The sequence below is a fragment of the Silurus meridionalis genome, chromosome 2, assembly GCF_014805685.1.
Source record: "Silurus meridionalis isolate SWU-2019-XX chromosome 2, ASM1480568v1, whole genome shotgun sequence".
In the NCBI taxonomy this organism is placed as follows: Eukaryota; Metazoa; Chordata; class Actinopteri; order Siluriformes; family Siluridae; genus Silurus; species Silurus meridionalis.
This window is the reverse complement of record NC_060885.1, coordinates 12,942,838-13,087,016: the sequence shown is the minus strand read 5'-3', so window position 1 is coordinate 13,087,016 and position 144,179 is coordinate 12,942,838. Positions and strand designations below refer to the sequence as shown.

At 36.9% G+C, this 144,179-nt stretch overlaps 2 protein-coding genes, 1 long non-coding RNA gene and 2 other non-coding genes across 9 annotated transcripts; 2 read left to right on the top strand and 3 right to left on the bottom strand.

Moving 5' to 3' along the window:
* The first annotated feature begins 24,200 nt into the window (after positions 1-24,200).
* On the top strand, positions 24,201-36,806 carry valopa (vertebrate ancient long opsin a). Its single transcript, XM_046862337.1, is given in 6 exon segments — positions 24,201-25,074; positions 26,989-27,199; positions 29,184-29,301; positions 29,562-29,643; positions 29,646-29,800; positions 35,891-36,806. Coding segments are annotated over 6 exon segments (1,164 nt in total). The 5' UTR covers positions 24,201-24,710; the 3' UTR covers positions 36,125-36,806.
* Positions 36,807-43,131: 6,325 nt separating this feature from the next.
* Positions 43,132-49,309, bottom strand: LOC124394210. The gene is made up of 4 exons (XR_006927447.1): positions 49,265-49,309; positions 47,636-48,624; positions 46,385-46,461; positions 43,132-44,395 (listed from the first exon to the last, which is right to left on the bottom strand). It is a non-coding gene; the product is annotated as an uncharacterized LOC124394210 (long non-coding RNA).
* Positions 49,310-64,211: 14,902 nt separating this feature from the next.
* LOC124376431 (cilia- and flagella-associated protein 46) lies at positions 64,212-120,924 on the bottom strand. Of its 5 annotated transcripts, none has more exons than XM_046835526.1 (60): positions 120,902-120,924; positions 120,633-120,758; positions 120,380-120,501; positions 116,214-116,345; positions 115,954-116,018; positions 114,706-114,870; positions 114,470-114,593; positions 114,163-114,251; positions 111,175-111,321; positions 110,974-111,073; positions 110,793-110,891; positions 109,651-109,841; positions 109,287-109,515; positions 108,984-109,104; positions 108,078-108,198; positions 106,888-107,003; positions 106,443-106,522; positions 105,424-105,533; positions 104,789-105,001; positions 104,489-104,708; positions 101,363-101,506; positions 101,140-101,250; positions 100,859-101,040; positions 98,496-98,627; positions 97,553-97,718; positions 97,081-97,141; positions 96,205-96,340; positions 95,865-96,048; positions 95,574-95,745; positions 95,266-95,474; positions 94,723-94,863; positions 94,120-94,242; positions 93,356-93,504; positions 93,093-93,191; positions 91,983-92,058; positions 91,704-91,874; positions 91,398-91,598; positions 90,865-90,971; positions 90,578-90,760; positions 90,235-90,370; positions 87,782-87,979; positions 87,406-87,594; positions 84,615-84,725; positions 82,720-82,899; positions 82,329-82,499; positions 82,048-82,145; positions 80,875-80,951; positions 80,113-80,276; positions 79,300-79,406; positions 77,969-78,054; positions 75,949-76,101; positions 73,414-73,493; positions 72,976-73,036; positions 72,730-72,765; positions 69,882-69,981; positions 69,684-69,796; positions 67,223-67,304; positions 65,180-65,316; positions 65,012-65,086; positions 64,212-64,876 (listed from the first exon to the last, which is right to left on the bottom strand). In XM_046835526.1, the coding sequence occupies exons 2-60, from the start codon at positions 120,691-120,693 to the stop codon at positions 64,776-64,778; spliced, it is 7,707 nt and encodes a 2,568-aa protein (XP_046691482.1). In that variant the 5' UTR covers positions 120,694-120,758; positions 120,902-120,924; the 3' UTR covers positions 64,212-64,775. The 5 variants fall into 5 exon arrangements, with proteins under 5 accessions (XP_046691482.1, XP_046691506.1, XP_046691474.1 ...); XM_046835550.1 differs by having other exon boundaries at positions 120,645-120,758; XM_046835518.1 differs by having other exon boundaries at positions 120,633-120,911.
* Positions 96,803-96,873, top strand: trnag-gcc. Its single transcript has one exon. It is a non-coding gene; the product is annotated as a tRNA-Gly (tRNA).
* trnag-gcc lies at positions 99,101-99,171 on the bottom strand. The gene has a single exon. It is a non-coding gene; the product is annotated as a tRNA-Gly (tRNA).
* Positions 120,925-144,179: the final 23,255 nt, after the last annotated feature.

Genomic DNA, 144,179 nt, shown 5'->3' with positions numbered 1-144,179 from the left:
GATATTCTGGTCCAGGAGGAATATTACACTTTAATGTCGAGAACTGATTACTGTGCAGACTTGCTGTTGTTTCCACTGCATTTATTTTTTTTTTCTTTTTAGAATTACCAAAGGACAATTTATATTAAGGAAATTAAAAGAACATTATTGGGAGCAAAAAAAATACTGAAATGACAGACACAATTTGGGAGATGCTAAAATCACTTATAGTCTAATACTAAATATCATGGCACATTACACAGCCCATGGTTTTACCTACTGTAATACATTTTGAACACTCAAATCATTTTATTAAAACTGATATACCTGGTTTACAGTGTGCACTACTGTAATGTGAAGTATGTTTGAATTTATTTAGTGATATTCAGTAACTGCTTGATCTTTGAATTCTGGGCACAAAGTTGGAACATACCCTGAACAGGATGCCATGGCACCATGCTCACACACATTCACATGTACACTTTTATAGTTGGGGAAATTCAGCATAACCTGTCCACCACCTAATTCATCTTAGAGAAAACTGGAGGATACAGAGAATGGTCAGAACACACAGAAATCCTGCTCAGACAAAGGGCCCTTAAGGCACTGTAGGGAGGGACATGAACAAGAGTAGTAGCTATTGTTTTCATTTTCATTTACACATATACATATACAAATACAAATTACATGATTTGTGAAAAAAAAATCATACATTAAGAAAGTGGAAAAAAGATAATAATCAGTAAATAGGATTAATGAACCAAACAGTACAGAGGTTAAATGTAGAAGTAAAACAAAAGAAAGCAGCAAGACAACTTTCCTGTCCATATACAGGCTAGCCTACTCAAAAATATTAGTGGATGGCACTTGCCCCTAACCTAGATTGTATATTCAGAGAACACTACCGGAAGAATGTTGATGTGCACCCAAACTACCTGTCAACAAACAGTGGCTACAACGGAAGCTATGTTATATGTAATATGTAATTAAAAAAGACATTAAAACATGCACAAAGCAAAACAATGCTTTCCATTATTTCTTCTTAATTTTCAAACTGGTTTATTGATTTTTATTTAAATTAACTGAATCTATTATTATTATTATTTTTATTATTATTATTATTATTAGTAGTAGTAGTAGTATATTATGAATTAATTAATGAATTTCATGTGGAGCCAAATAATTAAGAAAAACAAAAAAAGGAATAGGAAACAAGAAAATTCAGAAATAATTAAAATAATAATTTCAAAGGGTTTAATAATTTGACTGATGTGTGTTTCACAGCTTTGACTATACAATTTATAATGGTCAGTATTTAGAAACCAACCTAGCTTTATGATTGCATGTTTCTGCAAGAGTCATCTTATATGAAAATCACAGTTAAAATATAAAATATAAAACAATAATACTTAAATACATATTTTTGTACATATGATTATATCACAATTAAATATTTAATAAGTTTTAAAATTAAAGAATTTAAAAGAATCAACTAGTGTTACATAGCTGGAAATAATTCCATAGTTCAGCATATGCACTGATTGAGTGTGCAGAATGAATAGCCAATCAACAGGCCCCTTAACAACCCTTTATCTCAATTAATAATCTGCTTTAGAGTAAACCAAAACACATGAACCTTTAATGCTAAGAGAAATCAATCTAATAAAAAGTGCAAGCTGAGAATTGGGTTTGATTTAATATAAAAGCTACAATATGGCTTTAAAACAAAAGTTAGACAAATGAGTATCTTTACAGAAATATTGATATAGCAGATATAAATAGTATAGTATAACTGTATGAAACTATTAATTATGAATACATGGATGCCATGTTCATAGATGAAATGAAAATAAAGGGGTATCTATGTCTTTTAAATAAATGTTTGTATTTGTGCTGTGTTTGCTGTGTTTTTGACTGGAGGACAAACATTAATTCTGTGTATGAATAAAATCCTTTGTAGATATTTCAAACCAGAATCATAGTAGCCCATGAATTGTATATTGTATATACTTTATCTAAGAGGAAGACTAATGTAATAATGTGTTCACTGAATCTATGAATCCTAAAGACTATTGGTTGGCACTAAGATGGATGTAATACATTCAGTGAACTAGTTACTAAGGTTTTGTTTAGTTTCACACACACACACACACACACACACACACACACACACACACACACACACACACACACACACACACACAGCATGATGAATAGTATTCAATACACTGTGAAGGCCTTTATATTAACCTTGGGAAATTCTCATCCCTGTTACACACCCAGTAGTCCACTACCTGCACCTGTATCCATATAAAACAGCATTATATATGCAAATTATATGCTCATATCATAGTCATATGCTTTGATAAAATCTCAAAACAAAGATGGCAAAAGTACAAAACATTTTTTAAAAGACTCTGGTCAAAGTTGAAGTACTCACTACACTTTTTACTCAAGTTAAAGAAAAGACGTTTGGGCTCTGACATGCTAAGTAAAAAGTAGCCATTACTATTAACTGTTTTAGTGTGACGCTGGTAACTGAACCTCACATCATATTAATATACTAATGCAAAAGAATAAAAAATGTTGTTGCCTAATGAATGTATCCAGGCTGAACATCCATCACAAGCAGAGCAAAGATGATGAGGATCAGGTGATCAGGAATGTTTACATCACTGACTCTCTCTGCCTTATCCACGTTAACCCTATAATTCTTGTTGTCTTCTGCTTTGTTTGTTGTCAGCTTTGTAAACTAGCCTACGACTGTGGTGTGTGAGCCAGGAAATGATTAAAATTTTTAAAAGCTCCGCAATGACAAGAAATAGATTGATGGGCTGGAAACAGTGAGCGATGAGTAGGAAAACTATTGATCACCAAATAGATAAACACTAAAGTAATGAGCCTGATTTAAAAATGTAAGAAGTAAAAAACTACAGATATGTGTGTAACAGATTTAATGATTGAAACTAAAAAGTTGTCAGAAAAATAGTGAAGTAAAGTATTGATACCAGAAAAATCTTCTTAAGTACAGTAACGAAGTATTTGTACTTTGTTACCTCCCACCTCTGTCTTAAACATTTATGGTAGATTTCCCAACAGCAAATCATTATACAGAACCAACACTATTATTAAAAAACAACTGAGTGAATACCTTTTTAGGGGACTAAAAGCTCTTTTAGTGGAACTGTGATAAACACTCATATGCTTGCTTCTTTTATAAATGTTCATGTATATTTAGTATTGTATTTTAATAATAATATGCAAATACAATAATAAAATACCACCTCGAAAGCTACACACAAATTGACTGCCAATCTTCAGTAACCATCCCATGCTAGCGCTCCTGCACTAGCTCATATACTGCTATAACCACTGTTGCACATGAGCATCAGTAGAAAACACAGAATACATCTTTCTTATTGTTAAAAAATGCTATAGGATCTGCCAAGAATTTTTTTTTAAGACTGGCTGATAAAAGATTTGATTTGATTTCCTCTCAGCCATTTAACTATATTCAGCCTGTTCAGTCTCTCATAATGTTTCAGTTTCCTGACTCTATCCCCTTTAGGGCTCTCCTACATATATTTGATTGAGAGAGCCATCATTTATCTGTAATCTACTGGCAAAGTGATCAACTACATGTATAGAAATAAACTAGTTCTTGTGTTTTAGTGAAAACACATTCATCATTTTTTTTATCTTTATAAACAACGTTCAAGTCAGGATCAGGCCTTAAAATAATCTATTGTGCTTAAACAAAAACATTATAATTTGCTGAAATAAAAAGGATTAACGTAATGTTACGAAATATTTTAACACTAACTTTTATATTCGTCAATGGATATGTACATGAATAATAATATGTATGCATATATAAATGCAAAAAAACAAGAAAGAGAAGCTAAAAGAACAAAATGAAGGTAGATTCCATGATCCACTTCTGGATCTTTAGTATACCTTGCATGGTAATTAATCATGATGGATGAGTGAACTGTAACATGCCCTTTCATTTGTGCTCATTTATTTCACTGTGGCATATTTTCTTTCACTCTCAACATAAATGGAACACAAGGTAATTTACAGTTCAAATTGGATGATGGATGGAGGGAGTTCTGTTTTAAACTTTAAACTTTTTACCTTAATGATCAGTGGCTGTTGTTGAAGGCAGAAGACAGTACCTGCAGTTTGTTAAGAAATGTATACAATTTATTTCTTTCGATTTTTTTTTACATTCTTAGCATTATATCCATTCATAAAATGTACAATGTTTATAGTGATAACTGCTGAGCCCATGAAATAGCTTTACTGCTACAGTTTTGCTAGTGTCTTGTTAAATACAAATATATGGCTAACACGCATAAAATAGGACTGATATTTAGCCATTTAATTTAAACATTTATTCCACTTCTCTCATAAAATGATGGCATATTTAGCTCTGTGTACAGGTTGGTGCTGCATTGTGTCTGTTTTACTGACGTATTGTACTGTGTTGGGCACTAAATATTGTTTGCACATTGTCCTTTGTACAAGTCTATTTGTTCTAAGTAACTCTTCAGTCCTCAAGGAAAGTTGTTTTGTTTCACAGGTAACTGTACAAACTGGATATTTGTAAAAATAACAAAAAAAAGCCTACTGGACTTAACTTGGCTTGACATGATATGAAATATTTTATAACCCCCAACAACATTTCTCAATAAGCTGTACAACCATCACCACTTAATACATTATTGTAGCATGATTTTTTTTTTAGAGCTGGAAATAAAAAACTGTGTGTTTGGTCATTAAAGTACTACAGTACAGGGTTCAAAGTCAAATTAATTCAATTAATTAAATACATTTTAAAACCAATCCAAATAAAGTAGTATTCTTTCCAAAGATCAAGCAACAATGTCAAAGAATATATTTGATGCCTTTAAGTACTTGATAAATGATAAATAACCTGCAAATTATTTAAACCAAAACCTGTGGAGATGTGACTAGCATTTCCCAGCTTGATATCCAATCTGCAGAAGCATGCAGTATATTAACATTATAAATATAAATATAATTTAAATAACATTAAATTAAAGAAGGAACTTCTAAATGGTATGACCAATCCATTATGTGTTTATCGAAGGTTCAAAAAGGTCCCACAGTTATAAATGCATTGCATTGTGGGTAACTGCGTAGCTTGTTGTCAGTTGAAGGTAATACAGTCAGACAACTCGGGATAATGTGTAAGGGACATCTTAACGAGTTAGCAGACTATGTAGCTTGAAACATGCATTAAATAAACATAAGCTAGAGCACTAAAAAAAACCTTCTAAATACAAGTTAAATACCCAGTCATGCTGATAAAAATTCTAATTACACTGTTGTGGTGCTGTTCTCTTTAATATTACTCAAATGTAGTACGTCTACTTTTTATTCACAATAGAACATACCAAATGTTTAAACTGAGGAAATGATTAATTTTAAGGAAAAAAAAAAGTTATTTTTAATTGAATTTTGAAATTACATTTTAACATTTGATTTGATATGAGTTTCTTTGAATTTCAAAGAATCTGGAGAAATCTCCAGACGGGACAAGGGTGAAAATCAATATTGGATGCCCAGGATCTCCGGGCCCTCAGTAGGGGCTGCATTTAAAACAGTAATGAATCTGTAATAGAAATCACTGAATGGGCTCATTAACACCTGACTCCAGGAATCAATGTCTTTGAACACAGTTTACCATGCCATACACAATTGCAAATGCTGCCATCTTCTCAGGGCCAAAACTCATTTAATATGCACTGAGACAAAGTCCCTGTGGTCAGATGAATCAAAATGTTTTTTTCTTTTTTTTGTTTTTTAAACCATGGACACCACACCCTAGTGACAAAAAGGAAAGGGACCATCTGTCTTGTTATCAGAGCGCAGTTAAAAAAGCAGTATCTCTGATGGTATGGGAGAGCATTAGTATTTATGGATTTTGAAATGCTCCATCAATGCTGAATATATGGGTTTAAGAGCAAAAAATGGGGAAGGTCTTGCATATTTGAGCAAAACAATGCTAAATGCATAATGCATCTATTACAATAGCATGACTTTGTAGTATAAGAGTCCGGGTGCTGAAGTGGCCTGCCATTTGAAAACCATTTGAAAACATATAAAGTTTTATGAAATAAAAAATAGAACAAAGGACATCCAGAACCTTTGAACAGCTAGAATCCTGTATCCAAGACATATGAGACAACATTCCTCTCCCAAAACCTTAGCAACTTGTCTCCTCAGTTCCCAGATGTATCTGGACAGAAATGTAATGCTACAAAGTGGTAAACATGGCCCTGTCCCAACTTGTCTACCACTATTTCTCGTTGTTAGTGGTGTTTGTGAATGCAGGATGCAGGCCATTTTATTTACCATGGGAATTCACCACTTCTTACATTGTTGGACTGTAAATTCCCCCCAGTGCTAATGCTAAGGAGGCACTGTGTGAACTCAATGGCACTCTTAGTGACCTGCAGATTGCTCACCCAGACGGATTTTTATTATAACCGGAGATTTCAACCATGCAAATCTCAGGAATGCGCCCCCTAAACTCCTCCAGCATGTGGACTTTGCAATGAGAGGGGCAAACACGCTGGATCTTGTTCCCTGGTGTGTATTGTGCGGAGGCCCCCACCTCGGCTACTCAGACCACATCTCTGTTATGCTGAATCCAGCATACTTACCACTCATCATATGCTCTAAACCGGTTCTGAAAAAGGTAAAAACCTGGCCAGTAGGAGACACCTCTGCTCTTCAGGACAGTTCTAGGACATGCTTAGGGAGGCTGCAACCAACAGCGATTTCATCAACTTGAAGGAGTTCACATCATCAGTGACCAGCTACATTAGCAAGTGCGTTGATGATGTGACCATCTACAAGACCGTCACTACACACTCCAAAAAGAAACCGTGGATGACCGCAAACGTGCGTGCACTGCTAAAAAAAGAGACTCTGCCTTCAGAGCAGAGGACAAGATAGCCTTAAGAACAGCAAGGGCCAAACTGTCCTGTGCCATCAGAAAGACGAAGCGCGCACATGCCAAATGAATCCACAGCCACTTCCAGGACAGCAGAGACACCCAGCGCATGTGGCAGGGCATCCAGGCGATCACAAACTACAAGACAACTCCACCCGCTTGTGACCGTGATGCCTTCCTCCTAGATAGGCTGAACAACTACTACACCTGTTTTGAGGTGCAGAACACCAGGGATGTCTTCACTGACATCTTCAACATCTCCCTGAGCAGCAACGTTGTTCCTACGTGCCTCAAGACAACGACCATCGTCCCTGTGCTGAAGAAGTCTACAGTCTCCTGCCTCAATGACTTTCGTCTTGTCACACTGTTCATAGACTTCAGTTCAGCATAGTCTATAGAGTTCAGTTTAAGACAATCATCCCTCAGCACCTGATTGAGAAGCTGAGCCTTCTGGGCCTGAACACCTCCCTCTGCAACTGGATCCTGAACTTCCTGACTGGGGGACCTTAGTCAGTCCGGGTTAGAAACATCATCTCCAGCAACCAACACACTGAGCACTGGGGCCCCTCAGCCCATCATCAAGTTCGCTGATGACACAACCGTGGTTGGTCTCATCAGCAAGAACGACAAGTCAGCATACAGAGAGGAGGTGGAACAGTTAACAGCTTGGTGTGGAACGAACAACCTGTCTCTGAAGATTGACAAACCCAAAGAAATGGTTTTTCACTTCAGGGAACCACAGAGTGACCATTCTCCACTGATCATTGATGAATCCTCCGTGGAGATCATCAAGAGCACCAAATTCCTTGGTGTACATCTGGCAGATAACTTTATCTGGTCACTCAACACCAGCTTGCAGTCCAGCAGCACCTCTACTTCCTGAGAAGGCTGAGGAAAACTAATCTCCCTTTCCCCATCCTAACCATGTTCTACAGAGAGATCATTGAGAGCATCCTGTATGTTTTGGGAACTGCACCTGTCTCGAAAAGCAAGACCCTACAGAGGATAGTGAGGACAGCTGAGAAGATCATTGGAGTCTCTTTCCCCTCCATCACAGACATTTACGCTGCATCCGCAAAGCCAATAGCCTTGTGGATGACCCCACACACCTCTCACACACTCTTGACACTCTTGACACCCATCAGGAAAGAGGTTCTGAAGCAGTGAAGCAGTCATATCCAGACTGTGTAACAGTTTTTTCCCTTAAGCCCATCAGGCTTCTCAACAGATAGACCTGAACTGAAACTAAAACTGAAACTCTCTCACACACACACACACACACACACACACACACACACACACACACACACACACACACACACACACACACAATCCATTTCACCACCATTTATTATTTATATATTATCATATTATACTGTTTACATGATGTTTTTGCACGTCTCGGCTGCTGTTTGCACGAGGTTGCACACAAGGTTTTGCACGATGCACTTTATGTGGCAAGGACACTTAGTCCTTGCTCTGTGTTCTGTTATGTAGCTTTGTTGTGTGTTGTAGCTCTATGTTGTTTAATGTAGCACCAAGGTTTTGGAGGAACGTTGTCTAATTCTCACTGTCTACTGCATCAGCTATATATGGTAAAAATAACAAAAAAAGCTTCTTGACTTGACTTGACTTTTTCTGAGACCTGTTGCAACTATCAAATTCAAAAAGACCCTTTTTTAAAATTAAAATTGTATATATTCTCAGTTTAAACGTCTGATGTTTTTTTTATTTTATTGTGAATAGAATATGGGTTTATAAGATTTGCTAATCATTGCATTTTGTCTTTATTTACATTTTGCATTTTTAATTTTACATTTTTGTGTCCCAAATTTTCCGGTTATAGTTTATCACAATATATCATATCTTTACTTTGCATGATCACAAATCTGTCCTTTTTTCAGACAGACAGACAGACAGACAGACAGACAGACAGACAGACAGACAGACAGACAGATAGATAGATAGATAGATAGATAGATAGATAGATAAATAGATAGATAGATAGATAGATAGATAGATAGATAGATAGATAGATAGATAGATAGATAGATAGATAGATAGATAGATAGATTTTTAAAAACATAACTGTTTAGGAAATATTTAACTTTCAGTTACATCATTGTGTCTTTATGTATTATTCAAGTCAAGAGGCTATACACTATACACAGTGGTACACAGTAAAAATGAGATAACATTCCTCCAGAACCCTGTTGCTACACTAAACAACATACAGGGAGTGCAGAATTATTAGGCAAATGAGTATTTTGACCACATCATCCTCGTTATGCATGTTGTCTTACTCCAAGCTGTATAGGCTGGAAAGCCTACTACCAATTAAGCATATTAGGTGATGTGCATCTCTGTAATGAGAAGGGGTGTGGTCTAATGACATCAACACCCTATATCAGGTGTGCATAATTATTAGGCAACTTCCTTTCCTTTGGCAAAATGGGTCAAAAGAAGGACTTGACAGGCTCAGAAAAGTCAAAAATAGTGAGATATATTGCAGAGGGATGCAGCAGTCTTAAAATAGCCAAGCTTCTGAAGCGTGATCATCGAACAATCAAGCGTTTCATTCAAAATAGTCAACAGGGTCGCAAGAAGCGTGTGGAAAACCAAGGCGCAAAATAACTGCCCGTGAACTGAGAAAAGTCAAGCGTGCAGCTGCCAAGATGCCACTTGCCACCAGTTTGGCCATATTTCAGAGCTGCAACATCACTGAGTGCCCAAAAGCACAAGGTGTGCAATACTCAGAGACATGGCCAAGGTAAGAAAGGCAGAAAGTCGACCACCACTGAACAAGACACACAAGCTGAAACGTCAAGACTGGGCCAAGAAATATCTCAAGACTGATTTTTCTAAGGTTTTATGGACTGATGAAATGAGAGTGAGTCTTGATGGGCCAGATGGATGGGCCCGTGGCTGGATTGGTAAAGGGCAGAGAGCTCCAGTCCGACTCAGACGCCAGCAAGGTGGAGGTGGAGTACTGGTTTGGGCTGGTATCATCAAAGATGAGCTTGTGGGGCCTTTTCGGTTTGAGGATGGAGTCAAGCTGAACTCCCAGTCCTACTGCCAGTTTCTGGAAGACACCTTCTTCAAGCAGTGGTACAGGAAGAAGTCTGCATCCTTCAAGAAAACATGATTTTCATGCAGGACAATGCTCCATCACACACGCCCAAGTACTCCACAGCGTGGCTGGCAAGAAAGGGTATAAAAGAAGAAAATCTAATGATATGGCCTCCTTGTTCACCTGATCTGAACCCCATTGAGAACCTGTGGTCCATCATCAAATGTGCGATTTACAAGGAGGGAAAACAGTACACCTCTCTGAACAGTGTCTGGGAGGCTGTGGTTGCTGCTGCACGCAATGTTGATGGTGAACAGATCAAAACACTGACAGAATCCATGGATGGCAGGCTTTTGAGTGTCCTTGCAAAGAAAGGTGGCTATATTGGTCACTGATTTGTTTTTGTTTGGTTTTGAATGTCAGAAATGTATATTTGTGAATGTTGAGATGTTATATTGGTTTCACTGGTAAAAATAAATAATTGAAATGGGTATAAATTTGTTTTTTGTTAAGTTGCCTAATAATTATGCACAGTAATAGTCACCTGCACACACAGATATCCCCCTAAAATAGCTAAAACTAAAAACTACTTCCAAAAATATTCAGCTTTGATATTAATGAGTTTTTTGTGTTCATTGAGAACATGGTTGTTGTTCAAATTAAATCCTCAAATAAAATTAATCCTCAAAAATACAACTTGCCTAATAATTCTGCACTCCCTGTAAAGCTACAACACACAACAAAGCTCCATAAAGTGCATCGAGTGCAACCGAGTGCAAACAGTGCAGACAAAAAACAGTACAGACAGACAACACAAGACAGTGTGGAACAATACACATAACACAAGATAGCGCTGACCAGTTAACCTACTGTACACTACTGAATATACAATACTGTGCGAAGAGAACTATAAAGACTATTCAAGTATTTTTTCATACTTCTCATACTTTTGCTGAAGTAAATAGATAGGTAATTGTATAAATTTACTGAAGTCAGTGTGTTTTACCCTTTACACCACTTCATTTTGTTTACTACATTGCAATGAAGTTTGTTGAATGTATTGGATGCTACAAATAGGACAATAAATACAATTATCCAATACATAGGATTATAGAAAAAAGTCCATCAGAAATGTGTCATGAGTTTCTATGTGACTGTAGAATAAAATACAGGGTACATAAACAATTAAATTAATTTGCAATTATTTAGCATTTTAATTTTTAAACAGGTAAAACATCAATTAATTGCCCTTAAAAAACATTTACTGGAATGTTTGCCCTGTTTTAGGTAAATTAATTTCTAAGTTAATGCTTTTCTAAGAAGTCTTCATGACCGCAAGCGTTTCCTGTTTGCAATCTTTTGAGTGAGAGCAGAGGAGAGCAAACAAAAACCACATCCCATTCATCCCCATCTAAATGCCTCTCTGCACAGATGATGGCTCATTTGCTCCCTAATAGTGATAAACTAGAGGGCACAGGTTCAGAGAACATTACACAGAGCTGCTGTACAGTGTGGATTAATCCTGAGAGGGAAAGAATAAAACCCTCATACCCTTAGCCAGAGATGTAATAGGATTTATAGCTATTGAGCAGAGTATTACATTTTCAATAACTACTGCTCATAGAACATGTGCTTTACAATTAGAGTATGTGTGTATTGACCATGTTTATGTTCAAACATTTCGATCCAGATCAGTACTACCATCTCAAAAATTGATATAATTTTGTTCACCTTACAGGAACTTGCCATATAGCAACTGCCAGATTGACATGAACTCATTTAATAACGTTCCATTGGGCTCCATTTCAAACTTTTGGTTGGTGTAAACACAAATGTTTGCATAAGATCATTTAACATCCCATCCTGTCTTGAAATATACAATGCACAAGTAGCATTATGCTAGAAACTTGTGGACAATGCTTCACTTATTTACATATACACTCACCGGCCACTTTATTAGGTACACCTTAACTAGTACCGGGTTGGACCCCCTTTTGCCTTCAGAACTGCCTTAATCCTTCTTGGCATAGATTCAACAAGGTACTGGAAACATTCCTCAGAGATTTTGGTCCATATTGACATGATAGCATCACGCAGTTGCTGCAGATTTTATTGGCTGCACATCCATGATGCAAATCTCCTGTTCCACCACATCCCAAAGGTGCTCTATTGGATTGGAATCTGTCGACTGTGGAGGCCATTTGAGTATGTTCAAGTAACCAGTCTGAGATTCACGCTTTATTACATGGCACGTTCTCCTGCTGGAAGTAGCTATCAGAAGATGGGGACACTGTGGTCATAAAGGGATGGACATGGTCAGCAACAATACTCAGGTAGGCTGTGGCGTTGACACAATGCTCAATTGGTACTAATGGGCCCAAAGTGTGCCAAGAAAATATCCCCCACACCATTACACCACCACCACCAGCCTGAACTGTTAATACAAGGCAGGATGGATAAATGCTTTCACGCTAAATTCTGACCCTACCATCCGAATGTCGCAGCAGAAATCGAGACTCATCAGACCAGGCAACGTTTTTCCAATCTTCTATTGTTCAATTTTGGTGAGCCTGTGCGAATTCTAGCCTCAGTTTCCTGTTCTTAGCTGTCAGGAGTGGCACCCGGTGTGGTCTTCTGCTGCTGTAGCACAGAGCACAGTCACTGGCTGCAAAATTTCTGTGAATATATGACAGAGTAAACATACCTATAGGTTTATCCCCTAATAGGAGAAGCCGAAAGAAAGTTTTAAATCAGATTTGTCACCCTTGTATTACCTTTACTCTTGTTAAAAGATATTAAAGTGATAAAACAAAACAATTCATTAGGATATGTTATGGGTTACTGTGTTCCAAAACGAGACATTCATCTGCTTATGTGCTATTATGTTTTACTCATACTCTATTATTTTTGAGAGGCCAGTCTGCAATTACATGTCTGGTGTATTTCAATTAATTTTGTGTGAGCTTGGCATGAACCTTTTAGAATTCTTTTATTGCTCACAGAGTTGGAGGCACACAACTGTACAGGTCGCATTACATTTCCACTACACTTGAACTAGGAAAATCAAACCTGTTCCAGCAGAACAATGCCCCTGAGCACAAAGTGAGTTCCTTGAAGATATGGTTCACAACTTCTGCTATGTTACCATATAGTGTATGTAACTAGGGTTAGGGTTACCAAACTCTCTCTTACCAAACTGCTGCTCATGCTATCACAGGATATTAAATATCTTAAGTAATAAAAAGATTGACTAGAACAATATTTAAAATATTTTGTGATCAGTACAAGTGTGCTTCACATTACCACACACACACACACACACACACACACACACACACACACACACACACACACACACACACACACACACACACACACACACACAGGCTAATGTCAGTAACCTGGGTTGCTATGTTCACCAAAGGAAATGTATTAAAAGATATGAAATTAGCCAAAAATGTGAGACATGTTTTTTTTCTGCTTTTTCCTCTGCCGTTGCATGTAAAATGAGTTCCCCTTTCTCTCTCCAAATCTATTTTTGTCCACTATTGATGGATTATATGGCAACAAGTGAAGCAGTGAATGTGTGAAAGTAAAACACACACACACACACACACACACACACACACACACACACACACACACACACACACACACACACACACACACACACACACAGAGGAATGTAGACCTCTATAATTTACTTATAATTTCACATAATTTTTATACCTCAAATCTAATAAAGTACAGAAATTATGAAAAACTTGCTCAAAGCTTCAGCATTTCTGTCAATCCTGATATTTCAGTTTCTTAACTTAAAGGTAAAGTTAATATAATGAGCAGGTTAATGACTTAAGAATTAAACCAATTGTTTTAGAACACTTTCAAGAGGATGATACTTAAAAGAGAAGCTAATGAGCATTAGTCAATCATAAACTCAGAGGCTGCTTAAAGCTTTTTGATTTTGTTGTAGTTTACTAAACTTCAACAAACCCAAACACAGTGCATGTACTGTGGTGTTAAAAAACCCTTGTGTCTGACACTTCGACTTAAGAAAGTAATGGCAACCTTGGACGTGTATGCTACACATAGGTGTTGAACATGAGCTGAATAAGGAGTTTCGAAAGTTTTTAGCTTTAAATTGACAGTATCCAAGCAAAAACCCGAACTGAATAATGAAAGAGACTTGAGTGTAAACTGTTTTCTCTAAGTGCGATCTTTAGACTTTAAAAGTGAGAGAATTTGTAGCCATCTTTATGGTATCCATGTGGTACTATTCACAGCAAACTCACAGCAATCTTCAGACTATCCATGCACAGTCATCCTCAGCTAAAGCAAGTGACTCTCAGGTGAAGGACACTTCTAACATCAGGATAGATCTAGCTGAACAAAGGGAGAAAGAAACACACATTATCAGGTTTTCCTGTAGTAGTGTAAGAGGATGTACACGGTGAAGAAAGTTCATGCTGTGACCCTGGCAAGGCGACATAATAAAAGAGAGAGCCAGAAAATACAAAGGCATAAGAGCACTGTGGACAATAAAGTGGACTGCCAACTCTACTGTCAACAAACCTGAGTGAGAACAAAAGATCTCAAGCCTTCATTTTTAACCACAGCAATGTGAAGAAAGGGGAATCCAAATAAAGGTGTCCACTTACATGCATGCCATTACTTTCAAAACCTTAAACAAGGAAACTTGATTTTAATATTTGTGCATATTTATACTCAGTAGATCCTTCACAGTCATTCACATAAAATTCACGCCATGCCTATTATCTTAATTATCTTTATACTTAATTATCTTTGAATTGTAATTGCCCATTTATTTATGCAAACATACTGTATAATCACATAATTATTTTCCTGGAGCATTTGAGCTCTGTTTTAATAGATGTAACTGAAATCCATGAGAAATCTAACGCTGTCCTTTCATGTGAGAATTTCAAGTGCAAGTGCAAGTGCTCTCAGCCATTACCCATGTTCCATTGTTCCATTTTCCATTAAATAAAAATGAAGAGTTGTAAAAGGTATCCATAGATCCGGTCAAAGAACAAACATAATTAATGGATACCTGGTGAGTTGGTTAATTGCAGCTTTTGAAAAACTTTGTTCTAATGTAGAAGCGTCTTGGGGAACAATGAAAGTTGCATGCTGTGTGCATGGATCTGCCCTAAAATTAAAAGAAATCATCATCTCAACGTGATATCCTTTACATCAATTACAAATCAAATTTACTTGCTATTCAATAAGTAAAGATGAAAATCAGTAATAAGGCTACAATTACAATTACATTATATTGTTTCTTAATAAAAAAGCAGTATAACAGAACACCAGTATTGTGCTACTTAAGCAAATAATTAGTTAGATACTTAGCTTAGTAAGTTAGTTAGCAAGATAGATAGTTAGTTAGTTTATTGTCCACAGAGTCAAAATTTGTTTTTGGTTTGACAATACAGTATAAAGAGTGATATCAGTAGAGGATAATAATTTGAAAACAATAAAATATATAATATAAAACAGTATAAAAGTACTAAAACCAATCATAATATACATTATATTTCAACTTACACACGTATATACATTAATATACACTGACCAGGCATAACATTATGACATTATACATTATGACTGGTAAAGTGAATACACTGATTATCTCTTCATCATGGCACTTGTTAGTGGGTGGGATATATTAGGCAGCAAGTGAACATTTTGTCCTCAAACTTGATGTGTTCGAAGCAGGAAAAATGGGCAAGCATAAGGATTTTAGTAAGTTTAACATGAGCCAAATTGTGATAGCTAGACTACTGGGTCAGAGTAGTGGTCTCATGGCCAAGGCTCATTGATGCATGTAGGGAGTGAAGGCTGGTTCGTATGGTCCGATTCAAAAGACGAGCTACTGAAGCTGAAATTGCTGAAGAGGTTAATGCTGGTAATGTTTGGAGGGTCAGGACTATTTTGTTAGCTAAAGGGGACAACACAATATTAGGCAGGTGGTCATAATGTTATATGCCTGATCAGTGTATGTACACATACAATATATGTATGCATATTCACACCTACCCACATACACACATTCCTGAGTCAGCATTTAATATACTAAAAGTTGGCACAAATAGCATGTGATACACATCAATGGTTAATTGTTTATACCTCGTCTTTTTTCATACATTTCCGTACGTTATTACATTTAACGTTATTACGGATTACATGTTAAATATCAGACATAATGACAGATCCTACAGTAAGTAGAGTCTATGATAAAACTATCTAAAGTACTGTGCATCTACTGTGCAGTCTGACAGATTGACAGATGGCCTGGTTAGATTGCAGAAGTCCTGTAGAGAAGTATATATATCCCTGTAAAATATTTAGTAGGTCTCTTTCTATCGCTCACTCTCTTTTATAAATATAGATGAATATATACAGTATATGTCAGCACTCCACTCTTTAATACAAGAGAAATGTAGATTGTAAGCTGAAAAGTAATCTAGAAGATTTGAATAACTCAATTATATTATCTATAGTAATTTGAATAACATTATATTAGTTACATTAAATATTCACAAACAAAATGACAATATTGTTGTCTGTAATAGTTTAGAAATATAACTTTTTTGCAATTTTTTTGCAAAATTGTTTAAAATAATACTATTTTCAAGCCATAGTTTTAAACATAATTGCAATTAATTAATTAATTAATTAATTAAAGGATATCTGTTTACTGTTCACACTGTTTACACATCTTAATTTGTATTAGGTGGATGGTTATGGTACATGTGGGCCGTAATGTTTGTCCCTTTCCTTGCAACTTTTTCATCCTGCATCAGTGTCACAGTAGACCCAAAACTATCCTCAAAGTGAAGCAGGAATACACATTGGACATTCTTTGCATTCCAGGGCACCATGCAAACACCATGCACTCCCAGTACCCAATTCATCCAGGGGCATGCTTTTGGGTGATAGAAAGAAACTGAAGAACAAGAAAGAAACCAGAAGAAAAATAAGATGAATCTCTGTAGAGATATAAATAGAGAATATAGTGTAGGCATTAGATTTTAAGTCAGCAATTGTGGCCTTTTTGGGACTCGTCATTTGAGACTATTTTAAGAAACCTCATAAGAGAATGCAGACAATACTGTTTTATAGAAAGTACACTACCCACAGAAACTACTAGATAAAAATAAAATTGTCCCAGAACTGCTGAACTAACACAACACAAAACATGAGTGATTGAGATTCATATATTTATATTCCATGTGCTCATATAAAATCCAATAACCTGAACTCATTTAATATCTAACCCTGAATTCTAACATAACACGAAACAGCTTTACAGAAATATAGCAATTATGGAAATACATTTAAAATATATAAACTTATCTATAACTATTAACTATATATCTATGAGTTGAAAAATGCAGCTGTGAATTTGTGAAGTCAGTATAGGGAATATTTAAGTGTCATTAAGGGGTTTGTACTCCATTTTGATTTTGCTTTGTTCAGCTCCAGACCCACTATGTCCCTGACCAGAAAAAAAGTCAGTATAGATGTATAAATAACTGAATAAATGAAAAACACACTTTCTATATTAACTGAGCATCAGTTAGTATAGCAAACAGAGGAGATATAATGGAAAGCAATTTTTTAAATGGATAAACATACCTGATTTATATAACTGTGTAATGTGAAAATGGTCTCGCTAAGCCCATCTAAAACACCGCTCTAGTAAACTGCATTGATCTTCTGTGTGCAAATGAGGTGTTGTAGAGATGACCTATAGAAGTGTAAATGCCATTCCCAATAAGCACAAGCTCTTGCAACCTCAGCCAATTGATCCCACTGAAAGCACATCTTTTCACAAATCAGTTTGCTGGTTTATGTGTGTATCGATTCATGCTGTATTCTTTTTCTCGCTATAGCATCTCATTGGCATTAAGGCTCAGCACCTGCACAAGAAATCGACATAGCAAGTGAAAAATATCTTGAACATAGTCTGAATGATCCAGTATTTCCTATGATAAGATATTTTAAGTCTAAAAAGACTTTTGTTAACCCTACATCGATATTTGGAGTATATTTAAGATATTTCTGCTTGCTATGATGTCATGTTCTGAAGTAGATTCTACTGCTACACTGAAATAAAGCATCAAATTGTTTAAAGCTTTGGTCAATTCTCTGCCCGCACTTACATTTTTATTGTTCACATTTGTCTAGAGAACATACAGAAACTGAACAGTTAGAGCATATTGTTTAATCATATTGTCCATCTTGTATGTAATTCATTTACAGTATCTTACAAAAGTAAGTACAGTCCCCACATTTCAACAACCATTTTAGTATATCTTCTAAAGGGAAAATTCTATAGAAATAAAACTTTATTATATTTTATAGTAGTCAATGTGCAGCTTGTGTTGCAGTACAGATTTACTGTCCTCTGAAAATAACAAAAGTGAGTATCATGACATACAGCTATCACTTCGGGTGTACTCACTGTTGTTGCCAGCTTTTCAATACTCTGAAATATATTCAGGTTTTATTTTTATAGTATTGAGAAGTTCCTTGAGAAGATAGACTCAAATGGCTGCTGAAATGTGAGTGGTGTACTCACTAATAAAATACTGAATTTACAGGTATGTTTTGGTTATGTCAATACTGACTAATAATAAAACCTTATCCTGTTTTTTACATCGACTAAATAAAATTAATAAAATTCGTAGTGCTAACGTTAGCCACTAGCCACTTCCTAGCTAGCGCTATGGATTCTTTAGCGTTTTCATACATGCGCAAAACAAATTTGTATGTTTTCAAGTTTAATAATAATTTGGGAAAAATGCACTTATAGTGCGAGGTGGAGAAAAAAACAAACTTGTGGTCCGCCGCTTAATACCTTCCTGAGGAAACTCGGATTTTAACTATGTACCTGTTAAAATACTAAGCCCTGTACCGAAACGCACACACACACAAACACACACACACACACACACACACACACACACACACACACACACACACACACACACACACACACATTTTCATTTGCCATCCCATAAAGCCCTCTGATTATTAAAGCAGACCTTGATATAATTCTTCAAAAAGAAACCAATCTAATAACATTTCATTATCAATTCATGATTTGAGCACATAATTGCAATGTGACCCTGAGCACTATAGGTGACATTTAAATGCTTGTTATCTACATCAAATCAGCCACTTTACAGTATTCACAGATTTCTTTTTTTTATAATTATTCATATATCTGTGTGTAGCTCGCTGTGATATGGTGATCACATACACGGCACTGTAACCTTTTTAATAATGCAAGGGGAATGAATGCTCATTTTCATTAAATGGACAGCGCAGCCTTTGAGATGAAAAGGTCTTTGGTGTGGTGTCTTACTCTACCTTTCAGCAAAAACATTTAGTCAAAATTTCAGTGTTAACTCTTCAGAGCACTTTTTTAAATAAAAAATTATATCTGTCTAATTATATGTTCATTATCATTATTGTTCTAATGGCAATCCAATTAAAATAAAGAAATTCCAAATTTGCTGACCAAAAACTGCTCTCAAAAGAAAAATATTCTGAATGATGACATCACTGGACACACAAAAAAAATTAACTTTGAGATTAGGGCATCAGACCTCACAGGGTATTTTTTATTTTTATTTTACTGCTTCCCATACAGTAAGAGGCAGAAACCCCTCAAAATTGTACTCATATACTGTAGCACATGTCCCTGCACCTCACACGTTCCCTGAATGAGGCAATTCCACAGCTCAATGTGGGCTCCTACTCATGAACAGCCACCACCTCCTGCTCTATATCCACAGCAGTTCTGCCACAACCTCTAGTAGCACACAAGTGTTCATTTCGATACACATGCTCATTCAACTGAAGTTTTCAGTAAGAAAACAAAAGTAATGTAAGAAATGTCTAATGTACCATAGTCAATTAGTTTAATTTCAAATTACATATACAATAATAAACAATAATAATGCACAGTATGAAATGCTGTGAAATGTAAAAATTAAGATATTGAATAATAAAAATAGAATAAAGTAATAAAAAGAATGTAAACCATAACATATTATTGCAAAAATAATTTAAAAAAAATAGAGATAGAACATTTAAATGAGAAAGGACATAGAATAAGGAGAAGCTGAGCAACTATTTATAGAAAGAAAACAAAAACATTAGTGACCCTGATCCTTGTCCAGGTGAGAGGAAATATTCATATATATGAATTAAATTAAATGAAGGTCAAAGCCATTATTGTTGCTCATTACATGGATATGAATAACATTTAACTTACACAAGTTGTGTTTAGAGCTGCATCACAGTTAACAGTGTGACACGATAACACTTCCAGATAAACATTTTTAAAGCTCCTTTGGATAGTAAAATGTTCTTAGCGTCTGAAAGGTGCTACTTAGAACCCTTTTCAAAGAGTGTGGAATTGAATGCACACCAATATTGCATACTTTCTGTCAAGTGCAAGGATAACTGGACATAAATTACAGTAATTAGTGTACATGTAAATATTACATTGCTAATCTGTTTTCTTCAAAACTGCAATGTAAGTTTCTAAACAAAACATTGTATGCAGCTCTGAGAGAACACAATTAGGTGCCCAAAATCAATGCCAAAATATTGATCAGGAGCTAAATTCATTTTAGTGAATATTACTGTGTCTGGCTGGTTTAAGGATTATTAATAACAGTTTGCTTTATTTCTTTGTGGACAGTCTCTAAAAAGTGTAATAACGTTACAATTTCTATGGTGTCCATAAATATACCCCAGAATGTTTCAGGCTTGTCATGCTGTTAATATTGTGTCCACCTAACTGAGAATTAAATTATTAAATGTATACATTAAAAGACTTTTTGTACTTTGGGAATAGTTATGCATAGTGAAATGAAAACTCCAGTGGTGTCATATTTATTAGGTGGGTTCTGGGAAAAGTAAAATTTCTAAAGGTTTATTGAACAGTGGACGTGGACCATGGAGCCTTCAGAGGCAATAAATCTTCATTTTTGCACACCAGTGCACAGTTATAACAGCGACACAAGATCAAGGATGGGGCAGATTCAAAAGCATCCACAAAGTTTGTACAGCTTTTATGATTACATTAGCTAAATGTTAAAGTTTGTTGATTTGTTGTTTGCCCTTTTGTGCCAATCTAGATTCTACACCTAATAGTCATTTAGTTGAGCTTTAAGCTTATCTATTAGGTTTCATGATTTATATTTGGTGTGAAATTTTAGTAACAATAGCAATCATATTTCAATCAACTTTAAATTGTGTATTTATATTAAAAAAAGTATATATTCATAAAGTATAATTGTTAAGGGGCTTGGCTAGCACTGTATCAATGTATGTTTCTCTTTCCCTGAGATATTATTGTTACAGGCTGTATTTTGAAAGGACTGCAGTGTTTTTCTGGATAAAAGCTCATGTTTCTATGAGCCTTGATGGCTTCAATTGATAAATGATCCTTGGATGATTCTAAGACACTATAGTGTCCCCACTACATGAATTATGACAGATCTGGGTCACTCGAGTTCCATCAATAGGCTCTTATTATCCAGTATACTTTTTATATTTTTTAAACTTTTTCTTTATCTATTTTTTAAGGACAGACATTTCAACTAACAAGTTTTCACCACAGTTTGGTGGGTCATTGGATTAAAAAAAGAAAAAAAGAAAAAGGTAACATTTCTTGCAATGAGGTATCTTACAGTATAATTGTGTATTTATTTAATTTACATTTTACAGCTTTAGAAAAAGTTGAATGTAAAACTGGGTCATTAACGAGCAACTCAGTGGTGAGAGTGGCAAGGAAATCTTCTTAAGATGAGATGCAGATAGATAGACAGACAGACAGGCCGATAGAAATCGCCTTTTTGCCTGTAATACAGCAGTCAATCGTTTTGCCAATTTTATTCCAATTTTCCAGCTCAAAAATCTAAATTGTGAGGTGGATCTCCTGCACACAGCCCTCTTCAGTTCACTCTGCACGGTTTTTGATAGGGTTTAGCTCTTACTCCTTTTCAAAAGTTTGATCTTCTTTTTATGAAGCCATACCTTTGAAATTATGTTTCTGGCAGTAAATTGGTATTTAAAGCTATCCATGATTTTCTCTATCTTGACAAAAACTGCACTATGCTGACACCATCATAATTTACACTGGGTATTTTGTTCTTTGGTTATTTTGTTCCACCTTGTTTTGGTCAGACCAAAAAACAATACACACAGCTAAAGTCAGTAAGGCTTCATATTTTAAATGATTAAGGCCTTCCATCTAGAAGCTTCTCAATGATGCTATTGATGTTTTGGCAACCTTTCTTTTGAACAAGGTTGTGATTGGTTAATTCTGAACACAGTCACATACCCAATTATTAAAGAGCACTTTTAAACAATCATGTTAATGTAATGTTTTGTTGTCTTTTTCCCATCTCAAATGTTTTTATGTTTTTCATTTGAATTTTGTTACACCATTAAGGTGGGATCTGACATGATTTAAATAAATATTGACAGATAGATAGATAGATAGATAGATAGATAGATAGATAGATAGATAGATAGATAGATAGATAGATAGATAGATGATAGATAGATAGATAGATAGATAGATAGATAGATAGATAGATAGATAGATAGATAGATAGATAGATAGATAGATAGATAGATAGATAGATAGATAGATAGATAGATAGATAGACAAGTACTCATGGCAGTATATGTATTAGTTACAAGGGGATGATGAGTGCTGTGAACCTTTAGTACTGACTCGTTTAGTAGATTAATTCAGATCATAATTATGGAACGTGAGTCATAAAGAAACAAACTATCAAAACCTTTTGCAGACTTGATCTTCTATGGGCCATAACAGCAGTGGGACATTTCAGAGACTATAACAGCAGCATTTTAAAACTAGATCAATTAATGAAGCACCAGACTCTGTAAGATGCGGCAGTTTAAAGTATCTCGGTGAATGGGAATTTATAATGACGAGTAGATGTAAGTGTTATTAGTTTATAATATGTAACCTGCAAAAAGGTTGACATATAAAGTGGGCAGTCAAATGGACTAATTATTTTTAATTAATTCAGTGCCTATCTTCTGCATGGTTATTTTTGCTGTATGAATTGTTAATTATGGGCAATTTGACTTTGCCTCACTCATAATCCTTTATTTTGTTCAAATGAACATTGTTCAGAAAGGTTTAACGTGTCAGTGCTGCTCTCGAAGAAAAATTGGTTGCAATTTGAATCCTAATAGAGGCACATAGGTTGTCCCTCTGGGGGAGTCCTTAAAAGTTTTATGAGAGTTTCTTTGTCAAAATCTTTATCAGTAGCGCCTATAGAACGCTTAAGTATACAAAGAACAATTACGTTTTGTGGTAGAAGATTATAAAAAAGCCAGCTGCAAAAGGGTTTTTTTTCAAAATGTTGCCTCCCATGTTAGATATATATAAAAACATTTGTATGAATCATTCCAAAGGAATATTAAATACAGAATTGTGATTTAGCATAATGATTTAATGACACAAATTAGTTATAAGCACACATAAAAAAATGATCATTGTTAAAACTTTCTGCACCAGTATTAGTATAACTGCAGTTAGATATCATAGCCAATAAGACAGGTAGATTGGTATCAGAACTCTAGTGCTTTGATAATAAAGAAAAAAGAAAAACTTTACTGTTTGTAGTTTTCCACCATCTTTTAGCTGTGCTTCAAACATCTCTAATGGTCACTCAATCACGAGTCGTAAAGGATAGATTAAAATTATATTGCTTTACGCTTTAACATAACAGTCACATTGATCCATGTGAACAATCAATGAGTACAAAAATCGACTCATCATTAACACCACTCACGTGCCTCGCGCTTTTCCTTGTAATTGGTGTTACATGGATCTGGGTCAAACTGTTTATCTAAAGTTAGAAAAGGCGCATTAAAATACCATTTCGTCCAACTGCAATGGAATGCAAATAACAAAGAATAAAATCTCGTGCTCCGTTTAATGAGACGCAAAGCTGAGCAATAAACCGTAACCATTTAACCTCAGCTATTAAGATTATAGAATAGCATACAGTACCAGTCACAACTGCGCACTGGTGCCAGACTAAAACTAAATGCGGAATGAACAGGGGGATTTACGCAGTTCCCGTTACGCACGCGCTCTGTGCGCGTTCTCGCGTGTCGTGGGTCGAGAGCGTCAGCTGGAAGGGGAGAGGATGAAGCGTTGCTGTTCCTCGAGGGTAGGAGTGATGCGTGCGCTTTTGCCTGGCAGAACGATAATAGGTTATATAAAGGCACCGGAGACGCGAAACGGCCATCATACCAACTGGAGACATGATCCAAGATTACCACTTAAGCAGAGCACAAACTCAATAAGTGTACAGGACCCTCACTGTCCTGGCTGTGCCAAGCCGCAAACAAGCTGCGGACAGTCAGTGCACCGCGCGCATGGATTACAAAAGAGCCACCATGGACTTCATGCACAACCAGAGCACAACCAGCGCGCTGAAATCATCCTGGCTCTATTAGTAACTTCACATTTGTGTGTGTAGTGAATGCATTTCTGCAGGAAACGCACAACGCGCTGTCTTGCATGGCGAGGTGAAGCTTTACGCATTGTATCACGTTTTCTTCTGGACTGAGAACATGGGCTCGCTTGGCACAAAAGTATGCGGTGTAAATTACACAGAAGTCGCTGATGCGCTCCAACCAGATGATCCGTTTTCAGGACCCGTGAAGTCCATTGCGCCGTGGAACTTTAAAGTGTTGGCAGCATGGATGGTTGTGATCACGTCGCTTTCTCTATCCGAGAACTTTCTGGTTATGTTGGTTACCTACAAGTTTAAACAACTCAGAAAGCCGCTGAACTTCGTCATTGTTAATTTGTCGGTGGCAGATTTTTTCATGTCACTTATCGGTGGGACTTTAAGTGTTGTCACTAATTACCGTGGCTACTTCTTCTTGGGCTCCTGGGCGTGCGTGCTGGAGGGATTTGCCGTCACTTTTTTCGGTGGGTGAAGTTCACACACTTCTGACAGCTGTGTCTCTGAGTATTCTTCAACAGCTCCCTTCAGTCATTTCTACTTCACAGTCTGAAGTCTGTCAAACCAATAGGTTGTTCTTACTTAAATAGAATAGCAAAATCTAGAATTTGCTTGTATCAATTGATAAACATTTCCAAAGTTCCCTATTTCCCAAGATGTTCTTGTAGCACTGGTAGTTTTGCATAGTGGCATACGTCAATCTTTCAGTCTTTTCTTGGATTAGAAATGTGCTTTAAGCTTGTTGATTATTTAAAGATAGGGCTCTATTCTTTCAACATAATTGTGTCATGTCAAAATATTTTAAAAACAATAAACTGTGTTAAACTATAAATAATGTTATAAAGAAGCTATTGAAGTGTCTAGAATGAGTTGGGAGTTAAATTTGACCTCAGGCATACAGCTGCTTTCTTTCAGAATCAAGTACCATTGTTGTGTATAAAAGAACTCTAATTACTACATTGTATTTAGTTACATCTGTAATTACATCTTGAGTGCAGTTTACAATATTCAATGGCTTTTCATAGTTTTTCACAGGAAAAAGCTATATGGAAAACCGAGACTGCTTCTACATGGGATCTGTTTTAAAAGGGTATCTACAGAGCATGTGACTATTGTGTGTTTGGATTTAGGATTATAGACTTTGTGAAAATGCACTTTAAACCTTAATAGGATTATAATCTAGCATAGAAGGTAGATGCCAGAAAAGCAGAATTGGGTTTAAAACTTTGACAATGACTTTTGTGTGGAACAAAAAATCTAATAAATATACAAATCTAATCAAATCAAGACACCATGTTGCTGGAACCCTATGCACTAATGATTTAAGATGCTTTGTTTACCAGTTATTTATTTTGATGCAGTTCTCATATTCATTAGCTAATATTTTTGTTAATATTTTTATGTAAAATGGCACCAAGGAATTTAATTAGAACACAGTGTCTGTGTGTTCTTTATGGAAATGTAGAGGTCAGTTCAATCTTCAGAAAGCTAGAATCAGACAGAGACAACCGTACTGCTTCTGAACTAGGGAACATGTTAGCTGTGGGGTCTACTCTTCTGAGTGTTCCAATGATCTAGAAGACCAAACCTGATAGCACCTGAAACTGACTAGTCCTTTTGTCTATAAATTGTCATCGTAGCTAATTGGTCAGATGTAGTAGCTGCAGAATAAGCAATATTTTTGGCTAAATAATTGTACATGTGAAACTTATTTTATGATCCAAGCTGTGGTTCTTTGAGGGTGCATCAAGGTCAAATCAGTTGGCTTATAGATTCTGAGACCCGAGTTGTTCTTATTTGGACCGAAGAAGAACCACAGGATGCATTTTACAAGGCTGATTTAAATGTGTTTTGCAGCACTGACTGTGCCATTCATAAACCAGACTGACAAGAGAACTGCAGAGCTGGGGTACTGTATAGAATTTGATATGAATCCTGCCTTGGCAGTATCTGTACTTTCTTGCATAGCAAAATCCTTTGTGTCTAAAATCATGTAGAAGTGCTACAGATTTGATGCTAGGAGATATCCACATGTTGGCATCCAGTCCTGTTCGGGCCACTGGAATTTAGGCATGACTCTAATGGGAGCCTGTCAGTGATGCATTAGAGCTGAGAGAGGATAATTTAGATTACTTTCCAAATATAACTGAAAACCATGGTCCATTATTCATTTATTGTACAAATCATTCAGGCTGCAAGCCCAGTGTTCTCAGGGTTGACTCTGGATCCACTTCAGCCCAGACCATGACAAAGCGTTTACTGATGATGAATGAATGAACAATGTTAATGTTTCTTGATTCAACTTTATCTGAGTTACATATACTGTATAATGTATGGTAATTAAAAAAAAATAATTTTCTTGCACTTATATTTCACACCAGGTATAGTGGGTATGTGGTCCCTGGCTACACTTGCTTTCGAGAGATATTTTGTGATCTGCCGTCCTCTGGGAAATGTCCGTCTGCGAGTTAAACATGCAGCATTAGGACTGCTGTTTGTCTGGACCTTCTCTTTTATCTGGACCATCCCACCTGTATTGGGCTGGAGTAGCTACACAGTCAGCAAGATTGGCACCACCTGCGAACCCAACTGGTGAGCATCATTACTTTTCTACTAGCATGATCTATATTCGACAAGTAGCAAATCTGAGACCGACAAGGGATTCAATCTCTGCTAACTTGTACCCATGACGCATTTAAATGTCATACACATTAAGAAAAATATCCCCACTTAAATGAACAGAAAACAAGGAGTCAACATTTTACATTGTTCTACATTTAAGAATATCGAAGTATAAAAATATTGAAGTATAAGCAATACTGTGTAGGTTCTATATATAGTTCAAATTTTTCTTTATGAAAATCTGGTATAAGTAAAATTAACTTTTCAAACTGTGCCATTATGAAATTCATAGTATATAAATCTGCTGCAATGGTATCAATATACAATTACTTTTTGACACCAGGATGGATACAAGTCTTAATATTCTGTGTTTGTATATATATATATATATATATATATATATATATATATATATTTCCCTGACAGGTGAAGTAAATAAAATTGATTAGCTCGTTACAATGGTACCTGTCTATTAGGTGAACAGTAAACAGTCAGTTCTTGCTGAAGTGTTGCAAGCAGGAAAAATATTCATTGATCTACAGTAAGCTACTTGACAAGTGCCAAATTGTGATGGTCAGGGCGTCTCCAAAATGCTAGCATCTACTAAAAGTGGAAGTTCCAAGGAAGAACAACTGAACTATCGACAGGGTCACAGAATAAATAATTATTCCCCAAAGATAAATTAGTTAAAATGAGCACCCAAGGCTCACTAAGGCATGTTTGGAGTTAAGGCTAGCACATCCCATCCAATCCCACAGAACACACTGTGTAGTGTAGCACAAACTGCTGAAAATTGTATTGCTGGCTATGATCGAAAGGGATCAGAACATAAAGTGCATTACTGACAGCTTGATGTATTTTAGGCTTTTTCATGTAACTACAGACTTGTCATAGTGCCTATACTGACCTATGTCCACTGTTCTAATAAATCACATTTTCTTTCATATCTTGTGAACAACTTGGTATTTGTGTGTTACTTACCTGGAGAAGAGATGTCACCAGGAGGCATTTTAATTTTACCACCTTTTATCTGAACACTTGCAAATCAAGTAATTTTAAATATTTCCTTTAGAGATCTTGTGGAGTCCATGCCTTTATGGAGTATAGTACTATCATGACCATCACAATATTAGGCAGATGATTGAGTCAGATTAGTGTAAATAGCTTCAAAAAAAAAAAAAAAAGAGGTTCCCTGGTGGTCTAGTGGTTAGGATGCGGCGCTCTCACCACTGCGGCCTGGGTTCAATCCCCAGTCAGGGAACCAACCCCAGCCACTCTTAGTGCCTGTCCCAAGCCCGGATAAATGGGGAGGGTTGTGTTAGGAAGGGCATCCAGCGTAAAAACATCTGCCAAATTAAACATGTGGAGGATCCGCTGTGGCGACCCCTAACGGGAGAAGCCAAAAGAAAGTTAGTGTAAATAGCTAAAATTAATCTTGGAAAATGTTTGTTGAGAGTGCAAAAACAACATTTACAAACATTACATTTCATAGTCTGTATGCTAAAAAAATTGCATATTCTTTTACATACTACTTTTACATACACTACTACTTCTTATTCATTTTTTGCTTCTAGACCACCAAAATTGCAATGGATTTATGATTTGTCTACCAATGAAATGTCATGCTACAATCAATACAATGTGACAGCAACAGATAAATGCTTTCTAGAAAACAAGAAATTTTATATCAATTGAATCACCTTTGAACTGTATCACCAAAGAAACATTTAAACCTTCAGTGCCTAAAAGCTTTAATGAAATCCAAAGCTGACGTTACAGAAAATCAAACAATTGTCACATGAGGGCATGGGTAAAATGTGCTTTTCTCTTAACACCATATAAACACTAAGTAGTCCTCAATGCTGTGACAAAAATAAACCGCACCACTAAAAACAATAGTAACAAGAGCTTCACCTCTTCACCTTGATACAGACTTGGTTTGATCTCTCAACAGGTACTCTGGTGACCTGCATGACCACACTTTCATCATTACTTTCTTTCTCACCTGTTTCATCCTGCCTCTGGCTGTTATCATTGTGTGTTACAGCAAGCTGCTGCGCAAGCTAAGAAAGGTTAGTCAACTGCTTCTGCTGGAGAATTCTACAGAGTCAGACACATTGTTTTAGGTTCTACTGCATTCCATTAGTCATCTTACAATATTTCAGTAAATTATATGCAGTTGCATATATTATGTGTCCAGGTCTGTAGAGTGTTTGTAGAGAAGTGATGTCACTTCCATAATAAAAATAATTTAGAATTGTTATTGCTGAGTTTGTAGAACTATTATTTAATGTGTTTGCTCGGAATGCATCATACCAGTGTCTCTTTGCAGGTGTCCAACTCTAATCGCAGGTTGGTGAATGCCCGGAAGCCTGACCAGCAGGTTTCGAGTATGGTGGTGGTGATGATTGTAGCCTTATGGTAGCCTGGACACCATATGCACTATTCTCTATCACCGTTACAATTCATCCTACCATATACTTAGACCCGATACTAGCTTCTGTTCCTGCTTTCTTCGCGAAAACTGCTGCCGTCTACAACCCCATCATCTACGTCTTTATGAACAAACAGGTACAGAAGAACCTAAATATTATATGTTTAATTATTTGAATTTCAGAATTTTTCAGGAAATCAATTTAAGGTGTGATATAAATGCAATTATACCACAGCAATTTTGAACATTCAAATCTGACATCAAATATTATCAGAGTATTGTGGTGAAGCTTCTGAGTCTGGCCTCCATCTGTCTGACAGCAGGTTGGAAAACATCACAGCATGTCGGTGTAAGATTGAATTCTGATAGAAACCAAGCGGAGAAGCTATTTTTTCTTCTTTTCCAAGCCATTTGATATTGAAGCCATACATGTTAACACCTTCCTAAATAAAACATGGATCATGAATAAAACAGTATAGAAGAAAAAGGGCAAAATGTCTTAAAAATATATCTATTCTGCCAGCCACATAACGGCCACTTTTCTCTGGTGCACTTTGAGCAGTTTTAATTACAGAAAAAAATACCAGCTTATTGCCACAATGGTGAAATGTTTTTAATTTGATGTGAACGCTAGACATTAGAGGAATCCCAGTGCATTGGCTCTCATTGGCTTAATCAAGGAGTAAGAGATTCGTAGGTCATTTTATTATTACCTTGTTCTAAAGTGAAACACGTTGGAGTAGTAAATAATCATTGTACAAATGCTTTGGGAAAACCTCTTCAAATATTTGTATATTTTCAATATAGTCTCTATACTCCATACCTTTGAAATGATAACATCTACTATGGTATTGTACAAGTCTTAAGTGCAGAATAAGACATAAATGTAAAGTGTTTCTATATACAAGAATGATTATAAGGAGCAGTAAACACAATCAATATTTAGTTCAGCACCACCACTTACAGTTTGATATGGAAAACAACCACGTTTGACTATAAAAGCATGCATATTGTAGAATCTACAAAACACGCTTCTGTTTTCCTTTTTTAAAGAGACGAGGTTATGCAGGAGACATACAGTACAATCAACTAGAACATACAAAATGAAGATTAAAAATGTTTTTGCAAAGTATTCTATATAGTTTACAAGGTGTCTGATAAAATATGAATAAATATTTTATAGTTTTTTCACAAATTCATGCAGAATTTAGTTACTTCAGATCCTTATTTGTCACACCTATATCTAATATTCAGAAGGTTTCTAGACATTTTAATGCTAGCATTGAAAAAGAACAAGGTAAAAAATAACCTAATTACAGTCTCATCATACAATACACAGGATCATGATGTTTAAAAAAAAGAAAATTTCAAATTATGTATTATTGACTGATCAATCTTGTATGAAATAAAAATTTAATGACCTTTCCATTATTAGTAATTGTATACAGTAATTGCTTTCAATAAATCCTAAACGGCGGAAGAGAGGCTTCATGTGGTTAAGATTGGCCCAGTTAAGGATCCCTGCTGCTAAATAGGTTAGTGTGTTTAAAAGAAAATTAATGGCAAAAAAAATATGCAGATGTATGTACCTAAATATAGAAGAATTAATCAACCTAAAACAGAAGAATCTTAATCAAAGAGTAGCATTTATATTTTCTTCTGATTTCTTATTGTTACTGTTGTTTAGTTAGACAAAGCAAATCCTATTAGAATCACAAGGCTATATTTGTAACTGCAGATTATATCTCTAATTCTAGACCATTGTTTGAGACCTTGAAATATCCAAATTCTTTTTGCAGCACACCGTACTTTAATAATCAACATGTAGTGCACTGTAGTGTTAGTGTATAAACCAGTATGCATATACTTTCTGGATTAATAATTTTATTTTTAAGTATTATTATTATTATAAATTTGCCTTAAAACCAGTAGTAGCTCATTCACAATGGCAGACGGTGCATACAGTTTTCCTTCACTCTCATTCCACTGCATATGTTTGAACATTTTATAAAAAATATTCCTTAAATCTATATTTTTATATTTTATTAATGTTTCTTTCACAAGCTGATCTGTTAATTTAGATAAACAATATTTTGAGATATAATAGATCCTTACATTTTGCCGAAAGCACTCAACCCTCTCAGAATATTACCTCAAATACATGTAAAATGCATTTAAATGAGCTGTTACACTATATACTATATATATATATATATATATATATATATATATATATATATATATATATATATATATATATATATATATATATATAGTTATATGACTCATGACTGCTTGTTATATAATAACTCAAAACATTTAATACATAATAGTCAATAGCATAGGTCAAGTATGTATATATATATATTAAATATAGATTTAAAAATCTATATTTATGAGTTGCTGCTTCTTTAAACATAAAGCAGATTTCATCAACATTCAGGTGGAGACAAAGACATGACAAAAAAAAAAAAGCTTTAAAAAACCCAGGCAAATGAGATACATACACATAGCAATATTGTGGACCAAGATTTGTAATTAAACTTGTCTAGAAAAATCTTTTTCTCTCTGAATAAATGGTCTGTATCAAACATTCTAGTACAGAAACAAGGTAATCCTTTAAAAAGGTTAAGGATGGTCCAGATGTTTCAAGGTTCATTTTTATATCAGTTTTTTCATCATGCTTATTCAGTTCAGCTGATGCCTGATACAGGTAAGGAACTGGAACTGAAGTATATATAAGTGATATATCAAAAAGGCAAGGGATAATTGGCAATCAATTAAAATGTTAATTAACCCAAATTTTCAGGTGTTATGGCTATTACACGTCTCACTATGCTGTCATAACAATTAGTATGATTTAGTAAACTAATTACTCCTCTTATTACTCTTATAATGAGAAATCATAATAAATACAAAAAAACAAAACATTTTATTCCTTACTTTTTTGTTTATGGTATGTTTAATGTATTGTTCACCTTCTATTATCTTCTGGAAAGGAGTTGTTAGTGCCAAAATGCCAATTTTTTAGCATGGCATTAATTAATTTTTTTGTTTTGTTTTGTTTTACCACTGGGCAGAAATTCTCAACACAGGGTTGGTATTCTTTTTCTACTAGTATTTAGAGAAAACAGAACATCAGAGCAACTCACATCATAACTAGAAAGAAGGAACTTCATTATGCTTTAATTAGCGCTCAAGGACTGCAGTTGTGTCTCAGGGGACCTTGTGCACCTTGAAAAATTAAATCTACTTGTATTGTAATACACTTCATCATCCATTCCATTGAAACAATAGATTTGTGAGATTTATTGAGCAAGTTTTAAGCAAATCTCTCCAAGTGGTTAATTTCTTGCTTGCGTTCAGGAAAGAATTGTAAGCTTCAGCTGTGACATTAATGCAAGAATAATAAAGGAACTTTATTTCAGCACCACCAGGGGCAGCACTAGCATTGGGTTTTAGGGACACACAATCTTTCACTGTTTACCTTTTAACTTGAATTTGTTTATATGTTCATTTACATCCTATAGCCAATCTTACACAAAGCAAAGCAAGATCATTTAAAGGTTCCCTTTTAGGAATATCATAATACCATGATAATGAAGATGCAAGAAAGAAATCTTTAGATAAAATACATGCAGATTAACATGATATAAGGAAATGAATAAATAACGATGCAGCATACAGAGGATATGAGCAGACAGTCAAGTGTTCAGATGAAAAGGCTTGATGATTATAAACTGAGGTAGTGAGCTGTTTGTCCTAATGCGGAAACACATATATGTCACAGTGTTTATCCTCAGACCATTGTGGCTCATCTAAATTTCAATTTCAAGAACATAATAGTGGATAACAAAGAATTTTTTGGATGACATGATGCTAGAAAAGTAAAATACATAGTTGGGATCAAAAATACTTTTGGTTGATATAGTACTTTGGTATGGAACAACCAACATGTAAAACAGGTGTCACCAACATGGTGCCCACAGGCACCAGGTTGCCCGCAAGGACCACATGAGTCGCCCGCAGGCCTTTTCTAAAAATAGCTCACCATAGCGCAACTCACCAGTGAGCTGCATCTAATTTATTTTGTTGCTATTCCTTTTTAAATCACACTTGCATTGGTGTGACAATGACAATATTTTTTTATTTACATGAAAATGACAATATTAAAATATAGATGACTAGATAAATTAATTATAATTAATGGTAAATTGAGCAAATTTGTTATTTCAGAAGTTTGTATCCAACTGGTGGCCCTTCACATTAATCAGGACCCAAGAAGTAGCTCTCAGTTTCAAAAAGGTCGGTGACCCCTGATCTAAAAAGTGTAGCGTGTTGTCTTATTTTATTTCCACTAGAACTAGTTTATATAACGTTGTAAAATGTTAATTCATATACTGTTGTGGTCAGATGTCAGAATTCTAATGAAAATCTTAGGTCTTATGAGCCATAAAGGTCATTCTTTTAAACAGATCTTTGCTTAAAAAAAAAAAAAAAAAAAAAACAAGTAAATTCATATTTTAGATATCTGTCTTGAATTCTAAGCATTCTGACAAAATTGAAATCAAATCCATGAGCATTATTTTATTCATGAAGCGTGAAATTGAGCATTAAGTGGCCATCCTGTGGTTTATCATGATCATGTGTTTTAGATTAGCATTGCTTTAAAGAATGCATGAAATCAATCTTCATCTTAGGGTATTTATATATGTAAATAGAAATGTAGCTTGGTTCTAGATGAAGTAATGTATGTTGCCTTTTAATTATTATTATGGATAAGCATTAAATTAGATGCGCTCCCACCCCTATACATTGAGTTCTTTTCATGGGATTTTTGCATTAGTGATACTCTCATCTACTCACAAGACAGCAGTTAATGATTTAGCCTCTGAAGATGGTTTTCATTAATTCTTAACTACTGGAAAAGCTCACTGCTGTTGGGACATTGATTAGGTCATTGAGGTTTTTAGATTAATATAGTCTAATTGATTAATAAACTTCTAAGTCAACTGTGCTTCCACTACTTGTGTAAGTAAAATGTATATTCATATCCATTTTATGTCCAGAAACCACAGATGTCAACATCAACAGTTTTGTTTCTTCTTTTGTCTGTCTTATGTTTAAATGCAGAAATTATAATAAAATAAATAAAAAAAACAATTGAAAAACTGACCATTAAATAGTGTGCTTCCATTATGTTGGCTTGCCTTGGTCCCGTGGTTTAAGGCATAGGCTTTTAAATAGGCTCTATTTAGCATTTTAAATTAAAGTCAGCTCCTTATACAAGTTCTATTTAAAAATTTGATATTTTAATAAATAGATAAGGGAAAGCCATTATTTAATATGACCATGAACATGTACATGACTAATTTCTAAGGTAAATGATTTAATCATTGTCAACTCTTAAAATGAACTCAAACATGTTTCTAGAAAAAGGGTTCAGCTAATTCAAATCTAAACTGATGTAATCAGATCCTTTTAGAAAAATGAGAACATTATCATTGCTAGGTCTGCGTTTCTCAGCATTACCCATTCAATCAATAGTCATCAATATATAATTAACATTTGTTGAAGTAACAGAAACAACACTCTACCTACACACCAGCTAATGAATCCCAATGGGGCAGAAACACAACTAATATAAACACTAACCACAGGAAAAGAACTTTAACTACGTTAGATGGTGCCCTCAACTTGTCAGTGAACTGTTTATGGTGTATGTGGCAGATAGAAACATGATAGTTACCCGATTTTCGCCTAATGTACATTATTTACACTCTGCTGGGCTTCAAAATATCAGTTATAATATTCAGTTGTTTTGCCTCTGAAATATAAAACCTGGGTGTGTTTTGAGTGACACATCTCTAAACTGTCAGCAACAGTAAATGAGAAGGTGCAGAGAAAATACCTCTGTGGACATAATGAACCGACTCTAGTTGGATTATTTACTCAGTTATACTTTGTATGCAAAACGCTGTTGACAGTTAGATAGTAGATTTGAACCCTTACATCTTAAATCACCACCAGTCATCACTGCTTCTCTTACATTTCTAACCTATTTTAATATCTGATGCATGGCTTAAATGCCTATTCTTTTGAGCAATTGAAAACATTTAGGTTACCTAGCACCAGTGAACAGTTTACTCACCTGAATTTCATTAATTATGAAACTTACATTGTTATGAAAACATATGTTTATATTGTGCCTTCTTTGTGTGGTTTAGTTTAGGAAGTGCCTGATTCAGCTGCTCAGCTGCAGCAGCAACACTACAGTGGAGATGAACCAGTCCACAGACCGAGCAGGCATGACGGGTGAGAGCAACTCGGGCGAGATGTCAGCCATAGCTGCCCGAATCCCTGCAGCTAGCACCTCTTCACCGAAACCTAACGAGGAGCACAGCAACTCCTGCTCCTACAGCCAGCTGCCCATCCCAGAAAACAAAGTGTGCCCTATGTAATTGAGCAAGACACAACTCTAATTCAAACTCAAACCCAAAAGGGCTCACTGAACATCTTTTTCCAGGATTCTGAGTGTATTACCTTATCAGCTATAAAACCTGATGATCAATGAGCAGCAACAGCTTTAACAATGCCAGTTCCCTATCAACAGCAATAGCTTGATTTTAACAATAGGTGTTCTAGCGGTATTCTACACTATTTATTTCACATTCAAGTGTAACTAGTGATATGAGATAATTCTATCTTTTTTCCCTTGATATTTTCAGAGTCTATCCAATGAGTTATGATAAATGCTATAATCATGTGACCAGTATCACTAACAAGCCAAGCTCCTTTAATCAAATATGTTCTTTTTATTTGTTTGTGTATTATTACAGTCAAGTAATGGCACAGAACTGGTCAAAGGTGGGGAGTTGGGGGCTCTTAGGACACAGTGACTACTTAAAAAAAAACTGACTGTGTGTGCAAGTGAGAGAGAGAGAGAGAGAGAGAGTGTGTGTGTGTGTGTGTGTGTGTGTGTGTTTGTTGTGTATACAGTAATAGTGTAGAATTGTTATAAAATGAGTTTATTTCTAACAGTCTATGTCATGTCTCATGTCAGGATTTTATGTCAATGATCATGAATGACAAAGTGTAAGTTTAAGCAGTAAAAAATAATTAAATTAAACATTTTCCATCTGGGTTCTCCGGTTTCCTTCCACCCCCCCACAGGTGCCCTGTGATGTTCTGGCTTTCTCCCTCCTTCATCCCAGTGTTCCCTTTGACAGTTTTTGGATCTGCTTTGTCCAAGGATAAAGTGATTACTGAAGATGAATAAACTAATGATGTATTTTAATTACACTATAGAATTTATGGTTTCAAAGTTTTAGTTATATAACAATGATTCATTGTATAAGTTAAAACTATATTTAATAAAATGTTCTTGATAATAATAATGATATGCTATAAAGCTTTTACAGCATTGGCTTGCTGGCCTTATCTTAGAGCAACACTCTTTTTTTCATTTCCATTTATCAACAAACAGAAAAATCGTGCTATGAAGCAGGATTTATAACTGTTGGAATCCACATAATCCACTTATGGCGGTTGAAAGGTCAGGTTTTCCAAATACACGGGACAGCTTTCTTTGAATTTGCTTTCCTTTGAAACAGTAGTTATGTGTGTTTTTCAAAACACTCACTGTATCTCCATCACAGCTTCATATTCATTAATCTACACTCGGATGAAACCTTTCTAATTGACTGTAATTCTTGCTGTGGGATTCAATCAAATGGAGGGTGTCAGTTGGTGTTGATTCATTTTCTGTAGCAGCACAGTTCTTACAATAGCTGTAACTAAAAATGGTTTTAACAGCAGTCAAATGAATGACATGAAAACATTTAAAGGTTTGAGACCCAACTTAATTACTTAAGAAAAAGAAAGGTCACATTTTCTGCATGCCCAACCTTTTTTTGGAGCATGTGTAAAGACCTTTGCAAGTTATTTTTCTCTGTCTCTCTTTGTTGAGCTGTACATGCTACTCCTGAGACACCAGTGGCCCTGACTCCCTGAGCTCCCTGGACCTGTCTGATCCATCCTGATGACATACTTCTAACAGAGTGCTCATCACTTGAAAACTGCTGTGTGGATGGCACCATATGGACAGGTCAAGGATCCAAGAGATTGCTGTGGAAGGCACCAATTAGACTCCATGAAGAATGGCTTTGGACTGCAATTGATACAAACAGTTTTGCTACAATGGCCTAGGACTGGAATTACTATAAAAACTTTGGGACTACAATTGCCACAGACAAATTTTGCACTCAAGTCTTCCATGGCAGACATCTTCAACAATATAGACTTCATTGTGGGAGAGCGTATGGGTCGAGGAAAGGAACGCCATGACAGAAAAGATTCAGAATCAACAAAAATTCCTTTATTTTATATTTTTACTTTGTGCTCAGTGCCTTAGTCACTCGTTCCCTGGCACACACACACCCTCACGCTCCTCCTTAAATGCTCCCTCCGATTACTGCAAGAGAGAGAACAAACCGGCGCTCGGCCACACCCCCACTGCCACATTCATGTTGACCATATTTTACACATTTATAGATTTATATTATTTATAATTGTGCTGTTCGGTGTCACCCAGATGAGAGTGGCTACCTTTTTTGAGTTTCAGTTTCCTTCCTTATATCATCTGCATTTTGCTTATTATGAATATATATATTACAGCGGGGAAAATAAGTATTTGACACATCAGCATTTTTATCAGTTTTATCAGGGATTTCTAAGTGGGCTATTGACAAAATTTTCATCAGATGTAGCCATCATATTGAATTCATACAAAGAAATCAGAATATTTAAGTATACAAGTTGAGTCATAATAAATAAAGTGAAATGACACAGGGAATAAGTATTGAACACACTTTATTTAATACTTTGTAGAAAAGCCTTTGTTGGTGATTACAGCATCTAGACCAGGGATGGGCAAACTTTTTGACTCACGGGCCACAATGGGTTCTAAAATTTGACAGAGGGGCCGGGTCATATATATATATATATATATATATATATATATATATATATATATATATATATATATATATATATATATATATTAATTACATTGGAGATTTGGCAAATTCAGTTTCATCAAATGCCAGAAGATCAACTATTTGTTGCTATCTTTTTTGCCAGTGCATCAATAAACAGTATCAGATTACGCGAACAACGTCAATGGAGCTGAAGTGTGACATCTTTAGGGGAAACATGGGCATTACATGGGAAAGGTAAATTGAACAATGTTTACCCGTACCTATTTGAATAGAATTTGGTCACGTTCGGCGTGCCGGATTAATAAACCCAACGGGCCATGTGTGGCCCGCGGGCCGTAGTTTGCCCATGTCTGGTCTAGACATCTCTTGTATGGAGAGACCTGTCGTCTGCATTGCTCAGGAGTGATTCTGGCCCATTCTTCCACACAAATGGTCTTTAAATCTTGAAGGTTCCTTGGGTCTCTTTAATGAACTTTGATCTTCAGTTCTCTCCATTGATTTTCTATGGGATTTAGGTCAGGGGATTGACTGGGCCATTCAAGCAACTTGATTTTCTTTTTTTGAAACCACTTCATTGTTTACTTGGCCTTGTGTTTGGGATCATTGTCTTGCTGAAATGTCCACCCTCTTTTCATTTTCATCTTTCTGGTAGATGGCAGCAGATTTTTATCCAGAATGTCCTGGGAAATTTCTCCATTCATCCTGCCTTCAATAATATGAAGTCTGCCAGTACCAGCAGATTTTTATCCAGAATGTCCCGGTACATTTCTCCATTCATCCTGCCTTCAATAATATGAAGTCTGCCAGTACCCCTTGCTGAAAAGCAGCCCCAAACCATGATGCTTCCACCCCCAAACTTAACTGTTGGTATGGTGTTCTTGGGGTGGTGGGCAGTGCCATTTCTTCTCCAAACATGGTGTGTAAAATGACTGCCAAAAAGTTCAATTTTGCTTTCATCTGACCATACTATAGTCTCCCAATAATCCACAGGCTTCTCCAAATGCTCTTTCGCAAACTTTAACAGAGCCTTAACATGCTTTTTGTTCAGCAATGGAGTCTTGCGTGGTGAGCATGCATGGATGCCATGGCGGTTCAGTGCATTGCTTAAAGTTGTCTTTGAAACAACAATACCTGCTGATGCAAGGTCTTCCTGAAGTTCTGCCCGAGTGGTTCTTGGCTCTTGGCGAACTCTTCTGATTATTCTTTGGACTCCTCGGACAGGGATCTTACATTGAGCACCTGATCGTGGCCGGTTTATTGTGAACTGACACTCTTTCCATTTCGGGATAATGGCCCCCACAGTGCTCACAGGAACATTCAGCATTCTGAAAATGCGCCTATAACCATTCCCATCGAAATGCTTTTCAACGATAAGATTACGAAGATCTTGCGAGAGTTCTTTGCTTTTACCCATCATGAAGTCTTTCTAGGCCATCAATTAGGACTAAAGCAGCTGATATCAATTAGTACTGATAGGGGAAGGGTTTCTCTCTCAATACTGACAGATTTCAGGTGATCTCCTGGCTTTCTATGCCATTTTGCACCTTGTTATCTTCATGTGTTCAATACTTATTCCCTGTGTCATTTCACTTTATTTATTATGACTCAACTTGTATACTTAAATGTTCTGATTTCTTTATATGAATTCAATATTTGGCTTGATGGCTACAAATGGTGGAAATTTTGTGTCAATAGCCCACTTAGAAATCCCCTTACTGATAGAAATGCTGATGTATCAAATACATATTTTCCCCGCTGTATATCTGGAATTGATATACTTCTGTAAGGCTGCTTTGTGACAATGACCATTGCTAACAATTATATAAATAAAATTCATTTTCTGTACACTTACTGTCACTCATACACACACCTCTAATTAAGTTCCTTCAAAACAACAACTACAAAAAAAAAATTAAAAACCAAGGGAATTAAGCACTGTTTACATGGTTACTAATTTTGTACAAAAATGTCTTATACTAGTAAAATCATGTTGTGTAACCTATTTGAACAAAAAAGTTATAAATAATGAAATACCACTACATTTTACTCCTATAGTCTCTTTAATTTTTCTTTACTTTAAAATTATTCCATTATCTGTCATTATAAAGCTAATTCTTGTTATGTAATAACAATCACTCACAGACCGAATTGTAGTTCATGGAGGAAATCGCCATTGTCTATATCAACACTACATTAATTCCACAAATCTTTCTTTTTCCAGATTTATCGAGAAAGATAATCAAAACTGAGTGCCATCAGAAATGGTTTTGTATCCACTGCACAGTGGTGGCCAGACCCAAATAAAAATCAGCAAATCACTTTGAATGAATCATGCATCACACAGTAGGACACAGAATGTGTGCAATAAAGCACAGTTCCAAATGCCTTTTAGTTCTCAGACAGCAGCGTGATGTAAATCAAAGTAATACATTCTTTGAAAAAGCAGTTGTGTTTACATTCCATAGCTCATGAGCAGATTTACACAACATTTTACCACCACTTTATAAAATCTAAGGTATATTTAGCATTTAGTAACCAAATGCTATATTGCATACAGAATATGAAGCACAACTGGGACAAAGTAAATATAAACAACTCCAATTATCCTGGCCCCTGTGTTCATTGTGATGCGAGAAGTAGAATATGCATAATGCAAAGGCATCAGATTGTGTTGTGAAGTTGTGGTGGGTCACAAGATTAGTGATCGCAAAGCAGGTATGCACCCTGGATAGGGCAGCAGTTCATCACAGGCAGCTGTAAGGACTATGTAAGTTCAGTTGTGAAAAGCCAAATGACTAACATGCATATGATCTGATCATATTATATTCTGTATAGTATGCAGACCAAAACAAATGTGATTCAGGCACAGCACAGATCATTGATTTGAGACAATAATGATGTCTCAAATCAATAATAAAAAACTGGAAAGAAGTTTAAAACAAACAAACAAATAAATAAATACAACTATGTGTGTGTGTGTGTGTGTGTGTGTGTGTGTTTGTCTTTGTGCATTGCAATGCTTCTCTAACCTGTACCCTAAGGCATAGTGGATCTTGAAGCCAAATCTCCCCTTTAGAAAGTTACATCAAACTGCTGCCAGTACATTAACTCTGTGGTTGAGCCTACGTAGGTGGAGCACAAGGAGGCACCAGGTAAAATGCATCTGATAGTGGTTTATGTATTTGCTGAATTTTAAAGCACATGGAAAGGAAAAGGCTAAACACAGACTGCATGTACAGTCAGCAATGGTTTCTATAAGAAAATCGAAAGTACTGCATAAATATTACATGGTACATAAAAACCAAAGTCTCTGATGCAACAAAATGATTTATAAATATTTAAGAATTATTCAAGCCTTAGTGAGATAAGTAATTACATTATCTTTGCATGATTATTGCTTAACTACTATTTGAAAATTGTAGGTTTTAAGCTTTTACGCTTTCAGTAATGACATGCTTTTTTGACACCTATCACAGCTGTTCCTACTTTGTTAGTTTTGGTTTGTGGGTGGTAGTGGTGGTGGTGGTGTGTGGGGGTAAAGTAGAAGGTAACAGGTAATGATTCTCACCTGTGTCTTCCCAAAGCTAGTTTATTTATTTTTGTCTCTTAGTGCTTTTTTAACTTCTGTAACTCTGTTTGCGAGCTGTTTTTGTTAGGTGGGGTTTTTTTTTTTTTTTTTTGTGCACTGAAAATGGTGGTCTAAATAAACATGAGCCTGGAGCTCAGTTAACATTCTGCCTGTCTCTTGAGTCTTCCTCCAAACTCTCACATGCTGGGGTCAACTTTTGGACTCTCATTCTGGTCACATGGGATTAATTCTCTAGAAAAGCACAGCTGCAAAGGCTGCAACACAAATCAAAAATTTACATATATGTTTAATCTAATAGATTATAATTTAGAGAGAGAGAGAGAGAGAGAGAGAGAGAGAGAGAGAGAAGGATAATTTTTCGTTGGTAGTAATATTGGGATCTACATTAGATGCAGCCTTCTTCTTCTTCATCTTCTTTCGGCTTCTCCTATTAGGGGTCGCCACAGCGGATTATCCGTCTTCATACCCCCCACCCCCGTCATCTACATTTGCCTCTTTCAAACCAAATACATTAGATGCAGTATATGGCCTTAAGTTTGTGGACATCTGACTATATCATTTCTACATCTCATTTCACACGCAGTCCCCATTTGCTGTTATAATAACCCCCTTATTCTTCTAGGAAGAAGTTGCACTAGTTTTGGAGTGTGGTTGTGGAAATTTCAGCTACAAGTTTGTTAGTAATTCCACTAAAGATCTTCTACTTGACACCATGTAAATTATATGTTAATGGAGCTCATTATCGTGCTGGAACTGGTTTGGTCCTCCTAGTTAAAATGAATGGAAAATTGAATGCTTTATGTCCATAAGACATTCTGTATAGGTGTGTGCCTATAAGCATGTGGTATCAGTTTGGTCAAAAAACACATGGCTAAAAGAGTCAGGTGTCCCAATACTTTTGTTCATATAGTGTAATTATACAAAACAATACAGTAATGTTCGGTTATTGCAGACATTTGGATTGTCTAGTAGAGGTCTACCTGATGACAAGCATGATGACTTTCTACATAGTGAACATGACGAATGACATATTCTGAAATGTACTGTAACTTTAGAAATCATGCCCAATCAACTGAATTTGTTACAGCTGACTTTGAAATTCAAATTACATCCATTAGTCTAACTGGTCTAAATAAATCTATGGTACATGAGGAACACTACAAGTCCTACATTTGCATGTTACATGCACATCAGTCATGTTCTGACATTTTAAATATAGGATATCTATTCTGGCACCATTATTTAAACTGAATTTTAACCTTGTGTCTTGATGAATTTATTTTATTGCAGTTTGCAAACATTTTTTCTGATCCATTATCAACAAGCTGAGCATTTAAACTTACCATCTACAACAGCTATGTAATAATTTTCAATCTTAACTGTCTAGTTTAGTTGAGCTGATGCCAATATAGAGGCAGATTCTTGTTCTTGGGTGAAAGAAGCAGAATGTGATGTTCTGTAGTTGTACCCATGTTTTGTGCATACTGAGATCCCTTTCTGCATTCTGCACCACAGTTTAATCATTTACGTTAGCCATCCTATTAGCTCATACCAGTCTGTCACTTTCAAATCTGAAACGCTGTGGGTCTTAAAAATATATTTTACTAGTTTACTATATATGAAAAATGGACCAAACCATCCTTCCTCTTCTGCATTTATAAACTTGCAGTCACCCACAATTACCTTATTTCACTGTAAGTAATATAGAGAACGTGTGTCACCTTTCCCACCCTGGGAAACATAAACAGTTTTTCTCTCTTTGACCCCCAGGCAAATATGGCTTTGTCAAAATAGAGATTACAATGCTCTTTAGATGACACCACTTCAGCTATCAAATTACTGAATTATATACTTCATTTCAAACAAAATCAATAAAGAAAATAAATATTTAAAAAGAACATCAAAAGACAGAACTACTGTTTTTATGAATGCATTTTCTAGGAGTATATTTTTTCCCAACATTCTGAATGAAAGGTTTCCCTGTAGATGTGTGTAGGAGTGAAGTGTCAGTAAATAAGTGACTCTTTGCTCTATTTGTGCCAGCAGAGTAAGAATAGATGCAGTTTCACCCTCCTCACTCCAGATGCTGCACCATTGAATAGTTGAAGGATTCACTCCTGCCTGAACACCTAAACTCTCTATACCTGCACACAGAAACAAAAGCACTAATGCACAGCCACAATTTAGGTTATGTACATTTTATACATAAATATATTGTATGGGAGAGAACATGCAACCGTAATATTTTTGTTAAACTGTGATGGTTTAAATGTTTAAATGGTCTTCATACATCAAGTACAGCTTTACTCTGACTGTCATAAAGTGCTATACTGTAGATTTCACAAACAAAACGTGTACACAGAATCATTTATTGATATAAAGATGTGCTGTGACTCACTGAAGATGCAGAGTTCATAAATCCCCTTTCTGTTTAATTTTGGATTTCTGTTTTTTTCTAAAACGCTTGTTTGGGTTATTTTGTGTTCAATTCCTTTTTTAACATCAGGCCATCAGGTTCAGAAGCTTAATGCATTACATAATGGAGCACCTGGAGAGTCTGGAAATGCACTATTTTTGTAGTACCATCAAGTTTGAACCTATATGTTTTTTCCCCCACTATGATAATTTGATCATTTTTTATAATTTTTCCTCTCATGTCTTCCACTCGCTCGGTTAACTTTCACTCCTTAGTTCATGTCTCCTTCCTTAACCACTGTTTGTATTCCTAATATCCTCCGTCTGTATTTTTCCTCTAAACATTTTGTCTATTTGGTTATCTGTGCTATCCTGCTCTCTCTTTAGCTAAAAGTCACTGGAAAGCCGGTTTGCACTTGATTGTTATAGATTATAGATTATAGATAGATTTTAGATTTCATACCCCCTGTATGAAACCGTTTCATCGTTAAGCAGCTCCTCCAGTGACAGACTGTTACATCCTAAGTGTCTGAAGGAGCGATACAGAAGGTCTTTTCTCCCTGCTGCTATTAGACTTTACAATCAAAGCTGCTCCCAGTGAACCACTCACGATAATACACACTGTTATTACTGTTTAACCGTGTAATAGTTACTGTTATTACTGTTTTACTGTGTAATAATACTACCTGTGTGCAATATTACCTGGAATACGTGCAATATTACCTGCAATACGTGCAATACCACCTGTGTGCAATACTACCTGCAATACGTACTTTTTCCTTATTTGTATTTATACATTGTGTTGTGTATATACTTGTATACTATAGTATGTCTATTCTTTTATATATTTGCATTTATTTATTTATTTCTTCTTGCTGCTGTAACAAAGAAATTTCCCCACTGTGGGACGAATAAAGGTGTATCTTATCTTATCTTATCTTATCTTATCTTATCTTATCTTATCTTATCTTATCTTATCTTATCTTATCTTTTGAAGTGATAAAGTGATTGTAGGAGAGCAAGTGCAGTGATCATTTGCGACCAAATCAGGGTTTTTTGATACTTTTATTTCTGATTTGAAATTCCATGTGCGCCATTTTGCATGTGCTAACTAAGTGATCTGTTTTTTGGAATAGATGGTGCTGTAGCATGAGTGACGCCACCAGTTTGTCTCTTACTGCTCTGTGTGCAGGTAATTATTTCTTGATCATATAGTGCTTAAGAAATTCTTCTTGCTCAATTGCACATTCTGTTTTGTTAAGTGGTTGTTTTGTGCTAAAGGGGTTCCATAAAGCACTTAGTTCATATTCTTTTTTATAAAAGAATATGAGTTTCACAAAATGGATCCAGCACGTTTTTCCTAATTAATTTTAAAACACCTTATACAATCACAAAGTAATAAGTTTAAGAAAAGTGCAAACTAAATTGTAGAGAAATCAGTTTGATTGTATTGAGACGGTTGACATATTTCAGAATGTTTTATTGTTGTTTCGGTTATAACGCCATGATATGTTTACTGTTGTATTACGTGCAGCAGAGTAATGGAGACCTGCTGTGGATGGAGCTGTAGCGTGATCGACCCCACCATTTTGTTTCTTACTGCTCTGTGTGCAGGCATCAAATACATTTTAACATCATCCAAATCCAGAGTGAGTGTGCTGATGAAGGGTGGGACAAACCGGGTCAGAGAAAAGTAGAGGACGTACATACATACTTACACATACATGTGTGCACACATATGTCTCGGGGTCTCTCTCCACCCTTCTCTCATTCCTCTTATCCTTTTCTCTGCTAACTGCAACAGAGAACACTCATTAGAAAATTTCCCACAGGTGTGTAATTCTTACCGCTTATCTACCCCCCTCTCGCCCTCCATTCACAAATTGGCGCTCAGCCATGCCCCCACTGCCACAGTGATATTTTAAGCATTTTCTATCAAGGGGGGACATTAAGACTTAATTAAATTATAGCTAAACTTTAACACATTAAATGCATTTAACCATTATAAATTCAACACTACTATATCTACTGGGATAAATTATTGCTCTTGAAATTAAGTGTTATATGGACTGACTAATTACAGATTAAAGCGTTTTGCCTAAAAACCTAATAAACCTTATTTAATATAAAATCAAATTACACTTGCTGTTTTTGCATTTGCAATCTGACAGTGCATGTGCTGTTAAGTAGGTATGTACTGGTACATAAATGACATCATATGAAAAGCAAAGGATGGAAATAAATTTTAAATAGGGTTGCTGAGATTTTTGATGTCGCAAATGTGCTCCAAGTATAATTAAAGTGTCTGTGGATGCCTCCATCAGTCCTAGCATCCTCACCAGATGCCAATACCCCATGTGGCTCCATCTAATTGGCAAGTACAGAAATAACTGCTAACTCTAGGGTGATGGAATGCATCCTCAGTGAAACTGTGGCCTGCTTTAGAGTTTTAGAGCTCTTCTTTGAATTTACCATGAGACGTTGTACTACAATGTAACCATGAAGCTCAGCACAGGTGAGCTGAGGCTTCAATGATTTGCTACTAAAATATATCATTATCTCTTAAAAGTCCTTGTTCCGTTGTATAAAAAACTCTTTTCAGCAAGTCCAGTGCAATGTTGCACTGCACCATACAACTCAACTCAGACTGCTCCCAAATTTTGAGTGGCCACCGTGGCTAATTTTGAGCCTGCCATTTCTTTGAGACCCCTCTTCAGATAATGACATTGATTAGATTGAAGATTGAAAAAGGTCTTCTCAGTTGCTAGGTAATTATTAACAAAGAAAAACCTTGCAGATGTGGCTGTAGACCTAGAATCATTTGCTGCTCTGATAAGGGGTGAGAAAAAAATGGCAGCCATTAACTTGAATCAATACCCAATAACAGCCTTTAGCTTTCATTTTCTACCACATTTAAATAAAACTGACAGAGGAACATTGGGGTATAATGATAAGAAGTGTGTGTTTACCTGCTCTGAGTCAGTTGAATTCCTACTTTTCGTTTTTTTTTTTTAAAGCAGTGATTCTGTACCTTGGGTAACCCGTTGGCAGCTTAGCTCCAACTTTCATTCATTCTTGGAGATGATGCTCCTCTGCACTCTTCTTCTCCTCTGCTTGCTTCATACTAATCCTAAGCTGAGATAAGACATAGAGAACATGTGCATTTTTCAAGTACCTCACAGCTATACACATGGTATACTGGACTTATCAGGCAGCTCCTTTCCTCTTTTTAAGAAGCAATTATTCAATATTTCCATACTCAGCCTTCTATTGATTCCAGCAGCTGCTACACAGTCACACATTCTAAGCAAAAAATCCTACACTGCCTCTAAGCCATAACAGCTCTACAGCTTACATTCCAGACACAGCTGACTTGAAGTTTAGACATGCACAGATTGCATGCGTTTCAACATCAATATACTGTACGATGGCAGATTAAAATATATATTATAAAGTAATTAATTCATTTGCTCCTCTTTATTGTGGAAGAGGGAAAATTTCAAATTGAATCCTATGTATTAAATAACAAGTTAAGGTATCTCTATTTCAAGGCATACATTTGTATTATAATGACCATAATAAGAGTGACGGCTTCTTAATAAATCACATTCCTTGATCCTTGAACCTTGCATGAGACATAAGACAGGCCTCCAAAAAGTCCACTGCATAACCAGAAATTTTGTCCTTAATATAAATTGATCCAAGCATATGAACACTGTACACTGCACATGTGGAAACACACATGTACAGTAGGTACTACATTACAGCATTAGACAGCAAGAGAACTTGCAGTCAGGATTTTTGATTTTAGATGACAGTTGTGTTTGTGCAAAACATAAATATAAATATACTTATCCCCAGCAATCTCTGTCAGTGTGACACTTAGTCGTAGAGGAGCTGTGGGTTAGGGCCTGCTTCATGGAACATCACATTCTCAACGTGCTGGGCCTCTTGTCGACTAAAAGGCAAGCAAAAAAAAGCCAATGAGGCAAAAGATTTGAGCTAGAAAACATTGAACCTTTAAACAAATTTTCGATGCCCATGAAAAATTGGCAAAAAAAGATGAAACTGTGCATAGCAATCTGTATTACAGCCTTACATAGGCTGACCATCATGCCTATAAGTAGCAATCAATCTTTATATAGACAGAATTATTTATTTAAAAAAAAAATAAAAATAAAAAAAAAAAATTTGCAAATGTTCTTTGTGCTACATTTTTGGGTTGAGAATGAGTAAACAAATGGCAATACTACTTGGCACATTGAAATGAGACAAAACAAAAAGTCATGGAAGTGCAAGAGAGAGTGTGTGTATCATGGGACTGTTATTATTTACTACCTTCTAGGCAGCTGTGCATTCTCAATGTGTCAGAAATCATCCGTCACCCCCACTGCCACCGTAAATCACCCTGACTGACATCTTCCACTCTGGCTTCTTGAGTCATCTACTCTTGCTAAGACTCCTTGTTTTTAATCAGACTATTTCTTCTAATATTGAAATGTCTTATTGCCAACTTGTCAACGGTGACAAATTACAATGCTTTTAGTGTTTTCTCATGTGTCATAAAGATAAAGTGTGGATTAATCTGAAAATATTACCTTTGTAAAACTGGGACACATCTGATAATTCCTGTCCAAGTGTTACATCTACAGAACAGAATTAAGAAGATTATTGTAGCAGAGAGAGTTCCCTTCACAGTTTAATTGAGCATCAGTCTCAGGGGAAATGGTGGTAATTCATAAAACATTAAGACATGAACTAAACTCTCCTCAGCCTGCTGTCTTCCCTCTCTCTCCAAATCCAGTACAGGTGCAATGTTTTGACAGTAAAAGGATATGGCATTGCTACTGCACATTTCTGCATATAATATCTGTGTATGGGACTTCAGTGTGGTGTGAAGAACTTCATATGTTGCCACTCTAACAGTGTAGTGATTGTAAGGTTCATTTTTGGAACAAAGCTAGGCATGTCATGTGCAGTGTGTGTCATTTGATGATGCATTCACAGCACACAAAACGATAGAGTGCAAATGCATTTTTGCCCTCTAGTATATCCAGTGTATGTTACATGTGTTGGTGGCTTTGGTATAGAAAGAATATAGTGTGTCTTTCATTGTTAAGGATGTGCATCACGGTAAAATTGTGATTGTGTATTCACTGGAGCAACTGCAAAAGCCTAAATGAATGCAAGAAAATACTATAATTTTGCAATTAAAGTGCAATTTTATGTGTCACAAAAAAGAGGCAGAAAACGTCTCTAAAAGGGACACATTTGCCCTAAAAAGACAAACAGCAGTAATTAGAGCTGTGATTAAGCTAAAACCTATTCATTTGGGCTAGAATATATTTGGGAAATGTGCAATTCATGTCCAATGTGCCAATGTCTCAATACAGCTAAAAGCTGAAATTATCGGAACTGATGTATGGAGAGACTTAGAAGTGAGGCAGACAGTTAGACAAATTTAAAGTTGAATCATGTAACAGACTATATTAGTTTTAGTTTGATGTAAACATGCAGAAAAGAAAATAAATATTTCATCTGCATGATAAAAAATTGAGTTGTCTGTTTCATATACATGCATATTAATTAGTTATCTGTCTGTCATCACTATCTTTTTGCTTTTCTCTGTATGCAGACCAACAATACGAAAGTTTTGATTTGCCCTCTCTGTGTATCATAATCTCTTTTTTGTTGAGTTCAAAAGCTGTTTTTATCCAGAAGTGTTCTAAAAAAAAGTGTCTACATATTCAGATAATATGTGATGGATGTCATTACATAACAAGTCAGTAAAGAAAAACTGTCTCGTACTGTTAGTCTGGAAATATTTCACACTAAAGAAATCAATTGTATAGTAAATTGTACAATGTGTTTAATTATGCTGGGAAATCTTTTTTTATTTTCCTTTGCTTTTACTCAACATTATCACATTCATATTATTTATGTTTAAGTATAATGTTATGGATAATACATTGTTTAAATCCCACTCTGACCTGCTCCTGAAGGAATTTTGACCAATTCTTTAGACTTACCTGGTTATTCATTTATTTCGTTTTTTTTTTTTTTTATTCATTGCGTTCTCCATAAAATTAAGGTCAATATGGAGGGCTTTACTGATAGACATTTCTGATTGTTGCTAATTTGTACACGAGTGCATTTTAAATACTGTTTTAATGTTAAATAGTGTAATATGACAGTTTTTATTTACTGTAATATTTTATTAAAAGGCAAAAGTTCAAAATACTGTAGTCTGTCTATGGTCATGTATGTTTAGCTGCACTAATTAAATGAACTAAAACAGATTTTTGCTTTAACTACATATATAAAAGGAATAGCTAAATAAATGTTTGAATATGGGTCAACTCCTACTGTGTCTCTGTGAGTATGGTGAGTGTGCTGTGTGTGAGCACCAATGAGCATAAGAATATATATTATTATGTGAATATACTGTATATGTAGGACCACCTATTCTTTTGGTAGAATGATGGTAATACAGGTCAGGTTCTCTGACTTTGTTCTTCTTTTGTAGAAACACATTTTTTTTCTATATGGCATAATTTTTTCTGGAACTCTTGCACATTTACTGCATGATTATCTTCCGCTGAGCACATCTGCTCCAATGCATGAAGCATCTGTGCCTAAGCATCCTCCCTGACATTCACACCCACACACCCCCACCAAACAAACCTTTAGCTGACTCTTTCTAGTGAGATGCCCTATTGCTCAATAGCTACCTGGCTAACTGGTACCTTTAGTCAAATAAAAAATAAAAAGCACATCACAGAAGAAAGGAATGAGGCTTCTATTCAATACATGAGTATAACATTTTTCCTGGCTTGCTCCAACACTGTCATTTTCTTGTCCAGGGTCTTATGCAGTACATGGAAATTTGAATTGATCTGATACATGAAATTTGCAGATTGTGAATTGATTTTATCTAGCAACTATTTTGTGAATTTAGCATTATAATCCTACACCAAACAATAAACAATCTAGGACATAAACGAACTACCTAAATAATTCAACAAATGTATACTTTGCAGAATGAAAAATGTTTTAATATTATAAGCATGGATCAAGATTTTATGTACTGACGTGGGGACCCTGGACCTCTGTTTTACATGTTCTTCCTGAGTTCACATGGGTTTCCTCCGGGTTCCATGTTTTTCATATAAACATCATATAATCGTGCCAAAGGGTGGATTAGTTATGCTCACTTTGTCACGACTGTGAATCAGTGTGAGAATATGTGTGTGTTTGTGTAGAGTGCCTTGAGAAAGAGTGGTGCCTCATGCTGACTGTTATGATGTTGATTTAACATCCATTTAACAACAAACACAATGTTTTACTGTTGCTTTACTCCCCTTCTCTTGTTTGCTGCGCATTTGAGTGAAGTTCAGGGTGATGGTCAATACAAAGGTGCTGAATTTTTTATTAATCTGCACACACAATATATCTGCATTGTGGTGAAACTTAGTTTGAACAAATAATTCTGAAAGAGAATTTTATAACATAGTATGTAAACTGCACCTGCAAGAGCATTTTTGTTTGATCAAAGCTTTCTCAGGTGACCTCTTATCTACAGTATTGCATTGATCTTCAGACAGCTTGGAAAAGCAAGCACAGAGAAACACAGACACAGTTCACAGTTCACAGATCAGTATTCTCTTTTTGCTTATTAAATGCACCCACATTGTTAAGCCACTAAAAAATTGGAAAAGCAGCATTGGTTCTGAATACTACACACTGTTCTGCATGCTCTGATTGGTGCACATAAACACACACTGCCAATCTGTAACCTCATGTTCTTCTTCTTTCTGAACAAAAACCCAACATCTTCAGCTCTGCTACCTCCAGCTCCGCCTCCTGTCTTTTACTCAATGCCACTGTCTCTAAACCATACAACATCGCAGGTCTCACCACAGTCCTATAAACTTTCCCTTTCACTTTTGCAGATACTCTTCTATCACAAATCACTTCTGCCACTCTTCTCCACCCACTCCACCCTGCCTTCACTCTTTTCTTCACTTCTCCAACACACTCTTCATTACTTTGCACTGTTGACCCCAGGTACCTGAACTTCTCCACATTCTCCACCTCATCTCCCGGCAACCACACCACTCCACTGCCCTCCCTCTCATTCACACACATGTACACTGTCTTACTCCTACTCACTTTCATTCCCCTTTTCTCCAGCACCTACCTGCACCTTTCCAGACTCCTCTCAACCTGCTCCCTACTCTCACCACAAATCACAATATCATCTGCAAACATCATAGTCCACGGAGACTCCTGTCTGACCTCGTCCATCAACCTGTCCATCACCACTGCAAACAGGAAAGGGCTCAGAGCCGATCCTAGATGCAGACCAACCTCTACCTTGAACCAAATTCCACCGGTACCCTGTTGGCTAACATTACATTGGTAACTCGGCCTGGATTTGAACAAATAGGTATGTGCCTTTTACTGGGTAATTACTGCAGTAATTAATATGTTTAAACTGCAGCAATATATTCAACACTAACTGATGCAGCAATTAGCTTCTAATGTCTTTAACAACCATGTCAGATTGCATTTCTTGTGGTAATGCAAATTATTTTTGACAGTATAAAAACAACAGTACAACTCACAGCTATGTTTATTAGTAAAATCCCCATGCAGCCATTGATGGGTTTTGAGTGAGGCTGTTATCTACCTGTGCTCATAAACTACATTATAGGGGCATGCCTCCAGGTTCACAAAGAGACATTTGCAAAAGGAAAGATAGGTGTTTACTTATAAACATTAAATCAAATGTTTGTTTATTTAGTTGAAGAAAAATTACAAAGTAGTATACAAAATACATAGTGCACCACAACATATCACATTTAACTACTATTTTTGCTGTGTGTGTGTGTGAGCACCAATGAGCATAAGAATATATATTATTATGTGAATATACTGTATATGTAGGACCACCTATTCTTTTGGTAGAATGATGGTAATACAGGTCAGGTTCTCTGACTTTGTTCTTCTTTGTAGAAACACATTTTTTTTCTATATGGCATAATTTTTTCTGGAACTCTTGCACATTTACTGCATGATTATCTTCCGCTGAGCACATCTGCTCCAATGCATGAAGCATCTGTGCCTAAGCATCCTCCCTGACATTCACACCCACACACCCCCACCAAACAAACCTTTAGCTGACTCTTTCTAGTGAGATGCCCTATTGCTCAATAGCTACCTGGCTAACTGGTACCTTTAGTCAAATAAAAAATTAAAAGCACATCACAGAAGAAAGGAATGAGGCTTCTATTCAATACATGAGTATAACATTTTTCCTGGCTTGCTCCAACACTGTCATTTTCTTGTCCAGGGTCTTATGCAGTACATGGAAATTTGAATTGATCTGATACATGAAATTTGCAGATTGTGAATTGATTTTATCTAGCAACTATTTTGTGAATTTAGCATTATAATCCTACACCAAACAATAAACAATCTAGGACATAAACGAACTACCTAAATACTACACACTGTTCTGCATGCTCTGATTGGTGCACATAAACACACACTGCCAATCTGTAACCTCATGTTCTTCTTCTTTCTGAACAAAACCCAACATCTTCAGCTCTGCTACCTCCAGCTCCGCCTCCTGTCTTTTACTCAATGCCACTGTCTCTAAACCATACAACATCGCAGGTCTCACCACAGTCCTATAAACTTTCCTTTCACTTTTGCAGATACTCTTCTATCACAAATCACTTCTGCCACTCTTCTCCACCCACTCCACCCTGCCTTCACTCTTTTCTTCACTTCTCCAACACACTCTTCATTACTTTGCACTGTTGACCCCAGGTACCTGAACTTCTCCACATTCTCCACCTCATCTCCCGGCAACCACACCACTCCACTGCCCTCCCTCTCATTCACACACATGTACTCTGTCTTACTCCTACTCACTTTCATCCCCCCTTATCTCCAGCACCTACCTGCACCTTTCCAGACTCCTCTCAACCTGCTCCCTACTCTCACCACAAATCACAATATCATCTGCAAACATCATAGTCCACGGAGACTCCTGTCTGACCTCGTCCATCAACCTGTCCATCACCACTGCAAACAGGAAAGGGCTCAGAGCCGATCCTAGATGCAGACCAACCTCTACCTTGAACCAAATTCCACCGGTACCCTGTTGGCTAACATTACATTGGTAACTCGGGCCTGGATTTGAACAAATAGGTATGTGCCTTTTACTGGGTAATTACTGCAGTAATTAATATGTTTAAACTGCAGCAATATATTCAACACTAACTGATGCAGCAAGTAGCTTCTAATGTCTTTAACAACCATGTCAGATTGCATTTCTTGTGGTAATGCAAATTATTTTTGACAGTATAAAAACAACAGTACAACTCACAGCTATGTTTATTAGTAAAATCCCCATGCAGCCATTGATGGGTTTTTGAGTGAGGCTGTTATCTACCTGTGCTCATAAACTACATTATAGGGGCATGCCTCCAGGTTCACAAAGAGACATTTGCAAAAAGGAAAGATAGGTGTTTACTTATAAACATTAAATCAAATGTTTGTTTATTTAGTTGAAGAAAAATTACAAAGTAGTATACAAAATACATAGTGCACCACAACATATCACATTTAACTACTATTTTTGCTGTGTGTGTGTGTGTGTGTGTGTGTGTGTGTGTGTGTGTGTGTGTGTGAGAGAGAGAGAGAGAGAGAGAGAGAGAGAGAGAGAGAGAGAGAGAGAAAGCAACATAGAAAGAGAAAAACAGAAAATGGAATGCCAGAAAGTTAATCCAAAAATAAATAAATAAATAAATAAATAAATGCAGAGCTAAAGTGAAATCTGTATTCTGCAGATCAAAAAGACTAGTGAAAGTAAATGGCTACTGAAAAAAAAAAACAATTGCAAAAGAATTTCATCACCTGTGCAAGTTGACCTGTAGGTTTTGTATTTTTCTGGTTGGATCTGCTTCAAAAGCTGAGGCTTTCCGTTCTTACCCAAACTTTCTCTGCATCTCTATCTGCTCGGAACAAATGTTACACATGCTAATTTGGCATTTAACTGCTAAATGAATAACTGAACATGGAATAAGGATTTGTCTTATTTTTTTATTTATGTTTTTACAATTTTAAGGAAGGATAAGAAAAATGTTATAATTGATATTTATTGCACATTGCATATAAGCAGATTGTATAGTATTACCATGTATATTGCCTTAGACATTACAAACAGATAAATACACATTAAATTACCTCTTTTTTGATTCAAATATTAATATGAGAAGAAATATAGAAAAGCATTACCTATTTACCATATTTAAATCCCTTTAATACTAATATATCAACCAACACACTTTTAACTTCTCCTTTTAAACCTAGAATTTTAGGCTGCTGCAATACTATATTAAAATTCTTAGCAACTCATTTGATAACACTGGAAACACTGAAAAGTACAAGTTAATGCACTATATTCATGGTGTTTTTTAACAAGGATTCAAAACCAGTTCTATGATCACTGTTAATTTGGATCAGGCTTTTGGCAGGGTGTAGACTAAATAACTATCACTGTAGTCATTAGACTAAATAATGGCAAATTTAAAAGCTCAATTAGTAGAAACATAATACAGTATCATTCTTATAACAGCTCATTTACACAGTTATATAGCAGATAAATAATGCACTCCTAATAATATGTTACAATTTTTAATTAAAAATAAAGTATTTATACATAAAAAAAGTCTTTTTTTGTGGTATAAACCTTTAACCAGTTTTTTTTTTTTTTTTTGGTAGCTGATATGTACATGAGATTTATGTTGAGATCTTGGGTGTATTAAATGATTTAATCAGTGAATATTAAGTAAAAGTAACTAACTGATCCATCCCCTGCATTTAATAAACTTTTTTTCCTAAGAACGGAAATATTTTCTTTCTGAAATGCTTAAGATGATTGAATTTTACAGGTTTAATGAATGTCTATTTACACTACACAACAAGAAGGTTCAGATAAACAGATAAATAATAACATTAATACATTTTAAGCAGCTTAAATAAGAAAAACGCACAGATTTTGACAGTTCTAGTGTATCGTTTAAAATCACATTCGCTGTACATTTAAATATAAAAGTAAGGATAGTAAATGCTTTTGACTAGTCATTTGTATAAATCATATTACTATTTTTATATTAATAAAGTCATTGATTAGATTAGATTAAAATAGATTAGGTTATATTAGATTAAACTTTATTGTCCTTGTGCAGAACACAAGTACAGGGCTAATGAAATGCAGTTAGCATCTAGCCAGAAGCACAAATAACAATGTACTATATATAATATATAATAAAAGTATTATTTGAGTGCAAAAATGCAATATTATCTTGTATATATTAATACAATAATATACAGTGGTACCTTGACTTACGAGTGCATTAATGTACGAGTTTTCCGAAATACGAGCGGTCACTCGGTCGATTTTTTGCTTTGTTACGCGAGCAAAAAATTGAGGAACGAGCTCGAAACGCCGCTGCTAGATGGCGAAACGAAGACAGAAAGCGAAGATTGTGACAAAAATTAAGATAAGCAAAGGAGAAAAAGTAAAAATTTAAAGTTTAGGGATACGTAGTGTACAGTAGTGATAGAGAGAGTAGCAAAAAATCGAGTTTTCCCTCCTCCGCCGCTTATCGGCCACAGGTGCAGGTCCTCATTAACAGAGCTAACAGAGGGCACGGTACCCACAGAGGTCACTAGCTCATTTTTTCAAACCATGCAAATCTCAGTGTGTGATCCTTTGTTATGCTATTTTTACAAAACATAATTGATTGCATAGTTTAAACAATTAAACATATTATCTGTGTGCTTTTTTTTCCTCCCACCAGTCTCTAGAATACTGTGGTTGTCCTCTGTGGTTTTGGTTGTGATGATCTTTATTTTGTTTTGTTTTTTAAACACATCTTTTTTCCTATTTTTTCCCTAATTCTGCAGTACACTGAACTCTAAAGCTTACATTGCAACCTTGAATTGAAATGCTTTCACTGCCCACATTGTCCATATAAATTCTACACATACACAGTGATTGTGAGTGCATATACAGTGAGGAAAATAAGTATTTGAACACCCTGCTATTTTGCAAGTTCTCCCACTTAGAAATCATGGAGGGGTCTGAAATTGTCATCGTAGGTGCATGTCCACTGTCAGGAGACATAATCTAAAAAAAAAAAAATCCAGAAATCACAATGTATGATTTTGAAACTATTTATTTGTATGATACAGCTGCAAATAAGTATTTGAACACCTGAGAAAGTCAATGTTAATATTTGGTACAGTAGCCTTTGTTTGCAATTACAGAGGTCAAACATTTCCTGTAGTTTTTCATGTTTGCAAACACTGCAGGAGGGATTTTGGCCCACTTCTCCACACAGATCTTCTCTAGATCAGTCAGGTTTCTGGCCTGTCACTGAGAAACATGGAGTTTGAGCTCCCTCCAAAGATTCTCTATTGGGTTTAGGTCTGGAGACTGGCTGGGCCATGCCAGAACCTTGATATGCTTCTTACAGAGTCACTCCTTGGTTATCCTGGCTGTGTGCTTTGGGTCATTGTCATGTTGGAAGACCCAGCCTCGACCCATCTTCAATGCTCTAACTGAGGGAAGGTTGTTCCCCAAAATCTCGCAATACATGGCCCCTGTCATCCTTTCCCTAATACAGTGCTGTCGCCTTGTCCCATGTGCAGAAAAACACCCCCAAAGCATGACGCAACCACCCCCATGCTTCACTGTAGGGATGGTGTTCTTGGGATGGTACTCATCATTCTTCTTCCTCCAAACACGTTTAGTGGAATTATGACCCAAAAGTTCTATTTTGGTCTCATCGGACCACATGACTTTCTCCCATTACTCCTCTGGATCATCCAAATGGTCATTGGCAAACTTAAGACGTGCCTGGACATGTGCTGGTTTTAGCAGGTGAACCTTCCGTGCCATGCATGATTTCAAACCATGACGTCTTAGTGTATTACCAACAGTAACCTTGGAAACGGTGGTCCCAGCTCTTTTCAGGTCGTTGACCAGCTCCTCCCGTGTAGTTCTGGGCTGATTTCTCACCTTCCTTAGGATCATTGAGACCCCACGAGGTGAGATCTTGCATGGAGCCCCAGTCTGAGGGAGATTGACAGTCATGTTCAGCTTCTTCCATTTTCTAATGATTGCTTCAACAGTGGACCTTTTTTCACCAAGCTGCTTGGCAATTTCCCCGTAGCCCTTTCCAGCCTTGTGGAGGTGTACAATTTTGTCTCTAGTGTCTTTGGACAGCTCTTTGGTCTTGGCCATGTTAGTAGTTGGATTCTTACTAATTGTATGTGGTGGACAGGTGTCTTTATGCAGCTAACGACCTCAAACAGGTGCATCTAATTTAGGATAATAAATGGTGGAGGTGGACATTTTAAAGGCAGACTAACAGGTCTTTGAGGGTCAGAATTTTAGCTGATAGACAGGTGTTCAAATACTTATTTGCAGCTGTATCATACAAATAAATAGTTTAAAAATCATATATTGTGATTTCTGGATTTTTTTTTTAGATTATGTCTCTCACAGTGGACATGCACCTACGATGACAATTTCAGACCCCTCCATGATTTCTAAGTGGGAGAACTTGCAAAATAGCAGGGTGTTCAAATACTTATTTTCCTCACTGAACATCCCAGTGACCCAGGGCATGTTTTTTATTTGACAATGGTCACATGCCTCTTGATGTAATATATCAACGTCTGTTTTCCTTAAGCAATGATTTCATCCACAATGTCACTGTGATGATGCAGATGATTAATGGATTGCATAAAAAAAAAATCCTTCTTTTCCCAGCACACCTCTGACACAAGCCAGTGCACCCTTAGTGCTGGTCCCAAGCCCAGATAAATAGGGAGGTTTGCAAGATTTCTTTTACACGATTTACAAGATAACATCAAAATGTTAAAATGTAAATGTTAAATGAACTGGTCTGATTTGTTAAGTTGTTTAGATGTTGAATAGACTAAAATATGCATGCAACAGTCCCTTGTATAAGATGTTAATTGGTTCCCCTTCAGAAACTCGAGGAGCTCCTTGAGGTAGTGGCCTGTGCCGTTGCCAAGCTGGAGATTAATTGGCCGGCCGATCAGCAGAAGGCTCATCTGCCTAGTAAGCTGGAAGAGTGCTTCCTGCAACCCACGTCACTTTCTAAAAGAGCTTGCTAAGACCATTGGCCAGTCCATGGCCACTCTTGTCTCCACTGAGAGACATATTTGAGGCCACTGTGCAAAATTTTGCGCATTGCTCCCTCTAATTTTTCTCAACACCATCCAGACCAGGAAAAGCTTAAATGACTGTGTCCAGTGCGAGCATTGGACATATGTACGTCCACAGAACAGAGCTGTGGAGGAAGTCAGAGCAGCTGTTCTGCTGCTATGGCCCTCCGAGGACAGGTCTCCCTGCAAAAAAGCAGATGCTCAGCAGATGGATTGTGGATGCTATTTCTTCCTCTTATAAGTCCTCTGGTCCCCCCATTCCTTTCGGGGTCAGAGCGAACTCCACTCGAAGTGTGGCTGCCTCTAAGGCCTTGTTCTCTGGAGTTTTCCTCCAGGAGATTTGCAATGCTATGGGTTGGTCCACCCCGCTGACCTTTGCCAGGTTCTATAGCCTTGATCTCAGTGCCACTTCTGGCGCTGGCTTCACTCCATGTACTTTGAAGCTTCCTGGTTGTGACATCACCCCGCCGGTGACGCAGCACTTTCCATTAGACTGATTATACACGTGATTCAGAGCGTGGACAATGCGGAGGCGTCCCCAAAGCGTTTCTGACAAACGTCTCATTCCTTCGGGAAACTATGGTTACATACGTAACCTGAAGACGTTCTACCTCAAGAAGTGATGTTAACAGTTACTGAGAATTAATTGTTGCTTTGTCATTAATGGCAACAAACTACTACAACCCCAATTCCAAAAAAGTTGAGACACTGGGTAGAATGTAAATAAAACCAGAATGAAATTATGTGCAAATCTTATAAACCCATGCTTTATTCACTATAAAACATATATAAAATATATTTAGACTGAGAAATGCACATGAATGAATTTGGCTGAAACACATCTCAAAAAAGTTGGGAAAAGACAACAAAAGGCTCAAAAAGTAAGTGTTATTAAAAAAGAAAAAGCTGGAGGACGTTTGCAACTAATTAGGTTAAGTGGCAATAGGTCAGTAACATGACTGTATATACAAAGCATATCTTAGAGAGAATCTCTCAGAAGTAAAGATAGGCAGAGGTTCACCAATTTGTGAAAATTTGTGTCCAAAAATTGTGCAACAGTTTCAGAATAATGTTCCTCAACATAAAATTTTGAAAATATCCTACCATCTACTGTATATAACAAAATAATAATTATCAAATATTTTAAAAAATCTAAAGAAATCTTTATGCAAGGAACAAGAGTGAAAATCACTTGTGATCTTCAGGCCCTCAGGCAGCACTGCACTAAGAACAGCCATGGTTCTGTAATTGAAATCACTGCATGAGCTCAGAAATACCTCCAGAAATCCTTGTCTTTGAACACAGTTTGCTGTTCTATCCACAAATGTAAATTAAAACTCTACCATGAAAAAAAAAGCAATATTTGCCATATGCCACTAGGGCCAAAGCTTATTTAAAATGGACTGAGGCAAAGTGGAAAACTGTTCTGTGGCCGGACAAATCGAACTATAAAAATTATTTTTGGAAACCATGAAAGCCGTGTCCTCCAGACTAAAGAAAAGGGGGACCATCCAGCTTGTTATCAGCACTCAGTTGAAAAGCCTACATCTCTGACGGTATAGCGGTGCATTGGTGCCTATGAATCATTGCTAATGGGTATATACATGTTTTAGGGTAACGTTACCATCTAGATGTCGACTTTTTCAGGGAAGGCCTTGCATGTTTCAGCAAGACAATAATAAAGTGCATACTGCATATATTACAACAGCATGGTTTAATGGCCTGCCTGCAGTTAAGACCTTTCACCAAATAAAAACATTTGGTGCATTATGAAACAAAAATACAACGACAAAAAAGGACCAAGGACTGTTGAGCACATAGAATCCTGTAGCAGACATAAATGGGATAACATTCCTTTTCAAAAATGCAAGCAAACAGGTCTCAGTTACCAGATGTATATGACTGTTGTTAAAAGAAAAGGGGATGCTAAGTTTAAACATTTAATATATTCTCTCTGTTCTATTGAAAATAAAATGAATTTATGAGATTTGCAAATTACAGCATTTGGTTTTTAATTTACAGTTTTCCTGGTTTCCCAACCTTTTTGGAATTGGGGTTGTATTTTAATCTCATTATCTTGGTAATTTCTAAATAGATATAAATTGGCAGGCTGCTACATTTTATTTGCCTCTCACAACCAGCTTTACTAAGGCATTTTAAAGGATAGGAGAAGATGGGTGTAACTTATTGCTAGATACTGTGTTCAATGGATTATCCACACAGACACCCGATTCTTGTAGAGTTGAGATGTTGAACCTGATCACATCTAAAAAAAAAAAAAAAACCCAGATAACTACACACTTTAATTGCAGACTTCGAAAGGTAAGTGGTACTATCTCACTATCTACAATGCTCAGGTATAAAATCTGTCCATGGTGCACTTTTGACATATGGTACAGTTTAATTTATCACCTGTACTCACTTGTGCTTCACCAACTGACCCAGAACCAATTGCATTGTATGAAATAGTTTTCTCATCAAGTACACTTGAGATGGAGGTCTTTTTGATTAAGGGTGAGGGCAAAAGCTTCTAAAGAGCTTTTAGTGCTTTACTGTTCCTGCTTTGTTCAGGAAGTTGATGTTTCACACAAAATAATTCAAACAGGTGAGATGGCTAATAGAGGTGGCTAACCCTAATTGTCTTGTGTGCCTTTCTTTTTTGGGTATTCTTTTCCTTGATCATCTGATGGAATATCTTCTGTAGAGCCAGTAGCTCTTCTATTCTGAAGCAGTACAGACTCAGACAATATGTTCTTAAGACTCAGCTAGAAGTCTAATTATCTAATACCTTAGACATTAACATACAGAAATGTATGTTTATACAATTATTAACCAGGTAAGAGAACAATTTTAGGGTGGTTAGGGGCCAATATTCCAAAGGGATCCAAAAGCACTGCAAAGCTTCAGATCAGTGCAGTGGGAAAAGTCAGGGAAGGTGAATAATAAGCATAGAATTGTTTCTGTGCAGTAAAGGTTACCTTCTTTACTGTAGAGTGTCTCCTTCTTGTTTCTTCTGCTTTTTGTGACTGCACTTTCAGCAACAACCTGAAAAAAATTAAACAATTTCATAATTCAAACTGGCTCTGCTTAAAGCATAAACCATTTTCTTCAGATACTAATAAATACCACAAGCCAGAGTTTGATGCCCTATTAAAGAGGGAATATTATCCACCCGTCCAAAAGCCGGAGGATTTAGTGCAGGAAATGTGTCCTAATTAAGAACCCTTTGATTAAAAAGTGAGTGAATTTACAGAAAAACAACGGATTAGGGGATTATGGATAATCTTGTTGCACTGTATATTCTGATAAACACATTCCTCTGAATTTGCATTAATAACAACCCTAAAACCAGGATTTTATAATTAGAACACATGGAAAGATGTATTTACATAAAACACTTACACTGCATATAAGCAGATGTGTCGATCTAGCAGCTCTTAATCACTGTTGATAAAGTGCTATACAGACTATTGCTCTGTGCTTGCTCTCTTCTCTTTGCAAGAAGTGGCTCTTAAACTCAAATTTTATGTCAAAAGCGACACCGGTTGAGACATGGATCCATACATCCAAAATAAAGATCTCAAATATTTGAAAACACAGACCAGGAATAAACAGCCTTAGCTTCTTATCCTAGCCTCACTTGAAAATGTTATTGTACAAAATGTCACTGACATCTGTACATGAAAAAAAAAAAACCTGAAACTTCATAGTCACCAATCAGGCATGGCATAATGACCACCTGCCTAATATTGTGTTGGTCCCCTTTTGCTGACAAAACACTCCTGACCTGTCTTCCACAACTTGAGCTACAGGAGCTTGTCTGTTGGATCGGACCAGCCTTCACTCACCACATGCATCAATAAGCCTTGGCCACACATGAAACTGTCACCGGTTCACCACTGTTCCTTCCTTTGCCCTTGTCAAACTCCAAAATCCATTATGCTTGCCCATTTTTCCTGCTTCTAACACATCAACTTTGAGGACAAAATGTTTTTGTTGCCTAATATATCCCACCCACTAACAGGTGCCATGATGAAGAGATAATCAGTGTTATTTACTTCACCAGTCATAGTGTTTTAATGGTATGCTCAGACAGTGTACAAACAATCCCCCCCCCACACACACACACCCCACATATTTAAAAATTCAACACTTCAACAATTGTATAGAAAAACCCACAAAACTCAACATTCAAACAGAAATGTATAATGGAGAAAAAACTGTTTTTATAAGTTTACACACATATTAAAACACATTATAACAAACTTTGCATTTTATGATTTGCCAATTTTATTCCTCTTTGCACAATGCTCCAGAACTATAAAGTTACAAGGAATAAATCTCCTTTTTAATAAGATTCTGATCTGGGCTCTAACTGGGCCCTTCCATAAAAGGTGTTCTTTAAAGTTATTTCTTTGAATTCATGTTATTGATCATTATTGTGTGAGCAGGTAAAATTAATTTTTTTATCTAATTAAAGATTACACAATGACTAATTGATGGGTAACATTAGAACCCACATGATTCCAGACAACAGCAAGAAACTGCTCTCTCTCAAAAAAAGTAAGTCTGTATTTAAACTTACTTAAAATCCTACATTTTCTAAAACCCATTGAACAGGACATAACCTTGAAAAAAAACCTTTTTCTTCCCCAATGTGTGGAGCTCTGGGCCAAAGACTACTGTAAAGGCACTTTAATTAGGTTTCAAAAAACAAACAGCGGAATGTAGATTACATTAAACATAGTAATAGCTAAACAATCTACATCTATCTTTTTAACTATTCTTTGTAGTAGTATATGTTTCTAGGCATAAGTATATTTTATGCTTTTAGGTAACAATTAAATTAGGCAATCCATAAATGATGAAGTTCATAGCAGAGGGTGAAATCCATCCTGGTTCATCGTCCGCCTCCAGTGCATAATCAGGCTCTGAGCGAAACAGAGATACACAAATTAAAGAATTAATAGCAATAATGAATGGCTAATAAAATATGCTAGTTACACATGGAACACATGTGAAACTCAACATGACCATCTACTTGCAAAAACAAACATTCTCCTAACCTTTCTGGGCCAAAGATGCTTTCTTACGCAGAGTATGGACAGCTTGACCAGATGTCAGTCCTGTTTGCAGAAGATCTACACCACAGATACACACGTGTTGATGCCAGGTATAAATTTAGAGATTATGTGTTTTTGGCAGTGAGATGTCAGTGTGCACTAGTGACATACGTTCCATGATAGTTTCCATGTTGTGTGCATTAGCCCTGGTGATGTTGGACCACTGGTTGAGCATTATTGAGTGAACTCCACTGAGGGTAAGCAGATACGCACACTCTACAGGTGACTCCAGAGCAAGGTGGGCCTTACTACAGCACACAAAGAAGGAAAGAAAGAAGGAAAGAAAGAAAAGAAAGGTCATATCTTCTGATGTGTGAGACAGGAGATCTGGCAAATAACATATACAAACATATTTATTAACATTTTACTTATTACCTTTAAAACTAAATATATAGATTTAAAAACCGAAGAGGCCATGGAATAATCTGTAAGTATGCAAGAACTTTAAAAGATGTGGAAGATGTTGAAAAAGCAGAACAATCAACATGAGCAGTGGGTGAATTTCAGCTTAAACGGTTCCTCCGGCTACATCACTATCGGTGCATCGGTCTATTATGCTCATGTAGTTATCAATATACAGTATTGTTCAAAATAATAGCAGTACAATGTGACTAACCAGAATAATCCAGGTTTTTAGTATATTTGCTACGTGGCAAACAAGTTACAAGTTGGTGCAGTAGAAAACAAACAAGACCCAGCATTCATGATATGCACGCTCTTAAGGCTGTGCAATTGGGCAATTAGTTGAAAGGGGTGTGTTCAAAAAAATAGCAGTGTATGCCGTTGACTGTACAAACTCAAAACTATTTTGTACAAACATTTTTGTGTCTAGGATTTAGCAATCCTGTGGAACACTTAACTAATATTTAGTTGTATGACCACAGTTTTTTAAAACTGCTTCACATCTGTGTGGCATGGAGTTGGTTGACTCCCTGGTATGCGATAAATAGGCCCAACACCATAGTAGGAGAAACATGCCCATATCATCATGCTTGCACCACCATGCTTCACTGTCTTCACTGTGTACTATGGCTTGAATTCAGAGTTTGGGGGTTGTCTCACAAACTGTCTGTGGCCCTTGGACCCAAAAAGAACAATTTTACTCTCATCAGTCCACAAAATGTTCCTCCATTTCTCTTTAGGCCAGTTGATGTGTTCTTTGGCAAATTGTAACCTATTCTGCACATGCCTTTTTTTTAACAGAGGGACTTTATGGGGATTCTTGAAAATAGATTAGCTTCACACAGACGTCTTCTAACTGTCACAGTACTTACAGGTAACTCCAGACTGTCTTTGATCATCCTGGAGCTGATCATTGGCTGAGCCTTTGCCATTCTGGTTATTCTTGATCCATTTTGATGGTTGTCTTCCGTTTTCTTCCACGTCTCTCTGGTTTTGCTCTCCATTTTAAGGCATTGGAGATCATTTTAGCTGAACAGCCTACAGTTTTTTGCACCTCTTTATAGGTTTTCCCCTCTCCAATCAACTTTTTAATCAAAGTACGCTGTTCTTCTGAACAATGTCTTGAACGACCCATTTTCCTCAGGCTTTCAAATGCATGTTCAACAAGTGCTGGCTTCATACTTAAATAGGGGCCACCTGATTCACACCTGTTTTTTCACAAAATTGATGACCTCAGTGATTGAATGCCACACTGCTATTTTTTTAACACACCCCTTTCAACTAATTGCCCAATTGCACAGCCTTACGAGCAAGCATATCATGAATGCTGGGTCTTGTTTGTTTTCTGAGAATCTACTGCACCTACTGGTAACTTGTTTGCCACGTAGCACCTGGATTATTCTGGTTAGTCACATTGTACTGCTATTATTTTGAACAATACTGTAAAAGTTAAATTTTATATTGATAACTACATGTTATTATATTAATAACAACAAGTTGTCAATATACAATAAAACCAAACTAATAGCTCAAATCAAACCACTGTGACCCTAAACAGGGATATACTAAGGATGAAGGTATCCATATATTGAAAATCTGTACTTTTAAATGTCACCAGGTGAAGGGTTTTCCCAGGTGGTGACAAATTATACATTGCACCCAAAGGGATTTCAGCTAACATGAGACAACGAGGTCATTGCAACAGTGATGTTCTGAAGTATTAATCAGATGGCATCATGTGTGTCCTCTTACCACTTCTGAATATCCCAGTGAGACTGAAGCCACATACTTTGACTGTTATGAACTGGGTCAAAGATTACAGCCAACTCGCATTCTGAAAATGAAGACAGAAATGAAAGAAGCCTATTATTTCACTATAAGTAACATATAACCACTTGGTAGTTCTGGCTTTTGTGAAAAATAAGTTACTGTTACTGGGATTATGTTATTTAACAAAAAAAACCAAAAACTTTAAAAATGTATGTTTATTGAATATTTATGGAAAGAGACTCTTATTTAAGCCCTTTAGTGACAACACTTTGCAAAGTTTCCCATCATGGGACTCTGTTTTCTCAGTAAAATGACAAAGTTGCATTTCTTTTAAAAAAAGGAGAGACAGAAAGAGAGAGAAAGAGAAAAGAAGATGCTGGTTAAATTCCACAGGAATAACTCAACCTAAACAACATTAGCAAGACGTCATTTATAATTAAATTATACATTGTATATTAGGCATAACATTCCAGACTGTGCACTTATATGACACTAATGCACTTCAAGTGGCAACAGCATGGCCCCACTCTAGCATGGATGATTTTTGTACATCTACACGGTCTCTCGTGTGTTACTTTAGGAGACTTCTACTCCATAATATTCCATGTCATTGTAAGATCTGATGCAGATAATGACATCATCATGTTAGTTATGTAACATAATTGCATCATTTGTTACATAATGACATCATTACAAGTTAGGTTAGATAACTCAATGGTGCCATTATCTGCATTAAAAATTAAAATTATACTCTGGTGTATTATGCAGGAGATGTCTTCTGCTCTACTTTTCCCACAATGAATGGTCAAATGTGTTTTTGTTGTTCTGATATTTAATCCTAATGCTATAGTCCTCAAAAGCTTAGGCACGTGTAAATAGCATTATATGAAAATGCAATGCTTTAAAAGATGGTATTTTAACTGCCTGTAATATAATATGAAAAATCAAAATATTCTGAGTGCCTATTCCTTCATTTACACTTATGTAAGTCTGGTCCTCTATTGAATTTCCATCAGAAAATTTCACTTTTGATTCTATAAAAGTTCTTGTTGTATAATCATTCATCACCCACTGGTTCACAGTGTTCTCAGACGGCGCGTTTGTGTTTATTTCAGCAAACGCGCATTCTTCTCCAAAGAAACAGAACCTAATAAGACAATAACATGGTTATCTAAACTCTTGGTTGTTTTAGAGTTTAATCACACATCACAACTTTTTTTTTTGTTGTGATCTTAACTTACTCAGTTATAAGAATGAAAATATACTGCATAATTAGTGTTATAATATCTCATATTGCTTAGTCTAGCAGTTCTAAGTGTTCATAAAGTTTTAAGTTCTAATTTGTATTTTTACCTGCGGTTTTATCGCCAGCTCAAATGAAAACAATTTACATTAAAAGGTCGATGTGGACATTGATATTCACAGTAAGCTAAAATAATGTCAATGTCGACAATGTCTGTTGTGAAAAGCGCTACAGAAATGACCTTGACTTGACATATCGGGCAGTCTAGGGTACATTTATTACAGAGAGAACAACACAATATTTCTTGGGTTTTCAATTATTTTTTCCTTTAAAACACAGCTATAGGTCACGGTTTCAAATGCGGAGCATCCAAACATGCATAGGTTACTTCTGAGTTTTAATATAGCTTCAGATCATTGCTATTATGTATTCAGTATAAATGACTATACTTAGTATGATAAGATTAAGTAATATACAGTACAGACCAAAAGTTTGGACACACCTTCTCATTCAACACATGTGGAATTATATACATGACAAAAAAGTGTGAAACAACTGAAAATATGTCATATTGTAGGTTCTTCAAAGTAGCCACCTTTTGCTTAGATTACTGCTTTGCACACTCTTGGCATTCTCTTGATGCCTACTTTGAAGAACCTACAATATGACATATTTTCAGTTCACTTTTTTGTTATGTATATAATTCCACGTGTTAATTCATAGTTTTGATGCTTTCAGTGTGACTCATTTATTTTCATAGTCATGAAAATAAAGAAAACTCTTTGAATGAGCAGGTGTGTCCAAACTTTTGGTCTGTACTGTACATAACACAATCAAATAAATCTTAGCAGTGTTTCTGCACATACTGTATATTAGTCAGATATACAGTGATATACAATGTGTACAAATGATGATTTCTAAGAGTCTTGCTGTCGTCTTACTTGTGCCACAAGTACCTCTAGAAATCTGTACTTCAGTGCTCTCTCTATTCTTCTCCACCACTATAGAAAATAATATTGGTATCATAGAGAGATAAGGATGTATATATAGGCATGGGCCAGCTCTAATTTACAGACATGTCTGCTTAACTCCCTATATACCTATTGAATAAGGTTTAAAATAAAAAAAAAAAATGTAAAATAAGTAGCTTGATTTTTGTTTTAAGGTGAAAAGTGAGATAGGATGTATTCGAGGGCATACCACTGAGATTGAGGTTGGCAAATCTGTCAGGAGAGATGTGGTTGAGAAAGCGATCTTCACCGCAGTAGATAAAACAACTGCAATTTGTCAGCAGATGCTCCAAATCTTGAGACCTTGGAGATGTTTTAGTTATAAACACACATGTTGTTTCAGAAGGGTATGGTGAGCTAAATGAAGAGCACAGAGGTCAGTTCTTACCTGCAGGGCTGCTTACTTCCCACGACTCCTTCCCATTGAGCTGTGAACTGTTGTGAGTACATGTCTAGAATCTTTCTCATGGTCTCTGCTGGACTACTCCCTTGTAGTAGAGTGGAATATAGTATTTAATATAAATGCACAACATACTATCGACAGTATTAAATTGATTTCAACTTGATATTCTGCCACTTATACTGACTTTTTCTTAATTAATCAAATGTATTTCTATTTTGTGCTTTTGAAAGTAGCAAACAATTATATAATACCCAAAAGTAGTGTGAAAACAAGAAATTAAAAGGACTCATCTAATCTTTTAAACCTTGAAAGCAGGGTTTTTAAAAGTGGGATCTGTGATGCTTTTTATTTTTATTTATTTTCATTGAAAAGCTCAGCTGTTACTACTTGCTTATACTATACTACTTGATATCTTATAGTTCACATTTCTAATATTATCATGGACCTAATCAGTGAAAAATCAGGAAGAAATGCAATGAGCCTAAATACATACAGATGTCAGAAAATAAAATATAAGATAATATATATACCTTCATTCGTCCCACAGTGGGGAAATTTTGAAAGTTGAAGGTTGGGGTGGGGGATAATGTGTAACTGACACACTCCAGTCAGTTCGCTTTGTACATCATAAATAATAAAACACAGTGAGAGTTCAGCTAGCTTTCAGCAGTAAAGCCACTGCACTACTGCAGGCTTCCATACAAAAGCAGTTGTAGTATAAAAATAATGTATGATATTTTCAATCTAGGGCAAGAAGAGGTCACACATCTAAAACAGTCAGGCTACATGAGAATTGTTATGTTTTGTAAAGCTATAGAGTCTGCTGGATAGAGTCAGGGAAGTGCTAGAAAGATTCATAGTGTTATAGCAAAACTTTCGATTTTACTGCTGAAAGCAATCCATTTTCCATGTTCTGAGTCATATGTTCAGGCAAGGACTAAAGGAATAAAATGTCCCTCAGGATTTTTATAATCTGTCCAGCTAGTGGGCTGTGAGATGTGGTTTTACAGAAGCATCATATAATAGAATTTTACTACAGCCCAGTGCCTATTATGACTGACCATCAGGCTTGAGGTATCCGTAAGATTTATTTCAGAGTTACTGCAAAACAATTCAGAATCTCTGATATACAGCAACATTACCTGTATATATTGGACACGTCTAAATCACTGTGCTATTGAATTTGAATGTTTTAAAACAATTATACAGTAATGGTAAATGACCATTCACCATTAGGGCACAGGCCGTAATATATATATATATATATATATATATATATATATATATATATATATATATATATATATATACACACACACCATAATTTCCTGACTATAAAGCGCACCCATATATAAGCCGCACCCACTGAATTTTACAAATATTTTTATTTTTAACATAAATATGCCGCACCTGTCTATAAGCCGCAGGTGTCTACACTAATGAACTTTACACCGGCTTTAACGAAAGACACGTTACACACGGTGTAACGGGTGAAATATGTTGCGCTTCCTTTAGGAGCATAGTGGTATTTTGGGAATAGCATGCCACTGCATTCTACCGGTATTACAGCGTGTGTTCAAAACGAGGAATATGTCCTTATTATTTTCTGATGCTGATTTCTAAGTTTCTTTGACTAACCCGTTACGCTGTTGCCAAGAAAAATAAAAAAGCATGAGTTTGTCTGTGCTTATATGATTTCTGTTGCAACTGGAGTTAGTGAGCTCTCCCTTCACCCAGACTCAACGCGCTACAACGGCTTGTATCTAAACAGTAGCCTACCAAGAAAGTCATTGTTCACTATCTTCCTCCTTCCTTTCACAACTATTTCTCTCGGGAGTTTATCTTTTGGTATCGTTGTGCGTTTAAAAAAAAAACGTTTTTTCTCCCGATGCCGTGCAGCTCAGAACACAGGTGAGGTGCGTTTTTTCGTTTCCGTTCGGAAGTTTCATTGGTCTAATGTTATGGGGCTCAGTTTTTTTGGCTTGAAGTTAGTGAAACCGGGAAAAACCCAGTAAAAAAAATTATAAATTTGCCGCTTCGTTGTTTAAGCAGCAGGGTTCAAAGTGTAGGAAAAAAGTAGCGGCTTATAGTCCGAAAAATACGGTATATATATATATATATATATATTTGCTCGTCATCCCCTAACTTTCCCCCAATTGCTTTATACCTGAATCTCATTGGGCAGAACTTACCAAATATTTAATATTACAAATAAATTTGTATTATAAATACATATACATTTTATATTTGTTTCCTGCAAAGAAATAACAGAATTACTGTATATTAATTCACTGTGGCATTTGGCATATTTTCCAGCACAGGAAAGTCTAAAAGAAAGCAATCATGGACAAGGATTGGTTTCTTAAGCAAATTGTTTTCATCTTATTGATGTCAATAGAAAGAGGAAAACAGGCGGATTAGGGGATATGTGTTTATAGTTGGTATTCTGTTCTTAGGTAATATTGGTAATATCATGAGCTAATTTAACAGGAGTTGCACAATTTACTCTAAAATTTAAAAAAGAAATGTACTGAAATATAAATATGGATTGATAGCAAATTGATTGTAAAAAAAAATACAACCTAAAGAAAAACTTAAACCTACACAGAAACTGGAATGGCTTCATGCTCAGTCACACATTAGGTGCTCCTCTTTCATAGTATCTCCCATCAAACACTCAATATATATATATATATATATATATATATATATATATATATATATATATATATATATATATATATATATATATATATATATATATGCATGCTGTAAATAGAAACTAAGATGTTGTTTTTTTCAATAAATAAACAAATCATTAGAATATACTTACTGTTATCTACCCCATCACTGTGTGGATCAACAAAATCTGTGGACAAGTGTTAAAGAAATGCAAGAACAGAAACAATTCTGGCTAAAATGTCTGGCTTGCCTGTCTGTTTCAGCAATATATATTTTTACTGTAGAATATTATAGAATACATAGAAATTATAGGCTTAAAGAAGTGTTAAGATGGGGTGCCAGCTCATCAGCTGTACCTAACATGAAAACTGCTGTATTTAATAAAAAAAGAGGATACATTTGAACTTGCGTGAATCTACTGAAAGAGTGTCTGCAGGTAAGACTCGGCTCACTGGTGCCTTCATATAGAAAAAGAGGACAATAATCACTTGTGCACATGACAAATTTAGAAGATTAGTTAAAGATGTACCTGCATTTGGTGGAAACAACATTTTAAGAAGAATAATAATAATTAAAAAAAAGTGTAAAAAATTAAAAGGCCATCTGAAAGAAGCTGAACCAGTCAAAGAGAAAGAAAGACAAAGTAAAGCCATCAGGCTATACTGACAGAAGAGAAAAATGTCTCGGCACATAACCATACTCCATCATTAGGCAGCTGATTGACAGAAACTGAGTTAAAAGCAAAGCAAGGGTCAGTTAAATATCTGACTGCTTTGAGGACACATAAAGTAATATTATACCTTTAGGGTGCCGAAGATTAATTTAGCTGACTCACCACTTTGATGGCTTTGCTTTGATCTCCTTTTCCTTTAGCTGTCTTTGCACTTTTTCTCTCCGTTTTGCTGTCACTTTCAACTGTAATCAACAGGACACAGTCTTAAAACAGGATATGGTCACCTGACTGTGAACTTTAAATGACAGTGCTAGCATCATCTAAAACCTATATCAACAATAAACTATCGCTATTTCTTACACACCAAAAGCCTTTTCAACATCAGTGCCAGAGTAAAGGTGTCATGATCTTTTGCTGCTCTGTATGCATAATGCCAAAATAATCTTTATGTAATTTTTGGACAAATGGACACAAAAACATCCTTTTTTTGTTGGCAAAAATGTTCAAATGGCGAATGGCGAAATATAATAATTGCAATAACAAAATAATAGTAATGTCTGTTTAAAGCAAGTAAGATGCATTCATACATTTCATTTCACTCCCTAGATCCACATTTCAACTCAGAAATATGGAACAAGCCCCTTGAACCTCACTTGTATTCTGTCTCGAAGGTGGAAAAAAATCTGACAAATGAATGCAGTAACAGCCTCATTGTTGTAGGGTGAAAGGCGTTGCTGTGTTTTGCAAATGAAGTTTCCCACTCTGCTAACCCAAAACCAGTGGCAACAGGTTAAATGGATGAAAAATATGTGTTCAATCTATTAAGCAAATAATTTACTCAAATTATTACTTTAAATCCGAAGTAGTTTCTATTAGAGAATTCCTATTAGCATAGAATTTGTGTTAAAGGATTTTGATTGAGTTGGAGAAGTGAAGAGATGGTCAAGCTTCAAAATCATGTTTTTTTTTTTTTTTTTTTTTTTTTAAAAACCACTTAAACTTAGAACCTGCTGACTATTTACATAACATGATGAACTGATTCTTCTAATCTATGTGGTGCTTGTCTTTATAAGAAATTACTTTCCATTTCTATCTAAAATCTCTTCACTCCTATTTATATACTTAACTTCCATTTAAAGAAACTTGTCCGAATATACTCGTAATTTGAACGAATGCTGTTCTTTAGCAATTAAAAGAAAACAGGATTTAAATAATTGCATAACATGTATAACATTTCCCCTGTCCTACATGTACAGAAGGGAATTTTATGAATTTTAATAGAGATTATAAGCATGTAAATCCAGAGTAGTTTCTATTAGAGAATTCCTATTTGCATAGAATTCATGTTCAGGGATTTTAAATGAGGTGGAGACAGAAACAGATTAATAAGCTTCAAAATGAGAAATACCTCAGGATGGATTAAGACTTTCCTGAATTACCACATTTTTATTCTTTCTTTTTTCTTTGCTGCCAAATGGCAATAAGGTTGCAAACCCAGTAGCACTAAGAAACTGATGACAAATTATATAACATTTCTACAACTAAAAGTATTGGGGAAAAAATATCTATTTTATGCATTTTTACATATATTCTTCCAATTTTATTATTAAATCAATATATACACATTGGCAATCAATTAAAAGGAAATTCGAGTGGCTCTGTTGTACTGTGGGAGGCAGTTTGCTAGCATGATTTGGGTCCACATTTATCATTAGAAGGATGAGTTCATGCTAATCGATACAAACTTCAAAATGCCTTTTCAGTTTTTTTCCACATGTACACCTATAAAATTATAGCAGAATCATCATCAAAATATAACATGTGAAATGATTTTTAGAGGAACAATTATTTTCCTCTTTAGGTGAGTTCCAAAGATTTGTAGTATCTGTACCAAGCCTCAAAAAATTTACAAATTTATTTTAGGTTGCTCAGTTAATATTTCAAACATCTGTTAATGCCATTTAATGAGCTGCAGCGTAGTAATATTTCATCAAATGGTTTTATAATTTTTTTAACTATTTATTATTATGTTTTATTGTTTAGCACTTATATCTGCAACAAAAAGTGATCAAACTCTATACAAAAGTCTATACAATCCAATAAAAAACATATGAATTTGGTCTTGGAAACAAATAATATACAATACACACAATAACAATGCAGTATGCCACACAAAGTCTAACTACTATATAACAAGTGTGTGCATGTTATCAGTTATCAGCAAATTGTGTTGCACCCAAAATGTTGGTTATACAGTCTAGATAAAATTTGGATTTGATATTGCACTAGAAATGTCTCGAATATGTTTACAGAAGGCATTCTTTTTTTTCCTTGCATAGAATATAAAGCATAAGGCTGTAGTGTTATATCAGGTGTTTACAGTGTGAAACACACAGATCACAAAAAAATACCTGTTCATTCGTTCGTTCATTCACAAAACCCCACTGTTCTACATAAAACCACAATATGATATTATTGTTATTGATATTATAGTCTTTGCACTGCACACATCAATTATTAGATGATCATTAGATCTAATGTGGAAGAGAACCTGTCCCCCTAACACTGCAGAATTATTTTAAAATGCAAGGGAATCTCAAAGTGCATGTCTTGCAGGTTTGGAGGTTCAGGTAGACAGAATACCAACATCATTGTAATGTAGTGCTTTTGGATATCAACATACAGATGCTGTCTTACCTTGCTCATCTCTGTGGAGACGTGAGTGAAAGACCTGTAAGGAGAAATCCCGTGAGATGGAGCTGATTCCACTTCCGCGCAGAACCCTGAGAGCTTCTAACGGCAACTCCAGCAACATGGTGTCTGCTAACACCACCACACACTCGCCATGCTCTGCAGGTAATGCATATATATGCACAGAAAAAGTCCCATGGGTGAGTACGCATGTGTCTTTTTGAGAAAGTAAAGACTTTTCATGTGGTTTCATAGATTATTTATTGCACTTTCCATCTCTGCTTTCAGTAGTGAATTGACAACATGAATTGTTGAAAAAGAGTCAACAATAAAAACGGGTATTTCAAGTAGTCAACTGGATAGAAGTTTAAATTTATTCTTCCTCTTAAACCCTTAAGAACAGATGTCACTGAGGATGTGGTGCTAGTCAAAAGTGGTAATGTGACGTGTCAGGCCTTAATTTATTATATCATGTTGTTGCTGTTGTTCTAAGTAATCATATATTTCAAACAATTTTCCTGCTTGCAGAAGAGAATTAAAAATGTTTTGTTTATATCTCTATTATAAAGGGAGTAAGTGTAAATGAATAGTTAAGCCTCCTTCAATAATGTCTTTAATTTTTACATTATTTCCTGAAATTATAGATTTAAAAATATGAGCAAATAAAGGTCTGAATCGGTATTTAATGTACATAATTTGTCCTTCCTGAGATATGGTTAATAACAGTTCACATTTAAGTCTGATTAAAAGTCAAATTTAAAATGTCACCTTTCTCTGAAGCATAATCTTCACCTACTGTAGTTTAGTACACCAGATTGAAATGCCCTTGTCATTACACAAATGAAGATTAAAATGCTTAGCACATTAGAATAACCTGATACTTAAAAAATTTAGTGTGAAGAGAGAAACAGTTAATGCCTACACAAAACATCATTGATTGCTCTGTCCTTGGACAAACCACGGTGGAATTACTTGATGTGTACAATGTATCAACTTTAAATCTATCTACCGTAATTTCCGGACTATTAAGCGCACCCAAATATAAGTCGCACCCACTGAATTTTACAAAGATTTTTATTTTGAACATAAATAAGCCGGACCTGTCTTTAAGCCGCAGGTGTCCACACTGAAACTAATGAACTTTACACAGGCTTTAACGAAAGTATATGAATATAAGAATATGTTGTGGCTCCTTTAAGAGCAGAGCGGCATTTTTCCGGTATTACTGTATGTGTGCAAGACCGAGGAATATGTCCTTATTATTTTCTGATGCTCATTTCTAAGTTTCTTTGACTAACCCGTAACACTGTTGCCAAGAAAAATAAAAAAGCACGAGTTTTGGAAACCTGTCTGTGCTTATATGATTTCTGTTGCAACTGGATTAGCGAGCTCCGCCTTCACACAGATACAACGCTTTACAACGGCTTGTATCTAAACAGTAGCCTACCAAGAAAGTCATTGTTCACTGTTCACTGTTTATCTTTTGGCATCGTCGTGCGTTTTTAAAATCACCATCGGTGAAGCTTTTTTCCCGATGCCGTGCAGCTCAGAACACAGGTGAAGTGCGTTTTTTCATGCCCGGTTGTATTCAACGTGATGAATGATTCACATTTCCTGTTGACAGTCCGAGTGAGCGGCAGGTCAAACGTCAGAGGAACCTCATCCATATTTATGATGTGGTGCAGCCCGATTCAGTGGGAGCGCATCTGATTTAATATAAAGAGTTTTATTGGTTCACCTGAACCCGTTCTGCATTTTGTATTGGTCTTATGTTATGGGGCTCAGTTTTTTGGCTTGAATCTTGTGAAACCGGGAAAAACCCAGGAAAAATCCATATATTAGCCGCTTCATTGTTTAAGCCACGGGGTTCAAAACGTGGTAAAAAAGGAGCGGCTTATAGTCTGGAAAATACGGTATCTATACTCTATTTCTCGTTTGATAGGCTGTGGTTAGACTGTGCCAATTGGATGTGCTTTCTGTAAGCATATGCAAGCTGTTATTCTGTTGGAGGTAGAGCAGTGATTACCAGGCAAAGCATTATCTGTAGCCTCTCGCTCTTCTTTATCTTTGGGCTGGGTTGCCTCATCAGTGACTGTCGATCGAGGGCACCTGCTGAGAGAGAGAGATAAGAAAGTATGCAATAACAAAAAAAGAAGAACACACATGCAGAAAAAAAATGACATGAAAAGGGGTTTTTGAAGGGAGAGAGGAAGAACAGCTTTAGGGAATGTGAGGATTCGCTCAGGTCAAGCAGATCTCACTGGAAACTGCTTATGCTCACAAACACATTCAACAAGTTGGCTATAGATACAGAAGACACCTCGGTCAACAGTTGCTTTAAATTTAAATGAGTTCAAAAGAACAAAAAAGAGCAAATCCATGCTCCCCATTCTAGTTCCAAGTACTCATTGCCAAAGTCATAACTGAAGTTGTGCCTACTGCTACAAAACATAGTAGCTTACTTATGCAGTAAGTAAAACTAAATTGTGCATAGTAGTGGGGGTCTAGGACTGGTATTATACAGTTGCCCTATCCAGGTTTTTCCAGCATCTGGCTCTAAACATAAAGTTTGGGAAACACGGATTTACAGCTGTATATACTGTACACTGATCAGGCAGAACATTATAATAGGTGAAGTAAATAGCACTGATTATCACTTCATCATGGCACATGTTAGTGGGTGTAATATATTAGGCAACAAGTAAACATTTTGTCCTTAAAGGTGATGTGTTAAAAGCAGGAAAAATGGGCAAGCATAAGGATTTTGGAGTTTGATAAGGGCAAAATTGTGATGGCTAGATGACTGAGTCAGAGCATCTTCAAAACAGCAGCTCTTGTGGGCTGTTCCCAGTCTGCAGTGGTCAGTATCTTTCATAAATTGGTCCAAGGAAGGAACAGTGGTGAACCGGCGACAGGGTCATGAATGGTCAAGGCTCACTGATGCACGTGGTGAGCAAAGGCTGGCCCGTGTGGTGTAATCCAACAGACGAGCTCCTGCAGCTCAAATTGCTGAAGAAGTTAATGCTTTTAATTCTCGACAGGTCAGGAGTGTTTTAGCAGCAAAGGTGGACCAACACAATATTAGGCAGGTGGTCATAAAGTCAAGCCTGATCAGTGGCCATAAAGTTATGCCTGGTTGGTGTACATACAGTTGCACTAGAAAGTGAGTAAAATAGTAACTTGTAAAATAGAGGGAGAATTTCTTTTTCCATGTATGTTTGAGCCATGATTCCTTGGCTCTTATTATTCCCATTGAAGGCACACTATTTTTTTAATTACCATTTTTAAATATATTTAATAAAAGGTACAGTAACCACAGGAAAAATCTGCTTTTTGAGTCTTTGTGAGAGCACATACCTGAAACATGAGAAGTCAAACTGAGAAAGGAGAGGATGCAGATAATCCTCCATTCCTTTAACTACACCTTGAAAATGCTCCCTTAACTCTTGGTCAGTGTTCTTTTTCTGCAGAGAAATAAATTTGTATAAAGGGGAGAAATAAGAATGGGGAGTGAAATACAGAAAGTGAACAGAAAGATAATGGTTATGGTAGAAATAACATCTGATGATTAGACTCACAACAATGATTACAGCAGTATAAATAGTGGCGCATTTTTTTTTTGCTGAAGCAAGCCTTGTGTTATATGTTGAATTTTTGAGAAAAGTATATTTATACAACAGAGTTGTTTTCTTCTTATATCTCACTGGTCTGAACGGGTTGATTCATTTTCTAGACCAGCAGCTCTTACAGTTGTAGAGAAAATCATGGAAGTAGAGAACTCAGTAACATGGCAAAGCTGTACTTTTTGTGCCATAAATCTTCTGTAATCACTGGCGAATCAATTTAGTATAAGTCTAATTAAACACTTAAGGACATGAATTTATTGTAATGTAATGAATATTGGGGTGTATTTTTTTTTTTTTTACCTTAATTCTGACCTGCATCACATCATGCTCTCATTTCAGTGCTTTTCTATAACCGGATGTCTTGCCATGTGTTTCTTTGAGATTATTTCTTACACAAATGCCACAAAATAGCTTTAATTCTACTTGAAAAAAGATAATTATATATTACTTAGCTTAGAGTAAGCTACTCCACTGAGGAGGAAAGCAATGTTTGTGCTTCTCTGTGTATGAGGTGGTGGTGGGGGAAGAGGGGATGTATATGTACCAGCTGTATGCAATCCTTGGTCTGCACAGCATTCCTTAGTCGGCAAGACTCTTTGATTATGGTTTGTGCAGCAAGCTGTCGGAAGGCTTGGGTTTGATGCCGAAGCTGGAGCAAGCCTGTAGGCTGCACCTGAGCCTTGGTCACTTTGGAGCACACTAATCCACCTGCAGCAGGACAAAAACCTTTCCTTTAGGTGACATGCTAAATATAATGAGGCCCACTGAGTCTTTTCTTAGTTCAAAACATTGAGATCGGCTCAAGACACTCTTCTCACCCTGGATATTGAGCTCTAAATCTATTTTCTCAAGAAAACCTTAAACTTTGACTTAGCAACACTGCTGCACAGCCTTTTTTTTCTTTTTTACAAAGTATAAGAAAAATATATTCATACACAATAACCTTACAGATGCTGATATAAACATACAGTATATTTCCAAAAGTATTGGATCACCAGGTCATAAGTCTGGTATGTGATTTTTGAGCATTCCACATTTAGTCCCAATTTGCTCTTATACTGTAATTCCCTGTTCCACTAGAACAGGTTTGGGTTTTTTACTTCAAGTGAATGTAAATTTTTATTATTGTGCACCTAAAGATGTCCTGTACAATTGAGTGCCTCCAGCTTTGTGGTAACAGTTTGGAAAAGAACCACATATGGCAGGAAGTTCAGGTGACCTAATACCTTCGGTAATATAGTGTATGTACAGTACATGTTAGAAGAGGTGATGGAAGAAACCCAGAGAGGAAGACAGAAGACTTTACCTGCAATCTGCATACTTTTAAATTTATGACTCTCAGTGGATTGTGCCTTTTCATAAAAAGCCCCATAGAGCACTGAACTGTAAAAAGAAGAAAAAATCAGGTATGCACTAATTTGTATTATTATTTGTATATTATTACTTCTTATAACTGTAAAAGCATCAGAATTTGTAAAGCACAATTATGTCTTCTAGGTAACTTTGTAGAGATGTGCATGTGTAAACTGTCCAAACATTTCAGCAACCTATGCATCACAAAGCAGCATAAAGACCACCCTCTAGCGGTTAAATTGTGAAATTACAGAACAATGCGCTGCAAAAGCCTGGCACGGCAAACCTGTGGTCTCCTTTATCAAGGCATAAATAAAAAAAATAAAAAATAAAAGTCGAAAAGGCTATCTCCATACTAGATGTGCAAAATGAATACATGGGCATGTAATTAAGACTAGCAGTCACTTTCAACTACGAATTCAACTAATTTGGGTTTTTACATTATCTCTTTAAAATCTGTTTCTTATAAAAACTCCAAAGTACAAAAAAGACTGGAGTTTGGCCAGTGATACGAGGATGCACTTATTTTTTCTTTATTAAACTTTCTAAAGGGTGCTTTATACTTGTCACGTGTACATTACAGCACTGGGAAATCATTTCTTCACAAATTCCAGCAATGTAAGAAAGCTAGGGCCAAAGCTGACCATAATACAGAACAGATGGTTACCTTGTTTCAGGCCCCCAAAACTTGGCAATAACAAGGCTTGAACCACCAAACTTCCAATCAGTAACCCAGAGCTACCAACTCCCCTCAAAGCATCTCCAAAATTGGGAGTTCCTTTAAAAATATATGATTTAGATTTTTTTTTCTCAGCACCTTGTTTTGAGCCCGCTGTCAGCAGTTAATGTCAATTATTCCGCCCATATGGACAACAAATGTGATGAAAGCTCCTGATAATCAAATAGCAATTACACTGTTTTACCACTATGGGCTGCTGCTCACACATGGTCATAAGTAGTTGTGAGTACATTCAATAATATAGTACATACAATGATAATTTCATAAATCACCTTCAACAAATGTAATAAATAACCCTTCCAATTAAGCAGGTCTAATCAAATTGATAAAATTACTTCTCTGCTTGTTTGCATAGCAGAATATGATTACAACACGGTTTGACCTTACCCATCTTTAGAATGCTGCAACAGCAGGATTTTGAGATTGGATGGCAGTTCTCCTAGTAAGCTCAGGTGCTTAGGGTTTATATTCACGTGCTGGTAGGCCTAAAATGGTCAAAACATAGAAACAGTGTAAGCAGCCCTAATTAGATAAAAGTGACTGGCACGATTTGCACTGTCCACATTGCAATTCAGTCCCTTCAGTGTGTTCTGCCTCAGCTTCAACCGTAAAGGTGTGTCCTAAAAGAATGTATTTATTTTTTTGTCTGAGAGTTAAAAGAGAAAAACCTTGGAAAGTGTTTTAAGTGAGTGGTCAGTGGCTGAAAGCAGTCTGCTGTGGCTGTGTTGTGAGAACTTCAGGCTTTTCTGTAGACCCAGAAGAGCAGCCACCTGAGATTGACTGCTGTCCCAACAGGCAGCATCTAACACTCTGGACATCTCAGTACAGCACACACAGCTCTGAGATTAGTGGAGAGACAGGACAGTCATTAACAAGAAAAAAACACAAAAACAAGTACAAATGTTAATAAACATACAGGATAACCCCTCATGTACTCCAATTCCCAAACCAATTTATAAAATATAAGCCCGAAAATAAACAGGAATTAAAAATAATACTAAGTGGCTGTTTTGCAAAACATTAACTATCCAAGCAATTAAATGTAGAAAATATTGTTACCTGTAGCAATGCAAGGTATTGGCCTAAGGCAGCTGTGTCGTTCTGGCTGTGTGACTCAAGCATCTCCTCGCAGACATATGAGAGCAGCTCAGGCAGGCTTTGCTGTAGCCCAAGACTCAAAGCCTCAGTTAATGTATCACTGGCCTGCACCAACATCTGCTGCACTGCCCTTTTGTTGTTCTGTAAGTCAGCACATGTAATTACTTGTAAGAGTTTTCAGCCTTTTAAAAAGTAAGTTTATGTGTGCAATTACGTGATTATATTTTAACATTAACCACTAAAAGTGTCAGATCTATTATCATAACCGGATATATATATTTTATACATAAAAATGTGTACACTGTAAACCAAAATCCTTTATGGCACATTTGAACTCCGACCAATATTTCATGTTTAGTACAAATGTGGTTCAATGCAGTAAACTATCACTGAATTTTAGGAAAATAATAGGTAAGATTATGTAAATTGTGAATATGTATCATGCAGCAATGACTTGAATTTTTTTGCTCAACAAAAATTTCTCCATGCTAAGGGCAGTCATGATGCTTCCATAAGTGTTTGTTTTTTTTTTTCCTGTGCAATTAGGCACAAGATTGTTATGCCCTGATATGTCCCATAATCATTTAGATTACGAAAAAAAAAAAAAGATTGAATTTATTCTTTTATTAATTTGCACCATGCCCAGCTAGCTCTGCTATACACATAACAGAACATTTACCACAGTGTGGTTGAATGCTCTGATATTAAAGTAGTTCTGGTTGTAATATAAATGACATATTAATTAAAGTTCTATATTAATTAAGCTCATACACCATAACTAATAGAAAAGTAAAGCCTATCATAATTGATGTGGAACTGTTTGTAGGAGACATTTATTTAACATTTATGAAAAGAACAAGGTAGTGCGACTGTCACGGTGCTTTGCTTAGCTGATCAACTTGTAAAAGGTCTTCAGAAGAGATACCTTTACACATTCTGGGATCTTGGTAAAGTACCCATAGACAAATAAATGTGATATAAGCACAATAACACACTCCAGACCAGCAGTGCTCACACTTTTTCAGCTTGCGAGCGACTTTTAAAATGCACAAGACAAGAAATGTATATATATTAAGTATACGGTTTTAAGTAAAAGTTGAAAATAAAAGAGATTCAAGTATGTCAAAAACTGAAAGTGATAAAAAAAAAAAGTTGACTAAGTGAAGATAGTAAAAGGCTTCCCTACATTATAATGAAAGGGGATTTCTCTCCTTCCCAGCAGTAACCCCATCCTCCACTCCGCCTCATCTCCCTCACACTCCTCCAAGGTAAACGTTGTTTGTTCTTTTAATTTAAAATAATTATTGTAACAATATACAGTAATGCAATAAAAATCACCTATAAATGTATTATTATACTGTATTACTGTATATTTTAATGTATTTTAAATTTTATATGAATATTTTCTGGAACGCATTATCCGAATTTACATTCTTTTTAATGGGTAAATTCGCTTCATTATGCGTATGATTTGGTTTGAGTATACTTATCTGGACCCAATTACATTCCCAAATCGAGGTTCCACTGTACATATAAGGGAGGATAGATGATAGTCTATCTAACAGTTGTTTTTGAATGGCACATGATTTATCCAAACTAACTTTGCATTCTACTGGTCGATCTCAATCAACAGTTCGACCTCTGTCAAATAGCCTGCACAAGGGATGAAGGCAACTGACAGAAATCAATCCATTTTACTGCAAATTTGTGACTGAGAAGCTTTTTCTGGTACTGCATACAGATTGTGCAAGTTTCTTTGAAATGTTTAACTACTTTAATATCCCATTTTGACCATCATAGATACAGATATATAGTTACAGTTTACCATCTTGAGCGAATACTATTATATACTATACCATTTTAATAGTGTTGTCACTCTGTGATATGCTCCCCTCCACTAGGCTGCTGCTTTCCACATTTTCATCCTTATCCTTACACTCAGTTTCCTTTCCCCCTGCTATGTTTACCTGAGATGTAAATGGTTAGAAGAGAATGGTTAATGAGCTGTAAACATGGAAAAGTATCTGTATAGGTATATACCAAAATATTTGTTATAGCTGTATACTCACTTAGATATATTGCCATTGTGTTGCTAATTTTTGACTCATTTTTTTAATTGTTAACAAAGTTTCTGCCTGTTTTGGGAGTGCCTGTGTTCAGCATTTACTTATTTGTCATAGACCAAAAACTGAGGTTAAAAGCCCACATGAAAGCATCAAATTCACTGTTTTAGGGCTGCAGATATCGATTATTTTAGTAATCGAGTAATCTACAAATTATTCCAATGATTAATCGAGTAATTAGATCAGAAGAAGTATTTTTTCCTCATCAAAAAGCAATACTAAGCGACGGTTGAAGACCTTCCTCTTCCTGAAACACTTAAATTAGCACTTTCCAAGTTTGCTTTGCAGAAATCAAGAGTTATATAATGGTAAATTTCTTTTTCATTCCTATTAAATACCATACCACACCACTCCACTGCCCTCCCTCCCATTCACACATGTACTTTGTCTTACTCCTACTGACTTTCATTCCCCTTCTCACCAGCACATACCTCCACCTCTTCAGGCTCTTCTCAACCTGCTCCTACTCTCACCACAAATCACAATATCATCCACAAACATCATAGTCCATGGAGACTCCTGTCTGACCTCGTCCGTCAACCTGTCCATCACCACTGCAAACAGAAAAGGGCTCAGAGCCGATCCTTGATGCAGTCCCACCTCCACCTTGAACCAGTCTGTCGTACCTACTGCACACTTCACTGCTGTCACACTGTCCTCATACATGTCCTGCACCACCCTCACATACTTCTCTGACACACCAGACTTCCTCATACAAAACCACAACTCCTCTCTTGGCACCCTGTCGTACGCTTTCTCTAAATCCACAAACACACAATGCATCTCCGTCTGACCTTCTCTATACTTCTTCATTAACATTCTTAAAGCAAATAATGTGTCTGTGGTGCTTTTCCTCGGCATGAAACCATACTGTTGCTCACAGATGGTCACCTCTTCTCTCATCCTGGCTTCCACTACTCTTTCTCATAACTTCATGGTGTAACTGATTAACTTTATTCCGCTGTAGTTACTGCAGCTCTGCACATCTCCCTTATTCTTAAAAACATTACCCGCACACTCCTTCTCCATTCCTCAGGCATCCTCTCACCTTCCAAAATCTTGTCAAACAATCTGGTTAAAAACTCCACTAGCATCTCTCCTAAACGCCTTCAAGCTTCTACTGGTATGTCATCTGGGCCAACCAACTTTCCACTCTTCATCCTTTCAATCCCTGCTCTCACTTCCTCCTTACTAATCTTATCCACTTCCTGCTTCACCATCTCCACACAATCCAACCTTCTCTCTCACTCTCTCACAAAGCACCTCTTCACCATCACGAGCCCCAGTCTGACCTCTTCCTTGAATCTTACACTACAGTCTTCCACCATCTTATTCTTCTTTTGGTCCTCACTCTCCTCTTCTTCTTCTTCACCTCCAAAATCCTACAGACCATCCTCCGATGCTGTCTAGCTACACTGTCCCCTGCCAACACCTTACAGTCTCCAATCTCCTTCAGGTTGCATCTCCTACATAGAACATAGTCCACCTGTGTGCACCTTCCTCAACTTTTATACGTCACCCTATCCTCCTCCCTCTTCTTAAAATAAGTGTTCACCACTGCCATTTCCATACTTTTAGCAAAATCTACCACCATCTGCCCTTCCACATTCCTCTCCTTAAGGCCATACCTACCCATCACCTCCTCATCACCTCTGTTCCCTTCACTTACATGCCCATTGAAGTCTGCCCCAATCACCAATCTTTCATTACTAGGTACACCATCTACCACTTCATCTAATTCACTCCAGAATTTTTCCTTCTCCTTCATCTTACAACCCACTTGTGGAGCATAAGCACTAATTAAATTTATCATCACCCCTTTAACCTCTGGCTCCATGTTCATAACCCTGCCAGAAACTCTCTTCACCTCCACTACAATCTTACTGTACTCTCCTTTAGAATCACCCCTACTCCATTTCTCTTTCCATAAACACAATGGTAGAACAGTTTAAACCCACCTCCAATGTTCCTGTCCTTACTCCCTTTCCACTTGGTCTCCTAAACACACAACATATTTACCTTTCTCCTCTCTATCATACCAGCTACCTCTCTCCCTTTACCCGTCATAGTACCAGCATTTAAAGTAAACAACCTACACTTCTCCTTTCCCTGCTGTCTCTGTAGATGGAAGACAATAACATTTTTGCAGGAGTGAGCAGTACTGCAAAATCCGTCCTGCACAGGTCTCTACCTGCGGGCGGAAGCTGGAGAAAATAATATATATTTTTGTCATTTATAATATATATTTAAAAAATTCATCCCTTGCAGGTCTCTACTCCAGAGTTTAGTGGGTGGTGCATCAGTAATAATTGTCTGGTAGGGTAAACACCATGCTCCGTGATTTTTTGTATTCGAGGAATCGTTTCACCCCTAGTTTTAATTTTTACCCAGTTTTCTAAGTTTTAATAGCATTTTAGCATTTTTTGTGGAACTGGCATATAATTTGTATCTATAAAAAAATGTTTGCTGTGATATCTGCATTATTTTTGTACTAATGCGATTATGAAGAGGTGTGAGTGTTTACCATGAATGATTTGTCCCACATAGAATTGGGGTATAGTGGATCTCTCTGTAGTGCTAACAGCCTCAAGCACTTTCCCAGCATGCCAAGCGTCTGCATTCTGGTTTCAACACAGTCCTTAATGAGAGACTGGACTACAGACAGCTGGGTAAAGGTCAGCTGACCAACAGACTGACCCATGGTAAGCCATTCCTGCAAAAGGAACAAAATGTGGTAATTTCCCCAACATACAGAAACTTGGGATAATTGTTCTACTGTAGATAATGTGTTACGTTTTCTTGTCCATATCAAAACGCTTTTGTGCAGATGTAAGAAAATAAAAGACTTCTATTTCTAATCTAGAGTAAGGTTTTGGAGTCTGAGATGTGTTGTCTCTCACCCTCTGTAATGCATTAAGTTCAGGGCTGCTCTTCAAATAGCTATCCACAGCTCGCTCAGTTGAACTCATCCTGATCTGAATTGTGGCTTTGACCTTCTCCTCCTCACAAAACATTTCCAGCATCAACAAACCAAGGTCAGCTAGAGCTAGCCTAAAACGCACAGACACACGCATGGCAGGCAGCCTACGCCACCCTCCCTGAACAACAGAAAGAAAATGAGTTAGTGTACAAATGAATGCAATATTATGTGAATCTTAAATTTAATACCAAGGAAAAATCAGCCTCTCTGTGGTCCTTGCAAATTACATCCTAAACATTATTTTTGTGCAATCCTCAAAAACATAATGCAGACACACTGATCCAAGAAATATCTTGATCATAAATAAAGGTCATATGTGTAGCTCTCTGACATTTTTTTGTGAAATACTTGCAATATTAGTGATATTGAACTTGTCAGTTAAGATGCATATTGAATTAATTGGGGAACCAGCGCCATCTGCTGTAAGAGAGATGTGTTATTTATACTTGAACTTCATTTAGAATTTCAACATTGCAACACATATAAAACATGAACCAAAACTCCTTCTATGATCCCTCACCTATCTGTCCCTTGAATAGCACCAGTTGAATTGCTTAAAATTAGAGAGCACATGGATTTCTCCTTGAAATGTATCTTTCGCATATTTTCCCAAATCAAATAAAATAATATGAACAGTGCAGGAATCTAAATGCTTCAGCAGTCTTCATTTCTCAAATCAGTTTTAACATTTATTTTCTAATTTACCATGAGAACTGTGAAGGACAACAAAAGGATGATCTGGTTAGAAAAATGAAACAATAATCATTTACATGATTGCTAACTTTCGGATAAGGGCTGGCTTATACTAAGCCACATAAACAAAGAACGTTTGTTAAAGATCATTACATAAACTTTCAAGACATAATCATAATATTTCCTACAACAACAGAAACCTGCTGGTCATATGGAAAATAGTATGCAAAACTAATAATGAGGGCCTCCAATAATAAGTAGGAATGGTTACGGCTATACCCATCACCTTTTCTTACTGACCTAAAAACAGTCAATTCAATGGCACTGTAAGCAAGTAAAGTGCACTTAAGTGCAGGTGCACTTAATACAACAAGGCTCCTTGCATGTGAATATGATATTTTTTAATCATTATAGAACACAGTTTTTTGCCTTCCTTAAATTTCACAAATATATACTGTATATACAGTATGTCTGTGTGACACTTCTTCCATAATAAGTTCACCTTTTCTACTGCTGTAAATCTGTATGTTCTAGAGCATATGTGTCAAACTCAAGGACCACAGGCCACATCTGGCTCGATGTACAATTATATCTGGCCCGCAAGATCATTTTATATAGATCTATTATTATTGTTGGCCCAGCGAATTAAAGCTCTGATAACACAAACTACAGATCCCATAATGCAGCGCTTCAATGCCTTGCCGAACGCTAGGCTACCTTGGAACATTTCAGCGTCAATCAAGTCGAGCTTCTGTTGATGTATACAACCCTATTGTAAAGTTATTGTGAAGCAGTGCCTCACAATGGCAAAGAGAAAAGTTGATTCTGAAAACAGAGCCTTTCAAAACCGAAGGGAGTCTGAGTATATGTTTACTGACATTGCCGGTAAACACGTGTGTCTTATTTGTGGAGCGAATGTGGCTGTAATTAAGAAGTTAAATCTAAGGCGGAACTACGAGACAAAACATCAGCATAAGATAAAAAACCTGAATCAGAGCAGAAGATACAGAAAGTAGAATAGTTAAAGAAGAATCTGACATTTCAGCAGACGTTTTTCACCAGAGCAAAATCACAAAGTGAAGCTGCTGTGACAGCAATTTTTATTGTGGCAGAGGAGAAAATCAGAGGCAAATCAGCCAGGCCATTTGCTGAGGGAGAGTTTCTGAAGAGCTGCATGATAAATGGTGTGCGACGTCTTGTGTTTGACAGGAGATATTTTCATGAGAAGCAAAAGATTTTAAGTTATTTAAAGTTTAAGTTTATATTTTTTAATGGCATATCTGCAAATAAATCTTACTGTTTCGATTTGTTGTTATTTTAACATTTACTTACAATCTTTATTTATATTTTCAGGGTTCTTTTGCAGCATGTTCATATTTCTAACTTGTATAATTTTGCCAGGTTATATTTTTATGGAGAGCAAAATATTTTAAGTTATTTAAAAATTTAATTTGATTTATTCTGGAATCATATTCCTGTATTTTTTTATTCGTATTTATGTTATAAAAACATTTAATTTTAGTGTGTTCAATAAATGTTCATCCTGTTCGGCCCGCGACCTAAAGCGTGCTTTGAGTTTTGGCCCCCTGTGCAGTTGAGTTTAACACCCCTGTTCTAGAGTCAACTGGTAAACTATTGCTTATGCTTTTCTTTTGTATGCACAAACTATAAAATAAGTACCTCTTGAGTTGGAATAAGTCTGAGGCAATCAGAAAGTACTTCCTCTTGAAGAGCTACAGCCTGCTGTATGAGCGAGAGCGCATCAAGCAAGTGCTGCTGTTTCTCTTCTTTTATGGAAGTGACCATGGCCAGCATTCTTAAAAAAAAAAAAAAAAAAGGTTACTTAAGTCAGGTTTATCTTCTCTGATTTATTTACATCATTTTCATGTAAAAATGAAAAGATCTGTTTAAGGGTCAGAGAAAAAACGTATAATCTGATGATTTCCATGCAAAAAAATCTCAATTCAATAAGCTTAATTAAAAAATGACCAATAAGTAGATAAAATGTGTGTGCATGTTTTACCTCAGAGTGTGTGCCTGCTCTAGGATGGTCTCTGCAGCTTGGTTCTTGTAGCCATGCTGACGTAAAGCTGCAGCACTTTTTTCCAGAGTGTCACACACTGCATTCAGCTTCTTCACTGTGTCAGCACTAACACTATGACCAGGACAAGTGACCCTCAGGGATTGCCGACAAAGAACAGCACCTCTGTGAGAGGACATATCCAATATAAGCTTTGCAGCTGCACAAGCATATGTAAAATACAGTAGAGAAAAAACACAAAAAAAATACATATTTATATGAATCCTTACCTAGCCTGCAGTGAGGCAATGTAGAAGTTGAGGACTGAAGCCCGATTTGGTTTTTGCTCCAGAGCAGACCTAAAGAGTCCAATAGCTGTGTCTGTGATCTTACACACCTGTGGAGAAGTAACAGAACAAAAAATGCAATATGGGAATAACCAACTATAAATCTCTAACGCAACACTGTGCTTTTGCTCTTCAAGTCATGCCCACTTTTACCTGTACAATTGTGTGTGTGTGTTTACCACTGACTAAAATTATAATCACACCTTCACATATTATGAGGCCTATCTGATTTTTTTCACCCAGCAGAGGGTGCTCCAGTTTTAGCCTACATGTTTACCTGGATTTGTCTAAAACTAAAAACTTTCAGATAAGTGAATGAGTAAAACCCTTTACAGAACATTAACAAATGTATTATTTATGTAATACTTAATATCACCTATTGCCGCAATGAACAAAAGGTTGGCCAGATTTAAAGCAAAGCTGGATGTTTGAATTGGTTATTTAGGCTACAGTACAAAGGAATTAAAGAGGTAAACCTGTGTGTAAATATTGTCTCCATCAATCTGTACGGTGGTGTTCAAGAGGCTTAGAATGAGGTTATACCAGAAGTCCTCATCCCCACCAATCTCCTGAGCCTGCTCCACTAAAGCAAGAGCCTGGCCATGCTGCTGCTCATGACTAGCCAGAACAGCCAAAAGGTAAAAACACCTTGCCAGTATGGTTTTGTCTCCAAGTTCCTTAGATACACAAGAGAGTTCATAATTTACTGTGACAGAAAAAATAAAGCCAATTAGAAAGTGTTTCAATTATTATCATAACTCTAAATCATGACATATATGTACCTTGGCCACCAGGTGAACTTCAGCTAACAGTCTTCTAGCAGGTTGGTACAAGCCCATACTGATACACACAGCAGCCTTGTCCATTAACAAGTTCTGCATAGTACATTCACTCAGCCTCTTCCTGCACATGCTGCCTTCAGATACACCACACCCACTATGAAGAGGTGCTGTCTAAGGGGTCAAGACATACAAATTATCATATCATAGAAATATCACACAAAAATTGACTACAACTGAACCTGTTTTATGTTTAAGCACTAATGCTCTTAACACACTAACCTCCTGTGTCTTATTGACTTGAGCCTCTGTATGAGGTCCTGTTCTTTCCCTTTTCAGAGCAACTGTCTTTCGACATCTAAAAGGGCAAATAAATATTGATAGTTAATATACAGGAAAGTTAACATAATTGTGTAAAATTAAGTAGGGGATAATGTCCAACCAAAAACCTGCTATTAGAAAATAATTAACCAGGTCAAAATCAAGGCAAAATGCAGTATCTTTAATCAAGAATCCTATAATTATTCAAATTAAGAAGACGACATTTTCCCCACATATACATTACAGCACAGTATTATTTTCTTTGCCTATAATAGCTTGTTAGGGAGCTGGGGTGAGAGCACTGGGTCTCCTGACTATAAATTGTGTTCACTTTGTTCTTGTCACTGTCGTTTTTTAAGGTTTTCCACAGTGTAGGCTAATTAATTCCTTTCAACATTTATAAATCATTTTTACTTTTCTTTAACAGCATGCTAATGGAGACAAAAAAAAATTTAATATAGGGCTAGCTTGATCCACTAATTCAGCATGTCATGATTAGTTCATGAAATTTTCAGCTCTGATTACAATTAATCTAGGATGAAATAGTGCTTGAATTTCAATCTAAAACATTTTAAACATGACCAGAGTATATAATTTAAATATTTTCACACTATCATGGCATGCATATTTCTAGAAACTTCCAAATGGCACTGTTTAAAGACTAGGACTCTCTATATATCGTGAACCAACAATGTACTTACCGTAATTTCCTGGCTATAAAGTGCACCCTTGTATAAGCCGCACCCACTGAATTTTACAAATATTTTTATTTTTAATATTTTTAATCAGTTTTTTGGCTTAAAGTTTGTGAAACCGGGAAAAACCCAGAAAAATTCCATAAATTAGCAGCTTCGTTGTTTAAGCCGCGGGGTTCAAAACTTGGGAAAAAAAGTAGCGGCTTATAGTCCGAAAAATACGGTATGTATATTCACTAAGTACTCCTGAATACCCTGCCCATATGTTATCCAGTCTCATATGCTGGTCCTGTTATACTGAAAGTCATTAAAGACTATGCTCATAAAGACCTATTAAAAGCTATAAATGTTGTAGGTGATGCTACATGTCTCTTACAACATCTGCTCATCTTCAGAAATATGAGCAAAGCTCAGCAGTGCATCATTGTAGGGTGATGACGAGTCAAGCCCCAATTCACAACAGGTCTTCAGTATCCTGAAAACAAAGGCAGAAATGTCTGTCCAATAGTTCTACAATAATAATACAGCAGAGACACACAAAAAGAGAGAGCTATAGCTAGGTGTTCAGACTGACGTGTAAATCGGATCGTTAGTCTTGTGTACTGACTGCAGAGGTGTGCAGACTGCTGTGCTACATACCTAAGGCGGTAAAGGTCAGAATGGCTCTTGCTAAGCAAGAGATCGTGAGCAATGACCTCAGCCAGGTGCAAAGGGGGTAGGGTCAACAGAGTCAGAGAGACTGATTCCAGCTCTTTTACCAGGAGATCTAGATAGAACAAAGTCCGGTTCTAGAAGCACAAAAACACACACTCATAACATAAAGCAAAATTCATAGTTTAGGGTATAATAAATAAAGATAGCTATGTAACAGAGCTATACAATTTTTTTGTATAACTATGTAGTTTACGTAATAACATGGAAAAAAAATCAGCTTTTTTAAAAGATTACAGTATGTAGCCTTAAACAGAATTTTACTGTTATACTGTTTTTATTTTATACAGCATGAACTGTGTTGCTAGTCCCCAGTATTTCAGTAATACTGAAACCATGAATGCAATTTTTATCCTGTTCATTTTAAAGTTGCAACAGTTTTTATTTATACTTTACATGCTGGTTAGTAGATTTAAACAGAAATACTGTTTTCTGTGAATGATTTAACTTTGTTAAATTCATTTCATCAAATCAATGGCTTCTAAGTGAAACAGCCTTTAATTTCACACTCACTGGGCATAAAGGTCAATATTACTAGTTCATGCGCAAACGAGCTAACTGAAACCCACAGCATAAGACTTTCCTACTGCTGGGCCTCAAGGTAAAACTGATCTCAAATGTAAAATACTGGGAAAGGACCAGTGATTAACATGCTGCAGAAGTTGATTGGTCCCTCATAGAGAGTCACTGACCTGCATGCTGATACTGTGGTCATGTTTAAAAGCCTGCCGAAACTCTTCAGGGCACTCGAATTGAGCCCATTTCTCTGGGTTTAACTGGAACGAAGCGTCCAAACCTGGGACCTTGGGCTTCTTCTGCACAGTTAAAAAGTAAAGAGTCTTTATAGTAAAGAACAACTTTATAAGTTTAACAATATCATTTCAGTGAATGGAAGAGTGAGCTATAAACTATTTCCTGTTTGCTATTTTATAAGCAGTTTGGTATGTTTAAAACACAAAAATCTTATGGAGGTATACTGAGAAAAGTTTGTGGAGACGCTTTTCACACTCATGTTGGCGTTTATTTCTTCTTCTTTATATATATTTTTTTAACCTCCAATTACAGCTTTTGCATTCTTTTTGCTGTTATAATAAGCTCCACTATTCTAGAATGACTTGGAATGTGGTTGTGTGGATTTGTCCAGTTATTGTCCATATTACATCCTCTCTAATACACTTTTCTACAAATTATATATAAAAATTTCTATACAACTTTGCTGCAAAGGAAAGAGTGCAATATTGGGTGTGATGGTCAGGTGTCCACATACTTCAGGCAATATAGAACATGTGCCAAACCTCTTTAGACTTAAAGATTTTCTCGTGTTCTTTCTCTTTTTCCTTGTCTTTTTTAGAGCTGTCTGCTAACACGGGTTGAGGTGCAATATCAGAATTCTTTAACACATCTTTGATGACTTCCTGAGCTGTTTTCATGGACACCTGCATAAAAAAAAAAAAATAGACAGATGTGACAGATGTGTCAGAGAGAATCCGGTCATTTTCCAAAATTAAACATTTTTCAGAATCAGATAATAAATAAAACAGAAATAGTGTAAGTTATGTATTCTTTCTGTTCGGCCCAGTACCAACTGACCCACGGACCGGTGCGGGTCCGCTGCCCAGGGGTTGGGGACCACTGGTTAACATCACTAAACAGGAAATATATGAATACATCTTTAAATATTAATAAAGCTTTCAGGTAACTGAAAAGAGGTTTTGTTGGTCTGGCTCCAAATTATAAAGGTTTTGGAAGGAATACTTTAGAAACAAATCGTAAACCAGATTGTAATCATTGATGTTTGAAGAACAAACTGTTCTGAAAGTACAAACTAAATCACAAACCTGCCAGATCTTCACAACACAGTGATAAGCTTCGACCAAGTACTGCAGATGCTTGGTAGATACTCTGGACTCAATGATAGCCAGTAGTGTGTATGCCTGCACCAGCATATCTAGGGTGTGCACATCATTCAGCTTGGTGTGAGGCAGCATAGACGTTGGAGCTTGTGGCCCGCTGACTGGTACAGCTACATCTGCCTGCACAGGGGTCTCTAATAGAAGCAAAGCAGATTGTGCAACAAATGAATCAAACTGCTGCAAAAGTACATACAAAAGTACATTCACAACATGCATACTGCATTTGTAATTACCTGGATTACCTCGGTTACTGTCACTCTGACTGCTGTCCAGACCAGAGGAGAGCAAAATGTCTATGGCTGACTGGGTCTGCAGCTGCACATCTGTCACAGGGAAATTATTACAGTACAGCCACTCTGCATATTCCAGCAGTAAATCCACTTTCTTCCACTGACTTTCAGCACTCTGAAAAGAAACAGCACAACATAAATTAGTATCAAGAAAATCAATTGCGCAATATAACAAGCTATAACTCTCTATCTATCTCTCTTTTGCAGTTAAGAAATAATTTCCTAATTTCTTACCTGCAATTTGTTGATTGCGTTCTGATAACAGTGCATTTTCTGCTGTATGTCATTGGTAGCTAGAGCAACATGATGCCACATCATAGCACAGGGCACCTCTTCAAGCTCTGTAAACATGTGCATGTCTAGCTCAATGCTCTCCCCTAGCTGAGCCTTCACCAGCACCCGCTGCTTATAGAGAGTACTGTACACACAAACACACAAAAGCTAAAATAATGTATGTAAAAACAAATACCCACCCGCATACATTTCACATGACTAAAGAATACATATAACAAAAAAATGACAATGTCACGTGATTTCTAATCATTTTTTGAAAATGCAATGTAGATAAACCCACAGTCGGTGAGGGCTGTGAGGCATCTCTCTGATGGCCAGATCCAGGACCTGCAGGCCATTTCTCAAACTACCACAGTCTACATGGACCTGGAAAATCAAACTGTACATAGCTGCTCTCACTGCCAGGTCATCTTCAGCTGAACATAGACACAGAGTGTTAATTTGAGAGCAAGTAAGACAGGAACAGACAGTTAAAGAGCAAATGTGTATGTTTGTATATTTGTTTTAAATTTGGAGAAGAAAGAAACATATATGATGTAACACAATAATCAAGCAAAAGTATAAACAACAAAAAATGTACATGAAGAGTATCTGATTATATTCATATGTGAAGTATGTCTGACCAGGACAGCAAGAGTGGCAGACAGAAAGATGAAGTAGGAACAATATTTAAGGAACAAAAGTTGCAAAAACCAAAAATGTTCTAGTGACTGTTATGTGGTGTTTCCTTTGCTCACAAAGTGCTCAAATGCAGCAGCTTCTGTCTGCTCCTCCCCTACTCCCCTACTCCCCTGCTCCCATGCTGATGTGGCAAAAAACTTTAGCGTGTGCTATTGGTCTGCTTTGCATGACATGCGAGCATTCCTACTCCCATGTAAGCATTGGTGGTTCAGTGGTAGAATTCTCGCCTGCCACGCGGGAGGCCCGGGTTCGATTCCCGGCCAATGCAGCTAAATCTTTTATAGTTCTTCTATCCAGAACTATGCAAATACATGAACGATGTTGTGTTTCCACTTTCACAATAGTGTTTTTTGTTGTTTTTTTTTACTTCCAGAACATGATACTACAACCAGCTTCCAGTAGTTACACAAAAGCTTAACTGCCTGTTTGAATGATATTTTCACCATGTCAGTTATAGCTTGTAACTGGGACTTACTATTAGAATCCAGTGCGCCTGGTTGTTTTTGCTTCTGAGCGCTTGGCCTTCTATTTTTTACCTGCGAAAAGAGGCAAGGTGACTATAAGGTTAACTATCAATGTTATACAGTGCAGCAGATTCTACTATTTTATCATCTGTATCTTTCTTATGCTTTAAACTAAGAAAAATTGGCTTTTCTTTCACTCAGCATTTTAAAAGCTTCAATTGCTTCACATGTACTACTCAGAATTTTAATCATTTCAAAATGCTAAACAAAACTACATTTTAATAATAATACAAATAAAAATCACTCACATTGTGCTGCTTTGTTATTTGTTTTAGGGCCTGAATGGTTTTTTTTCTCCAATCTATTCAATCTACTATTTTCTCTGTTACTGGCATTGATACAATATTAGGTATATGATCGGTGCCATGCCTAATATGTTCACTTAAACTTAGGAGATTTACATGATGTAGCTGACACACTTACACCGGTTGGTTGAGAATAGGTGCGAGTTAGAGCCTTCACAATAAGCTCTAGTGGTTTTTGCAGCTGCTGTCTCTGCTCAGGAGTGTTGATGAGTGCAAGGCATGAGTTCCAGTAATGCTTTGCTGCAGTCCTACAGAGAGGCCAGCTACCTGCCTGCTCGGCATAGCTACAAAAATTAATAAACGTGATAATTTAATGCTTTTGTACTATCATGGCATGAAAATTTTATTTCCTAGGTTGCCTTCGACTCATATAATAATGTTTGTGGTATTTTTGCTACACCGATCAGGCATAACATTATGACATTATATAATCAGTGAAGTGAATAACACTTATTATCTCTTCATAATGGCACCTGTTAGTGGGTGGGATATATTAAGCAGCAATGAACATTTTGTATTTAAAGTTGATGTGTTAGAAGCAGGAAAAATGAGCAGGCGTAAGGATTTGAGTAAGTTTGACATGAGCCAAATTGTGATGCCTAGATGACTGGGTCAGAGCATCTCCAAAAACTGCAGCTCTTGTGGGGAGTTGCTGGTCTGCAATGGTCAGTATCTATCAAACTTAATCCAAGGAAGGATTAGTGGTATACTGGTGACAGGATCATGGGTGGACAAGGCTCATTGATGCATGTGGGGAGTGAAGGCTGGCGCATGTGGTCCAATCCAACAGGTGCTAGTAGGTGCTAATGAAGTTAATGCTGTTATGTTTAAAGGGTCAGGACTGGCAGCAAAAGGGGACCAACACAATATTAGGCAGATCTTCATAATGTTATGCCTGATCGGTGGCCATAAAGTTATGCCTGGTTGGTTTATATTTTTATGTAAAAAAAAACAAACAAAAAAACACAGCAACAGTTTAATGTATATCTAAACTCCCTAAGTTTAGATATATTCAAAGTATATAGTAGAACTGGTAAGCAAGATGCTATTAACAGACCGACCTGATGCTAGTATGGAGCATAGCAAGAGCCTCTGTGTATTTGGCAAAATGCCCACAGGACTTATGAAGCATGCTCAGTCCCCTCAAACACGCAGCAGTGCTCAGCATCTCCTGCACCATTCTTATGCTGTACCTAGATACATACAAAAACAGTTGCAAAATTTATATTTAAAATAGAGCAAGCTCAAATCTAATTAGGGCTAACAATGTTGTAATGTTGAATTGTTATAATATATCAAAACAAAACACAAATAATCAGTATTAAAGTACAAAAAAGCTAATTTCTCTTTATTTTGTATTTGAATTACTTGAATTACTTGAGGAATCGTTTCAGCCCGAAATCTAATATGACTCGCATACATGAAACTGAAAAATCAATGTAACAAACCAACTTTAAAAATCAATTGTAGTCTATTTTCAGTTAAATTCATCTATTAGGTTTTAGGGCACATATAACACATAGCAGCATCAAAGGCATTTAATGTAAAGAAGACTGCAAAAAATATTCTGTAATTTTACTTTTAAAGTGGAAAAACAACACTTTTACTGTATTTGCAAAGTTTTGGCTACATTTTGAGGATAAAAAGGCACAGGAAAAAATACTCTTGCATTGGCCGGGAATCGAACCCGGGCCTCCCGCGTGGCAGGCGAGAATTCTACCACTGAACCACCAATGCTTACATGAAAAGAACCAAACAGATTCAAATCAGATTGTTGCTGCTTTAAGACATGAAATAGCAGCAGAAAGGTTTTGAGCATGTTGGTAGCAAAGGGAAGATCATACAACAGCCACAGGGGTATTTTTACTTTTTTTTTTTTTTTTTTTTTATCTTTGTGTCTTTTGTTTCTCCTATTTCTCCTATATATATATATATATATATATACACACACACACACACACACACACACACACACACACACACACACATCTCTTCCAGTCATAAAGCACACATTTGCAAACATACATTCACTCCTGATCTATCTCTTTTTTCCTTTCGCTCTTCCACATTCATGCACTGTCTCGAAGAACAGCTTAAAATAACACGTGTTTGGTTTGAAACAGGAGGTACTAGCAGTTCTTGCCACATCAACAGGGGGATGGGGGGATGGGGGGAGAGGCTTGGAACAGCTCTGTGAACAGTGAAAGACACAAACTACAACCACAAATCAGCTTTTTTGTTTTTAATTTTTTCTTACTTCATTCCACAGCCTGTTAGTTTTACCTTCTTAAAATCATTATTTTACATCTAACATAAATGACATCTTCTTTCATGCATTTTAAAGAAAAATAGAGTTTCTGTAAACAAAAATGCTGAATAAATAGTGTGCCTGATGCCTCAGGTAGAAGCAAAGGGAGACAAGACTGTGCTTCATATACATATTAACACATTGGGCCAATTTGGTATTGCCAATTCACTGTTGTGATTTTGGGTTAGTAGATCAAAAGAACTCATAGAAACCCATGAAGAAACAAGGAGAACATTTTGCATAGAGCAAAAACACAAAACTTTGCAAAAACAGTAACCCAAGTGCAAGACCAACATGCGGATTCTGGAGCTGGTAAGTGGCAGTGCTGCCAACTGTAACTTGATTAATGTGTTCATTAAATGCTCGGATGGACCCAACCCATGCCATGTTTGAGACTCATCGACTAGCCAATTCCCTAAAAAGACTTTTAAACAAAGGTCACCAAGTCCTTTAAGTAATTTTTTAAGACCATTAAGAATGAAATTTAAGATCCTATATCACAATGCAATGGCTGTTCCATGTTGGTCTCATTTGTAATTATCTCATTTGTAAATTGTAAACATTGTTGATTTGATTTTGATCAAACATTTCAAATACAATAAAATCTTTTCATACGTAATAAAAATTAATTTATTATATAAAATTCTATTTCTTTTTTGTGTTTGTATGTGGTGCATACATTATAGTTGCAGCTTATATAGTTGCTACTATACATGATTTTACTTTATTTTTTTATTTTGTATTTTTATATCAGTTTACTCCCTGGTAGTTTTAGTTTTCAATCAAATACTAACTTTGAGAATCATTTGTAAACTAACAAAAAATGTTTTTACATTTGAAAGTGCTGTGGGAGCATTTCAATAAGCTTTAGATGTAGCGTTACATGGGCATCGAATAATTTAGACCTGTTTAAAATTATTTTACACCTGAAACAGCAAATTAAGACCTTTTTAAGGCCTAAAATTAAGAGTTAAAAATTTTTTTTTTTTTTACTTTGCAGAAACTCTGTATCAAACCCCTACTTTGGAGATATTAATCAAATTTTTGAATGATCTTTTTTCTGCAAAAATATTCCTCTTTTCTCTGGTAAAACAGTGCATGGGTAGAAGAACTCACAAGTTAAGCACAGAGATTTTTGCCTTATTCTTGGCCTTTTGATCCAGTTGAAGTGAATTCTGGGTGCAAGTCATAACAAGGTCGTGATCAGCGTTCCGATGGGCAAAGCGAGCAAGCTGAGACCATGCATACAGCTCCACTACAGGATCAGACCATTTACAGTCAGATGCCATTTGTATGAGCTGTCAAAGAAGGAAAAAAGTGAAAATGTAAATTAGAAAAAACTGTAGTAAAAAATAAATAAAATAATACAAGTTGTGCTTTCTTTTAGAAGACCATACCATTGTAAGGCTGGGCACAGAGAACTCCATCAGTCCATGGTTAGTATTACATCGCATCATCTCCACTCCAACCAGTACACGTGACATGGCCCGCACAGCCTCGTTTTTACACTGAGTAAAACATGCACATAGTGACTATACTGAGTTTGAATTTATGTGCAACTGACTTGTACACATAATTATATTGAACTTTATAGATGTTTTTACAGACACTCCCACGCACCTCATCATCAATGTCGAGGTTCTGTCCAATTTGCTGTTGTAACAGTCTTTTTGTATTTACCCATGTGCTGATAAGCTGCTTTCGAACCATGATGGGCACTGTCTCATCATTCCCATTGGAGAGACGCAGTGCATAGTCACACATCTACAACACAGAAAGGTCAAACATTTTGTACTTCATTTTGGCCGAATCCTATTCTGGATAGTATAGTATTATAGTATTCTGGAGTTAGGTGAAGGTGAAGTAAAAACATGAGATATTATACCTCATGGAAAGCAGTAAACACAAAATTGTATATAGATTTGATAATTTTTCCAATGGATAAACAAGTTTTTGTACATATAATAGCTGCAATAGTTATACAGTGGAACCCGGTTATGTCGATGTCCTAGGGGGTCGCCAAAAAGCATCGAGGTAACCGATGATCGAGATAAACGAAAACAAAATGGCGGCAATATATTAACGTGCTTGAAATTTCTTTATGTACATGATGTGCGTTAATAAATGAGAATGTGCATGCACGTGTTTTGGAGGGTTTTTACACAACAGCGTTGCCGCGATTTGTTTGATGAAGGCATGCTATAAAAATGTACATACGTTTGTTAACAACAAAAGGCATAAGTGCACCTACTAACAGCAGAGATTTACCAGTATACAATACAAACCACCGTCCATTCTCCATACAAACCTTTATTATATTCTCCAACATTATAAACACACAGATCGCTCAAAAAAAAAAAAAAACACAGCGGCTGCACAGTGCCGTCTCACATTTAGTCCACATGTGGAAAAAATAAAAATAAACAGTAACTAAGTTTCTGAAAACTTATGACCATCAGGCTGAAGTAATCCGCACAAACACACAAAGCAAAGTGTCCGAAAAAACTTACGTCCGCGATGCCGAGGGGGAGATAAGCCGAGCGAGAGAGAGAGAGAGAGAGAGAGAGAGAGAGAGAGAGAGAGAGTTTGTGAATGGAAAAATAGGGAAATTAAACCAAACCCGAAACCAAAAACGACAGAAAAGTCTCAAACGTGAACAGCCGAAGGGGGCAGGGCTGCTTTCTCGGCCGCTTTCTCTGAAGCTCACGGTTTCAACTCCTTACCGAGAGAGCCGTGCTCCTTACCGAGCGCGCGCGTCGCTCCTTACCGAGAGAGCCGTGCTCCTTACCCTGCTCGCCCGCGCTCAGTAAGGAGCACGGCTCTCTCGGTAAGGAGTTGAAGCCGGGAGCGCCGCGCTCCCGTTCATCGCATAACATTTAACAAAAAAAATGCATATGTGCACTTACTAACAGCAGAGATTCACCAGTATACAATACAAACACCTGTAGTATCTGTAAGGCTTGATTTTTCCGCCACTTTCGCGAGTTCTTCTGCGGCTGCACAGCGCCGATCGACATAACTGACATTAAAATTTTTCCCCCCTTGTGCTCGAGATATTAGGGTTCCGCGACATAAAAAAGTCGACATAACCGATAAAAAATGCGAGAATTTGGGGTTCCACTTCAAAACGTCGACTTAATAGGGTTGTCGAGTTAACCGAGGGCGAGATAACCGGGTTCCACTGTAATTATATTTACACATACTTCTAATAGCCAATGATCGTTAGTCGAGAATTAATTTAAATAAAAAATAGGCCAACCACTTCTGTTTCGCTGCTGTGCAGAGTTCTAATACATCTTACTCACATCTTTCATACTTATTTATGATTTAAATCTCTTAAGTCAGACCATCAAACATTTAAAATACAAAAAAATTATTTTAACCTAAGATTTATTATATGAAATTCGATTTATTTTGTGTTCGTAGGTGGTGCAGGTAGGCATTATAGTTGCAACTATACATTATTTTACATAATTTTGAAATGTTTATTTTTATATCAGTTAACAAAGATGTTTACTCCCTCCCAAATACAAATTTTGAGAATCTTTATTGGTCATTACTGATTATTACACCATAGGAAAATAAACTTTTTAGGTAATGCAGCGAAGGTGTCATGATTTTTGAGTTGATGTTTCATAAGTTTGTCATTTCACTATGAAACTCTTGTGTATGAAAGTCTCCTCCTTCTAATATCTTAATATCTGAGTTCACAGAAGATAAATCTTCTGCTGGGATGAATGTGGTGTAATTGATTGAGCCTGAAAAAAATACCATATCTGTAGTCAGAGAATGTAAGGGTTTTCAAACACACAGCAGAAAGGAGTAGAGGCAAGAGTTTTCTGTGGTGTATAATAAAAACTGAAAGTGCTCTATCTCAAGCAACCTATGCATGCCTAGCTCCAGGAATCCGCACTCAGAGAACTGATACAAGACAGTTTGGAGCTTAAGGGCAATGTTGCAGTCCTCCAGTTGAGTTTTAGCCATACTGTCAGCGTTAATATAATTGTGTTGTATTGCAGAGTTTTGATGCTTAGAAAGTGTGTCTGAAAATACTTCAGATAGCCAGAAGGCAGAAAACTGCTTTATCTTCTTCACAGATGAGAATAGAACAATCTCACTGACATGTAATCAGATTAGTATTCATCTGCCTTAATCCTTCTCTCTAGCCTCTGTCAAACATGCAGTTTTATGTGAAAATATGCAGTAATTGTTTTAGAATGTGTTAAGTGTGAGCACAAGCCAGAATTTTATATCACTGAGGCAATTAACCAGTGCAAGTCATAGTACAGCTCCCCAAAATTCAGCGAGAGGGATCATGTTCGAAAAAGAAACCAATTTGCTACTGGGGTAATAGATCTTGATAACTATTTATTCAATGATGCACTAACACCTAATCTTGCAGCTGTTTTAAAATACAATAAAGCATCAGCAATATGGAAAAAAACACTGACATCAGTGACTGGTAACTAATGAAGTTTATGGCTATTCATGTCAATAAAATACTTTGTAAAGTAAAAGAAAATCAGTCTGGGCTATGTACATTTATGAGGGGATTAGCTAGACTCTATAAACTACACCAAAGCCATTGAACATGGGATTTTCATAAGTCACATCCTTTCTAACAGGGCTTCCAATTATGAATATGTGCTATTCTTGCACAATACTGTTTAAAAGATGCATTTACACAGAGGAAAATTAATAGCAAAATCCATGATTTTGTGTGTGGACACACTAACAGTGTCTTACCTGCAGAGCTTTCTTGATGTCCTGCACAACAGCTGCCTCCAGTTGAATGGAATGAGTGGAGCCTGATTTCTCCATTCCTTTCTTTCCACTTGTTTTAGTCTTGTCTGCCTGAGACTGAAAATACTCCCTCTGTTGAGTAGTATGTCCAGATGTCCCACACCAAGGTTTGATGATACCCTGTGCCACAGCATCACACAACAGGACAAGCAGCACCACTTCCCTATTTAAATAAAGTTTATGCAGTCAGTAACTGCCAGTATAAATTGGGGAAAAAAGATTGATAACATAAGGAAGTCTCACCTTTCATGGCCTGTCTGTCTGAGCAGCTCCACCAACTGGCTGAATGTGGTTACCAGCTTGTTTTGCCTCTTTGCGGCAAGGATGTGGCTGTTATAGTTCCACAAGTACACAGCTGCATTAACCACTAGCCACGGCTCCTGTAGCTCTGCACCGAGTTCTGCTCCTCGTAGTAAATTAGTTGTGGCATAGTCCGACATCTCTTGAATCCAGTCACTGTGGATAGATAAAGTAAAAAAGACACACAAGGCAGATCCTGAAAGTAATGGAGGAATATTGAAAGTGGTTTAATCCTCTAGATTTCACAGCTAATGCCTACCAAACAAGTTAAGAATATTTTGTTAAATGTAAGCAGACTATAACAGGAAATTAGTGCTGCTGAATATGCAAGTAACATCATTCTTTGTCATGTTGAGAGGTTATCCTGTGAGCTTTAGTTAGAACTTCAATCAAGGCATGGTTGTTGATGCCAGTTTGGTTGGTTTGAGTATTTCACTGCTGATTTCCTGGGATTTTCACAGACAACAGTCTGTTGAGTTTTTTTAGTCCAAACCAGTTACTAAATTGTTTGGAAATCATTTCATTAATACTTTTGGATGAAAAGTTTAACTCATTGGTGTAATACTATTTGTGTGTACCTATAAAGAGTCCACTGAGGGTCATCAAGGGTGAGCATTCCTCTCTTAACAGGTGGGACAGGAGAGTCATTTAGTTCGACTCCCTCAGAGCGGAGTTTATGAATAGTTGCCTAAGACATACAAAACAAATCATATCAACCATAAATTAAAACCAGTTAAAAAAATATTAAAGTAAAACATTCATACCCAGTTTTAATGCGCTGTAGCCCTATGAGACATTATGACAGTTTTACTCAAAGTGTGTGTGTGTGTAAGCTAGCTAGCTGCAGTGACTGTGGGCTGTGCTCAAACACAGGTTGAAAAAGCATCAAAGTTAAAGGAGTCACTGAGGAATTAAATCCCTGTGATTCCTACACCTGGCTTCTCCATCAAATTAGTGGGACACCTTTTGAAAATACCAACCTCTCAGAATCCAAGGAAACATTCTGACAAAGAACAAAGAGAAGCTGCTTTCAAAGAGGAGAGCAGTGACAGGGATTTTCTTTCTTTTTTCTTAACGGGCTGCTACTCATTTTCTTTCTCTCAAATCTCTCAAATTTCTCAAGAGACTTGGTTGCAGACCTAAGCCCAGGGGTCCTGGACAATGCTAATAATGTTACTGCCAACCTTTCTCAGCTCATTTTTTTGTAGCTCAGACCATTACTTATTTATATTTCCAGACACTACAGTTTTTCATATTATCTGCAAATTTGAAAATATGATCTGTTAAAAATAGTTTTAGCCTATGTTTCAAAATATAAAAGCTCAGCTTACACACTCATTTATTTTTAACCAGAAAATAAATGGTAAACAATGTGGTAAAGGTACTTTACTGTTAAAATCCTAAAAAGACTGATGTAGCAATCAAATAGGATAAGACCTGCTACTCTTCCTATAAATTTCAATCAGGTTTCATGTAGAAGACTTTCAGTTGCTACAGAATGTGGTGTTAACCTGAGGGCTGAAAGTCTGACCTGTGTGCAACTTAAATATACATCACTGGCACAGCTTTATTCATGAACTCTGAGTGTCTATTCTACCTCAGCATTGATAAAGTGAACCTCAGCCAGTAGACGCAGCAGCTCTCGCTCTCCACTCTCCTCCTTGTACATCTGTTGGCCTGGGTCACATGAATACATACAAATACGTGCACACACACACACACACACACACACACACACACACACACACACACACAATTTATCCTACCAGGAATTTAAGCTGATATACTTATTCTGCCTTCAGTAACTATCAATGAATCATGCACAATGTAATAACTGTCATTAATCTATTAGCCCTAGAGGGTGCAATGTAATGGGAATGTCAAATATTGGTGCTCAAGTTTACATATTTCAAATGTTTTGCATACAAATATGTTAATCCTGGATGTTAATCTATTAAAATAAATCAGTGACCGAGACCACTGAGGACCTGTAATGATTCCAATAGAAAACATAATGAGACTAATGTAAACAGATCTCTTACGCTCGATTTTCCATCTCTTGTCGTCATAAAGCAGACAAAAGCGGCAAGCTGCCCTGCACACATCCCACAACACCTGTTTCCGTGCAGCCTTTACTAGAGACGCCCACAACCTTATTCTGCCAGACAGATGAGAAGAAATAAAAACAATATATATATGAGAAACAAATATATATATATGAGAAACTTTAGCAACACTAGAGCTAACTTCGGTGTTTATATATTCAGGGATACACCCTGGGGGAGCACCAGTCAATTGCATGGCACCATTACACGCACATTTACACACTTCTTTACCCCTACAGCCAATTTAGGTAGCTGATTCACCCACCAGTATTTATCTTTAGAGACAAAGTAGAAATTCTAAAAACCCAGAAGATGCCACGTCACAAGGTGAACACTAGCCAAAATGCTATTGTATATTTAAGTACTATACATTGAATACTGTTGACTAGAACCCTGTTTCTGTATACTCTGTAAATAATGTTTTTGACTATGCATGTGCCTTTTTATATAACAGTCCAGAGATATAAGAAAAAAATAATTAACAAAAGGTAACATAATTTGCATAAACAAACAACAGTGGGTTATTATTAGTGTGTTATTGTTAAACACCACTTCAGACATTCAGAATTCCCACAGCACACCCACTTACACTAAACTTGACTTTCATGTGAAGTATGGAGGGAAGATAAAAACTGAATTTTTTTTTTTTCCCCAGTTAGTTTCAGGGACAGTATTTTTGTATGGCTAAGTTGTATACTATCATATTTAACTTTACAAAAAACAGGGTTCTATTATTGGTTTGGTGTCAGTTAACTGTAATAACCTTTTTAAACCATGCATATTTAGTTGGGTAGCTAGGTTGGGTTATAATAAATAATGAATGCTTTCAAGACCAAGCTGATTTAATGCCATGTTTTCTCTCTAAGTAGAACTTGTTCTGGTATTGGCCCTTTTAATGAGCTCCTCATGGATTCATGTAAATCACTTAGGACTGTCTCACTTGTTCTCCCCACATAATCTTTGAAACCTTTTGCAACACCCCTATGAGGTTCCAATCACAGTTAACAACACAGATCCAGTTGTAGCTCAAATTTCAAACTGACATATGACATGTTAAATGTTAGATTTACGTAAAGTCAAATTTGTATGAAATCAGAGAAATCAGACAAGCTTGAGTAGTCCTTTACCTCTCTCTGTCATCTGTGTCTCTTTCCAGGTTGGCAAAATGACATTCAACTTTTTGTACACAGGTCCTATAATGCTTGGCCTTAGCTGCAAGTTGCTCCACAGTGTCCAGTCGTCCGCTACCTGACAGTCATTATAGAACATGAACATGAACATAGACACCAAACAGTATGTGTAATATTGTTAGACGTAGAATCACATAGTCAAAGAATAAAGGCATTACAGTGTGGTGTTATAGAAATATATTCAGTTGTTGAATGATATAACGCTTGCTACTGAGTATGCCCCTTTAACAACAGCACTTTTGCTGTTTTTTTTGCTGAAATTAACGTAATTGTTCGTTTTTCACATTGTAGGTTTTATGTACAAGTGGCAAGAATGTAAACTGTCTGTGATAAATATAGTGATGAGCAGAATAAATAGAACATTACTAGTCTGGATAGGTCACAAAAAAAGACTGAAAAAGTTTGCAGTTCAGCCGTTATGGTCTTGGCAGTTTCGTAGGTTTTTTCTTCTGTAATGTCAAGTTGAGCTGAGTAGCCTGATGGCATGTGGGAAAAAGCTCTTGCAGAGTCTGTTAGTTTTGCAAATCTATAGACCTGTACTGAGTTGAAAAAAAAACTCAAAATAATGTTTATGGGCTTGCAAACGTCAGCCCCTAAGGGTAACACTGTGCTTTATCACTGTTAGACACAGGCACCGGCAGAGGATGAGAAAAGGTCAATCTGAGGTATTTGTTTCCACAGATCTATGAGGTGTAGAGCAAATGTACGGAAAATGCCAGTAGCAAAATGAGTGGTGCCCCACATAAGCATTTGTAAAGTGCATGTTAACTACTGTGTCCAATAACACCCACAGATTTTTGACTGCCAAAACATCAAAAGCTATGCATATTGAGACAATAATACCTTTGGCTGTGCTGTCTGCATCCAGGACCATCTGGAAAGTGTCAGGTGCCAAAGCAATACCAGCACTAACCAGTATGGGGCGCCAATTCTTTGCTGGTTCATTACCAAGATGCTCTTTTGTCTTCAAATGCAAGAAACAACAAACAAATAAAATCCAAACATTACAACAGTAGAAATCTGCCCTTGATTTAATTGCTTGCTCATTACGGATCAATATATCTACACTTAAGCTCATTACAGATATTAGGCTAGCATCAGACTAATAATATAATAACAACACATGCAGCCTGAGAGTGATCAGACCTGTTGAATGAGCATAGCTGCCTGGTCCTCTGGGCGTGTGGGAGTGCTATAAAGTTTGCTGCGCAGTTGAAGGCAGTGAAGAGAGAAGGACAGACGCTGATGAAACTGGCCGTTCTCATCCAGGCCAAGGGCTGCGTGGAGATGTTGTATTGCAGGCTCTAACCTCTCCGCTTCCTCCTCTATTGCAGCCAGCTCAGCATGGACCTGACACCGCATGTCCAACAACATGCTAGTGATACACATGCAAAGACTTTAATTACAACTCTCTTGCAGGTATGAATACAAAATACTTTTGTACGTCGCTCTAGATAAGGGCGTCTGTTAAATGCCACAAATATTAATGTAAATACAAATACACACAAACCTATTGATGTCTTCTAGGGCTTTTGAGAGTGTGAGCAGGGGACTTTTGATGTTTTTCCGGAGATTATGCTGGAGCAGAGGTAAACAGCTGTTCCACAGAGCTGCACACACACTCTGTGTCACCTGAGCATCTCCTTCTCTCACTGCCCTGAGGAGCAATGCTTCTAAACGGGTTACAATCCTCAACTGGGTCTGAGAACGGAAAATACACAGGAATAGTGCACAGTACATACAGACCATCAGAGCATGCGAGCAGAGCTAAGGGAACTGGTTAAATAAAGAGCAATAATTACACTTTAATTACACTTAAATGTTTGTAACTTTGAAAGCAGTTACTATTCATTATTACAAATACTACATTAAATGGTCAAACCCCCATAGGTCTATGCAACTGCACAGGAAGTGTCTATGCTGCATTACGAATTGAGAAAACTCTCCATGTTATTCTTGGACCTTTAGCAACAGGTTGTTCTCATAAAAATGGAGAGAACATGGATACAACTGACTTCCCATCAAACCTCCGCCTATGAATCTACTCTTGTCCATGTGAAATAAGCATGTTCATGATCAGGTTTGAACTTATGGACCAGCTGCTTTGACAGCAACTTCAAAGAATCAAACAATCCAGGATCATTTAAAATCCTCAACATTAAAATCCCGCTAACTGAGTAATCCATGTACGAAGAACGGACCTTTGGGATCTTGTTGTTGCCTTCCCTTCTTGGCCTGCAGAGAATTTTTTTTCTCCTTCCCTGCTTAGCTGATGATTTGGTTAGATTTTGATTACTAATGCACGGTAAATATCTTTTGTTGACATGATTCTTGCAATTCCATTGGTGGCTCCAGTTCTTTGTGTTTTTTCTTTTTTTCTTTGTTTCTTACTTTTTGTCATTGAAAGTTATTCTCTATTTTCATCTGCCTCCTTGATCAATGGAATCCTTAGCTACTTCTGAGTCATTTATAATTATACTGCCTGAAGTCATACACTTATATTCGACGAATGTGAAACTATTTATTTGTCTTTCCAAGCATGCATGAAAGCATTTTCTATTGGAACACCGTAGTTAATTATAAAACCACCATAGATTGATACCACATTAAGCTAATGTATTAACAATGTTAAAGTAAATCTAATATCACTACCTCAACACTGCTTTTGGTGTAGTCCTCAATGTTGGAGTTTTGTTTCATAAGCACCAGTTCACACTCAACACACTCCACCATGATGTGCTTCCCAACAGCCTGCATTGAACATAAAACATATGTTATTGAACAATTGTGTGTAATGAGTGTTTTAAGAATATACAGCATCAGGAATACTCACAGTCTCATCAATATTCTTTAGTTCCTTTATACATTCCTCTGCTATGATCTGCTCTTTAAAATGTAGAGACAGAAAAGCCAACTGAAGAAGGAGATCAATCCTGCCATAAAAAGGTATTGATCACTGTATCACTCATATGTATACATATAATAAGTGATGATGTACAATGCTTAATGTTTGCAATAGTCATAACAGATTTACCTGCTGGACACTGTCATACAACGGCTGTCATCAGTGTCAATACTATGACTGTTAGAAGCAGATGATTGGGACTGGGATTTATGTGTCAAGAGGACAAAAATCTCTCTTAGTTCATCTGGCTCTTTTCTGCCTGCATTCACAGTGAGTCTAGAAACAGAAGAGATTTATATTAACACTCTGGTACATTATTTATGCCCCACTCACTTTGACTGTGAAATGATGCAGTCACTGCAGAACACTCTGGAGTTTGGTGCTCGTGAAAGGCTAATTCTGTTTGGAAAATCCAGTCAGGCACAGTTAAAGGCTAAAGCACCCAAACGCAGGATGCAACTGGAGTAGAATTAAGCAGTGTTTAATAGAAGTAGCAAGCAGAGAAAATGCAAATGTCTGGAAACTTATGAACATTTCTACAGGGTAATATAGAAAATGCAGAAAAAAACATTAACAGTTTAAACAGAACAACAACATGGCAGACAGAGTCAAATCCAATAACATTTCCAAAATCAGGCACTTTTAAAAGAACCTCCAATCCTAATCGCATAAATTCCACCAGATGTTTTGAGAAATTATTTTGAGATTCTGATCACAATATATGCACACAATAATTTCTAACAAATCCCAAAGGACTTTTGTTTTAACAGTAGCCATTAGAAAATGGGTAAATTGTCACCATTTATTCAAGCAATGATCGATGAATGGGCCTAAAACGTCAAGAAAATATTTTCAGATATAAAGTCCAGTCCAGGTGACCGGTTCCAATTGCAGCTTCCACATGTCCATCCTCCACAAAGTTCTATGTGTTCAGCTTTCTGCTCAAACAATTGTGCATTAAATGCTTTGCTATAGCAGCACCGCTAGCCCAATAAGATTTATTTTTCTTGCCTGGGTAGCAGAAGGATGTTTTGTTGAATTTCATATCTGTAGGAGCTACGGCTTGATGTTCATTCATCTTTAGTGAGTAATACAATTTGAATAAAAGCAAGAGCAAGAAAAAGTACAAGAATGCTAACAATAGTGTTCCAAGTTTGCCCCTCTAAATATACAGTTATGCTTGTATAACTGAGTGCAAATTCTCCCATGGATTTGAATAAAAGAAGCAGTGAAGATAAAAGTTACATTTAAAAAATGTAACAAATGAAATCTTAGGTATCCAAAAATAAAACAAATCACCTGAAAAAAGGGGCCATTTTTAAAGATCTGATATGAAAAGAACAGTGAATAAGAAAGATGTCGTATAGTATAAAAAAGATCAATAAACAAAAGCTGTCTCGAACATTGCAGGTCTACAAAGGGTAACTATGATTTCCTCTTGTTCAACAGATTTAATCATAACTGCACAATACATAGCCACTCTATGGGTTTTCTATCCACATGTAAATAATTGGTACACATAACCTTCACTATGTCACCTCGAGGGAATCTCACTACAGAAAATAAGTCAATACAACTTGTGCTTTTGAAGGCCATTCTTAGTGTGGGAACATTTAAATGAAACAATGTAAGACTTACAGATATATAATTCAAATATACTAGGGCTGCAACAACTAATCAGCAAAAATCAATAATAATCGATAATAAAATATGCTGTCAGCGAATGCCATATTGATTAGTTTGGCTGATCAAGTTACGAGTTAGCGTGACGGTAAGATAACTCAAAAATGAAACGATGCAGAGTACAGGTCAACCCGCAGCAGGAACAAGTGTGCGTCCCAAGTCATCTAAGCCATAAGAGCATTTTATGCATGCTTGTTTGGCATGGAAGCACCACAGTGATGCACGGGCACGTGAAAATAAAACACACCGATGTCACGGGTGAAGGCGAAACATCACGGTGAGCAAAAACTGTATAATCCTCATCATGTGCAAATGGTGTAGTTTAATGAAGTGTTATTGAGTAAACTGTTTGTTTGTAACTTTGGGACAGTCGCACTGGATCTGTTCTGTCGTGACTCGCGAGCATCAGGTTGCACAATCAGCTCGCTCGTGACATAGTGATGGATTCAATTAAAACGGTGCAAACAAACACTAAATCTAAAAGCAGCAAATAACAGCAACAATACCCAATTTTCAGGTCTAAGTAAATGCTTATACTTTTTTACACTAATGCATAAGCCCTGTTAGCTTGCTGCGTTTCTCCACTCCATTCTCTTTTTATAGCCTTTGTCTACTTCAACAGTAACTTATCTGTTTCAAACGTGATGTACTGCGACTTTACTACGTTCAAAAGCTTAAATGTTTGTATATTTAATTTATGCATATATCATTTCATTATTATACAAAATTAAATTCATTATATATTCTAGATGCTTATATCTTCACAACTCTCGTAATCGTCAAAACATATTTTATATATTATATTTATTATATTGCATATAGATGTTTTAAGCATGGTGGTCAACTTGCCATCTGCAAAATACAATACCAATGTTGATTCGTATTGTATTGCAAATTGCTACACCTTTCATACTCAAATGCTTTTATTTTTTATTTTACCAGGAAGAAACAACCAATCATAAGTCAAATCAAGGAAGAAATCAAGGAGAAATCCTCCATGCACTCCTCAAAAAGCAGCTGCTATAAGCTTTAAAATGTCTAAATTAAAGATAGTTAAACACAGTATGTGGTACACAGTACATTTTTTAAGTACAATTTTATACATACATACCCTGAATTAGGGAATTAGGGTTTTATGCGATTAACTGATAATTAAAAAAGAAATGTTGTGCGATCAATCGATTATCAAAATAGTCGTTGGTTGCAGCCTTAAAATATACATTCAACAACAATAAGAAAATGAGCAAATGCATCAGACGAAAAGTAGTATAATGCAGTATAATATCACTGGCACATTATATGCAATACTTGTGTATTACATTTAATTAACATTTTTTAATTGATATGAACACAAGTATTGCTTATTATGTGCCAGTGATATTATTAACAAACAAAAAAATAAATAAGTCACTGAATACTTTGAAATCAACTCACTTTTTAAGCTTTTGGAGTTTATAGATGGCAAGTAATTGTGGTCTTGCTTTTGTCAGAATGTTGGAGACATCTATAAGATCATGCTGCACCTGTGAATCATGTCAAACAATATATCAGCACATAACAGTGATTATAAAATCGGCAACACATCTAGGGAACTGACGTTGAAAAATAAGGGGACAAAAAGGAAATATACAGGTCGTGTTTGGGAGCATATTGCTGAGACCATGACAGTCAGGGGTGCTCAGCTGTGAGGGCAGACTGTAATAAACTGTGCAATTGACCAAAGGGGAAATAAATGATTTACCTGTATGGAGAAAATTTGAGGATACAGCTCGGGTGTGTGCTGCTGGATAAATTTAGAGGTGACCTTGGAAAAATCAGCAGCATCGTTCTTTTTTCCAGCATCCACCAGGCACTTCACAAGGAGCCTGAAAATAAAATCAAGAGTATTTGGAAAAGGAGCCTCAATACACACTAGTAATATTGTTCAGCAAAAACAGCTAACAAAAAAAACAAAAAAACAGATGGAGCTGATATTACATCATTAGTTCAGCACGCCAAATGTAGTCAGGCTCGGCTACCTCCTCCAGAGCACTGAGCACCTGCGTGAGAGAGGATACCAGGTACCGCCGCCAACAAGGGCGTAGAAAAGCTCGCACTGTTTGTAAGTATAGAACAGAAGCATTGAAGACTAGAAAATGGTATCTACATAAAGAGAGAGAGAGAGAGAGAGAGAGAGAGAGAATTAGATATGCAAAAATAAACAAAAAAGACATGGTTTTAAGGAGTATTCATACATTAAATAGTATTGTTGACCTGACCTATTTGTACTAGGATATGTTTTGATGAAAATCACAAGGCAAGCAATACGTCATGGTGTGTGTGTGGTTATAGTGTTTAGAAAAACATGGTAAAAAAGGATTTAGGGTGTGTCATCCCATAAGATGGCAGAATCAGCATCACTTTTAACACTTTCTAGCAGTTACGTTTATCTTAAAACACCAGTGCTTTGGGGAAACTGAGCCTACTTTAATTATTCAGTGCTCTCTCTCATGAGTGCTGATGTCTTATTTCCCAGTACATCTCAGGCAGTAACAGCCTTGCAAATGATGTGCAGAAGCTTAGGCAGCATAGTGACCAGTTTCTATTTAAATCTAACCAATAAGTATGAGTGCTAGGGAGAATCATCAAACCAAAAGGGCAGCTGAAGACACTATAAGAGAGCCAATTTAACCACTAGGCAGTTACTGTATCTGCATCTTAATTTTCTTAAAAAATGCCTCTTAAGAAAATAATCGGACCTATGACTCATTGTATTCTCTCATAACACATGATATTTGGGGTTACCTATTCATATTTTTACAGTATGAAGTGTGTGGCTGTGGTTAAATGATATTGCATACTATCGTGTGATGTGCTAAAAAATTGGTTTTGGCATTTGAACAGCTCTTATCAAACCTATTTTTGCTTAAACCGTAACTTATCCTTTACTAATCGCCGAAAGCTAACTCAAAATTAGAACATTTATGATAAATTATGATCATGTGTAGAAATATTACTCATTTATTTAAAGACTTAAATGTAATATGCCTTAGCTACTACAGGGTTGGAATCTTTATAACATTTGTAAGATTATGTCCCAAAGTATACCTAACTGTTTTTTTTTTTGTGATCCACAATGAGATAAATGGCCCAACATTAATATCTCACACTTAAACAGCAAATATTCTAATGCAATTGTAAGGAGAAGAAATTCTCCTCCATTTTTTTGCTACCTACACAACCTACCTTGGCTTGTCTTTGGATATCTCTATAGCCTTCAGATAGTATGTAACAGCTCTATCCATGTCCTCCTGGAAATAGAACACAAAGAAACAATAAAAATGTTGATTTTAATAAAACACATAGGAGTTACAAAAAATATGTGCCTAAGCATGCACTAAAGAAGATCTATACCCTCATGATCTTTGACGCACATGCTTCTTATATAATGTTACCCAGAAGTGACTATAAAGCCTCTAATGAATCCAGGAAGCATGGATACTTACCACAGAGGCAACAGTGCGTGGTGAGTTCAGCTGAGCCTGGCAGAAGTATGCGCGGCATAGAAACTGATTAGGTGGGGGTTTGCTCTCTAAGTACATCATTAGGCAGTCCTCTGTGATCTCCCTACATCCCAGCTGAAACAGCAACACATACAAACTCAACCAAATACACTATGAGTCCAGATAATTAATATTTCAGTTCATTGCTGCATTTATACCGCCTAATTAAAACCCCCCTTGAGCATGTGACTCATGATAATTGGGGAGAAATACAGTATAAAGAGCATTTAGCTTTGTGTACTTTAAAACCAATGATTTGTGTTTTGTTTTTATATATTGTAACAATTCAACATTACAACTTCCTTTTATATACAAAACAGTAAGTTCCTAACCAAGTTCAAGTCCATACTGCAATTCTGCATGTACTAGATGCGATCAAGTTCGTAGGGCTGAAACGTTTCCTCGAGTAACTCGAGTAATTCGATTGCAAAATATTTTTTCGTCAACGCTTCGTTTAGTCATTTTATCTACACATGGAGCACTGCTTCCCCACGGATCATTATTACTGACAGACCACCCGCTGACCTCTGGAGCATTCTGGACAGGTAAACACTATGCCCGTTTCTGCTACATAAAATAATTTTTTTGCCTAATCCCGACTATTTTTCTTGCAATTCTGCTTTTATTTTTCGAAATTCGATTACATTTTACATTTGACTACTACATTTCTCCATTTTCTTTTTGCCATTTAGGCAGCATCACCCCCTCTGTACAGCCAGAAAACTTTACACATTAAAATGAAATACAGCAGGCGACAGAGGTGGCTTAGTTCATACACCAACATCTTAAAATGACAACATGGTTACCATTGGATTCACCAGAAATGTTGGATGTTTACGAGAAATAAAGTCGGAATTGTGAGAAATAAAGTCGCAATTGCGAGAAATAAAGTTGCAATTAACAGAAATAAAGTCCAAATTGAGAGAAATAAAGTCACAATTAACAGAAATAAAGTTGCAATTTAGAGAAATAAAGTCGCAATTAACAGAAATAAAGTCCAAATTGAGAGAAATAAAGTCAGATTTGCAAGAAATAACGTCGGTATTGCGAGACAAAAAGTCACAATTAGGCACTTTTTTTTTTTGAGGCATAACGGGCTTCTACACAACACAGAATATGCTGCAAAATAAAAAAATGGGAAACAGGCAGAAGGAGGATAAGATTTAGGTCAAAGAAAATGACAAAATGTTTTCAAAGTTTGGGATCATTTCAAACAAAATCATACAGAAAACTCTGCCTGGTAGGAAGTACTGCAGTAATGCAGCAGATAACTGACTTATTTCAAAACCCTCTCCATTGCACATTAAGATGTTTCATGCATTTTGTAGATAAAGAGCTTTAGTTTTTAAGTGTTTGGTGCTTGGGATTCTTTTCAAACTGATCTCTTTTAAACTAAGAGCTGCACCACACATAAGCAAGTTTGTATCGCACAGCAGTTACAGAAAATAACATTTTTATGGTGAACAAGCTGTGAGGAATTTCAAGGCTTGTAAAAGGAAAACATTTATTTATCAAATAAAGGCTTTATAAAATGCTATACCAGCGTATTACTTTTTGTTATGCAGATCCTGATTGAAAAAATATGCTTAATGACACTATTTGAAAATACTTCATGAGCTTATTTGATTTTAAAAACCATTTGTCAAGTAATGTAAATGGCATTTGTTGTGTTTAATGTACATGAAAAATAATTTCATGTGACCATTTACTTAATATGTAAAGATAAAATGTTTGGAAGGAGAAAGTAAGGTTTGTTATACTCAATTTATTAATTTCTGTATCCTTTACATTGACATTCTAGAATTTTTTTCGCATTCATGTCACCAATTAACTAATTGCTACAGATAGATAACTAAATTCAATACAATAATTAATAATTAATTAATAGTTTTATTTCTGGAGCAATAGTAATAGTAAGTGTGGCTAGTTTGTCAAAGTGCACCCTAACATATTCACTTATATCAATAATCATGTAGGCATTTCATTTGTAACTGTAGTCCATCTGTTCTTATCTACAATTTGTTAAATTTCCTCTATCCGATTGCATCAGTGGAAAGTGACCACCACTGGAATCTTGCTTACCATTATGAATTCAGTATTAGACCATTCCCAACACAGCAATGGCGCAATATTCCATTTCTGGCACTAATTAAAAACAAAATGAGATCTACAATGAGCCAAAACAGACTTAATCATTCGCCTTGACGAAAGTAGTATTCCGTGCGAATTGTTTTTTTCCAGGATTGTTAAGGACTTCTCTATAAGAAAAGCAAGGGAGAAAAATCTTAAGTAGGAGTCTGTGTGTATGATTGTGCTGCTGCCGTGCTTATTGTATAATTATAGCTTTGATTTATTCAGCATTGCACAATGGATTGATCTGAGTCTTTGTAAAGCATGTTGTGAGTTTGTCTCCACAAATCACAGTGTTTTGTACAGCTGCTGTTGTATCTGTTGATTTAGAAAGCTTAAAGCTGTTACCAGCTTGCAGATGCACTGTGTATGCCAGTCCTCCCTGAGAGTGTCACTGTTTGTGGGCCATGTAACACTCCTAGCATACTTTTACACATGGATTAAAATATTGTTTTTTCTGTCAACATACAAGGAGTTTGGAGGGCATACAAAGAGTATCCTAGGTTTGCATGACCACCTTAATCCACTACTGACAAAAGGGGGCTATATATAGAATGTGATGTTTAAAAAGAACATATGATGGTCAGGTGTGATGTCAAGTGTCCACAAACTTCTCTGTGTAGCATATTTTTGGAAGTGTACCAAATCAAATGCCCAATAAGTACAGTGGTCCCAGGAACTCGCAGGGGTTACGTTCTAAGAATCTGCAAATTTCTGATGCACCCCCGCAGCCCCTATGGTACTTTAGTGAATTCATCTAGACATTATGTCACTTTATAAATGTAATAGTGTACAGCATTTGATTTAAAATGTTATTCCTCACGTTCCTGAACAGTGGGTCCCAATGCAGATTCCCGCAAAGTTTAAGATAATCCGCAACTTGCTATTAGTTAGGTTCCAAATGAGAATCTGTATAGCTAGAATGATGGTTTGACAACTGGGTTTCTATTTAAATGATGAATAATTATATTATCACATTGCTTTGGCTGTGCAGGTGTCTGAATACAAAGTGCATCTTGGCACTAAAGGTGACCAATAGAGAGGAGGTACATTTACAGCATTTGGCAGACACCCTTATTCACAGTGACTTAAGATTACATCCATACAACTGAGCCATAAAGGGTTAAGGGCCTTGTTTAACTGTCTAGCAGTGGCAGCTTGGTGATGTGGGATTTTAACTCATGCCCTGCTGACTCAAAATCTAACAGCTTAACCACTGGCCTACCACTTCTGTGAGCTTTGTGGTTTAAGCAATAGTGGGCTGTCAGGGCCAGAAGGGCCTTGTATGCTTGCATTCACAATGTCAGAATCACTGACACATTTTAATATATGATACGTTTTAATATTTGTAGCTAAGTGCACAAGTTCAAATACAATTCATGTGGATTTAATAGCAGTTTTTTCATTCCACAATCGTTGACAAAGGAGAAAATTTTGATTTGGTTGCAGATACCTATTAACAAAAAATTAAATACTAATATGCAAGACTTTTCAAGAAAAGTTGGGCATTGTGAGGAAAGATCAGAAAAAAAACATTTAAATATAATTGTTAAACTTTTTTATACTTTAGCATTTATACTTTAGCATTTTCTTTCCCATAGAATTTGCACAAAAACACACAATTTGCCTTCATTTCAAATCCCTTAGAAAAACTAAATGTACGGAAAAATGAACAGTAAAGCACAGAAAATCTGGGGTAATTTTATGAGATAATCATTGATTCTTTTGCTAGAGATGATGTTTGCAGGTGGCTCAGCAGTGGCTGCAGTGAAAGGAAACTTGTTCAATTGTGTTCATTGGGTTTCATGCTTCAGTAATGCCATTCATTTTTGCTGCATGAGATACCTTTCAGTTATAATGCTATTAAGAGGTGCATTGGCTCAGGTAGGTCTGAGTTTAGGGATATGATACCTTGCACAGGTAAATTTTGATTTTGAAGCTGGTCTGATGATGCAGGTAGGAGTTCAGGAAGTGCTTACCACGAGAGCCTGCTCTGCACACAGCACATACAGCTCCGGGAGAAAACACTGAGGATCTGATGCAGCTTTTCCCGACATCGCGTCTTTAATTGTGGCATAAGCTCTCCTCAGAGCTGCAGGATCTGCACGAATTAATGATAATGTGTTCAAATGACTTGTAATAAACGTGTTCAAACTTGTAAGACTTCTAACTATTATTAGCGTTGTAAATTACTAATGCGTATATTGTTGTGTTAAATTAAAAAAAAATTAAATTCATTAGTACCGTCTTTATCCTGCGCTTGCGTCAGGTACTGCCGGATTCGGAGATCCATTTTCAGCGCGAGACCTTTTACAGTCCGACAGATTACCGGAAATAACCAACTGTTCTGCTCGAAGGCTTAGAAAAATACACGAAAGATATCCAAGACAAGCAAAACAACCAAGTGAAATTTGTTTGGTAGTAGTTAAGTGTGTAATTCTTCGAAACGTAATGTAGTTTAAACAGAATTAAGGTTAAATTCAGCAGCTAGCCGAACTCACAGTCACTCCGTGTCCGCGTGCCCGTAAACACACACGCCACACGCACGGTATCTTAGCAACGACACTTAGCAAGCTCAGCGCGTGCGCGCGCGCGCGCGTTACACGGAAATACAGCGACAAGTGCGAAAGTGAACGCAAAACCTGAATGCTTTAGTACAGCACTTCATCTATAACTGATCCCTTCTAAAAAATACTCTCGAAACTTTTCTGAAATACTCTGAAATAGTTTATAATACCAAAAGGAAGATGTCATACATTTATATTGCGTTGCCAGTTTATTAAGTATAATAAATTAAGTATAAAAAGAGATGTTACACCACGTGACAACTCAGAGGTCATTTTATGTGTTGATGCATTACATGTCCAGTTTGTGAACCAGGGGCGTAGATTACACTGGGGACGCGGGGGACATTTATAAAAAGTAAATTCGTCCCCCGCACTTTTTTAGTGGAGAGTGTGTGTTCACGACATGTTGAGGTTTTAATGGAGCAATGTATATAAATGCAGAGTGATTTAAAATTCAAAGAGACCAGATAGTCTATACAAGACGTTCACGTATCCATGGCAATCAGTCACTCACTTGTCACGTCATCATCACGCGCCCTAGTACTGTCGCTCGAGTCGCATCCGCGGTCCCGCGCGCGATCCAACATTCGGTTGCGATGATCTCACAGCGGCAAAAACCGCTTCACCCTTTTTACAAAAAAGTCAAGCAGTGTAAATTGGCATATGGTATCCGATTTGTGTTGCACAATATGTAGTAACTTTGCCTGTTGCTCTTGTTGAATAATTAGCATGTTTTAAATGATTTAAAGGATTATAAGGAAAAATAGCTGCTTGGACAAGCGTTCACTTTTTTCTGTGTATTTTCCTTAAACTCTTTTATGACGTCTTTTGTTTTAACAAGTGTGTTATCAAAACCCTTCAAATAAAATAAAATGTTGAACTGAGATTTTACAGCATTTTTAACTCTGCCAATTCTACATAATATCAAGTATGTGTCACAGTATGTACACGGAGAGACGAGGACACGAATAGTAACATTAAAGATGTAATTTTAATAATAAGGAGCAGGTAAAGCACACATACATACAACGTAGTAAAGTCGATAACCGACAATGAGTAAAGACAGTGGTGATGAGCATAAATAGAGTCCGGGTGAACAGACAGGTGAAGACGTGAAACAAACAAGGTGGATGACGGGGTGCAAAGGATGATGGGTAATGTAGTCCGGCGAATGAGGGTAGATGACAGGGGAAACGTTAAAGTATGCTGATAGAAACGATCTTTATTTTATGGGGTGCTCTTTCATAATTTTACGTTTTTATGTGTTGTCAAGAATGAGCAAAAATCAATTCACTAAATGTTTATTTCATCTCATTGTATAGTTGATATAGGGTCTTGACATGTTTGTCAGTTGACTTCAATACATATTTTCTTTCAATAGTTTGTTTTGAATTACTTGTTTTATTCCTGAAACATGGACTGTAGAATAGAACAAAATGAAGTATTATTTGAATGTGCAAGTATCCATTAATGTGTGCCATGTACTGTGCATACACAAAATGCAATTTAAAATATGTAAACAATATACTCTTAGTACCATTATAAGGACATCTTTGTACTTTATACTCAAAAAGGTTCACATTACTACCTTAGAGTACCAATGTGTACCTTAATGTACAACTATACATTTTTGGGGTAAATAAGGTACAAAGATGTCCTTTTAAGGGTACTGTCCCAGTGGCAAGCTGTTGTATTTCTTTCTTTCTTTCTGTTTTATAATCATATATAATCATAAAGCATATAAAGCAAAAAAAAATGATTAAAATTAAACCTGTCAATTAAACAAGGGTTAACTGAAAAAAACAAAAACAGGTAACACTAGACATTTTGTCCCCCCCACTTTTGAAATGATGGCTACGCCCCTGTTGTGAACACCAGAGCATCACACCTTAATGTCTAATAGTTGGAAGGGAGGTTCAAACGTGTTCCCACATCACAATGTGTATGAAGCAGGAAAGGTTGCCGATCAAAGAACTTGTTTGTCCTGCACAGAGCCCTGTCCTCAACCCCATTGAACATCTTTGAGACAACCTCAAATGCTGGCTACATGTTTGACCTGAACTCGTCTGACATCATTGCAAAACTCCATTAATACTTTTGTGGATGAATCGGAACTTGTTTTGCTGTAGTTGTTTGGTTATACAGACAATGACGAATGTCTAGGTAATGAACTATAGTCTCTGATTGTACATGTTCCACCCAACTTCACCAACATTAACAATAATTATGATGTTGGAGAAGTTGGGATGGACTAAATGGAGGAAATCAGAGAACTCTCAGAGTTTAAATATGTTTTTATTGGGATATATGCACAAATAAATTTGATGTATTGTGTATTTGTGTGCTTTGCAATGCAAAAAAGCTTGAAAAAAACATTAAGCGATAATAATACACAAAATGTCAAAGATCAACCAGCAAGAGAAAGACAGTAGGAAAGAAAGTAAGAACTTAAACACCCATTTCATGTTAATTGTCGGTCAAACATCTGGATTGGATAAAAAAACATCTGTGCAGTCAATGGGAAAGGAGATGAACAGAAGGCTCAACAGGGCAGATGGGATTTTTACATAAGAGAGAGAGAGAGAGAGAGAGAGAGAGAGAGAGAGAGAAGCGAACAGCACGGCTACAGGCAGGTTACAGTACATCTGCAGTGTATGTATATTAGGTTTGCATTTCGAATCATTTTTACAAATTTTACTAACAAGTAATTATAAAAAGTATTGAGTTGAGTTTAGTTGAGTTGAGGTGAGTTGAGGTGAGTTGGGGTGATAATGACATGCAAGCTGCAGTACTGAATGCACTCTTTCATACCATGCAGGTTCTGATGGGATTGTTTATTCTACAGGGCACAGATTTAATTTAAATTTAATTTAGGACAACCAAAATAACTTGTTTGACTAAATATTTAGTTGGTGCACCTTATATAATGAGAGAGAGAGAGAGAGAGAGAGAGAGAGAGACAGAGAGCTCTCAGGTGCTGCAGATACCGTATGTTTTAGATACTTTTAAGTGCCTTTCAAACAGGGCTATTTATAGAAAAAGGGGAAAATAATTTGAGACTGTAAGAACTAAGAGTATCTTTTTAATTTAGCTTTGTGCACCTTTCATTGCTTGTTTCATATAACTTTTCTTCTTGAGAAAGCAAACATATTTCATGTTTACCCAGTAGTCTTTTTTTTCTCTGTAGGTTTTTTGCTTGATTTTCTGCTCAGCTGGAGCTTTTTTGTGTGCAGTGTTGTATTGGACCGTGCTGAAAGCAGGAGGACATGTTTTCAAGCAATTTTTTAAGAACATCTATGCCCACCACTGGAGATATAAAGTGAATAGCACAGCAAGGCAATACCGATCTTATTGCATGCATACTACTGGGTTCACCAGAACATAATTAAATCAAAGGTAACAGGAAACATCCAACATATAAATGTAGTTTATTAGTCCATGACTCATATTTCACTTAATAACATCTTTATTAGACTCAAGGTCATTTTTCAAAAGTATTGCTAAAAGAGTTGTGAATGTATTGAGAAAAAATTTTCATAGTTTATTATTGAGTCACATGCTACTCTATAGTAAGATATACAGTAAGAAGAATAAGTAGGTAGCATAACAATGAAAATTAATGAAAATGTAACACATGAATATTGTAATAGCACGTTTTGTTTTACATTACATTTTAATAAATTACTTCAACAGGTTTTTTATATTTCTTTTTTATCTATAATACCAAAAAATCAGGGTGGTATGGAGACGGATGATCCGCTGTGCCGACCCCTAATGGGAGCAGCTGAAAGGGGAAGAAGAAGAAGAAGAAGAAGAAGACCTTAGCAAAAAATCATTATTGTTATGCATCCTGACTTGAGTAACAATTATAAACAAACACACTATTTAAAACTATCTGTATTGTAATTTTGCACATTTCTATAGTATCATGCTTATTTTAGATTTGCAGAGGCAAAGCGGTGCAGTATATTTTCCCCATATTCTGTTTACTGGGTTTGCTCTGGGTTCCCCTGTTCTGTTTTTGCCAATAAAATACACATGCCTGTGGATAACCTCCAAATAGAATACACATTTAGAGAGAGTACTAAAATATTCATTTTTCACTGCTGATAAAGATTATGTAATTCTTTATCTTGAACTTTTACATTTATTTTCAAAAGCTGCTTAAAGTCACAGTTTTTAAATAAGTGTAAAGCATAGGACTACCGAGTAGGAGCATAAGTTGAGGTGATTTTCTGCTGGAAATGGATGCTTTGAAGATATTGCCAGAAATATTGCTATGCAAGCACTTGATGCCAGATTCACTGGGCAATATATTTATAAATTAAACAACAATAAATCATTTTATTTTATACCATCTTTTTTCACACTTAATTTCGAATAGAAAGTCGAGTGGGAAAAATGACAGTAATTGAATTAAATTGTGTTTATAGCAGTCCCAGAAAGGCATGTCAGTTATATATACGTAACACATACCCTGAACGTATAACCTGAAATGTAAAGACACAGAGACTATGTATATGATATGACAATAATATCATAATATAATATATAATCTTAATTAAATACTTCAAGTTTTTAATACTCTAATCAATATGAGCATGGACAAATATGGATGCTTTATGCAAATGTATGTTTATTATTAGTAAATCCATACTCAACATAAAGCATGAAATCAAAATATTCATGTAAATGTTTTAAAGTGATTATGGTGTTTTAAATCAGGACACCTAAAGGAACCTTTGCTGTTTCCATACAGACAGTTTTAATTGCCAGATAGGTGCATCAGTAAAATATATATATATATATATATATATATATATATATATATATATATATATATATATATATATATATATATATATAAACACACAATAATAATACATATAATACATACTGTTATAATAATACCTCTATAATAAGTATCTCTGCTAGAGGACGTTTAGGCTGTGACTATCAATTTGCCACAAATTATTTCTACATTCATGAGTGGAATGAACTTAGGTTATAGGTTAAAGCTGTTTAGATCACCTTCTTTTTGTTTACTTTTGAGATTTTACTTCTACTTCTCAATTAAACTTTACAGCCTAAAATAAAGTTGTTACCTGTCTCTGGCTTTGCTTATCTACTCTCCAGGATAAATGGAGCTTATAGACAGGAAACTCTCATGATGATGATGATGATGATGATGACGATAATGATAATGCTGATGATCATCATAATCATCATCGTCAACATCAGATTCATTAAACTTCACTACACTCTCATTCTGAGCTATTACGCCTCTCCTCTCTGTCTCCATTTCATCCTCAAACTTTCTATTTGTTTCCCAAATACAGTAGGTGTAAAACAAAAGCTAACTATGACACTAAATAAAATTTTATTATTTAAATGAATGTGGCAATGCAGAGGGATGATCAGCCTGCAGACTGAATTTTAGACTGAAAAACAGTCCCCCTCTCCTCTTATAATAACCTTTAGTCTCACAAAAAGGCTTTTCTGTAGATTTTGGAGCATGTATGTGAGGATTTACCCATTCTGACAAAAGAGCATTAGTAAAGTCTGGCACTGATTTTGGAAAAGAAGACCTTGAGCACAGTTATCATTTCCTTTCATTCCAAAGGGTTTCAGTGGTTCTTCCTCATCAGTTATACATGTAACATGAGGATACATGTTTAAACCATGTAGTTCTAGGTAAAGTTGAATGCTATAGCATACAAAAAACTCTTAGCTATACATTAGAGAATAAAGAATATAAAGATCAGTAAAATAAATGCATACTTTGCATAATTATGTAAGATAGTTATTGTACCTTTATCTTCCAAATTAGATTGTTGAACTCCATAGCACTCTATCATTGCCTTTTATATGGGTCTGTCAGAAGTACCACTTAAAGCTAGAGGTTCTAAATGGGAGAAAGGGCAAGGCTGTAGTGCTGAATCTGTATAGTTATTTTACATGTGTACAATTTGCTATTGTTCTTTTTCATTCATGCGTTATTAATGGAATAAGAGGGTGCAGAGTACTTTCTTTGCAAGTATATTCACAAATCACTTCCTACTGAATAATGATGAAAATTCAGTTCAGCACTATAGCAGTAAGATTAATTTAGGTACATTTAATTAATTTATTGATCAGCTTTAAACATTTATTAAAAGATTTTTCACTATGATGGTAGCATATTTACATCATTATCTTCTCTCTGTGTTTAAATATTTCACTACATATAATAGTACAGAAAGATGCAGCAAACAATTGGCATAAATTAATTAGAAAGAAAAGTATTTGAATCACACATCACAAATAAATTATCAAAATAGGGTATGATTCATCTTCCGTAGATAATATATGAAAAACTTTAGCTTTGTTCGCAGAACTTCCATCACTGTGCTTCGCTAACCAGCAAAAAAATCTTATAATCTGCCCCATAAAAATGCATGGAATCTCATTAGTCAACTTCAATGGGTTGAGTTTCCCATTTACTCACTCTATATCCGGTAATTATTGTGCCGTAATGTAATTTGCAACTGGACCAAATCCTAATTAAGTGTGTATTCATCTATGGCCAGTTTGACAAGGGCAAGATGAATGAATCAAAACCCTGTGAATCAGAACCCTGTGTTTTTATCAAATTTATCTTTTCTTTGTACCTTTCTTGACTTTTCCTTCACTTTCTTGGTGGTTCTTTAGTCTATTTGCCTTCTTCAGCCTTTAGATGCTACATGCTTGTAAATAAAACATTTAAAACGGTTCATGTCTCATTAACAAAACTTCTATAAGAAGTAAAAGTATGGAAATATCATACTAGATTAAAACATTTACTTGTCTCAGAATTAAAACTTTGCCTGAATGGACTTTGTGGCTACTGCTAGGAGTTTTATGCTGGTTCACACTGGATTTGACTAGACTGGGCTAGTCAATTATCTGAGTAATGCCCATAGGACTGCATACCCATAATGCCTGGTGGTATGACTCAGAGAATCCACAAAGACATGATCTGTATACTAACCAACAATTTTATATGAAAGTCATCATGCAATCTTGTAAGACATCTGCCCAAACTGTGAGAACATCTGAAAAGCATGTGTTTGATTTACCAGTGCATAAGTAACGCACAGCAAAGGGAGTAATGGTGCAGACAGAGTCATTAATGCAACAAAGTGTAATATTCAGCAAATGCTTTATTTTAGTGGCTCTCTGTGGGTTTGTTGATGTCTTTGAACAAGATGTTCTGTTTCCAGTGATTTTTGGTAATATTTGACCTCTTATGTACCATATAAATAAATAATTTACCAATGTTAAAATCTAGTAAATATAGTTAAAATGTTTGCCACCCTGCTATAATCATATTTGATAAAATAATAAAGGATTTTTTTTTCTTTTTGCGAAAAGTTTTATTAATGCCATTCCTGTTATGTAGTGGCATGGTCTTTCAGTGGAAAATGCAGGCACTTTAGAGTTGAATCCTGAGTTTTTTTGTGTTTATTCCACATAACATTTATATGTTTTTCTCTCATTTCTCAAGCTTAAATGTAGGTAGACCAGCCATGAACTGTAGCTGTATGGCCCACTGTGAATATTTGGGGTGTACAAGCAGTGACATAAAAAATAACAAAATACATGTAAAATGATAAATCCTATCGTAGGTTAACAATAGAATGAAATATAAATGTTATATGCGAAAGTTACCTAATAATATCATGCAACTTACAGGTGTTTGAGGATTAAAGGACCTTCAGAGGTATAAAGATGACATGTTTCAAAAGGTCAGAGCTTTTCTGTGCTTGTAATCAGTGTATGTATTATACAACCCATGTATCAGAGGCTAGGCTAAAATTAGGTGGGAGGTTATGAATCTGCATGCCAAGTGTGCTGGTGCTGACTTGAAAGCTGACTTTATTAAAAGATGAATGAAAAGAAGTAAAACCTTGTCTTATCTTTCCACATTAATTGGTGAAGAAAAATAGCACAGCCTCTCAGCAACATCTAACATTCTTTAAAAGTTCAAGTGACGGTCATATTACTAAAGCATATCCTTGCTATATTTCATACAATTTCTTTAGATTTTTGTACATGCTTGAGGGTGAAATATAACATGACTAATGTTTTTTTCCAAAACCCTGGTTTCTGAAATTTGTAAACAGAAATGAAACAGGTTGGTGTAAGCATGAAAGTGATTTTTATAATATTTAAGTCATGAAGTTGATTGGATTAATATCAGCAGGCTCCCTCTTTCTACAAACACACACACACACACACACACACACACACACACACACACACACACACACACGTGATGGGTCAATTTCTTTATAAATCATATAATAGAAAGACTAATGTAATTTTCATTTTATTATTACCTGAAGCTGTAGCAATATAAATAATACCTAGTCATGCCAATTATGACATAAATTGTTCAATAAATCATTTTTGCAGACAATAACTGAGAAAGAATGGTTGTTTTGAGAAAATGTAGAGGGAGAGGGGATAGAGACATTATAATATTCTTATTGTTTTATGCTTTATTTCTTTCATTCCACAAAAATGACTCAAATATTACCATACCTACCAAACTGACTTTGTGGAAAATGTTATTTGCAAGGCCACAGATTGGCCAAGCAATGAAAAAAAAAAAGTCATATCACTTCACACTCTTTATATATGTCTCTTTGACTTTCATCTTTGCTCAGTCTCTCTTTTAGATTATTGGCAGCAAAAGCCCATCCCCTTTCCTTCGACAAGTTTTTTCGTTTTTCCTTCTGCCTTTTCCCCTGTCTCCCCATCTTTTGTCATAATGCCTTTTTCTTTCTGGTTTTCTTCCATGTTTTCTGTCCTCTAACTCTCAGTTTCTTCCTTTGGCTGAGTTAAAGCACACTATTTGAGCCTTGTCACATGGATTACTCTTTCAGTAAAAATGGCACACATGCAAAGTCCTTTGAGCACCTTGTCAAGAAAAATATTCTAATCAACCTTATCTAGCATGTGTTTTAATCAAACTAATATTAATCCAACAAATTGACTAAGTAATTAGTATAGAACCTATTAGATACAATAGAAGTAGCTTGATTTAACCTATCTAGCTCATATGTTAATCAAATTCATGTAATCTATTTCCTCCAAGCACAATTAAGATAATAATAATCAGATACTAATAAATAGGGTAGAGTAGGGTCTGACTGGTGTTATGAGTGTGTTGGAGAGACAGAAAAACAACGTACAAGACAGATATAAGCATGTTTATTGAGAAAGAAAAAGAGCTGGTGGGCCTCAGCTGCTGCAAAAGACATAGGCGAGTAATCAGGGTCAGAATCAGGTGAAGTTATGGGAGGAACATAATAATCCGGTGTAGTAGTAGAGTAATTAGTAGGATACGGGTAAGGAGGAGATGGTTGGTTTGTTGCAGAAATGCGGGTGTCGTCATCAAAGTCTTTATTATAGGTTTCGAGAATAAAGAGCATGCTTGTGCTTTTGTTGTTGCTTGTAGTTTGCTTGTGCTGATTGAAAAGACGAAGAGATTGTGATCATACTTGTATTAGTGGCATATATGTATTATTGAAAAGTAGCACGGAACACACACACACACACACACACACACACACACACACACTAATAGCGCAGGAGCGCAATAGCACACTAACACACAGAGCGCTAAAGGAGGGGATGTGGGCACGAACATATACACGCGGAGCGCACGAGTGGGGTGCTACATGGTGGGGACTCTTGATTGTGTGGTTACTTGAGGGGACACCAATTTCTAAATACATTAAGGCCAACATTTTAAGTCAGACGTCTTTTGTGGATTTTTTGTTTCCCAAAAATCATCTTTATTTTCAGAAATGCACAAGTTTAGAGAGCTCAAATTTTGTCTGTTTTTTCTATTCTGGTGGAAACGTCCCTATTTTGTCTTACCACCAACCACCTCTAGGTGTCACTAATATAAATTATCTGCAGATTATCCAATTTATATGCAATTATAACGTCTCTAGGTTACGTACAGTGAAGAAAATAGGTATTTGAACACCCTGCTATTTTGCAAGTTCTCCCACTTAGAAATCATGGAGGGGTCTGAAATTGTCATCATAGGTGCATGTCCACTGTGAGAGACATAATCTAAAAAAAAAATCCAGAAATCACAATATATGAAAGTCAATGTTAATATTTGGTACAGTAGCCATTGTTTGCAATTACAGAGGTCAAACGTTTCCTGTAGTTTTTCACCAGGTTTGCACACACTGCAGGAGGAATTTTGGCCCACTCCTCCACACAGATCTTCTCTAGATCAGTCAGGTTTCTGGCCTGTCGCTGAGAAACATGGAGTTTGAGCTCCCTCCAAATTTTCTCTATTGGGTTTAGGTCTGGAGACTGGCTAGGCCACGCTTTGGGAACGAGTGTCCAATCAAGCCACCTTGACCAGACCCTGCCTAATGTGTGAGGGCCTTGAGACCTGCACATAGGACAGAGGAGCCCGGAGTGGCTCTAAAGTCAAAGATGTCCTGGAGTGACACTCCAGCGGACCAGGCTGTAGAGGCCACCACACTCCGGGTGGAGTGAGCCCTGACCCCGAGTGGAGCGGGGGGCAAGAGGCGGGAAGGATGGCAATGTGGAAATATGCGTCCTTCAGATCTATCATGACAAACCAGTCCTCGGACCTGATCTGAGACATGACCTCTTTGAGAGTAAGCATCCTGAACCTGAGCCTCATAAGTGAGCGGATCAAGGAGCGAAGATCCAGAATGGGATGCAACCCGCCATCCGGAACAACGAAATATGGGCTGTAGTAGCCTGACTCTCGAACCGAGGGGGGAACCACCTCGATGGCCTGTTTCCCCAGGAGAGTGCGCACCTCCTGTTCCAGGACCAGAGCCTGTTTGGGTCCCACCAGGGTGGGACACAACCCGTTGACCCGGGAAGGAGAAGATGCGAACAAAATCACATAGCCCTTCTCTACAGTACACAGGACCCACTGGGAGACCTCTGGCAGCTCCTCCCAAGCTGTCATAAAGTTCCTCATGGGAACCAGCCCCTAAAGTTCCTCAGGGGAACTAACCCCTCGGGGCTGTCCTCTGACCCACTCAGAGCAGCTGGAGCGGTGCCCTGCAGTCAATGACACCTCGCGAGAGGTGGCGGATCTCCCCCATCGGCAATGATCTAACGGGCGGAAAGACGGGGAGCGAACCGCTGGAGGGAGGCTGTGCCCTAAAACACATCTCCGGGCACAGCCAACAGACCGACCTTTTGGACCCAAACGGCCGGAACAGCGTACTGCGGCCTTTGATGCCTCCTGAGAGGCGGCGGATCTCCCCCATCCATACCTTATCTTTGGGTGATGTGGAGGGAGACGTCCGCTTGTGGTCAATGGCCTAGCCTTCTGATGGTGTGGGGGAGGGACGGGCACCGTAGTGTGAGGTGTAAACCCCACCGTAGGCCATCAGGACCTACTTACCACAGCCCGTTTGTTGGAGGCGAGGGTGACCCTCAGGTCGCCAAACAGCCCAGGAGGAGTCATCGGTGCATTCAACAGCACAGCTCTATCCTTATCTGGAAGGTCAGATAAGGTGAGCCACAGATGCCTTTCTGTGGCTACTAGAGTCGCCATGGACCGACCAACGGCCTGCGCCATGTGCTTGGTGGCCTGAAGGGTTAGGTTGGCAGCGCGACACAACTCCTTAATATCGTCGGCCCCGGAGCTATGTCCCTCATTCAAATCTCATAGCAGGCCAGCCTGGTATGCCTGCATCCCGCAGCTTGGCCTGCTGCCGCGTAAGCCTTCCCCGCTATGGCTGATGTCGCACACAATGGCTTAGAAGGGAATACCTGGGCCTTTAGCAATAATGCTACACTAGGGGAGAGATAGCTAGCCAGCGTCTCTTCCACACGTGGCATCGCCCTGTAGCCACACTCCTTAGCCCCAACCACATACGCGTAGAGCAAAAAGTGTTAATAAAATGTGCGTGCAGCATACAAGGTCTGCCAGGACCTGGACACCTCGGTGTGCAGGTTGGGGAAGAACGGAGGGCCTCTGCGCCGAGGCAGTGAAATGCTCAACCAGTTTACTGGGTGCGCGCTGCTTCTGCTTCTCGACCAGCCAAGCTAGACCCAGCTTGGATATGGCCCATGTCATGACCTCGAGGAGCTACTCGCACAGAACAGGCTGTGAGGAGTCCACGGGCTCGCTAGCATCCATCATCTCATCCTCCTCGGAGGGAGAGACATGTAACACTGTGCTGCTCCTGCCGAGAGAAGAAGCAACCGATGGGCCTGCTTCCCAAAAGAGCAGGTGTTCGATTCAGCAGGGGAGGCTGGAGAGGACTCATCCGACTCCAAACCTGCTGCTGAATCGGCCTGCAAACCCCATGAACACCGGTGATGCTTTGCCTCGGCAAGAAAAAGCAAGGGAGAGCGCTCTTCTTGAAGAACAATTGAGCATGCTCCACTCCCAAGCAAACGACGCACCGATCGTGCGTATCCTTCCCCGTAAAGCCATTTTGTAGCTTCCTGGTTTGCACGACGTTGCCCGCCAATGACGTCACGATTAGCCTATTGGTCAGATTTCACACGTGGTCTGTGACATCTTAATTCTCTTTAACTTTTATTTGTCACCAACTTGAACTAAAATGTTTCTGAACATGTTGCCTTTAACAAACATTAAAAAAAAAAAAAAAAACAGGAATCAATGCGATTTTTTACATCAAATTTGACTGCCACCCAACCTTTCCTTTGAAGTGCTGCTGGGGATTTTTTTATGGACTTCATGCACCTTGCCAGAACTAATGTAGTCCATTAGAGTCTCTTCCACAGCCTGGATCCCCTCTGTAACCACTTTCTCCGTGGGATTTGTGAAGATCCTGAATAAAATAAAAGAAATTAGTAATTGTGATAAAAGTGACTCATAACATATTATTTCATTTCACCTCTAGCTTTCCAAAGATGGTGTTTTGTAAGTGCTTGTCGCCTCATTCAAGCCAGCCTCATTGTGAACTGCTTCCACCATCAGTTCTCTTCTTCAGCATCATGACCTTTACATTTGAATTAAGAGGTGAAGATGATTCTCCACTGTCATGTTTGTCAGATGTAGAAGACTGTCCAGTGTCTGTGTTCACAGAAGAGGATTCTTTGTTTCCACTGCTCATCAATGAACTAGAACCTTGAATCCCCAACCTTGTGGGGACTTCCTGATCGGTAAACCAACACCTTAATCACTGAGCTACCACTTGCCACTTGTGCAAGCAGTCAATAGGCCTAATGAACCAACATTGCTTCTTTTCCATACTTCAACACCATGTTACTCATTAAAAGTAGGCCAAAAAGGTCTTTCAAAAAAGACAAAAAAAAGCAAACTTTTAAACATGTCTCTTTAATAAACAAATAGATTTACAGCTTAATGTCAAAAAGTAGACAAACTAATATATTTCAAAAGAGAAATAAAAAGTTCACCTTGTTGAAGCCAGGGGATGAACCCCCTACCTTGTGAAAACCTACTGATTAGTAAACAAACACCTTACCCACTGAGATATCACTACTGTCTTGTGACAGCAGTTAATAAGCCTAATGAACCAACATGGCATATATTCTTCTCTTGAATTAACAAATACATTTACAGTTTAATGTCATAAAAGTAGACAAACGATTAGATTTTGAAAGAGAAATTAAAAGTTTACATTGGCGATGCCAGAGCTTGAACCCACAAACTTGTTGGGACCTGCTGATTGGTAAACCAACACCATACTTAATGAGCTACCAGTTCTGACTTATGCAAGCAGTAAATGGGCCTAATAAACCAACATGGCTTCTTTTCCTATACTTCAACACCATGTAACTCATATTAAAAGTAGGCTAAACAAGTCTTTCAAAAAAGACAAAGAAATAAAGCAATCTTTTAAACAGGTCTCTTTAATAAACAAATAGAATTACAGTTTAAATTCACTAGGTGGACAAACTGTTAGATAAAAAAAAGTAAATGGGCCTAATGAACCAACATGGCTTCTTTTCCTATACTTCAACAACATATATACATCCTATACTTCATTAAAAGTAGGCCAAACAAGTCTTTCAAAAAAGACAAAAAAAAGCAATCTTTTAAACAGGTCTCTTTAATAAACAAATAGATTTACAGTTTAATTTTACAAAGTAGACAAACTATTAGAATTCAAAATAAAAATAAAAACATTACTTGGTGATGCTGGGCCTTGAACCTACAACCTTATGGTTACCTGCTGATCAGTAAACCAACAACTAACCAAATGAGCGCTCTCTTTTCTATAACGCAAGCAGTAAATAGGCCTAATGAACCAACATTGCTTCTTTTCCTATACTTCAACACCATGTAACTAATATTAAAAGTAGGCCAATCAAGTCTTTCAAAAAAGACAAAGAAATAAAGCAATCTCTTAAACAGGTCCTTTTAATAACCAAATAGATTTACAGTTTAATTTCACAAAGTAGACAAACTATTAGATTTTAAACTAAAATATTTATTTTAAAATATTACTTGGCAACACTGGGCCTTGAACCCACAATCTTGTGGTTACCTGTTGATTGGTAAACCAACAACTAACCAACTGAGCTATCTCTTCCCTCTTGTGCAAGCAGTAAATGGGCCTAATGAACCAACATGGCTTCTTTTCCTATAATTCACCACCATATAACATATTAAAAGTAGGCCAAACAAGTCTTTCAAAAAAGACAAAGAAATAAAGCAATCTTTTAAACAGGTCTCTTTAATAAACAAATAGATTTACAGTTTAATTTCACAAAGTAGACAAACTATTAGATTTCAAAGACAAATGTTACTTGGCAACACTGGGCCTTGAACCCAAAACCTTGAGGTTACCTGTTGATTGGTAAACCAACAACTAACCAACTGAGCTATCACTTTACTGTAATGCCAGCAGTAAATGGGCCTAATGAACCAACATTGCTTCTTTTCCTATACTTCAACAACATGTAACTCATTAAAAGTAGGCCAAACAAGTCTTTCAAAAAAGACAAAGAAATAAAGCAATCTTTTAAACAGGTCTCTTTAATAAACAAATAGATTTACAGTTTAATTTCACAAAGTAGACAAACTATTAGATTTCAAAATAAAAATATTCCATGGCAACGCAGGGCCTTGTAACCACAACCTTGTAATTACCTGTTGATCGACAAACCAACAACTAACCAACTGAGCTGTCTCTTCACACCAAAGCAAGCAGTAAATGGGCCTAATGAACGAACATGGCTTCTTTTCCTATACTTCAACAACATGTAACTCATTAAAAGTAGGCCAAATATGTCTTTAAAAAAAAAAAAATAAATAAAGCAATCCTTTAAACAGGTTTCTTTAATAAACAAATGGATTTACAGTTTAATTTCACAAAGTAGACAAATTGTTAGATTAAAAAAAATATATATATATATTACTTGGCGATGCTGGGCCTTGAATTTACAACCCTGTGGGAACCGGCTGCTTGTTAAACCAACACCTTACCCACTGAGCTATCTCTTCCCCTTTTGTGCAAGCAGTACATGGGCCTAATGAACCAACATGGCTTCTTTTCCTATAATTCAACATCATATAACATTAAAAGTAGGCCAAACAAGTCTTTAAAAAAAGACAAAAAAATAAAGCAATCTTTTACACAGGTCTCTTTAATAAACAAATAGATTTACAGTTTAATTTCACAAAGTAGACAAACTATTTGATTTTAAAATAAAATAAAAATAAAATAAAAATATTAAACGGTGATGCTGGACCTTGAACCCACAACCTTGCAGTTACCTGTTGATCGGTAAACCAACAACTAACCAACTGAGCTATCTCCTCATTGTAACACAAGCAGTAAATGGGCCTAATGAACCAACATGGCTTCTTTTCCTATTCTGCAACACCATGTAACGCATAATAAAAGTAGGCCAAACAAGTCTTTCAAAAAAGACAAAGAAATAAAGCAATCTTTTAAACAGGTCACTTTAATAAACAAATAGATTTACAGTTTAATTTCACAAAGTAGACAAACTATTAGATTAAAAAAATATATATATATATTACTTGGCGATGCTGGGCCTTGAATTTACAACCCTGTGGGAACCGGCTGCTTGTTAAACCAACACCTTACCCACTGAGCTATCTCTTCCCCTTTTGTGCAAGCAGTACATGGGCCTAATGAACCAACATGGCTTCTTTTCCTATAATTCAACATCATATAACATATTAAAAGTAGGCCAAACAAGTCTTTAAAAAAAGACAAAAAAATAAAGCAATCTTTTACACAGGTCTCTTTAATAAACAAATAGATTTACAGTTTAATTTCACAAAGTAGACAAACTATTTGATTTTAAAATAAAATAAAAATAAAATAAAAATATTAAATGGTGATGGTGGGCCTTGAACCCACAACCTTGCAGTTACCTGTTGATCGGTAAACCAACAACTAACCAACTGAGCTATCTCCTCATTGTAACTCAAGCAGTAAATGGGCCTAATGAACCAACATGGCTTCTTTTCCTATTCTGCAACACCATGTAACGCATAATAAAAGTAGGCCAAACAAGTCTTTCAAAAAAGACAAAGAAATAAAGCAATCTTTTAAACAGGTCACTTTAATAAACAAATAGATTTACAGTTTAATTTCACAAAGTAGACAAACTATTAGATTTCAAATAAAAATAAAAACATTACTTGGCGATGCTGGGCCTTGAACCCACAACCTTGTGGTTACCTGCTGATCGGTAAAACAACAACTAACCAAGTGAGCTATCTCTTCACTTGAATGCTTGCAGTAAATGGGCCTAATGAACCAACATGGCTTCTTTTCCTATACTTCAACACCATGTAACCCATATTAAAAGTAGGCCAAACAAGTCTTTCAAAAAAGACAAAGAAATATAGCAATCTTTTAAACAGGTCTCTTCAATAAACAAATAGATTTACAGTTTAATTTCACAAAGTAGACAAACTATTAGATTTCACATAAAAATAAAAATATTACTTGGCGATGCTGGGCCTTGAGCCCACAACTTCATGCGAAACTGCTGATCGGTAAACCAACACCTTACCCACTGAGCTATCTGTTACTTTTTGTGCAAGCAGTACATGGGCCTAATGAACCAACATGGCTTCTTTTCCTATAATTCAACATCATATAACATATTAAAAGTAGGCCAAACAAGTCTTTAAAAAAAGACAAAAAAATAAAGCAATCTTTTACACAGGTCTCTTTAATAAACAAATAGATTTACAGTTTAATTTCACAAAGTAGACAAACTATTTGATTTTAAAATAAAATAAAAATAAAATAAAAATATTAAATGGTGATGGTGGGCCTTGAACCCACAACCTTGCAGTTACCTGTTGATCGGTAAACCAACAACTAACCAACTGAGCTATCTCCTCATTGTAACTCAAGCAGTAAATGGGCCTAATGAACCAACATGGCTTCTTTTCCTATTCTGCAACACCATGTAACGCATAATAAAAGTAGGCCAAACAAGTCTTTCAAAAAAGACAAAGAAATAAAGCAATCTTTTAAACAGGTCACTTTAATAAACAAATAGATTTACAGTTTAATTTCACAAAGTAGACAAACTATTAGATTTCAAATAAAAATAAAAACATTACTTGGCGATGCTGGGCCTTGAACCCACAACCTTGTGGTTACCTGCTGATCGGTAAAACAGCAACTAACCAAGTGAGCTATCTCTTCACTCTAATGCTTGCAGTAAATGGGCCTAATGAACCAACATGGCTTCTTTTCCTATACTTCAACACCATGTAACCCATATTAAAAGTAGGCCAAACAAGTCTTTCAAAAAGACAAAGAAATATAGCAATCTTTTAAACAGGTCTCTTCAATAAACAAATAGATTTACAGTTTAATTTCACAAAGTAGACAAACTATTAGATTTCACATAAAAATAAAAATATTACTTGGCGATGCTGGGCCTTGAGCCCACAACTTCATGCGAAACTGCTGATCGGTAAACCAACACCTTACCCACTGAGCTATCTGTTACTTTTTGTGCAAGCAGTACATGGGCCTAATGAACCAACATGGCTTCTTTTCCTATAATTCAACACCATTAAACATATTAAAAGTAGGCATCCTCTTACCTTTCAAAATCCTGTTAAACGATCTTGTTAAAAACTCCACTGCCATCAAACCTAAACATCTCCATGCTTCTACCGGAATGTCATCTGGTCCAACTGACTTTCCACTCTTCATCCTCTTATTTGCTGATCTCACTTCCTCTTTACTAATCCTATCCACTTCTTGATTTACCAACTCCACACCATCCAACCTTCTCTCTCTTCTTTTCCTCATTCATCAGCTGCTCAAAATACTCCTTTCCTCTTCTCAACGCACTCTCCTCACTAGTTAACACATTCCATCTCCATCCTTTATTGCTCTATCTTGCAGCACATCTTTCCCAACTCTTTCCCTCTGCCTGGCCAAACGGTACAAATCCTTTTCTACATCCTTGGTGTCCAACTTCTCATACAGCTCCTCATATGCCTTTTCCTTGGCTTTCGCAACATCCCTCTTTACCTGCTGCCGCATCTCCTTGTACTCCTGTCTACTTTTCTTATTACTCTGCTGATCCCAATTTTGTTTTGCCAACTTCATTCTCCTTGCTTTCCTGCACTTTCTCATTCCACCACCACATTTCTTTATCTTCCTTTCTAATACCAGATGTCACACCAAGTACCTTTCTAGCTGTCTTCATTATTACTTCTGCAGTAGTTGCCCAATCATCCAGCACCTCCTCACCACCACGAGCTCCTGTCTGACCTCCTCCCTGAATCTCACACTACAGTCTACCTCCTTTAGTTTCCACCACCTTATTCTTCTTTCAGTCTTCACTCTGCTCCTCTTCTTCAACTCCAGGGCCTTCCTTCAGACCACCATTTGATGCTGTCTAGCTATACTGTCCCCTCCCCACATTTTACAGTCTTTAATATCTTTAAAGTTTCATCTCGTGCATAGAATATAGTCCACCTGTGTGCACCTTACAGAGGCTTTAGCCATGTTGTTAGCAAATTATTGCCCCTCTACTGCATGAGCAGCAGAAACATCTTGATGCTGGATCAGTAGATTTTTAACATTTTTGATCGAGATTGGATTATATCTGTACTATTCACCTCTTTAGCTTTATAAAGAGATATGTATCTGGCCCCATTCTCCCTTTCTCCATTAGGTCATGCCAAAGCTATATCATGGCATCACTACTAGCCAGAGACTGTCAGATATGGACTGAGGGTATAATTGAGTAGCTATGTTATCTAAGTGGTTAGCACTTACAATGAATTTATACATTTATAATAAAGTCATGAAACATTTATATAAAAATAGTGTGTTAGTAGTCCACTTTTAAGGCCTTGAAAGAGCACAGAGCTTTGCCAAATGTCTGTAGTTATCTAATACAGATAATCTCAGAGTTACAATGGTTCGACTTACGATTTTTCGATGTTAAGATGCCGATAGCGATACGACAAAATGTAAAAAACATTTAAAATTTGGCACAACAGGCACAGGCATCCATGTACGATGTACGATACATTGGACATGCAGCTGGGATAAGCATATCTCTCCCGTGTGAGATGCCCCACTCTCGCTAGCGCTCGACGGAGTAAAGTTGTCTTAGTGTGTATTCTGTTCAATATCTGTTCAAACGGTTTCAAACAGCAATTTAAGTGATAAAAGCATGCCTTCCAAATGTCCAAGTATGTCTAGTGCTAGTAGTGAAAAAAGAAGAGGAAAGCCATCAGTTTAGAGCAGAAAATTAAAATTATAAATCAGCATGAAGCTGAAAAGGTTCTCATAGTCATAGTACCATCTTCAACTTACAATATTTTTTACTTACAATGGAGTCGTCGTAGCATATTTCCATCGTAAGTGGGGGACTTAACACTATTTGTATATATTGTAGTGAAATATCAAAAATATAATCCAGTAGTTAAAATAGCAGCTGCCAAGTTTAGGTACAATGATTGTATATTATCAGGACCTAGTGGTTTGTTAAACATTTCTTATTGGAAGTTTATTAGTGATCTGTTGAAAGTAAACTCTTTGTGAACTCTTTTTTATGTATGCAGAAAGGCTCAGCCAGAAAGTTAAAAAAGCTGTATTTAATTTTGTTAATTTTATAAATTTATATACATTTATAAGTAAGTAGTATAATAATCTATTGTGTTATATACATTACATTTATATTTTATTATTGACCGATAGATAGCGCTAGAGAGTGGGAAGGACGTGACACACTTCAAGAACAATGTAACGGTGGGGTCAGCAATACTGTGTGTGACCTTTAGGGGCACATAGATTACACAATCACACAGATTTTGTCTTGAAAATGGACCCCAAGTGGTCTTCAAAGAAAACTTCATGGGTCCCCTTGGGTCCCCTTGAGTCAGTGTGCATTCAGGTCGAAGTCCCCACCGGAATAGGAGAACAAGAACACACACACACACACACACACACACACACACACACACACACACACACACACACACACAGTGCGATTAAGTAGTGGAGAAGTATAGAAACAGAATGAATAGTGTATGATTTGATAGACATAGAGGTGGAAACAAAAGGACTTAAAACACATTTTTGGGATGAGAAAACATATAAAGATAGAAACTGTATAGAGAGCAGGCAAACAGAGAAGCAAATACAAGATAAATTGTGGGCTATTACATACATACAGCAAGTATTTCCAGAAGAAGACTGGTATGAAAAAATAAAAAGCATCTGAAAACCTCGACTGCTAAGCCTAATATTGCGAACCCTAGTGATAGCCCCTAAACCCAATAAAGCAGTGATACGCTTGTTTAATTTTATCAATTAAAATTGAGGTTGTTGCACCTCTTTCGCACAACACCTCTCTAGGCTCCACTACAACCATTGCTGTCAGTCCTGAGCAATAATTTGACTGTTCAGGTACTTCTGCGTTTAATTCCACCAATGGTTCTTTGTCTTTAGTATTTGGGGTGTCAGGGATCCACCTGCCACGCCCACTTTGGTGGCTCTCATGCCTCCGCTCTCCCTAGAGCTCCAGGCATAATCACGCACCCCTGAGGCTCATCATCACTCCACCCCGCTTCTACATAGGCTCCTCACTCACAATCACTCCTTTGTTCGTTATTGTATGTATTGGTTGTGTTCAGTGATTCACTCTATGTGTTCCGTTCCATCCGGAGTCCACAAACCTGTACCTGTACCGGCTGCGCTTCTCCTCCCGTGCATCTCGGATCAGCTACGCTTCTCCCCAAGCGCACTTCAGACTCTCTTAACCTAAGAACTGCCCTGTGCGTGTGTGTGTGTGTGTGTGTGTACTTGTGTGTATCGCTCTCCCTCACTCTCGTCATTTAAAACCAGAGCGAGCTGTACTTCGGCTTCCGCCTCCTGTTTCACTCGCACCCTGACAGAATAATGAACCTCCTGAAAAGTAAAAAAAAAAAAAGAAAGGAAGACAGGGACATGATCGGGTTGCCGCCGTGGTCCCGACGCAATCCGAACCTTGGAGTAAGGAATCGCTCTGCCGCGATAACGCAACAGCCACCTCTGGAAACACCCTGAAGCACGCTGCCGATTCATCTTAGCCGGCTTGGGAACGTGCAAGCGCAAGCGCGCCACACCCCCCTGCGAGACTTATAAAATTCCCGGCTTGCTTTTCCGGTGATATGGCAGAGTGGAGCGGTTTCATATGGAGCGTGGGTGAATATATGAGTTTTTATCCCTTCTCTTAAACGGCTAAAAGCGCATTTGGAGGGGATTTCCGCTCATGTGCCCATTTAATTGGGCTTCTCACGGGGATGTTTGGGATGAATCTGGCGAATCTACCTTACAGCCCACTAGATTCTGGGAGGGCTCCACTCCTCTCCACAGCTTCCAAGAGAGCTCCTCTCCATTCCACGAGCATTCCACTCTGCCCCAGGGTTTCCACAAGCGCTCCACTCGACCCCAGGGTTTACACAAGCGCTCTGCTCCACCACAGAGCTTCCACAAGCGTGCCACTCTGTTCCGGGGTTCCCGTGGATGCTCCGCTCCACCCCAGGAGATCTCTGTTCCGCTCCAGGGTTTCCGGGAAAGCTTCTTTCCGCTCCAGGGTTTCTGGCACAGCTCCGTTCCGCTCCAGAGTTTCCAGGACAGCTCCTTTCCACTCCAGGGTTTCCAGGAGAGCTCCTTTCCACTCCAGGTTTTCCAGGAGAGCTGCATCCCGCTCCGGGGCTTTCACGAGCACTTCGCTCTGCCTCAGAGTTTCCACAAGCGCGCCACCCTGTTCCAGGGTTCCCGTGGATGCGCCGCACCACCCTGGAGTTTCCAGGAGAGCTCCGCTCCTCCCGGAGTTTCGATGAGAGCTCTGTTTCACTCCGGGGCTTCCAGGAGAGCTCCGCTCTGCCCCAGAGTTTCGACGAGAGCTGCAGGGTTTCCTCAGAGCGCTTCACTGGGCTCCAGTGTTTGGCTGAGGGTGCTGTAACATCGTCACCTGGCCGCGAAGGGAAGCCGGACCGCTGTCTGGCCGTGAAAGGGACGCCGTCCCCCCACGAACGAGACATCATCCCGCCATCTGGCCGCAAAAGGGACGTCGTACCGCCGCCTGGCCACGAAAGGGACGTCAAACCGCCGCCTGACCGTGCGAGAGGGTTGTCGAACCGCCGCCTGGTCGCAAAAGGGACGTTGCAACACCGCCTGGCTGCAAGAGGGCGGTCGTCACGCCTCTGAGCTCCTCCGGCGATGTTTTGCCCCCGAGCTTCTCTGTTGGCGACGTCTTGCCTCCAAACCTCTCCAAGGTGGACGATGTTGACCAAGGTCTCTCCAGGCGATGTCATGCCCCCGAGCTCCTCCGTCGGTGACATCTCACCCCCGAGCTCCTCCTTCGGCAATGTCTCGCTCCCGAACTTCCCATGAAGGCGACATCTCGCTTCCGAGCTCTCCTGTCAGCGACGTCTCGCCCCGAGCTCCTCCGTCAACGACGTCTCGCTCTCTAGCTCCTCCGATGAGGTTGGCCTCCAAATCCATCTGAAGGCGAAGCCACACCTCCTTGCCCCTTTGAAGTTCCTCTCCAGGCAACGTCTCACCTCTGGGTTGCTTTCCGGGCGACGTCTCGCCTCTGTGTTGCTCTCCGGGCAACGTCTCATCTCTGGGTTCCTTCCTGGGCGACGGCTTGCCTCCAGGTTCCTCAGAGGATGACAAAGCACTCCTGAATTCCTCTGCAGGTGTCATTTGGC

Bases quoted from the DNA above. Each gene is read 5' to 3' on its own strand.
- LOC124376431 (XM_046835526.1), bottom strand. From the start codon at position 120,693: ATGGATCTCCGAATCCGGCAGTACCTGACGCAAGCGCAGGATAAAGAC. The intron at 111,074-111,174 runs GTAAATCTGTTA...TTTTTATGGCAG, and splicing joins TGTATGACAGTGTCCAGCAG to GATTGATCTCCTTCTTCAGT. The intron at 101,251-101,362 runs GTGCGTGGGAGT...TGTTTTACTCAG, and splicing joins ACCTCGACATTGATGATGAG to TGTAAAAACGAGGCTGTGCG.